The sequence below is a fragment of the Crinia signifera genome, chromosome 3 (genome assembly GCF_055691185.1).
Source record: "Crinia signifera chromosome 3, ASM5569118v1, whole genome shotgun sequence".
Classification (NCBI taxonomy): Eukaryota; Metazoa; Chordata; class Amphibia; order Anura; family Myobatrachidae; genus Crinia; species Crinia signifera.
Window position 1 is genome coordinate 322,676,106 of NC_139219.1, and position 144,179 is coordinate 322,820,284.

A 144,179-nucleotide genomic window follows, 5' to 3' on the forward strand; every position below is an offset into this window, starting at 1 on the left:
GAGGGGGAAGAAGGTAGTTCTCTTCTCTGTACCGGGCTCAGATATGTGCCCGGTAGCACGGCTGAGGATATTTAAGGAAGTCAGAGTGGGCAGAGAAAGGGATCCTTTGCTGATGCATGCGAATGGGTCCTTTTTATCACGGTTCCAGTTCACAAGCGTGTTTAGAGCAGTCCTGCGGACGTTAGGCCTCAAGGGGGAGGAATACGCGGGTCACTCTTTCCGCATAGGGGCCGCAACTGAGGCTGCTAGGATGGGTTTGGGAGATGAGCTGATTAAGCGCATTGGGCGATGGGAATCGTCTCGTTTTCGTTCATATGTTCGTTTAGGGGATTGTTGAGGCTGATTGTGTTCTTTCTAATTTTAGGGCATCCCCCGTGCCTGATTTGGATTTTAGGACATTCATATGTCTTTTGGGGAGCTTTGCGGGCTGATGTCAGACCGAACGGCCGCCAGCTAGGTTTGGATAGAGAGGAGGCAGTGGTTCGATGGCTGGGGAAGCGCGGTATGGTATGGAGTGGAATGTTACAGGAATTTCACCGTTTTGTTCGGCTCGATAGGGCTCCCGACATATTAGTGTTGCACGTGGGAGGGAATGACCTTGGGAGCAGACCATTTAGGGAGTTGATACGGGATATCAAGTTTGATCTCCTACGTTTATGGGCAATGTTTCCAGAGGTGATCACAGTTTGGTCGGATATTGTGCCGCGCCGTTATTGGAGGGATGCAAGGTCGGCTGACAAGATCAATAAGGCACGGATAAAAGTCAACAGGGCAATTGGGCGTTTTATGGCTAGAAACGGCGCGGTGGTGGTGAGGCACAGGGAACTTGAGTCTGGTGCCGGTGCTTTTTGGAGAGGAGACGGTGTGCATTTGAACGCTGTAGGGATCGATGTTTGGTCCTTGGGACTACAGGAAGGGATAGAAACAGCGTTCCGGATGTGGGGGGGTCGCCCGGGGTCAAGGGCTTAACCCCGTGCTTGGTGGCGGAGGGGGGTCCTCGAGGTTGGTGGCATTGAGGCTTAATTATGCGGCGGGGAGGGCCCCATGAGGGGGCTGGACTCCCCTGGGTGACGCTAATTAATGAGCACTGGGTGTTGACAATTGGTGCCCTCGAGCCAATCGCTATCGGCTGGGGGTAACAACTCCTGGAAGTGCTTAGAGGTGTGGATTGATTTATTGAGGGCCTCGGGGACCACCTTCCGTGGGGAATGTTTTTGATTATTGTTAATTTTGTATTGTTTCAATAAAGATGGCTGCTGTGGCCAATTTTATCCAACAAGAGAGTTATGTCATTTGTGGGGGGATAATTGGGCACAGCGATTAGACAATACCCTGTCATGTAGGAGCCGGACTGGAGGCAAAGCCTGGGGGTAGGCTCCCCTGACAGGGTTTGTAGGGAGCTGACTAGCTGGACAGTCATAGAAGGGGTGTCTAAGGAGAGGGTCATAGGGGGAGGGGCTTAACGGGGTGTAGTAAGGGTATATAAGCAGAGTGCAGGCAGGAAATAGGGGTCACTGGGAGATTTTTCTGAACAGCTCCCACCCACCCTCCCTAATTTTATAATTTTTAGGAAGAATTATTGATAGGTTGTCTTTTGTCACAGTGGCCTGTGCGGAGGGGGGTCCTCGAGGTTGGTGGCATTGAGGCTTAATTATGCGGCGGGGAGGGCCCCATGAGGGGGCTGGACTCCCCTGGGTGAGGCTAATTAATGAGCACTGGGTGTTGACAATTGGTGCCCTCGAGCCAATCGCTATCGGCTGGGGGTAACAACTCCTGGAAGTGCTTAGAGGTGTGGATTGATTTATTGAGGGCCTCGGGGACCACCTTCCGTGGGGAATGTTTTTGATTATTGTTAATTTTGTATTGTTTCAATAAAGATGGCTGCTGTGGCCAATTTTATCCAACAAGAGAGTTATGTCATTTGTGGGGGGATAATTGGGCACAGCGATTAGACAATACCCTGTCATGGTGCTGATGACAGGAGCGAATATGGAAAAATAGACTCCACAGGATCAGATTTTCCCAATGTGCCCTCTGAAAGGCACATCAGACCCTCCAAATTCCCTCCTGCATGCTTTGTTTGGGCGGGAAGCAGTCAAAATCCCGACAGTGGGCCTTATTCTAATCCACTCTTTCTGACAAAATCCTTCTTAGATGGGCAAAACCATGTGCACTGCAGGTGGGGCAGATGTTACTTGTGCAGAGATAATTAGATTTGGGTGGGGTTTTACTTCAAAGTGAGATCTATATTGCAGTGTAAAAATAAAACAGTCAGTATTTACCCTGCACAGAAACAAAATAACTCACCCAAATCTAATTCTCTCTGCACATGTTACATCTGCCCCCCCTGCAGTGCACATGGTTTTGTCCGTCTAAGAAGGATTTTGTCAGAAAGAGTGGATTAGAATAACCCCCAGTGTCAAAATCCCGAATGGGTCATAATACCGACAAGGTCAAAATCCCGAAATTAAAAATCCCGACAAGTTCAAAATACCGACATATAGAATGTACAGGTGAAACAGTCAACATGACTTTGTGTCAACAGGTCGCAAGGTCGACATGCTTTTTTTCAGTTTCTTGATCCGACATGTGCCGACAGGCGGTATTTCATGCCCTACCATCCACTAGGGCATGGTGGAAGAATAAAATAGTGTGCCCAGGGCAGCGAGGCACCGTGCCCGAAGCATTGCCAGTGGTTCACTTCCAACTGTGTCCATGTCGACATTCGGGTAAAAAAACAGTGAAAAAAAAACCATGTCGACCTCGCGACCTGTCGACACAAAGGCATGTTGACTGTTTTACCTGTACATTCTATATGTCGGTATTTTGACCTTGTCGGGATTTTAAATGTCGGGATTTTGTCCTTGTCGGTATTATGACCCATTCCCATTCGGGATTTTGAACCTGTTGGGATTTTGACCGTCGGGATTTCATACCGAATACGTTTGGGCTAGGTTCTAAAGCAATTTGTCCGCCCTACCAGCAGGTTTCAGTGAAATGCTTTTCAGGTACCTGACGTCTGGTTCCGTCTGGATTTGGAGCCTATGCTAATACCGGTGATAAGCTAGATGATTAATAGGCAACCTCAATTACAATGCGGGACGGGACGACAATGGCAAAAGGTCGACAGTAACGAATGGTCGATACAAGTAAAAGGGCAATATAGAAAAGGTCGACATGAGTTATTCAGGAATTTCTTTGCAATTTTTGGGGGCTTTTTCATCTACCTGGACTGCAAATGGGAACGGCAAAGTGTGCCAAGCACAGGAATGGTGGAGACAAGCACCTGTTCCAAAGCATGATGAATGAAGCGCTGTACTAATTGGGGGTTCATGTTTTGAGGTGTTTACATTGACAGCAAAAAAAACAAAAACAATTTCGACCTTTGAGTTGACCTTGTGACTGGCAACCTTTTGTCAGTGTTGATCTTTTCGTATTGACCTTTTGACTGTCTACCTAGACATACCCTCCAACTGTACCGATTTAGCCGGTACAGTACCGTTTTTTCACAGTATAAATAAATGTGTAACGAATGTACGGTTTTTTTTTGCGATCAGGAGGTACACAGTGGCAGCCAATCATAAGTGGTTGTGTTATTTGAGGAGGCTCCGGGAAAGAAGGGCTGGCTGCAGAGCGAGGCTTGCACAGCGTCCAATCAAAGCGCAGCGGGCCGGGAGGCGGCGCTGTGGTCCACTGCTCTCAGGGGCGACTAGCAGCAGGAGCACGGGGGCGGCGCAGGGAACCGGACAGAAGAAGACGCTGCAGCGTCAGTAGCAGGAGAACATGACTTAAAAAAAAAAGCCCATACAAATGAATGGGAAGCCATTCTCAGCCAATCAGTGGCTGCCCATTCACTATGGGCTTTTTTATTTTTAAGTCCTGTTCACCCGCCGCTGGCGCTGCGCCGCTGCAGCATCTGGAGGGTATGCCTAGACATTATCTGAGAGCTATACCACACCATTGAAAGCAGTGTCTTGAAGGGCTGCATGTGGCCCCAGTGCTGAATTCTGTTCATCACTGGGCTTAGGGGCTCATTTATCAAGTAAGATTTGCGGCTAAACCCCCGAAAACACCCGTTTTCGGGGGTTAACCGCAAATATTATGTATCCCTGAAATGTATTAAATGGGACCGCAGCAGGAATCTCCGATCCCTGCTGCGATCCCCCCCTGCAGCGCCGCTGGCCGCATCCCCCATAGGTTTCTATGGGGGATGCGAAGCTGCCCGATGTATCAACATCGGGCAGCCCGGCAGCGCACCCCTGGGCTATCGCCATTCTAATGTGGTGATAGCCCATTGTAGCCTATGGCTACATTTCGCACTGCCCGAGCGGCCGTGCGGTCAGAGAGGTCGGCGGGGGTCAGCGCATAACCGCGCATGCGCTGACTCCCCGGCTTCCGGGTTAGGGCTACGCAGGGAAGGGCTCCTATCGGAGCCCTGTCCCTGCTCCCCCAGAATGATAAATTCCTGCGGTATCAGATGATACCGCAATGCGATGCCCGGCGTTGTCATCACGCCGGGATCGCAATAGAATTATAAATGCGCCCCTTAGTCAGTTAAATCTAGCAGAATCATTTTCATTGTCAGCTTCCAACCACACCAGTGACAACGCATCCACCATTCCTACATCTTTATTCCTGCTATGTGTACTAGAACAGAAATATATATTATTTATATATACAGGTTGTAATGTTTCTTATAAGCAACAGAACCTGTAAGCTGATAACTCCGTGATATGCATTTCATTTCCCATCTTTCTGTACTGATCTCGCTGCGTAAAGACGTCATCTCTGCATGAATTGCAGTTATAGCCGCTGCGTCTAGTCAACCGGAAAGAGTTTAATTTAAGGCCTCGCTGCTTGTTCCCCGAAGGAGGGCGAGTGATTAATCACAGCTACGTGTCTTCAAGGTGACCAACCTCAAGGCCTATTTCTGTCGTGTAGCCCGAATGGATTGTGCTGGCGCAGCGACCGCAATAGCTCATGCAGTTCACGGTTTATTAAAATGGTCTCTGTGAATGTGAGGAGGTAAAGACGCCGCATTACTAGAACATATTGGGGGAAATTTACTAAGCAAAATACATCTAAAAAAAGCGTATTTGTATAGTAAAATACTAATTTTTTAGGCGTATTCGTATTTTCAGGATTTACTTCAGGAATACAACTAGGTATCACCATTCAAAAGAATATGGCCGCTATGTCAATGTCCTGGCACAAAGCAGGGGAGTAATTCGCTCAGCTGGGGAGACGCTGGGGTAAGCCTACGCCAGCTGTCCATCTGCAGGGGGGGGAGATGTGGCGGCGGCCGCCGAGTTGCTCAGGGGGAGAGGAGTGACAGCCACTCACCTCCATCGTGGGGGGGTCCCTGCTCCCAACTACCGCCCCCCAGTGGCCGGCGCCCTAGGCAAATGCCTAAAGCTGCCTAGTGGTGGCGCCGGGCTTGGGTAAACGGTAAAATTGGCAGAAGCTTAACTATTGGTTATGCTGTGGAACTAAGAGTCACAGCAAGCCCATTAATGGGCAGCATGCTGGGATTTGCGGTTCTCCAAGTCCCAGTATGTGTTCCAGGCTAGCTGGGACTCATAGTTCCACAGCAAAACCCAATGGCTTTTCTATGTTTTTCACCTTTCATCAGTTCGATGCCCACCGCCCAGGGGCATCAAGGACAGCCCCAGGCTTCAGCATGGGCAGGTAAGTTCTGGAAGGGGGGGGGCTTCTTTGGGGGGGGTCCCCACTTCCCCAGGACCCCTGCCCATGCTGACAGGTCAGGGGGATGATGCTTTGGCCGGGGGGGACTTGTATAAAAAGTCTTCCCCAGCTGTGGCATTATCCTGCTGGATGGTTGGGCTTGGTGCTAGTTCTTAAAATACGGGGGACCCCTACTCATTTTGGCCCCCATATTTCCCTTGGGCCTGGTGCTAGTTGTAAAAAATAAGGGGAACCCTATTCAAATTGCTCCCTGATTTTTTACAACCAGGACCGGCTCTGTGAGCCTGGGGCTGGTTATAGCCGTGGGGGGAACCCCACGCCGTTTTTAAAAATAATTTATTTATTTTTACACACTGAAGCCAATACAAATTTGTATTTAAAAATACGAATTTGTATGGGCTAAAATACGAATCAATACGCCATCAGAAAATACGAATCAGTCAAATACGACTGATTAGTAAATTTTCCTCCGGAATACGAAGAAAGAGACCAAAAGAGAGAGACCAACAGAGAAAGAGACTAACCAAGAAATTGACAGAGAGACCGACCAAAAGATTTAGACCGAGAGAAAGACAGAGAGAGACCAACCAACCAATAGAGACCGAGAGAGATGCCGACCCACCAGAGAGAGAAACTTACCGAGAGAGAGAATGACGGACTGAGAGTGAGACAGAGCAGTTGATAAAGAGAGACCGAGATAGAGACCGGCCAGAAGAGAGAGAGAGAGGCCTTTGCACATTGCCCGGCCACCGTGTAGCAGCCAAATCTATCCACTGAACATGGCAAAAAGCCGCATTTGGCAATATAGCCAAATGATCTGCATGTTCAGCGGGTCCCGGTGATGTCACTAAACAGTATTGGCGGCCGATACCGTTCAGCGAGTATTGACAATATCAGCCACCCATGGCCGATATGGTTAACTATATCGCCCGCGGCGACAGACGATATTGTGCATCCACGCTGAATGATATCCGCAGCTGGGCTGCAGCGTCTATGCGGCTGTACACGCAGGCTGCTGCTGGGGATTTCCAGAAGCGAGAACACTGGCCACGACAGAGCGCTCAGCTCTGGTTGGTGATATCGCTGTGTGCTGCGCGCTCTGTACTACACTAGTACATCGCTCAGCATGGGGCTGAAGTCGCCCCATGTGTATGTGGCAGCTGTTTAATCCCTGCGATAGGGATGGACATCACAATGTTTCTTAACCATCAATGATTTTGCTTTGATGGTAGTACTTTTACAATTCGATGCTTGACGCTATAGAAGGGTAAACAGCTGATGGTGATTCGATGGCTCTCCCCCCCCCCCCCCCCCTTCACCGGCCGGCCATGCTGCAGTGCTTCTTCACATGCATGGCCATGCTGAAGATATTTTTGCATCCAATCATCTACATTTATTTTCTATAAAATTCTTTTGATGGTCATTTACCATCGCATCAAAAGATTCGATGGCGGAAGCCCAGCCATCATTTAATGGTGGTCTTCCGACGTGACCTCAGCTGAGTTTACGCAGTGAGCAGCGAGTGACTGAGCAGCCAGTGAGCAGTGATGATGACTGAGTGCAGTCAGTGCACTGTCTCTGGCCGTGGCCGCGCTTGCAATGACGTCTCCTAGTCCCTGTCCTCGGCACTGTAGAGGCGCGCGCCCGCGTCTAGTTGACTCAACAGCTGATCTGATGCCGTGCGCGCGCACCCCGGGCACGCCGTAGCACTCTGGCCGCGTCTAGCTTCGACAAAATGGCGGCTGCCGCGAAGACATACAGCTGCACAAAAGAATAACGAGGCTCTAGCTGTTTGTCAGATCTCGGTGTAACGTCATATTCCTGCGCCTGTTCTCCTACTCTGTCCACATTGACTCACTTCTGAAGTTGCTGGCTCCTGAATTTCCTTTAACTCCGGTATTATGGCGATGCTGGCGGAACGTGAGTGTCTGATCTGTCCTTTCCCTGTACTCACAGGGGTCTCATCCCAGCTTCCACATATACCCTACATATATCACGTGGGGAAGCCCCAGCTACCCCATACCTAGGTTGTCACCTCATGCATCATCGATTCCTGGAGACATCGTCATGCATGCTCGTTGCTAGGGGGAGTTACATGCTCGTTGCTATGGGAAGTTGTATACTCGTTGCTGGGGGACCCTTTTTGCTATCCACTATGTTCTATGACAAAATGTTTACAGTTCTAGGGCCAGATGTACTAAGCTTCAAAAAGTAAAAATAAAATGGAGAGTGATAAACAGTCAACCAATCAGCTCCTACCTGTCATTTTCAAACACAGCCTGTGACATGTCAGGTAGGAGCTGATTGGCTGGCTGTTTATCACTCCATTTTATCACTTTTTGAAGCTTGATACATCTGGCCCTGAGAGTTTTAAAAGTCCCTTCCTACCTCTAAAAGTCTGACAGTCCCGTTGGATGTGTGGGGTCTGGCTGGATATGAAAGCAAAATTTGTCTGTTGTTAGTCCCCGCTGCAGGGTTCTCCATGCTGCAGCCTGCAGGACTTCAGGTGCCCATTTTTTTTTTCATCCCGGCGGTGGTGGCTTGTGCCAGTCACTGCTGATTGGCCGCACATGGCATGCCGGGGCTGTGACGTCCCCCAACCAACCATAACCTGCTTATATTACACGGGGAAGCCCCAGCTACTCAATACCTTGCTTATATCACATGGGGGCACCACCCAGGCTGCCACGTACACTGCTTTTATCACATGGGGGCACCACCCAGGCTGCCACGTACACTGCTTTTATCACATGGGGGCGCCCCGGCTGCCAGGTACCCTGCTTATACCACATGTGGGTGCTCCAGCTGCCACGTACCCTGCTTATACCACATGTGGGTGCTCCAGCTGCCACGTACCCTGCTTATACCACATGTGGGTGCTCCAGCTGCCACGTACCCTGCTTATACCACATGTGGGTGCTCCAGCTGCCACGTACCCTGCTTATATCACATGGGGGTGCTCCGGCTGCCACGTACCCTGCTTATACCACATGTGGGTGCTCCGGCTGCCAGGTACCCTGCTTATACCACATGTGGGTGCTCCAGCTGCCACGTACCCTGCTTATACCACATGTGGGTGCTCCAGCTGCCACGTACCCTGCTTATACCACATGTGGGTGCTCCAGCTGCCACGTACCCTGCTTATATCACATGGGGGTGCTCCGGCTGCCACGTACCCTGCTTATACCACATGTGGGTGCTCCGGCTGCCACGTACCCTGCGTATATCACATGGGGGTGTTCCGGCTGCCACGTACCCTGCTTATATCACATGACCATACCAGCTGTCACGTACACTGCTTACCACATGGGGGAGCCCCAACTGCCACATACTTATGTAATGTAAATTTATTACTACTAGTTGGTATAACTATGCACATTGTCAGCGAGTGCTTGGCCTTGGCACACCCAGTACGGCTATTAGCCTGGGCACAGCGTGTGATGACTATAGATTGTCTTGTTTTTTTCTTTTACATTTTCTTTTACATTTGGGTTAAAAACAATTATTATACCCTCCGCCTGGTCCTGTTGTGTAGTAGGAAATCGAGTTGTGGTAACAATATCACCATATAACTGCTGGGTCCGATGCTTTCTCCCGCAGCTCGCAGGAAGCAGAAATGGTCGGTGGATCCAAGAAACAGCAACTGGAGTAACGATGAGTCCAAGGTTGGACAGAAGATGCTGGAGAAGATGGGGTGGTCCAAAGGGAAGGTGAGGTTTCTATTGATGAGGCCATCTCACAGCCTTCAGGTCTATTATATGTTATAATGTTCCGTGATGACAATGAGAAGATATACCTAGCAGGAACATAAATGGGGAATGGGAAATATCCCTGTAGGGTTGTAGAAATAAATCTCTGATCTGCCTAGTATAGGGCAGGTGTGGTCCCCCAGCTGTTGTGAAACTACACATTCCAGCATGCCTTGCAATAGTTTTAGCAATCCCTAATAGCAAAACTGTGGCAAGGCATGATGGGACTTGTAGTTTCACAACAGCTGGAGGGCCATAGTTTGTTCATCATGCCTTCTGTGGGTTCGCTAGTATTCCAGGTGTCCTTTATCCCAGACAACGAATCACCCCCCAACCTGACGCACTGTAATAGTACATGCTAATGATGGGATTTTAAATATCCTGTATTATTTATTAATTTATTATATATATACATATTTTTATAGGGTCTTGGGGCTCAGGAACAAGGGTCCACCGAACACATCAAGGTGCAAGTGAAGAACAACACAATGGGCCTGGGCGCTTCTGTCAAAAACGAGGTAATAGTCTGCAGTGGGCCTGTGTTGTGGCAGTGCTGTTGGAGGATGATTGTATGGAATTATTCTTATTCTTCTGGCATGTCAGTGTTGATGGTAATTGTGCGGACTGGTGTATGGGAGTCATTGCAGTACTTGTTTCCTAGCACGGCGCCCGTCGCAGGTGATCGCATACCTTAACTTAAGGTATGCGATGGACGCGACCGATGCGATTTAAGGGCTAATTTTTAGACTTTTCCCCGACAATTAGAAAATCGCGTCCATCGCATGCCTTAACTTAAGGCATGCGATGCGACCGATGCGATGGACACGATTTTACGGTACTTGTTTCCTATCTGGGCGCCCGCTACGTTAATTGCGCACCATGCTATTCTCCGTATAAAAATCGGATCGCATCGGATACCACAAATGCACATACACGATATTGAACGATGCGATGCGATCCGATTTCGTTCCCGCTTTTATGGTTGGCCCATAGGATGGCCCATCTGTAACACTACTGTATTTATTTACCCTTCAAAGCCCTCCCCTTGTCACATCTGCACAGAAACACAGTATTGACGTCAACCCGAAGCGTGGCGAGCGCAGGCGGTACGCGTCCTCCGACTTTTTCATACCCCCACTATCCATGTCGGCGTGGAGTTGAGAATAGAAAGTGTGGCGAGCGCAGCGAGCCACCGAGCCCGAAGCGTGGCGAGCGGACGCGGATACTTCACAGGTATCCGTGTCCCCTCGCGGGCTTCACAGGTATCCGCGTCCCCTCGCGGGGCTCGCTGCGCTCGCCACGCTTCGGGCTCGGTGGCTCGCTGCGCTCGCCACACTTTCTATTCTCAACTCCACGCCGACGTGGATAGTGGGGGTATGAAAAAGTCGGAGGACGCGTACCGCTGCGCTCGCCACGCTTCGGGTTGACATCAATACTGGGGTGGCGTTAACAATGGAGGCGCATTTTAAACCATCAGGGGGGGTTTCCTATACAAATCGTGGGTTTGCGGGGTTATTACATTGAAATCAATGTAAAATCGGGTCTCAGGGACCATTTAACATTGATTCCAATCTTAAAATCTGGTTGATCGCGTCACCGCATGCGATGCGATCCGATTTAAAATGAAATCGGATCAGATAGCATCGTATGCCATCGTACATCATCGAGTACCGAATCCGATGCGATGCGATCCGATTTCATTACGGTGCCGTACGTACAAAACCTGGGCGCCCAGATAGGAAACAAGTACCGATTTTACATAGGGAACAATGTCAAATGGGCCAATGTGTCATGAACCATCATTTGTGCACCCCCGCACCTGGATCATGAGGGGGTAGACACCCCAAAATTCCTAAATACAGCCCAGAGACACAGACACCCTCTTAGCTGAATTCACAGACTGCAACCTCCTGGGAGCTGTGCCTCTCACACTAATGGAGCTATCCACAGGACTGTGTGTTCTATAGTAATAAAATGTGACTTTATTAGATACCAGTTGTTTCGGGAAGTAGTCCCTTGTTCTTATAAGTGTTGGGCCTATCAGGGCATATACCCCTGAGCCTGATAGATGTCTGTCTCGGTAATGTACTGTTTATTGCATGTGTGCAATTTCCTGCCATCCAGTGTGTGAGTGATACATGGGAAAGCCAGGACTGACCCCCCCTCTCCCCCTGTGCTCACAACCCCCCTGCACAGGAAGCAGCAATCAGCTGAGGGGGCTGTGACATCACAAATGACTACAAGGGGTTAACATGGCTCATTATACAATCCCAAAGTGGACATTTTCCTTATCAGCATAATTACCTGGCCTTTGTTCTAAGGGCAGTCATTGCAGACTACATGTCTCCAAAACCACAGGGGGTCTCCACATAGCTCTGAGACACCTTCTAAAGAGCAGGATTGAAATCCCTCCAATCAGGACACTCCGTGAGGTCACCAGGGGAGCGGAGCATTCTGGGAGGATGGAAGTTTTGAAGAGGGCACGCACGAGGGGTGGGGGTTGTTGTTGAGTTTGAGAGACTGCAGAGAGAGGCGGCTGCCAGGAACCAAGCCTGTCCGCCTGGTGCTGGTAGATGGGGACACAGCCAAGCATACTGCCCCCACCAGAGCATCACAGGTGCCTGGCTTAAGTGTGCCAGCAGGAGCTGGGTGACTTTTCCAGGGTGCCCTACTCCCAGGAGTAGTGATTGGCGCAGGCCAAGATCAGCAGGACACCATCATCGCCCTCCCAGCAACCAACATCCAGCAGACGCAAGTATTCCCTGAGGTGGATATTCCTGGTATTGGGGGAGGGGTTCTTGCTTTGTGTGGTTCTAGTCATATTGGTCTATTCATAACTGTGTTTAATGTAATGCTACCTGTATATATATGTACATAGTGTGGTTACGGTTTACATGTTTATTTAGTCTCTATGTAATAAAGGTTCCGTTGGACCTTGCTATTGCGTGCTTTCTGTGTGATCGCAGAATCGTGTGTGGCCCCAGGACCCGTGCAAAGCTCTAAACGCTGCCTTTCTCAAGGCGGAATATACATGAGGCAAAAGTAATGCACATTATGAGCCTGGGGTCGTCACAATTGGTGGCAAGCAGTGGGGATCACACAGGCCCGACGTCCGGGCAGAGCCAGGGGTCCGTATCGGTATGCGGCCAAGCTCTAAAGGCGCAATAGTCCGTAACCCAGTAGTATAGAACCACACAGAGCAGAGCTCTTATAAACCTAGCTGGAACACCGGGGAGGAAGAAAAAGGTTCCTGTGCGAGGGCATTACGCGAGGGAAGAATTCCGCTTAAGTGCCTGCTTGTCCAGGGGACTTTCCCTGCAAGCGTGAGAACGGTGGAGTGTGCCGTGGCCCAGAAACGGAAGCTGAAGTGAGGGGGTTCAGCAAGTGATGCTGGCCAAGCCCTACTAGTGCAGCACGTTTGGAGAATGGGGCCAGGAAAAGGACAGAAACGTCTAAAGAGAGGCAAGAGGTGCCCACAGTTGCCCAGAGCAGTGAGGCTCATAGATGAGGAATCGTCATGGAGTCGTCTGGCTGAGGAATGGGACCTGAGCAGTCCATCCACGCTGATGCAGCCCCTCTGGGAGGATTGGGAAGCAGCATATCGGTGGATTAATGTATGGACAGGAGCTACTACAGAGGAGAAAGCAGCTTACCTGACCGATGAATTTGAGCAGTATGTATTTGAGGCTGCTGCAGGGAACCTGCTGCATACGGTGGCGTGGGAGGCTTTTGTCACAGAAGTAAGTAACGCCACGCATCAGCTAATGCACAGAAGCCGGGTCGCTGAGGCCAGCGTGCCAGCACCGGGTAAAGTGGGTCCTGGGAAGGAGCCCGCGAAGAGAACTCAAAGGGAGGAGGAGTTGATGGTGCCACCGGGGTGGATGACCGAGGGGTCCACTACCGAGATCCCAGGGGGGGAGGCGGAGGATCTGTGGCCTGCAGAATCTGGAGCTCCATTAGCAAGAATGAGTCTGGAGGACCTAATTGCGGAATGGAGGCTACGATGCAGCACACCCCCTGAAGGCCGCTCACACTGCACTCTTATTCGATGGGTGTACGAGCAGCAAGAGGACCCGCTACATGCGTTCAGCGCGTATAGAAACTGGGTCCTGTGTCCAGGGGAACTGAGAAGTGTCCAGGAGCAGTTGCAGTGTCTCCTGCATTGCTATGAGAATGCAGAGAGAGTCGCCCTAGCACAGGGGCAGCTGAATTCTCCAGAGTGGCTGGACCAGTGTCAGAGGGTAGAGGCAGAGGAACGTCGGCTGCTGCAGCTTGTGCATCCGCACAGAGACACTGAACTAAATTCCCCTCTGACACCGGGAGAAATCACAGAACTGTTCCCATTCAGTGAGTTGGGAAATGAGGAACGAGCTGTGGAGTGTCCCTGCGATTTCGCACCAGGGACCTGGGACTCCCAAGGAGCCCTATCATCATGGACTGTGTCTGTTGCAGATGGACATTGGGAAGGGGATATTTATTCCCCCTGCATTGTGCCAAGTAGTGTGGCAGAGCTGGGCACTGTGGCCCCACATGGTGATGATGGACTGGTGCCCACGGAGCCCGTGATAGATGGAGCAGTGCCAGTATACAGTGCAGGGGCTGCCCCAGAGAATAGCCCCAGAGCAGAGCAGACCTCGGAGGCTGGGACTGTGATTGCTGAGTCCTCGCCACAGGAGGTACAAAGCAGTGGTCAGCCACTGCTCCAAGCAGCTAGCCAAAGGATGGGGGTGCACCCAAAAATGGCACCCCAGGAAGAATGGCAGTACATCTTCCCTTTTGCAGATGTGGGAGATGGAGACTTTGAAACTAGCGGCCAGGGGGTCTGCAATGATTGTGCCCCAGCCGAGGGGGCAGTAATTCTCCCTTACAGGACCACCAGCGGCCCAGCGAATGAGGGCATCTTGCCACAGGATCCCCAGCATATTCAGCAGGGGGAGATGGAAGAAAATGTGTCTGGTGTGTGCTCCGCCGCTCCACCCCCCCAGGAGGATTATCCAGGACTGTTCCCACTTAGCCATCAGAGCCAGGAGGATCTGAAGTTAAAAGGCAGGTACGTGACCGGGGTGCCAGAGCAGGGAGTAGAGGCTGGGGTGCAGCGCTACTGTGAGTCCCCTGCAAGAGTGACTAACTGTAATTATGTGCCCGGGGAGCCACTGCAGCAAACAGGCAGCCAAGCAAGCAAACATGGAGGGGATGGTCAGAGGCATAGCTCATCACCCCCCTGCGCCTCAGAGGAAGACACCTCACCACCCAGCATGGCACGAGCAAGAGAATGTGAGTTTGCACCTGGGGCTGTAAGGGAGATGCCAGCAGTGCTGCTGTACAATGCCACCCCACCAGTCCCTCTCATAGCCAGGCTGGGGAACCAGTGCACCCTGGGGAAGATGGAAGTTTGCCCAGGGGAGGCCCAGCAGTTGTTGTTCCAAGGGCTGGGGGAGGTGTTCGGCCCAAAGGGGGAAGCTTTTGAGGGAAGAGCAGGAGAAGGAATGCGGATACCCCCTGCTCTTCTGCAGCCATGGGGTGGAGGAGAATTCCCTGGGCCACTGCCTATTGCTAGGGGCAGGTGGGGGCAGAGTGTGCGGAAGCCCTGCGAGGTGGATGAACAGACAGGGATGGAAGGTTGCCCAGTGGAGGCCCAGCTGTTTCCGGGGCTGGGGGAGGTTTCCGACCCAAGTGGGGTGGATGTGAAGGCGTTGGAGGGAGGAACATTGACGGTACCCACCACTACTCTACAGCCAACATCAGCACTGTTGTTGAGAGCGGCCAGGTTCCATGATGCTGGTCTGAGTGTGCAGATCAGGCCCCTCCCAGTTGCGCCAGAGGCGGAGGGAGGAGGAACAACCAAAAGGGAAGGCGAGGAGGAAAGCTTTCCACATGACAGGGGAAAACCCGGTCACGGGGATGCGGGAAGGTGTGTTGCAAATGGTAAACTGCTGACCTCAGACCCCACTCACCCGGACCAGGAGCCGGTCCTCCCCAAAGGTAACATATGCACACCTTGGGGTGACCCAGGCGGGAAAGGGGTGATGTCGGCCCAGGCCACAGGGGTAGTGGTTATACCTGACCCGCAGCCCCTGGGACGATTCGCCAAACCCAAGAGGAAGAAGGAACACCCAAAGGGTTGTGGGTTGTCCCGACAGGATGAGTGGGATCATGCCCGCATGCGATCTCTGGGCCCGGTCATCCTGACTGGCTCCGATCGCGGAGCTAGCCCCTCTGACCGGATTTAGGAAGGGGGAGGTGTGTCATGAACCATCATTTGTGCACCCCCGCACCTGGATCATGAGGGGGTAGACACCCCAAAATTCCTAAATACAGCCCAGAGACACAGACACCCTCTTAGCTGAATTCACAGACTGCAACCTCCTGGGAGCTGTGCCTCTCACACTAATGGAGCTATCCACAGGACTGTGTGTTCTATAGTAATAAAATGTGACTTTATTAGATACCAGTTGTTTCGGGAAGTAGTCCCTTGTTCTTATAAGTGTTGGGCCTATCAGGGCATATACCCCTGAGCCTGATAGATGTCTGTCTCGGTAATGTACTGTTTATTGCATGTGTGCAATTTCCTGCCATCCAGTGTGTGAGTGATACATGGGAAAGCCAGGACTGACCCCCCCTCTCCCCCTGTGCTCACAACCCCCCTGCACAGGAAGCAGCAATCAGCTGAGGGGGCTGTGACATCACAAATGACTACAAGGGGTTAACATGGCTCATTATACAATCCCAAAGTGGACATTTTCCTTATCAGCATAATTACCTGGCCTTTGTTCTAAGGGCAGTCATTGCAGACTACATGTCTCCAAAACCACAGGGGGTCTCCACATAGCTCTGAGACACCTTCTAAAGAGCAGGATTGAAATCCCTCCAATCAGGACACTCCGTGAGGTCACCAGGGGAGCGGAGCATTCTGGGAGGATGGAAGTTTTGAAGAGGGCACGCACGAGGGGTGGGGGTTGTTGTTGAGTTTGAGAGACTGCAGAGAGAGGCGGCTGCCAGGAACCAAGCCTGTCCGCCTGGTGCTGGTAGATGGGGACACAGCCAAGCATACTGCCCCCACCAGAGCATCACAGGTGCCTGGCTTAAGTGTGCCAGCAGGAGCTGGGTGACTTTTCCAGGGTGCCCTACTCCCAGGAGTAGTGATTGGCGCAGGCCAAGATCAGCAGGACACCATCATCGCCCTCCCAGCAACCAACATCCAGCAGACGCAAGTATTCCCTGAGGTGGATATTCCTGGTATTGGGGGAGGGGTTCTTGCTTTGTGTGGTTCTAGTCATATTGGTCTATTCATAACTGTGTTTAATGTAATGCTACCTGTATATATATGTACATAGTGTGGTTACGGTTTACATGTTTATTTAGTCTCTATGTAATAAAGGTTCCGTTGGACCTTGCTATTGCGTGCTTTCTGTGTGATCGCAGAATCGTGTGTGGCCCCAGGACCCGTGCAAAGCTCTAAACGCTGCCTTTCTCAAGGCGGAATATACATGAGGCAAAAGTAATGCACATTATGAGCCTGGGGTCGTCACACAATGGACCCAATTTTTCATTGTATACCCACCCTTATGGGTATTTTACATGTGAAATGCCCCCCCTCCCCCCCCCCCCCATTGTTAACGCCACCCCACGATGAACGCCAACCCAAAGCGTGGCGAGCGCAGCGGTACGCGTCCTCCGACCTTTTCATACCCCCACTATCCACGTCGGCGCGGAGTTGATTTTATGTAGTGTGGCGAGCGCAGCGAGCCCCGCAAGGGGGTGTGTAATATCTGTGAAGTAATGCGCGGCCCCTCGCGGGGCTCGCTGCGCTCGCCACACTATATAGAATCAACTCCACACCGACGTGGATAGTGGGGGTATGAAAAGGTCGGAGGACGCGTACCGCTGCCCCTGGCGGGCTCGCCACGCTTCGGGTTGGCGTTCATCGTGGGGTAGCGTTAACAATGGGGGGGCATTTGACCCATCAGGGTGGGTATACAATGAAAATTGGGGTCTGGGGGGCATTTAACATTGGGCCCAATGTAAAATCGGGTCTCAGGGACCATTTTACATTGGTTCCTATGTAAAAATCACATCCATCGCATGCGATTTGGTTGCATGCGATGCGATTGACGCGATTTTTTGGGACCCGATGGATACAATCAAAATCGCAGGCGCCGTGCTAGGAAACAAGTACCGTCATCGCATCTGCTACTTCAGGACACAAGCAAAAATGCTGCTGTTATCCTAATAGGAAGGCTACCGCAACATACAGCGCTGCGCTGATCTCATAACCGCTCCCAGCCCAGTTCCTCCACTCTGCTCTGTGGTTTTCATCTTCAAAGACAACCTGGCCTCGGCGACGGAGCTGTGTGACCTCATGGTTTTGGACAGATGGCTCATGGTGTTGTAGACTGATCTGATGCTGCGCCCTTAAACGCAGCATCGGATCACACATTAATGCAGGAGGTGTGTGCTTATCCCCGCCTCCTCCTGGTGCATCACTGCTGCATTACAGTCTACATATTCTGTATGTCTCCTCCTGCGTCCCCATATCTGTACATAGCTGCTGATTCCAAGGAAGCGACCGCCAAGCCAACATCCGAAATCAGGCCGTAGATTGTCAGCTTGCCAGCAGAGCCCTGATACCTGTATTACATTTCAAGAAAGTCTAACACCCCAATAATTACATTATAACTTGGTGGTGCTGAATTTTCTGACTATTATTAACCTAGAATTGAACGTCTAAGCCAATGGTAGCCAACTCCAGTCCTCGAGAGCTACCAGCAGTTAACAGTTTCTATCCTTTCTATCTCACCTCACAGATACACAGGTGCACTCATTACTGACTGACACATTTGAAAAGATCCACAGGTGGAGCTAATTATTTGACTTGCGATTCTGTGAGGAGACCTGGAAAACATGAACTGTTGGTAGCTCTCGAGGACTGGAGTTGGCTACCCCTGGTCTAAGTCTTCATTAATTGTTATCTTCGGCCCTTAGCATTGATACGAGCACAAGGGAATAAAACCTGAATTTTTTTTTATATGCACTTAAAAACATAAAATAACGTTTTATTCCTGAAAGATTTGTGAGTTTAAAAAGACATCAAAATATTATTCAAATATAGGGGCCCGATTCAGTCCTGATCATACGGCTGCGAATTCGCACAGCGGCAGGTTATCGGTACAGTGCGCATATGTACGGTTCGAAGTACACATGCGCGAGGATGTCCTGCGATAAAGTCCTGCTACTATTTCTGTACACAAATTGAAGCAAGGAGAGTGACAGGAAGTAGGTGTCTGGGGGTGGTAGGCGTGCCTGGGAGCGTCCGGGGAACCGCTAGGCGTGCCTGGGAGCGTCCGGGGAACCGCTAGGCGTGCCTGGGAGCGTCCGGGGAACCGCTAGGCGTGCCTGGGAGCGTCCGGGGAACCGCTAGGCGTGCCTGGGAGCGTCCGGGGAACCGCTAGGCGTGCCTGGGAGCGCCCGAAACCGGTAGCGCACACATATCCCGCAGCGCTTTACAGAGAATATTTAAACACTCACATCAGTCCCTGCCCCAGTGGAGCTTACAATCTATATTCCCTACCACATGTACACGCGCACACAGGCATTCTAGGGTTAATTTTTATTGGGAGCCAATTAACCTACCAGTATATTTTTGAATTGTGGGAGGAAACCGGAGTACCCAGAGGAAACCCACGCAGATACGGAGAGAATATACAAACTACACACAGTTAGGGCCATGATCTGCGCAGTGTGTCCCTGAGGTCCGTCCTTACCAGCAGGGTTCCAGTCTCCTGCTATTCCCACATCTATGACTGGGCTCAGTGATTGCACTAGATGTAGCCAGAGAATATCTCCCCCACAGCGAGGGTACACAGACCCCTGTAAATGCATGAGCAACGGATACAGAGCAGTGTAGAGGGAGCTGGAAAAGACAAATGGACTGTTTAATGGTAGAACCTGGGTAGGTTATTGTATATCGCTTCTATTTTCAATTACATTTTCCGTCTTCTCCTGAGTTTCTGCAGATCACCTAGTTTGCATTCAACTTAGAATGCTGGTACCTGACCATAGGGGTGATTCTGCTTCACATGCAGCTTTGTGAGTTTTACAGCACTGTGGGTGATCTTCATCCCGCCTGTCGCTCGTCCAGGTGTTCCCATGGGGCGCGTCCACAAGCCACCACCCCACGCCCCCTGACTGCACTGGTGGGTGCAAACGGGGATGTCGATCTTGCCCGTTCGCACCGAGCACATGCACATTAGGGAAACATTGGACCCCCGTTCCAAACCGCAAATTATAATCGGTGCCCACATCTCTTACATTACATGTGCATGGAAGATAGTTTTAGTTTTGCCATGAAGATTTCTGAGCGCTATTTGTCATACATTTGAGGCCGCCTGATTGATTGCAGCTCTGGATAATGTCCCATACCTTGTGGGTGTGTATGTGCCTGTGGAGGGAGGAGCCTGGCTGTGCGCAGCGCTCGCATACACTCCGCAGACGGCCTGTGGTCACTACTGCACCTTGTGGGCGTGTATGTGTCTGTGGAGGGAGGAGGTAGTATGCCGCCTGGCTGTGCACAGCGCTCACATACACTCCGCAGGCGGCCCTGTGGTCACTACTGCACCTTGTGGGCCTGTATGTGTCTGTGGAGGAGGTAGTATACAGCCTGGCTGTGCGCAGCGCTCACATACACTCCGCAGATGGGCCTGGGGTCACTACTGCACCTTGTGGGCATGTATGTGTCTGTGGAGGGAGGAGGTAGTATACAGCCTGGCTGTGCACAGCACTCACATACACTCCGCAGATGGGCCTGTGGTCACTACTGCACCTTGAGGGTGTGTATGTATCTGTGGAGGGAGGAGGTAGTATACAGCCTGGCTGTGCACAGCTCTCACATACACTCTGCAGACGGCCTGTGGTCACTACTGCACCTTGTGGGCATCTATGTGTCTGTGGAGGGAGGAGGTAGTATACAGCCTGGCTGTGCGCAGCGCTCACATACATGCTGCAGATGGGCCTGGGGTCACTACTGCACCTTGTGGGCGTGTATTTGTCTGTGGAGGAGGTAGTATACAGCCTGGCTGTGCGCAGCGCTCACATACACTCCGCAGATGGGCCTGGGGTCACTACTGCACCTTGTGGGCGTGTATGTGCCTGTGGAGGAGGTTGTATGCAGCCTGGCTGTGCACAACGCTCACATACACTCCGCAGACGGCCCTGGGGTCACTACTGCACCTTGTGGGCGTGTATGTGTCTGTGGAGGAGGTAGTATACAGCCTGGCTGTGCGCAGCGCTCACATACATGCTGCAGACGGCCTGTGGTCACTACTGCACCTTGTGGGCGTGTATGTGTCTGTGGAGGGAGGAGGTAGTATATAGCCTGGCTGTGCGCAGCGCTCACATACACTCCGCAGATGGGCCTGGGGTCACTACTGCACCTTGTGGGCGTGTATTTGTCTGTGGAGGAGGTAGTATACAGCCTGGCTGTGCGCAGCGCTCACATACACTCCGCAGACGGCCTGGGGTCACTACTGCACCTTGTGGGCATGTATGTGTCTGTGGAGGGAGGAGGTAGTATACAGCCTGGCTGTGCACAGCGCTCACATACACTCCGCAGACGGCCCTGTGGTCACTAGTGCACCTTGTGGGCGTGTATGTGTCTGTGGAGGGAGGAGGTAGTATACAGCCTGGCTGTGCGCAGCGCTCACATACACTCCGCAGATGGGCCTGGGGTCACTACTGCACCTTGTGGGTGTGTATGTGTCTGTGGAGGAGGTAGTATACAGCCTGGCTGTGCGCAGCGCTCACATACACTCCGCAGATGGGCCTGGGGTCACTACTGCACCTTGTGGGCGTGTATTTGTCTGTGGAGGAGGTAGTATACAGCCTGGCTGTGCGCAGCGCTCACATACATGCTGCAGACGGGCCTGTGGTCACTACTGCACCTTGTGGGCGTGTATGTGCCTGTGGAGGGAGGAGGTAGTGTACAGCCTGGCTGTGCACAGCTCTCACATACACTCTGCAGACGGCCTGTGGTCACTACTGCACCTTGTGGGCGTGTATGTGTCTGTGGAGGGAGGAGGTAGTGTACAGCCTGGCTGTGCGCAGCGCTCACATACACTCCGCAGGCGGCCCTGTGGTCACTACTGCACCTTGTGGGCGTGTATGTGTCTGTGGAGGGAGGAGGTAGTATACAGCCTGGCTGTGCACAGCTCTCACATACACTCTGCAGACGGCCTGTGGTCACTAGTGCACCTTGAGGGCATGTATGTGTCTGTGGAGGAGGTAGTGTACAGCCTGGCTGTGCACAGCACTCACACTACGCAGAAGGCCTGTGGTCACTACTGCACCTTGTGGGCGTGTATGTGTCTGTGGAGGGAGGAGGTAGTATACAGCCTGGCTGTGCACAGCGCTCGCAAACACTCTGCAGACGGCCTGTGGTCACTACTGCACCTTGTGGGCGTGTATGTGTCTGGAGGGAGGAGGTAGTATACAGCCTGGCTGTGCACAGCGCTCACATACACTCCGCAGGCGGCCCTGTGGTCACTACTGCACCTGCCTTTAAGCCCTTATAAGTTATAGATTCCTCATCTGATGTTATTGGTGGTGAACGGAACTCTGGATCCATATTCGGGGATCTAGGAGGATTTAGGTTTGGCCAAATCCTTGGGAATAATCCAGGCAGCCTCCCAGTCCTGGCCCAAATCTATCATTATTGCTGCCCAGAGCTAAAAGTTTACATGGCAAATTAATCACAAGCTCATACCTATAGATCACCCCTTCTGTATATTCCTATATTTCCGCCTCTCCTAAATCTACCTTCTTTCTGCACCGTTTTGATTGTAAGCTCTTGAGACCGGGTTGCTCCTATTTTCCATATTGAGTGTCACACTTACAGGAATGAAGTTGGTGGCTAGCATTGACTTTTACACTTTCTCCTCCATTGCAGGATAACTGGGTGGCTCATCAAGATGACTTTAACCAGCTTCTGGCTGAGCTGAACAACTGCCACAGCACGACGAGCTCCGGTAAGGCCACTGCGCATGTCCTGGGGATCGCCGGGCAGCGATAGCCGCTTTTGATTGTTATTTCATCATCTGACAGCAGATTTCAAACTATCTAAACATTAATGTGGAACAAAGCCCAGCAAAATAATAGTGTATGTTTTGGATCGGAGTACCCAGCGCGCCGTTACTTCTGCTTGGGTGAGCAGATTGGCTACAATACAACACCTTGCACAACTTTCCAACCGTGTAGTCCCTCATACATTCCTGTTCCCTCTTTACCGCTCTTCCAGCCTTTTTAATATGCGACACAGACTTTGATCTCTGGTGTGTGTGTGTGTGTGTGTGTGTGTGTGTGTCCTTGTGCACGCACCACATTAACTCTCACATTATTGATAGACATGATTTTTAGCATTTGCTCAGTCCACAGTAAAACTGCCCGGGAGAGATTGGCACAATAGGAAGCGCACCACCTTGTCAGATGTAGGGTTGGGTTAGAAGTAAGGTCTGCCAAGCAGCCGGCATGCAAGGTCTTGCTGACAGACCCCTGGATCTTAACACTCTTTAAAGTCCTCCGTTTTCGGGCAGTCTGAAACATAGAAACATAGAATTTGACGGCAGATAAGAACCACTTGGCCCATCTAGTCTGCCCCTTTTTTTAAACATGTTACCTCAAACCATATTTGATCCTTATTTTTTTGTAAGGATATCAATATGCTTATCCCAAGCATGTTTAAATTGTACTACTGTATTTGCGTCTACCACCTCTGTTGGGAGGCTATTCCACTTATCTACTACTCTTTCTGTGAGGTAATTCTTCCTCAGATTTCCCCTGAATCTTCCTCCCTCTAGTTTCAGTGCATGTCCTCGTGTTCTGTTGCTCCTCTTCCTGTGAAGAATGTCTCCCACCTGTACCTTGTTAAAGCCCTTGATATATTTGAAAGTTTCTATCATGTCCCCCCTTTCCCTTCTCTGCTCTAAAGTATACATATTAAGATCTTTTTTTTTTTTAATTCAATAGTTTTTATTGAAATTTTTTGCAAAAAACATACAAAATAACACCCCAAACGAGCATAAGTATAGCCACAGCAGTGACCCATAGAGCTGGCAAGTTTAGGAACATATGGAACATAAATACATGGTGCTTGAACATATATAGGCAGGGCTTACACAACATGTTGTCACAGGATATCGCTATAGGGTAGATATGTTTATTTCAGTACCCGAAGGCGCCATTCGGGACCGAACCTGCAGCAGTATTGCAAAAATTGTAACCAAATAGTAAGCTTATATTGTATTATACAATGCCCTCCCATACAGTAAAAAATAGACATATACTGTTCCTTAGTCACTGCAGTAACCAGATAAAGCTAGAGTAATATATATATATATACCCATCTATCATACAATAAAAAAAAAAAGAATAAACTCTAATGGACCCAAAACAAACCATCCCCAAAAACCCCCCACCCTGTATGACCTACCCCCAACTTAGGTATACCTGGATCCCTTAACCGTTACCCCCTATCCCGCTAACTAATCTACCTAGTACTTAATCCTACCTATACCCACCCATTTATGACTAACCCCCCCCCCCCCCCTCAAATAAGACCACCGGATGTCAGCATCAGGATCTGCCAAGGGCTATGCATATATGACCCTGCACACCATTCAAAATGCAATAACCATTCCACTAAATATATAGGTTTGTGGGAGAATAATATTCGTCAAAATGTTATGTGATATATAGAGAACACAGCATATTATTACATTATTGACAGGATAAAAAAAGAAAAAAAATACAACAGTGGATTGTGGTTCAATAAGGAGAGCAACATAATATCAACATAGTATAGGATAAAGTTATTTGAATACTGATATCATAACCCCCCCCCAAATAGAAAGACAAATGGGTAGTAACTGGTGCAGGATTGTCAGGATAAGTGAGCTAGTTAAAACCCGGCCTACCCCAAACAGTTGTAGATAAAGCGGTCTGCCTAGCTTATGTCATTAAAAAGAGAACTGTTGACATAGTGCTAAAGCCTGGTGGATTGTAGACGACAGAGATATTATAACATTATGAGCAAACAATGCAGTGCGGGAAAGCAGTATAGCGAATATAACATGAATTGACAATTTGGTGTAAGTAGGCTGCTAATCTGGCCATTTCTCAGTCTCGTAATATAGCAGAATGGGAGTAATGTAGAAAGGATTAGTCTCACGTGTACAGCTAGGGTGACATCCAAAGCAAATGTAGTACCATGAATAGAGAGCAACCATAGTCTGCAGGATCTTAACAAAAAACTGGAGGCAAACTGTAACTTCATCTGTGCAAACAGGAGCAGTAACCCAATCAATCACAGGCATGCACAGGTCTACATAGAAGTGTGAGTCCATTGCAGTAGCAATGTCCGTGGCAGGATATGACAGAGGAATTATAGACCTGCATGCCTCCTTCGCAATTTTTTTCTTGCATCTTCCGTAGTGAAATAAAGGGGATAGATCCCCCTTCCGACCTACACACAGGATTTCAGAATCCAGGGTTGCAGCAGAAGGGGCCAGAGGTTCCATGCGTATTGGGATATCACCCATATCGACCACAACACGATTACCAACGGGATACTGGGGAAATGAGTCACCACTGATTAGTACATCCAGCTGCCGGCATAATCTGGTAGAGGATTCCTGTATCTCTTGCAGGATCTGTAGTAAAGGGAGATCCATATTTATCCAGGCTGGTAGTTGTTTGAAGTGTGTTACTAAAGGCAGTGGTAAATATAGACTGATGATGCAGTCACAGGAGGCAGAGCTTTGTAACCAGATCCGCAGCCAGGCTTCCAAACAGAGAATATGGCGTCTTCGCGCCAAATATGTGATCCCTGTCACTACTCACCACCGTAGCAATTATTGCAGTATATCAGCTGTACGGCAGTGGAGAGATGTGGAGTCACTTCTTGTAGTGTCTGACAAAGCAGACTTTTTGCTAATGTCCGCGCAGCCCCGCCGCCTGATGACTCCGTGAGTCAGGCAAGATGGCGCCGGCTCTCCCCGTGCGGACCGCGGCAGCAAGTCACTTAAGAGACCGCTAGCCGCTTCCCCCGCCAAGCAAATCCGGAGAGGTCGCCAGCCCCAGTCCCCCAGTCCACTTCGCCACCTGCGGTCAGAGCGTCACGCTCCGTGCAGGACAGTTGGCCGTGAGTGACAGAGCCGGAGGAGCAGTAGGCCGCAGCCGACGGAGTTCCCGGAGCGGCAGATAAGACAGCGGCAGCGATTTAGCAGGGAGCACCAGGTGATCAGGTAAGTATTCTCTCAGCAGCGCCAGCTCCAGAGTCCTCTTTCAGGTTTAAATAGGATATTATTCAGGATGGGATGCAGGAGCTCCAGGAGACTGCTGCCTGTTCCTAGCTCGTCCAAGCCACGCCCCACATATTAAGATCTTTTAGTCTTTCCTGGTACGTTTTGTGATGTAGGCCATGCACCATTTTAGTTGCTCTTCTTTGTACAGTCTCTAATGTATTTATATCCTTCTGGAGATATGGCCTCCAGAACTGAACACAATACTCTAGGTGAGGTCGTACCAATGACCTATACAGTGGCATTATTACTTCTTTCTTTCTACTGCTGATACCTCTCCCTATGCAACCAAGCATCTGACTTGCCTTCTTCATTGCTTTGTTACATTGCCTACCTGCTTTTAAGTCCCCTGAAATAGTGACACCTAGATCCCTCTCTTCCTCAGTAGTTTCCATTATAGTGCCATTTATACTATATTGAGTCTTTGGATTTCTGAGACCCAAGTGCATGATTTTGCATTTTTTGGCATTAAACTGTAGTTGCCATTCTCTTGACAATTTCTCTAATCTGCCTAGATCCTCAATCATTTGTTTTACCCCTCCTGGTGTGTCTACCCTGTTGCATACCTTTGTGTCATCTGCAAGTACAGATCCCTGGGGTACTCCACTTGTAACCTTTCCCTCCTTTGACTGTACTCCGTTTACTACAACTCTGTTTTCTGCCCTGCAACCACGCTCTTATCCATTCAACTATCTTAGAATCCAATCCCAAGCTTTCAAGTTTATTTAACAGTCTGCGATGTGGGACAGTGTCAAAAGCTTTACTAAAGTCTAGATAAGCTACATCTACAGCCCCACCTTGATCTATTACTTTAGTCACCCAGTCAAAAAAGTCAATAAGATTTGTTTGACATGATCTTCCCCCAGTAAACCCATGCTGTTTTGGATCCTGTAAATTGCTGGTTTTGAGATATTCTACAACTCTTTGTTTTAAGAGTGTTTCCATCAATTTCCCTACTACTGATGTAAGGCTCACTGGTCGATAATTGCTTACCTCTTCCTTGCTTCCACTTTTGTGCAGTGGGACTACATTCGCTGTTTTCCAATCCTCTGGGATTACTCCAGTAGCTAGTGACTGGTTGAATAATTCTGTTATTGGTTTTACCAGCTCCCCTTTAAGCTCTTTTAGTATCCTTGGATGTATCCCAACTGGCCCCATTGATTTATCCACATTCAGTTTTGAGAGTTCTGTGAGGACTTTCTCCTCTATAAATGTACTTGTCTCTCCCTCAGTTTTCTGACTATACTTGCAACTTAACTGTGGCCCCTTCCCCTCTCTTTCAGCAGTGAATACTGAGCAGAAATAATTATTAATATTATCTGCTATTACTATTATTATCTGCTATTACTTCCACTCTCTGTCTTCAGTCTAATTATTCCACTTTTTGTTTTTCTCCTTTCACTTATATACCTAAAAAAAGTTTTCCCCCCTTTACCCACTGACTGGGACATTTTCTCTTCAGCCTGGTCAGTCTGAGGTCAGCTTACTGGCAGTTGACCTTCTAAATGAATTACCGCCCATCTGAGTATTCCCTCTGTGATGTGGCGCAGGTACGCAGTCCTGCAACGGGAACATCTGTACACGTGAAGCACGTTCTCACTCTGTTCTCCTGGTGCATGCAAACATGTTTGTGTGCAGGATAAGTCACACTCCGATTGTAACACAATTTTTTTATTGTGGTGCCTGAATTGTGCAACATACACACAAAACAAGCTATACCGGGTTAATGTACAAACAAGCATAAAATATATCCATTGCCTTAAAAAACTAAAAACGATTTAATAGTCACCCCCTGATTTATCTTCAATAGTACATATTTTGTACATTACGGAAAGTTACGGTAACCAAAATATATTTGTTCCGTATTTCTATTATTGGGCTAGAACTCCAGCGTATTCTTACTAATGTGCTGGAGCAGTGTGATTTGCTTTTGTGCCACACTGTGGCGCACCAATAATAGGTAGACTGTGCACACAGACCACTGGGCACAGAGGTGAATCTGCCCCCTTACCCCGTTGCCTATGAACAAAACCTGCTGCGGAGCTTGTTAAGCATCTTTGCTGAGCTCCGCCTGTTGAAGCTGTTAGTCACAGGAGATGGCTGTCCCACCGGGCTTCTAATGTGTGTGAATACAGGCTGAGGCTGTGCTACATGCTGTATCGTCCCTCACTGGTCACCCTCTGCATGTGTACGGGCAGTTACAGGTTCCTAGCTTTGATGTGACTGCTGGCAGGAAGTGCCAGCAGTCACATCAAAGCTCTCATGGAATATTTGCCTGCAATGCTGCCACTGGCATGCATTTAAAGGGGGATGGATTCAAGGGATGCCAATGTGATAGTGCCTCTTTAAAAGGCATTGGTGAGACCACGTGTAGTAGAAGAAGGATATAAAGAATATATCACTGGGCGCTTGGGTGTGAGTGTGCTTGTCACACCTCTTCCTATTTTTGTTTCTATTGGTGAGACCACACTTGGAATATAGTGTTCAGTTCTGGGCACCGCACCTTAAAAAGGACATAAATGAATTGGAACAGGTACAGAGAAGGGCGACTAAGCTAGTAAAAGGTCTGGAATCACTAGAATACAAAGATCGGTTAACCAGGCTGAATATGTTTTCACTGGAGAAACGGAGGCTGAGAGGTGATATGATTAGTATGTTCAACTACAGGATTGGGAATCATATGGAACTGGGAGATGATTGGTCAGTAACAGGCCTATACTTAGGACACGCGGGCATGTACTGAGGCTCGGGGAAAAGAAATTCCGTACTGAATTAAGAAGAGGATTGTTCACCATTAGAGCAGTAACATTCTGGAACTCATTGCCGGTGGGGGTGGTTACAGCAAATACTGTTACTGAATTTACATCAAAACTGGCCACTAAGGGAATCCTATAGATATGACTTACTCACGTCAGTAGTTACAAGTCAGAGAGGTTGAACTCGATGGACCAACGTATTTTTTCAGCCTTAATTACTATGTTACTAGTTGCTGTGTATATAATGCACCCTCAGCAGGCGTGTTCTCTTAGCAGAAGTACGTTACATCGCTGTATGTCCGTTCTGCTGTGTCCCACTCTTCATAGCACCAACCTTACTCTACAGATACATTCATTTTCAGTGCTATAAAGAGCACGGAAACCGTATGTATGACATCAGTAGTAGTGTTGTTGAAGCTAATATGTATTTTAGGATTAATGCTCTTTAGATTAATTCTGTGATATTAGCCTATGCATACTGAGTTACCTGGTTAGGGGGCAGTGCGGTATTTACTGACTGCGAAGTAATGTCTATAATAGACATGGTATATAGAGTCTCTGGGTAGGCCTTACCCCCTGCTATGTTATAAGCCTTGGTACATACAATGTTTCCATGGCATCGGTAATTGAGTCAGCGATGAGATTTGCGTATATAATTAGTATGGGTGCCATACCCAACTTTGGCCACATGATGGCAGCAACGTTATTTAACATCAAACAAACTTAGCAATTTACGTTCCAGCGTATGTTCTGGCTGCTTCTAATAGAGGATTACTACACCCAGAAATACATATCCCTAACATGAAGCGCTGCTTTTAATCTTCCCCGATAACTTAGCTGTGAGACGTCCAGCTTTGTATTACCATGTATTATCATACCAGCTATTGTCTATATATCAATTTCACATCATAAGCCAGTTAACCTACCAGTATGTCTTCTGAGCTCGAGAGGAAACCAGAGCACCTTGCGGAAACCCATGCAAACTATTGGAGTACATACAAACCTCACACAGATAAGCTATGAGCGGATACTGAACTCCTGACCCCTGTGCTGTGAGACAGCAATACTAACCATTACACGGTCCGTGTTGATAATGAGAACTAGTGACACCATGACTTACTTATTTAACCCTCTAGGAAGGAGCGATGTAATTATAATACATTATGTAGTTTGTGCCTCCTGGTAAAATGAAGTTCTAACAAAGTTAGGTGGGCAAGACTGAGCGTGTGCAGCCGGCTGGGGGCTGCAGGTGGAGGCTGGGGGGGGGGGACCACCTGTTGTCCGCATCTAGATTGTAAGCTGGATGCAGACACCTGTCAGGAGCCATGACACCTGTGCCAAGACACTGAGCCATCCTCGCTGTCCTTTGGATCACATAACCCGGACTGCCTTGTTTATCCTGCCGTCTCCATTGTGTTCCTATAGTGCCTGTTCCTCGCCGCTCTGTGTACATATTTACCTATAAATGTCGCATTGTGTCTGCTTCCATGTGTACTCACCACAAGTGACAGAAGGGACAACTACTAGCGCTGGGTTCACAAACGGTGCCTTAACCCTTCTTTTTCTGGCGAGCAATGCTCAGAAAGCTGTACAACCCCCCCTGGTCACAGCACAGCCCCTGGTTTTATTTATTAACTAAAATTGTGGGAGGAAACTGGAGTAAACCCACGCAAGCACAGGGAGAATATACAAACGCCGCACAGTTAGGGCCATGGTGGGGATAGAACCCATGACCTCAGTGCTGTGAGGCAGTAATGTAACCATTACACCATCCGTGCTGCCCCGTATATATAACACATGGTGGGGATAGAACCCATGACCTCAGCGCTGTGAGGCAGTAATGCTAACCATTACACCGTCCGTACTGCCCCTTATATGTAACACATGGTGGGGATAGAACCCATGGCCTCAGCGCTGTGAGGCAGTAATGTAACCATTACACCATCCGTGCTGCCCCGTATATATAACACATGGTGGGGATAGAACCCATGACCTCAGCGCTGTGAGGCAGTAATGCTAACCATTACACCGTCCATACTGCCCCGTATATATAACACATGGTGGGGATAGAACCCATGACCTCAGCGCTGTGAGGCAGTAATGTAACCATTACACCGTCCGTACTGCTCCGTATATATATAACACATGGTGGGGATAGAACCCATGACCTCAGTGCTGTGAGGCAGTAATACTAACCATTACACCATCCGTACTGCCCCGTATATATAACACATGGTGGGGATAGAACCCATGACCTCAGCGCTGTTAGGCGGTAATGCTAACCACTACACCATCCGTACTGCCCCATATATATAACACATGGTGGGATAGAACCCATGACCTCAGCGCTGTGAGGCGGTAATGCTAACCACTACACCATCCGTACTGCCCCGTATATATAACACATGGTGGGGATAGAACCCATGACCTCAGTGCTGTGAGGCAGTAATGCTAACCGTTACACCATCCGTACTGCCCCGTATATATAACACATGGTGGGGATAGAACCCATGACCTCAGTGCTGTGAGGCAGTAATGCTAACCATTACACCGTCCGTACTGCCCCGTATATATAACACATGGTGGGGATAGAACCCATGACCTCAGCGCTGTGAGGCAGTAATGCTAACCATTACACCATCCGTACTGCCCCGTATATATAACACATGGTGGGGATAGAACCCATGACCTCAGCGCTGTGAGGCAGTAATGCTAACCATTACACCATCCGTACTGCCCCGTATATATATATAACACATGGTGGGGATAGAACCCATGTCCTCAGCGCTGTGAGGTAGTAACCATTACACCATCCGTACTGCCTCGTATATATAACACATGGTGGGGATAGAACCCATGACATCAGCGCTGTGAGGCAGTAATGCTAACCATTACACCACCCGTACTGCCCTGTATATATAACACATGGTGGAAATAGAACCCATGACCTCAGCACTGTGAGGCAGTAATGCTAACCACTACACCATCCGTACTGCCCCGTATATATAACACATGGTGGGGATAGAACCCATGACCTCAGTGCTGTGAGGCAGTAATGCTAACCGTTACACCATCCGTACTGCCCCGTATATATAACACATGGTGGGAATAGAACCCATGACCTCAGTGCTGTGAGGCAGTAATGTAACCATTACACCGTCCGTACTGCCCCGTATATATAACACATGGTGGGGATAGAACCCATGACCTCAGCGCTATGAGGCAGTAATGCTAACCATTACACCGTCCGTACTGCCCCGTATATATAACACGTGGTGGGGATAGAACCCATGACCTCAGCACTGTGAGGCAGTAATGCTAACCATTACACCGTCCGTACTGCCCCGTATATATAACACATGGTGGGGATAGAATCCATGACCTCAGCGCTGTTAGGCAGTAATGCTAACCATTACACCGGCCGTACTGCCCCGTATATATAACACATGGTGAGGATAGAATCCATGACCTCAGTGCTGTGACGCAGTAATACTAACCATTACACCATCCGTACTGCCCCGTATATATAACACATGGTGGGGATAGAACCCATGACCTCAGTGCTGTGAGGCAGTAATGTAACCATTACACATCCGTACTGCCCATATATATATAACACATGGTGGGGATAGAACCCATGACCTCAGCGCTGTGAGGCAGTAATGCTAACCATTACACCGTCCGTACTGCCCCGTATATATAACACATGGTGGGGATAGAACCCATGACCTCAGCGCTGTGAGGCAGTAATGCTAACCATTACACCGTCCGTACTGCCCCGTATATATAACACATGGTGGGGATAGAACCCATGACCTCTGTGCTGTGAGGCAGTAATGCTAACCATTACACCGTCCGTACTGCCCCGTATATATAACACATGGTGGGGATAGAACCCATGACCTCTGTGCTGTGAGGCAGTAATGCTAACCATTACACCGTCCGTACTGCCCCGTATATATAACACATGGTAGGAATAGAACCCATGACCTCAGCGCTGTTAGGCAGTAATGCTAACCATTACACCGTCCGTACTGCTCAGTATATATAACACATGGTGGGAATAGAACCCATGACCTCAGTGCTGTGAGGCAGTAATGCTAACCGTTACACCATCCGTACTGCCCCATATATATATATATATAACATATGGTGGGGATAGAACCCATGACCTCTGTGCTGTGAGGCAGTAATGCTAACCATTACACCGTCCGTACTGCCCCGTATATATAACACATGGTAGGAATAGAACCCATGACCTCAGCGCTGTTAGGCAGTAATGCTAACCATTACACCGTCCGTACTGCCCCGTATATATAACACATGGTGGGGATAGAACCCATGACCTCAGCGATGTGATGCAGTAATACTAACCATTACACCATCCGTACTGCCCCGTATATATAACACATGGTGGGGATAGAACCCATGACCTCATGCTAACCATTACACCGTCCGTACTGCCCCGTATAAATAACACATGGTGGGGATAGAACCCATGACCTCAGCGCTGTAAGGAAGTAATGTAACCATTACACCGTCCGTACTGCCCCGTATATATAACACATGGTGGGATAGAACCCATGACCTCAGTGCTCTGAGGCAGTAATATAACCATTACACCATCCGTACTGCCCCGTATATATAACACATGGTGGGAATAGAACCCATGACCTCAGTGCTGTGAGGCAGTAATGCTATAACCATTACACCATCCGTACTGCCCTGTATATATAACACATGGTGGGGATAGAACCCATGACCTCAGTGCTGTGAGGCAGTAATGCTAACCATTACACAATCCGTACTGCCCCGTATATATAACACATGGTGGGGATAGAACCCATGACCTCAGCGCTGTGAGGCAGTAATGCTATAACCATTACACCGTCCGTACTGCCCCGTATATATAACACATGGTGGGGATAGAACCCATGACCTCAGTGCTGTGAGGCAGTAATGCTAACCATTACACCATCCGTACTGCCCTGTATATATAACACATGGTGGGGATAGAACCCATGACCTCAGCGCTGTGAGGCAGTAATATAACCATTACACCATCCGTACTGCCCCGTATATATAACACATGGTGGGATAGAACCCATGACCTCAGCGCTGTGAGGCAGTAATATAACCATTACACCATCCGTACTGCCCCGTATATATAACACATGGTGGGATAGAACCCATGACCTCAGTGCTATTAGGCAGTAAAGTAACCATTACACCATCCGTACTGCCCCGTATATATAACACATGGTGGGATAGAACCCATGACCTCAGCGCTGTGAGGCAGTAATATAACCATTACACCATCCGTACTGCCCCGTATATATAACACATGGTGGGGATAGAACCCATGACCTCAGTGCTGTGAGGCAGTAATGCTATAACCATTACACCGTCCGTACTGCCCTGTATATATAACACATGGTGGGGATAGAACCCATGACCTCAGTGCTGTGAGGCAGTAATGCTAACCATTACACTGTCCGTACTGCCCGTATATATAACACATGGAGGGGATAGAACCCATGACCTCAGCGCTGTGAGGCAGTAATGTAACCATTACACCATCCATGCTGCCCCGTATATATAACACATGGTGGGATAGAACCCATGACCTCAGCGCTGTGAGGCAGTAATATAACCATTACACCATCCGTACTGCCCCGTATATATAACACATGGTGGGGATAGAACCCATGACCTCAGTGCTGTGAGGCAGTAATGCTAACATTACACCATCCGTACTGCCCCGTATATATAACACATGGTGGGGATAGAACCCATGACCTCAGTGCTGTGAGGTAGTAATGCTATAACCATTACACCATCCGTACTGCCCCGTATATATAACACATGGTGGGGATAGAACCCATGACCTCAGCGCTGTTAGGCGGTAATGCTAACCACTACACCATCCGTGCTGCCATGGTTTTGTATGTAACATGATTGTCACTTTAAATCAAGCGGCTGAAATGGTCCGAGCAGTTCTAGGTTAGGTGGTGGTGTAATTAAAGGGAAGAAGGATATTAATTAATAATGATGATTACTGATTTTATTGTTTCAGCGTCTCCTGCTAATGACAACGCCAAGTCCTTTAGCCTGGAAGAGAAGTCCAAAGCCTCGAAGAAGCGAGTGCATTACATGAAGTTTGCTAAAGGTCAGTGTTACCTGTGTCATTACCGGATCTAGTGTAAAGTCTTTATCGGATTGTACGGTTTGTGGGTAACAGAGGCCGCACGCGTCCTATCGCCGCAGTGGGGCCACATCGACTAACTGATCCAGTTCTAGCGTTCAGATTTCTGCAACATCTATATAAGTGGAGGCAAAGATCTGTGTTGGTTGCTTTGGGCAAAACCACCTGAAACCGCTCTCAGAATTCCCCCCCAGGGGCAGTAGCCGAGTCGCGGGCACTTTCCCTCGGTTGCTGTGTGGCGCCTGTAACTCACTGTCAACGCTCAATGTTTTAACCCGTGACTTCCACCAGGCCTCCGCGCCCTCTGGCATGTTAAGGATTAAGAGGTCACTAAGTTTCAGCATACTCCAGCTGAGCGGAGTCATTCGCCCCCCTCCCTCCCCTCGCTCTGAATATCAGTCCATTAAGATGTGTGCAGTAAGACATGGCGGGGGTGTAATTACAAGGGGTGGATAATTGTGCAGCACCGGTGTGTTTGGCCCCAGGTAATACTGACAAGTGCTCTTAAACAGAGCAGCAATGATGCAATTATCCCCCGGTAATTATAGCTCAGGCTGAAGAGGCTGCTTTATGTGCTGACGACTGACTGACATGTTCAGTGGTTCCGGGATAGCTATGGTGGGTGTCATACACTGCTCCAGCAGGGGGTCATCTGTATACACTGCTTCAGCAGGGGGTCATCTGTATACATTGCTCCAGCAGGGGGTCATCTGTATACACTGCTCCAGCAGGGGGTCATCTGTATACACTGCTCCAGCAGGGGGTCATCTGTATACACTGCTCCAGCAGGGGGTCATCTGTATACACTGCTCCAGCAGGGGGTCATCTGTATGCACTGCTCCAGCAGGGGGTCATCTGTATGCACTGCTCCAGCAGGGGGTCATCTGTATACACTGCTCCAGCAGGGGGTCATCTGTATGCACTGCTCCAGCAGGAGGTCATCTGTATGCACTGCTCCAGCAGGGGGTCATCTGTATGCACTGCTCCAGCAGGGGGTCATCTGTATGCACTGCTCCAGCAGGGGGTCATCTGTATGCACTGCTCCAGCAGGGGGTCATCTGTATGCACTGCTCCAGCATGAGGTCATCTGTATGCACTGCTCCAGCAGGGGGTCATCTGTATGCACTGCTCCAGCAGGGGGTCATCTGTATGCACTGCTCCAGCAGGAGGTCATCTGTATGCACTGCTCCAGCAGGGGGTCATCTGTATGCACTGCTCCAGCAGGGGGTCATCTGTATGCACTGCTCCAGCAGGGGGTCATCTGTATGCACTGCTCCAGCAGGGGGTCATCTGTATACACTGCTCCAGCAGGGGGTCATCTGTATACACTGCTCCAGCAGGGGGTCATCTGTATACACTGCTCCAGCAGGGGGTCATCTGTATACACTGCTCCAGCAGGGGGTCATCTGTATACACTGCTCCAGCAGGGGGTCATCTGTATACACTGCTCCGGCAGGGGGTCATCTGTATACACTGCTCCGGCAGGGGGTCATCTGGTGCTGGGGATGTCAGGGTGTAATGACTACTGTGCTGCTATACACTGCTATATACAGGGCCGCTGTGCTGCTTTACACCGCTATATACAGGGCCGCTGTGCTGCTATATACAGGACCACTGTGCTGCTATACACCGCTATATACAGGGCCGCTGTGCTGCTATACACCGCTATATACAGGGCCGCTGTGCTGTTATACACCGCTATATAGAGGACCGCTGTGCTGCTATACACCGCTATATACAGGGCCGCTGTGCTGCTATACACCGCTATATACAGGGCCGCTGTGCTGCTATACACCGCTATATACAGGGCCGCTGTGCTGCTATACACCGCTATATACAGGACCGCTGTGCTGCTATATACAGGACCACTGTGCTGCTATACACCGCTATATACAGGGCCGCTGTGCTGCTATACACCACTATATACAGGGCCGCTGTGCTGCTATACACCGCTATATACAGGGCCGCTGTGCTGCTATACACCGCTATATACAGGGCCGCTGTGCTGTTATACACCGCTATATACAGGGCCGCTGTGCTGCTATACACCGCTATATACAGGGCCGCTGTGCTGCTATATACAGGACCGCAGTACTGTTACACCCTCCAACCTATGTGTTATATACAGGACCAGTTTACTAATGAAGGAGCTTAGAGATCAGGGACAAGAACAAGTGTGTACAGAATGAAGCCTCCAGTGTGAGCTGTGTGTGTGCAGCCCTGCGGCTGATTGACGAGCTGTGCGTGGTGCGGCCCCCGCGGCTGGCGAGGTGTGCGTGGTGCAGCCCCCGCGGCTGGCGAGCTGTGCGTGGTGCAGCCCTGCGGCTGATTGGCGAGCTGTGCGTGGTGCAGCCCCCGCGGCTGGCGAGCTGTGCGTGGTGCAGCCCCCGCGGCTGGTAAGGAAGCTGTCTCCATAGAAGGTGAATAGCACCAGTCTTCCTGCCGTTGTGGCTTAGGGAAGAGGGTAGTAACAGTAATTAGCACAGCTCCCTGGTGTTTATAACTCTGCTAATTATACAATAACTTCTGTCCCGTGTGGGGGAGGGCAGGACTGGTGTATAGTAAATAGTAGTAAAGTGTCACATAAACACGGATATTACTCTGTATAAACTGTAGCCGTGTCGCAGTCACAACGCTACCGTCTTCCTGCAGCCGGATGGGTAGATGCCACATTACCGTGCCCCAGCATACAAGAGTGCAGCAACTGTGCGGGTCTGTTCCCAATATGCCAGCTACTGTATATAGCAGCCTTGCAGTGAAGGGGGGGGGGGGGGGGGGGGAACTGTTGTTGCTGCAGGACATCTAGAACATCAGCGTTGTGGCGGCTGTGCTAAACTCAGGGGTGGTCTACCTGTCACCTCATATGACCAATCAGGGGTGGTCTCCCTGTCCCCTCATATGACCAATCAGGGGTGGTCCACCTGTCACCTCATATGACCAATCAGAGGTGGTCCACCTGTCACCTCATATGACCAATCAGGGGGGGTCTACCTGTCACCTCATATGACCAATCAGGGGTGGTCCACCTGTCACCTCATATGACCAATCAGGGGGGGTCTACCTGTCACCTCATATGACCAATCAGGGGTGGTCCACCTGTCACCTCATATGACCAATCAGGGGGGGTCTACCTGTCACCTCATATGACCAATCAGAGGTGGTCTTCCTGTCTCTCTGTACTGTTACCTCAGCGCTTTGTTTCTCAGACTCACGACCCCTAATGTAAACACTGGTCAAGTTGCGGCACCGCCAATATAGTTAACAAAATCTGAGGTGCTGAGGGTGGGCGATATTGAGTGTACACACCTAATATTGAAGTTGGCGATTATTGTTCAGTGATATCATCGGTACAGATGACAGGGGGGGGGGGTTCGTTAATGATGCTCCTGTGCACACATTAACGATGACAATGTTTATGATACATCGGTATTGTGCATATCTTTAACGATATATCGCTCAGTGTGTACCCAGCATAACCGTTCATGTTTTCCTGGTCAGTGGTGGATCTTTTAATAAATACACCTAGCTACAGCTAGGAAAAGAAGAAAACATGGAATGCTGGAGGTCCTGGGGGCCGAGTGTAAGAAACACTGCCTGCCGTAGTGGTGTGTGGCCTGTAGGAAGGTGATGGGGGGTCTGGTGGAAGCTGATTTGTAATGGGGAAACTTCCCCCAGGAAACACCATGCAGACCACAGGGCCGACACTGAATGAGCCCCTTTGCCAGTTGGCGTGACTGCACATAGCAGAGGCAGCTGGCATCCAGCCGTTGGGTTACACAGGGGACGTGGCGCTGTGCGGGCAGCCTCAGGTGAGAAGTGACACGACGGGTGGAGCGAATGTGTTGGTACATCTGTTGTACAACATGCCTCTGCCTCACTGATCAATGTTCCCAGCCTGGCTCCTCCGCCCTTCCACCCTCTGCTCACCTAACAGCAGCCTGGGCTGTGGAGGGAGAAAACCTGTCTGTCCTCCCGGCTTCACCTTGCGTGGGCTGGTTACCAGCCTCTCACCCGGCAGGGGTCAGGAGTTCATGCTTGTGAAACGAGGGACGTTAATGTACATAGGATGTCTCTTGTGCCCCCGGGGCCACCCTGGGCGGAGGCTGTGCAAACACACAGATAGGCGTTTAATATCTAGGTACGGCTAATAATTCCTTGGTGAGGCCGTGGGCACATTATATTGTCTTGTGTGTTTATAGACTGTTCCTGGAGTTTCAGATGATCCTCATGTTCACCTTTGTGTGAAAGTTCTGCCTGCAGGTGCTGGGATTGGGGAGCGGGGAATAATGATATAGTGCGGAGTCTCGCTGAGAGAAGGGGGCTGTGATTGGCACCTTATGGGGCTGTGATTAAACGGGATCTACTGCGGCAAAGCTGTGCACACAGTGTATTACACAAGGGAGGAGAGATCGGCCACTACTGCAGTGTTACAGTAACAAGGATCCAGCAGAGATGATACAATTCTCTGTCCCCCTGTTATTCAGAGAGAATCGGTGCAGCTAGATCAGTAGGGGTGATGATCTTCCCTCCCTCTCCATCACTTGTGTGATTATATCAGAGAGCGTAGGGCTGTGCTGAGGGGAATGGTGGCAGGAGTAAGCTACAGACTGAGCGTTATACAGTGGGAAGAGCGGGGTACCCAGCAGCACAGAGTATATCAGGAGAGGAGTGATGTGTCAGTGAGGACAGGGCTGCATGTGACAGGAGCAGTGACATGATGTGGAGGGGAATGGAGGCAGCAGGAAGCCACAGACTGAGAGTTATATAGTGGGAGGAGCAGGGTCCCCAGCAGCACAGAGTATATCAGGAGAGGAGTGATGTGTCAGGGAGGACAGGGCAGCATGTGACAGGAGCAGTGACATGATGTGGAGGGGAATGGAGGCAGCAGGAAGCCACAGACTGAGAGTTATATAGTGGGAGGAGCAGGGTCCCCAGCAGCACAGAGTATATCAGGAGAGGAGTGATGTGTCACTGAGGACAGGGCTGCATGTGACAGGAGCAGTGACATGATGTGGAGGGGAATGGAGGCAGCAGGAAGCTACAGACTGAGCGTTATATAGTGGGAGGAGCAGGGTACCCAGCAGCACAGAGTATATCAGGAGATTAGTTAGTTGTCACTAAGGACAGGGCTGCATGTGACAGAGGCAGTGACATGATGTGAGGAGGGGAATGGGGGCAGCAGGAAGCCACAGACTGACAGTTATATAGTGGGAGGAGCAGGGTCCCCAGCAGCACAGAGTATATCAGGAGATGAGTGATGTGACAGTGAGGACAGGGCTGCATGTGACAGGGGCAGCGACATGATGTGAGGAGGGGAATGGAGGCAGCAGGAAGCCACAGACTGAGAGTTATATAGTGGGAGGAGCAGGGTCCCCAGCAGCACAGAGTATATCAGGAGATGATTGATGTGTCAGTGAGGACAGGGCTGCATGTGACAGGGGCAGTGACATGATGTGAGGAGGGGAATGGAGGCCACAGGAAGTCACAGACTGAGAGTTATATAGTGGGAGTAGCAGGGCCCCAGCAGCACAGAGTATATCAAGAGATGAGTGATGTGTCAGTGAGGACAGGGCTGCATGTGACAGGGGTAGTGACATGATGTGAGGAGGGGAATGGAGGCAGCAGGAAGCCACAGACAGAGAGTTATATAGTGGGAGGAGCAGGGTCCCCAGCAGCACAGAGTATATCAGGAGATGAGTGATGTGTCAGTGAGGACAGTGCTGCATGTGACAGGGGCAGTGACATGATGTGAGGAGGGGAATGGAGGCCGCAGGAAGTCACAGACTGAGAGTTATATAGTGGGAGTAGCAGGGCCCCAGCAGCACAGAGTATATCAAGAGATGAGTGATGTGTCAGTGAGGACAGGGCTGCATGTGACAGGGGTAGTGACATGATGTGAGGAGGGGAATGGAGGCAGCAGGAAGCCACAGACTGAGAGTTATATAGTCAGAGGAGCAGGGTCCCCCAGGAGACACTTATAGAATGGCTGAGGTGTAAAACTTACCTTTTATTAAATGTATTTCCCATATCCAACTTGCTCTAATAGAGGTTCAAAACTGAAAGAGAATGTGTAATGTAATTTTAGCAGGCATAAGTCAGCTTTTTACAGTTACCTGTGCATGTGATTTAGAGAATGTCCCTGAGCAGAGCTACGTTTCCTTGTTCTATTACATGTAGATATTGAATGTATGTGTGGATCCGTCCATTGGTTATACTGGTACTGCCACTGAAAGCAGTAAGTGGTGATAGTAGAAGTACGTCCTGTTCCTCCAATGTCCTCCTGATATCCCAGACTCACTTCCTGCTGGCTGTAAGGAACTGGCTGATGGCTGCCATGGTTATACTGGTGTGCTGGGAGGAAATGACATTTGATGGGGGTATTTCTGAGCCTTTTTTATAGTATTGGGATTGCTCTGGTGATTTATGTTCCCATGTGCAGGTATAAACAGTTGACGGGATGTGATCAATTTACCGACGGTCATTATACCGACAATCATTGACTGACAAAATACTGACACGGTCAATAAACCGACATTCATTATGCTAATATGTTCAATTGACCGACACGGTCAAAATACTGACCTTTAACATGCCAATGAGTCAACACGTCGACATGAGTTTTCAAGCAATTTTTGCCCCAAAACAGACCTTTTTCATACTTTACCATCCCAGCAGACCTGGAGGGAGAATATAATAGTGTACTGGCACCGCGTCCGACGCATGGTGAAAGCAGCGAGCCACGGGAGGGGACCCGCTACACTTAGATGGTGTATATGTCGACTTGCGTCAACATACACACCCAAAAAAAACCTAGAAACACATGTTGGCATGTTAAATTATGGCATTTTTGACCATGTCGGTATTTTGACAATGGGTGTTGCTATAATGACCTTCGGGCAAACGTCCGTCGGTAAATCACACTGAACCCAAGTTGACACTGATATAGTATCGACACTCTGTTTAGGCGTGGGGGTGGGGCTGCGTGGAGGGAAGTGTGGAGCGGGCCTGTGAGGTTTTCATTTACCATCTTTCTTGCGTGGGAATTTTCTCCGCTGTTGCTCGGGCAAGGTGGCGGGCACAGCAGCCTGGGCCTTGTACGTGACACTTGGGAAGGAGCGCTGTTTGTGTTAGGAGGCCACAGTTCCTTCCCGACACCAAACCAGGACACTGATGAGGAAGTTTGTGTCAGGGAAAGGGAAGGATTCCTTTGATGTTGGACCTTTTGAAATATTTGCACTTTCTTACGTCTGCATGTGGGATTGTGTGACCGGGATAATTTTTTTTTTTTGACCAGTTATTTACCGTAAAACATGTGCTGATAACAGGCATTTCGGAGGGGTAAATGGTATTGTCACAGCTGTATTTGGGGTTAATATTTTCCTCTTTGGCCTAATTGTTTTGTGCTAAAACGCTGCAGATCGGACCTGCCGAGGACGATAGTAACCGCTTACGGGAACAGATGCTCCGCAGTGCGGAGCTTTCCTCCTTAAATGCAAAACCTGTCGCCTAAATGACACAGGCAGCAGAATTCTGTGCTATGGCTTCTCACCCAGAGACGCTCACTCTGGTCTGTCTGTCATAGACTGCTGTGATCTGGGCAGAGATGTCTCAGGAATGTGCGACAGACCGGTTCACAGCAGGGTTCTGCGTGGAAAGCGTTGTGTCTGTGTGTAATGGTTTCCCGTCTCTTGCACCTCCCTGGGTGGATGTTAGGCCGGTGACACAGCTAATCAGCTTGGAATGTGTCACTGCTGCTTCTCACACATTAGGAGGAGGTGGTTACTGTACAGTAAATGGGCGATTTTGGCAATATTTTACATTATTGCACACTAGGTTCCCTTTTTAAGTTTTGTGATCACTTGCAGACATGGGGAAAGTGACTATGGGTACAGTGAAAGAATGGGCGACTGTGAAATTAATAAGCGGGTACCCCTAGGAGTGGGCATACTGTGCTGATAACAGGAGAGATGGGTATGGGCACATCTTCTGCAGAATCTCTTATTCAGTAATTAAGTATTGGGTTCGGTCTGATTGCAGGAAGTAGTGAGAGACACTCTGGCTGCGGATGGGCTGGAGACTTTCTGGAAGGCTGCGGGGTGCCTACCAGTAGCCCTGAGTCACTTCCCCCTGGTGATGGGGTCACTGGTCACCTAGTATCACTGCCCAGCATCACTTACCCCGTATCCTGCCACCAGGTGATCACGTGACCCCGGGGGAGAGACGGCAGCTGTCAGTGATGGGGTCACTGGTCACCTACTGCTGCCTAGTATCACTGCCCTGCGTCACTTACCCCGTATACTGCCACCAGGTGATCACGTGACCCCGGGGGAGAGACGGCAGCTGTCAGTGATGGGGTCACTGGTCACCTACTGCTGCCTAGTATCACTGCCCTGCGTCACTTACCCCGTATACTGCCACCAGGTGATCACGTGACCCCGGGGGAGAGACGGCAGCTGTCAGTGATGGGGTCACTGGTCACCTACTGCTGCCTAGTATCACTGCCCTGCGTCACTTACCCCGTATACTGCCACCAGGTGATCACGTGACCCCGGGGGAGAGACGGCAGCTGTCAGTGATGGGGTCACTGGTCACCTACTGCTGCCTAGTGTCACTGCCCAGCATCACTTACCCAGTATCCTGCCACCAGGTGATCATGTGACCCCCGGGGGAGAGAGACGGCAGCTGTCAGTGATGGGGTCACTGGTCACCTACTGCTGCCTAGTGTCACTGTCCAGCATCACTTACCCCGTTTCCTGCCACCAGGTGATCATGTGACCCCTGGGGAGAGACGGCAGCTGTCAGTGATGGGGTCACTGGTCACCTACTGCTGCCTAGTGTCACTGTCCAGCATCACTTACCCCGTATCCTGCCACCAGGTGATCATGTGACCCCTGGGGAGAGACGGCATCTGTCAGTGATGGGGTCACTGGTTACCTTCTGCTGCCTAGTGTCACTGCCCAGCATCACTTACCCCGTATCCTGCCACCAGGTGATCACGTGACCCCGGGGGAGAGACGGCAGCTGTCAGTGATGGGGTCACTGGTCACCTACTGCTGCCTAGTGTCACTACCCAGCATCACTTACCCCGTATCCTGCCACCAGGTGATCATGTGACCCCTGGGGGGAGACGGCAGCTGTCAGTGATGGGGTCACTGGTCACCTACTGCTGCCTAGTGTCACTGCACCGCATCACTTACCCCGTATCCTGCCACCAGGTGATCATGTGACCCCTGGGGAGAGACGGCAGCTGTCAGTGATGGGGTCACTGGTTACCTACTGCTGCCTAGTATCACTGCCCAGCATCACTTACCCCGTATCCTACCACCAGGTGATCAAGTGACCCCGGGGGGAGACGGCAGCTGTCAGTGATGGGGTCACTGGTCACCTACTGCTGCCTAGTGTCACTGCCCAGCATCACTTACCCCGTATCCTGCCACCAGGTGATCATGTGACCACTGGGGGAGAGACGGCAGCTGTCAGTGATGGGGTCACAGGTCACCTACTGCTGCCTAGTGTCCCTGCCCCGCATCACTTACCCCGTATCCTGCCACCAGGTGATCATGTGACCCCCGGGGGAGAGAGACGGCAGCTGTCAGTGATGGGGTCACTGGTCACCTACTGCTGCCTAGTGTCACTGCACCGCATCACTTACCCCGTATCCTGCCACCAGGTGATCATGTGACACCTGGGGCAGAGACGGCAGCTGTCAGTGATGGGGTCACTGGTTACCTACTGCTGCCTAGTATCACTGCCCAGCATCACTTACCCCGTATCCTGCCACCAGGTGATCACGTGACCCCGGGGGAGAGACGGCAGCTGTCAGTGATGGGGTCACTGGTCACCTACTGCTGCCTAGTGTCACTGCCCAGCATCACTTACCCAGTATCCTGCCACCAGGTGATCATGTGACCCCCGGGGGAGAGACGGCATCTGTCAGTGATGGGGTCACAGATCACCTACTGCTGCCTAGTGTCACTACCCTGCGTCACTTACCCCGTATACTGCCACCAGGTGATCACGTGACCCCGGGGGAGAGACGGCAGCTGTCAGTGATGGGGTCACTGGTCACCTACTGCTGCCTAGTATCACTGCCCTGCGTCACTTACCCCGTATACTGCCACCAGGTGATCACGTGACCCCGGGGGAGAGACGGCAGCTGTCAGTGATGGGGTCACTGGTCACCTACTGCTGCCTAGTGTCACTGCCCAGCATCACTTACCCAGTATCCTGCCACCAGGTGATCACGTGACCCCGGGGGAGACGGCAGCTGTCAGTGATGGAGTCACTGGTCACCTACTGCTGCCTAGTGTCACTGCCCAGCATCACTTACCCCGTATACTGCCACCAGGTGATCACGTGACCCCGGGGGAGAGAGATGGCATCTGTCAGTGATGGGGTCACTGGTCACCTACTGCTGCCTAGTGTCACTGCACCGCATCACTTACCCCGTATCCTGCCACCAGGTGATCATGTGACCCCTGGGGAGAGACGGCAGCTGTCAGTGATGGGGTCACTGGTCACCTACTGCTGCCTAGTGTCACTGTCCAGCATCACTTACCCCGTATCCTGCCACCAGGTGATCATGTGACCCCGGGGGGAGAGACGGCAGCTGTCAGTGATGGGGTCACTGGTTACCTACTGCTGCCTAGTGTCACTGCCCAGCATCACTTACCCCGTATCCTGCCACCAGGTGATCACGTGACCCCTGGGGAGAGACGGTAGCTGTCAGTGATGGGGTCACTGGTCACCTACTGCTGCCTAGTGTCACTGTCCAGCATCACTTACCCCGTATCCTGCCACCAGGTGATCATGTGACCCCTGGGGAGAGATGGCATCTGTCAGTGATGGGGTCACTGGTTACCTACTGCTGCCTAGTATCACTGCCCAACATCACTTACCCCGTATCCTGCCACCAGGTGATCATGTGACCCCCGGGGGGGAGACGGCAGCTGTCAGTGATGGGGTCACAGGTCACCTACTGCTGCCTAGTGTCACTGCCCAGCATCACTTACTCCGTATCCTGCCACCAGGTGATCATGTGACCCCAGGGGAGAGACGGCAGCTGTCAGTGATGGGGTCACTGGTCACCTACTGCTGCCTAGTATCACTGCCCAGCATCATTTACCCCGTATCCTGCCACCAGGTGATCACGTGACCCCGGGGGAGAGATGGCAGCTGTCAGTGATGGGGTCACAGGTCACCTACTGCTGCCTAGTGTCACTGCCCAGCATCACTTACCCCGTATCCTGCCACCAGGTGATCACGTGACCCCAGGGGAGAGACGGCAGCTGTCAGTGATGGGGTCACTGGTCACCTACTGCTGCCTAGTGTCCCTGCCCCGCATCACTTACCCCGTATCCTGCCACCAGGTGATCATGTGACCCCTGGGGCAGAGACGTCAGCTGTCAGTGATGGGGTCACTGGTCACCTACTGCTGCCTAGTATCACTGCCCTGCGTCACTTACCCCGTATACTGCCACCAGGTGATCATGTGACACCTGGGGCAGAGACGGCAGCTGTCAGTGATGGGGTCACTGGTCACCTACTGCTGCCTAGTGTCACTGCCCAGCATCACTTACCCCGTATCCTGCCATGTGCCAGATCATCGGCATTATTACCCTTACATGTAGTGAAACATGTTGGCTGCTTGGTATGTTAGGGGCTTAGCCACATGTAACATTGCCACCTTTCCAGGCAGCATTTACCTAGTGTAGCTGCCCCTCTAGCTGATACCTCCAGCATGATTCCCCTGAATAAGACACACAGATGAGGTGACCAGCGGAGGGGTGGGGGTGTGGTTGGGAAAGGTCTCTGTCATCCAATCGGGAGCTTCTGTGAGACACAGCATAGGTTCCGCAGGTGACCCTCCTATGTGCTATCACAAGACTTGGGGGAGGATTGCACTGTACCCGTGCACGTTAAGCTCTGGCACTTACCATTGCATACACCACGTGTCTGTAGAATAGCAGAATTGAAGGCACTGATCTAGTTTGTATTACTAAACTGTGCGCCCCTGTCTTTGTAAGATCTGTCACCCCTCAATCCCTGTGGTACATCATTGTGGTATGTTAGATAGCGGAAACACTATTGGTCTCTAACGTTTGGAAGTCCTGTTCTGTGAGGTCAGCGGATGACATCACAATGTATATTGGGAAAAGCCGCAGAGGGATCCACCGCAGAGGCCCGGCCAATACGTATAATACTGCCAGTGCTATATACTCTTATTGGCTCTTTATACCAGTTTCAATGACCGGCACAAGTCCGTAAGGGTTATTTTCTAGATCATGAGACAGCGTTGTTGCTGTGGAACTATAAATCCCAGCATGCATTGCCCGCGTTTTAGCACAGCAGAACTGTGGTGAGGCATGCTGGGATGTGTTGATCCTCAACAGCTGGAGTGTCCCATTTTGCCTTCCCCTGTAATAGACATTAATATAAACCAGCAGACTTAAGGTGCCCATACACAGCACAATTGCTGGGTGCGATGAGATGCACGCATCTCATTGCAAAACCGATGCGATCTTGTCCAAATTGTATACAATAATTGTACCTGACGCAGAACAAGTGTCGGCTGACGGTACGTCTGCACACCTATCATTTGCTGTAAAGTTCAAGAATAACGATTGGAAATGTTAAACCTATTCTGAGATCAGGGTGGGGACGTGACACAGGAGAGAGCTTAATGCTTTGTAATGATCCAAAAATGGCTATATGTCCGTTCACAGTGAGGAATAGCAACTCCCCCATGTCTGACAGCGGCCGGCGAGCTTGTTGGGGTCATCTGGGAAATAGGAGGCAGCGTGCGTGACGCTGGAAAACGCAAGTGTTTGTTTAATGATGTCAGAATGGCAGCTGCACACCTCACCTGCAGCCTAATCCCAGCACAGATACACCCATTCCAACACCTGCTCATCGCCCTTGTGCATGTACCGGCACAGCGCCCGCTCCCGTCTATATGTGGCCCAGGTTACACAGATAGTCTGATGTATGGGTGCAGAGCCCGGAGCTTCATGGGAGTGAACATCAGAATTGTATGGCCGGGTATTAGGGTTATGTTTCTCCTATACGTCTGTGCAATGTCATGCACATTAACCCCAGAGGTCTAGTTATCAAACGTAGCTGTTAGAGGCCTGTAATTGTTATAGATCCGTCCCCTCGCATCCAGGGCACTCACTGAGGTGCGAGGCGTTTGTGCCTCACATGCTGTCTGTTAAAACGCCAGACAAACACCAAGCATCCAATTAAAAATATTAGTGACCTCGTCACAGCTGGACTTGGTGGCCTATGTGATAATTGCTGCAGTGCCATGATTATTAGGGTATCGAAACCCTGTAATTCACTTTCAACTAAAGTTATTCTTCTGTGTATTAAATGGAACTTTCCGGGATAGCAGGAACCACTGTCCCTGCAAGTTACACTAAGTACCCCCCCCCCTGCATTGGAGGAGTCCTTCACATTTTGAAAAGACTGCTCCAGAGTAGGGATGGTCATCGTTGCCATCGCCATCGATGGTTGCCATCGATGGCAATTCTGCAACAGGCCATCGATAGTGCTAGACTATGCAATGGATGACCATCGATATTTTTACATATCGATGGCCATCCATTGTGTTTGATTGATTGGCCTGTGGGCCAATCAAAACACGGGGGCGGGGCTTTGCAGTTGTCAGGGGGCGGAGCTATGCTCAGTGTCCCGGCACTTTGAAAAAAAAGCAAAACATCGTTTTGCTGTTCCATCGATGGCGGGAAACCATCTGGTTCTCCCCCATCGATGGCAAAAGTATTCGACATCGGCCATGAACCATCAATGATTTAGAATCATCGATGGCCATCCCTACTCCAGAGAATCTGACCGGGGACATCTGTTTCCGGAGCCAGGCGGAATCTGCGGGAGAGGGATAGGAAAATCCCTCTCCTGCGAGAATGTCTCCAAAGGCATAAAGTGGTTTGTGCCATATATGGATAATGTTAATCGGCGTAGGTTTGGAATTCGAGGGCAGATATATGAAGCCTGGAGAAGCGATAAAGTGGGAGGTGAAAACGCAGCAGCCAATCAGCTCATAGCTGTCATTTTTCAAACCCAGCCTGTAACTTGGCAGTTAGGAGCTGATTGGCTGCTGCTTTATCACCTTCCGCTTTATCACTTCACCCGGCTTAGTACATCTGCCCCTCGGTACGTAGGGGTGAGACACTTGTTGTAGTTGATAATATTGGGGACTGCAGCTCTGTTCAATGTCCGGCATCAGCCTATTGGTACATCTCAATAATTCATAACGTAATGCAGAAATTGCAGCTTCTACATCGTTTGGTGAAAGGCGGATGAATCGGGCCCTTGGGCATTTTCTGCCTGTCACACATAATACGGCACTTATGACTGTCACCCTCTTGTATTAACGCTTGGCAATTACTGACGTGCGGCGCCTTTACCTCTCAGTGCTGTCTGTGCTCTGTCAGGCTGTTCCCTCTCCTGCAATGCTGTAATGGTCACCGAAACGCCGTCACATGACCGCGCCTGGCATTTCCCAGGGACCCAGTCACGTGGCCCAGCAGCTACGTCATCGCCAGCTCTCTAGCGTCATACATGTTTCCTGCTTGTGTACGTCTGCTGCACCCCCCTGTTGTACAACGCTGCGGTCTATGTTGTCCTTGTGAGACCCCCCCCCCCTTCTGCTCCGTAATGCTATGACCATTAGCCGCCTTCAGTGTCTTCTGTTCACGTCTTGTTTACACATACAAGCCTTTGCTCTTAGGCCCTGCTCTCGTCGTCGTTCTGCAGAGCTGACAGTCTATTTTGTACGAGGGTTGTTTGCTCGAAGTCCCGTGAAGATGACACTTGGATTTGTGTCAGTCTCACCCTTTTTAAGAACGGTGACCTCATCCCCGAAACATGTTCTCCTCGTTGCCTAACAGGTTTGTAATCACATGAAATGAAGCCGATGAGTGTTGGCATTCTGTACGCTGGGGGGATCCCCCCCCTCCCCCTCATCCCAGGCGCGGTGGAGAAAGTGCTCGCGATGCGCAGCGGCTAATCCGGAGTAATTGGTGTCAATGAGACCGAAAGCTTATGACTGAGTCAGGCGCGGGCTTGTGTGACTAACGATAAATTACGCTTCCAATTATTGTCGCCATTACCGTGAAATAGATCATTTGTGCATTTTGTGGTGGATGGGGATTAAGCACTAATTGATATGTGGAATATGGGAATGATCTTCTGTATTCTTCCTATAGTCCAGTGCGGGGGGCTCGGATTCTTTGCCCACCTTCATCTGTGACACAGGGGTAAATGTGTGACGCTAGGAGAAGTGTTCTCTATCCCCATAAAGACCGTTATGCGCAAGGTGATAATGCTCCAGCCAATCAGCTACTAACTGACCATTTACATATTGGAGCCGATTGGCTGGAGCATTATCACCTTGCACATAACTGTCTGGATTGGTATAGATCCCACTGCTCCAAGCTTTGTGCATTTACCTCACGGTTTGCTCTCACCTGCCGCCACTTCTTGCATCTTTCCCCCCCAAATGATGAAGGTCCATGATCAACGGAACAGGTGTGGATTAGCAGACCTTGGGCCAGATGCACTAAGCTTCAAAAGTGATACAATGGAGAGTGATAAGCCACCAGCCAATCAGCGCCTACCTGTCATGTCACAGACTGTGTTTGACAAATGTCAGGCAGGAGCTGATTGGCTGGCTGTTTGTCACTCTCCATTTTATCACTTTTGAAGCTTAGTGCATCTGGCCTCATGTCTTGGTAGATAGTGAATAGGTCGACATCAAAGGTTGACCTGAACTATGTAGACATTGACAGAAGGTGCACACCGTTCACAGTCAGAGCCCATGTACTTGTAAGCATTTTATTGGGGCTCCGGATATTAAATGTGTTTGTTCCCACCAGATGTGTGCAGTGACCAGGTGAGGCAGGGATGGCAGGTATATGAGATGTCCGTGTGTGGGGCTCATTTTCTGCCGCTCTCTCTCACAGGAAAGGACCTGTCCAGCCGCAGCGACACCGATCTCGCCTGCATATTTGGGAAACGCAAGAAAGTGAAGAAGGCGGCTGAGGTAATTCATTGTTTTATTGTTACACTGGACTGGTCACACCGATGAGGGAGGTGGCAGCCGCTATTGCATGTGGGCAGAGCTAATATTTTTGGGAATGCATTAGTAGTGGTAGTACCCAGGGCCTCAATTATGTGCCAGATATCTGCTATATTCCGGTAGTTGTACAGTAACGTTACACTCGCGCTGTACATGCAACTGTCCTATCCTCCTGCAGAGACCGCGCACAGTGCGTAGTGTGGCGCTCAGCATTCTCCTGGGTACCGGTAGTTGTACAGTAACGTTACACTTACACTGTACATGCGCCTGTCCTATCCTCCTGCAGAGACCGCGCACAGTGCGTAGTGTGACGCTCAGCATTCTCCTGGGTACCGGTAGTTGTACAGTAACGTTACTCACACTGTACATGCGCCTGTCCTATCCTCCTGCAGAGACCGTGCACAGTGCGTAGTGTGACGCTCAGCATTCTCCTGGGTACCGGTAGTTGTACAGTAACATTACACTCACACTGTACATGCCCCTGTCCTATCCTCCTGCAGAGACCGTGCACAGTGCGTAGTGTGACGCTCAGCATTCTCCTGGGTACCGGTAGTTGTACAGTAACGTTACACTCACACTGTACATGCTCCTGTCCTATCCTCCTGCAGAGACCGCGCACAGTGCGTAGTGTGATGCTCAGCATTCTCCTGGGTACCGGTAGTTGTACAGTAACGTTACATTCACACTGTACACACTCCTGTCCTATCCTCCTGCAGAGACCGCGCACAGTGCGTAGTGTGACGCTCAGCATTCTCCTGGTACAGGTAGTTGTACAGTAACGTTACACTCACACTGTACATGCTCCTGTCCTATCCTCCTGCAGAGACCGCGCACAGTGCGTAGTGTGACGCTCAGCATTCTCCTGGGTACCGGTAGTTGTACAGTAACGTTACACTCACACTGTACATGCGCCTGTCCTATCCTCCTGCAGAGACCGCGCACAGTGCGTAGTGTGACGCTCAGCATTCTCCTGGGTACCGGTAGTTGTACAGTAACGTTACACTCACACTGTACATGCTCCTGTCCTATCCTCCTGCAGAGACCGCGCACAGTGCGTAGTGTGACGCTCAGCATTCTCCTGGGTACCGGTAGTTGTACAGTAACGTTACACTCACACTGTACATGCTCCTGTCCTATCCTCCTGCAGAGACCGCGCACAGTGCGTAGTGTGACGCTCAGCATTCTCCTGGGTACCGGTAGTTGTACAGTAACGTTACACTCACACTGTACATGCACCTGTTCTATCCTCCTGCAGAGACCGCGCACAGTGCGTAGTGTGACGCTCAGCATTCTCCTGGGTACCGGTAGTTGTACAGTAACATTACACTCACACTGTACATGCACCTGTCCTATCCTCCTGCAGAGACCGCGCACAGTGCGTAGTGTGACGCTCAGCATTCTCCTGGGTACCGGTAGTTGTACAGTAGTGTTACACTCACACTGTACATGCCCCTGTCCTATCCTCCTGCAGAGACCGCGCACAGTGCGTAGTGTGACGCCCAGCATTCTCCTGGGTACCGGTAGTTGTACAGTAACGTTACACTCACTGTACATGCACCTGTCCTATCCTCCTGCAGAGGCCGCGCACAGTGCGTAGTGTGATGCTCAGCATTCTCCTGGTACGGGTAGTTGTACAGTAACGTTACACTCACACTGTACATATGCCTGTCCTATCCTCCTGCAGAGACCGTGCACAGTGCGTAGTGTGACGCCCAGCATTCTCCTGGGTACTCACACTGTACATACGCCTGTCCTATCCTCCTGCAGAGACCGCGCACAGTGCGTAGTCTGACGCTCTGCATTCTCCTGGGCATCGGTAGTTGTACAGTAACGTTACTCACACTGTACATACGCCTGTCCTATCCTCCTGCAGAGACCGCGCACAGTGCGTAGTGTGATGCTCTGCATTCTCCTGGGCATCGGTAGTTGTACAGTAATGTTACTCACACTGTACATGCGCCTGTCCTATCCTCCTGCAGAGACCGCGCACAGTGCGTAGTGTGACGCTCAGCATTCTCCTGGGTACCGGTAGTTGTACAGTAACGTTACACTCACACTGTACAAATGCCTGTCCTATCCTCCTGCAGAGACCGTGCACAGTGCGTAGTGTGATGCTCAGCATTCTCCTGGGCATCGGTAGTTGTACAGTAATGTTACACTCACACTGTACATGCGCCTGTCCTATCCTCCTGCAGAGACCGCGCACAGTGCGTAGTGTGATGCTCAGCATTCTCCTGGTACGGGTAGTTGTACAGTAACGTTACACTCACATTGTACATGCGCCTGTCCTATCCTCCTGCAGAGACCGTGCACAGTGCGTAGTGTGACGCTCAGCATTCTCCTGGGTACCGGTAGTTGTACAGTAACCTTACACTCACACTGTACATACACCTGTCCTATCCTCCTGCAGAGACCGCGCACAGTGCGTAGTGTGACGCTCTGCATTCTCCTGGGTACCGGTAGTTGTACAGTAACGTTACACTCACACTGTACATACGCCTGTCCTATCCTCCTGCAGAGACCGCGCACAGTGCGTAGTCTGACGCTCTGCATTCTCCTGGGCATCGGTAGTTGTACAGTAACGTTACTCACACTGTACATACGCCTGTCCTATCCTCCTGCAGAGACCGCGCACAGTGCGTAGTGTGACGCTCAGCATTCTCCTGGGTACCGGTAGTTGTACAGTAACGTTACACTCACACTGTACAAATGCCTGTCCTATCCTCCTGCAGAGACCGTGCACAGTGCGTAGTGTGATGCTCAGCATTCTCCTGGGCATCGGTAGTTGTACAGTAATGTTACACTCACACTGTACATGCGCCTGTCCTATCCTCCTGCAGAGACCGCGCACAGTGCGTAGTGTGATGCTCAGCATTCTCCTGGTACGGGTAGTTGTACAGTAACGTTACACTCACATTGTACATGCGCCTGTCCTATCCTCCTGCAGAGACCGTGCACAGTGCGTAGTGTGACGCTCAGCATTCTCCTGGGTACCGGTAGTTGTACAGTAACCTTACACTCACACTGTACATACACCTGTCCTATCCTCCTGCAGAGACCGCGCACAGTGCGTAGTGTGACGCTCTGCATTCTCCTGGGTACCGGTAGTTGTACAGTAACGTTACACTCACACTGTACATGCGCCTGTCCTATCCTCCTGCAGAGACCGTGCACAGTGCGTAGTGTGACGCTCAGCATTCTCCTGGGCATCGGTAGTTATACAGTAACGTTACACTCACACTGTACATGCTCCTGTCCTATCCTCCTGCAGAGACCGCGCACAGTGTGTAGTGTGACGCTCAGCATTCTCCAGGGTACCGGTAGTTGTACAGTAACGTTACACTCACACTGTATATGCTCCTGTCCTATCCTCCTGCAGAGACCGTGCACAGTGCGTAGTGTGACGCTCAGCATTCTCCTGGTGCCGGTAGTTGTACAGTAACATTACACTCACACTGTACATGCACCTGTCCTATCCTCCTGCAGAGACCGCGCACAGTGCGTAGTGTGACGCTCAGCATTCTCCTGGGTACCGGTAGTTGTACAGTAACGTTACTCACACTGTACATGCACCTGTCCTATCCTCCTGCAGAGACCGTGCACAGTGCGTAGTGTGACGCTCAGCATTCTCCTGGGTACCGGTAGTTGTACAGTAACATTACACTCACACTGTACATACACCTGTCCTATCCTCCTGCAGAGACCGCGCACAGTGCGTAGTGTGACGCTCTGCATTCTCCTGGGTACCGGTAGTTGTACAGTACTGTTACACTCACACTGTACATGCTCCTGTCCTATCCTCCTGCAGAGACCGCGCACAGTGCGTAGTGTGACGCTCAGCATTCTCCTGGGTGCCGGTAGTTGTACAGTAACGTTACACTCCCGCTGTACATGCGCCTGTCCTATCCTCCTGCAGAGACCGTGCACAGTGCGTAGTGTGACGCTCAGCATTCTCCTGGGTGCCGGTAGTTGTACAGTAACGTTACACTCCCGCTGTACATGCCCCTGTCCTATCCTCCTGCAGAGACCGTGCACAGTGCGTAGTGTGACGCTCAGCATTCTCCTGGGTACCGGTAGTTGTACAGTAACGTTACACTCACACTGTATATGCTCCTGTCCTATCCTCCTGCAGAGACTGCGCACAGTGCGTAGTGTGACGCTCAGCATTCTCCTGGGTACCGGTAGTTATACAGTAACGTTACACTCACACTGTACATGCACCTGTCCTATCCTCCTGCAGAGACCGCGCACAGTGTGTAGTGTGACGCTCAGCATTCTCCAGGGTACCGGTAGTTGTACAGTAACGTTACACTCACACTGTACATGCTCCTGTCCTATCCTCCTGCAGAGACCGTGCACAGTGCGTAGTGTGACGCTCAGCATTTTCCTGGGTACCGGTAGTTGTACAGTAACGTTACACTCACACTGTACATGCTCCTGTCCTATCCTCCTGCAGAGACCGCGCACAGTGCGTAGTGTGACGCTCAGCATTCTCCTGGGTACCGGTAGTTATACAGTAACGTTACACTCACACTGTACATGCACCTGTCCTATCCTCCTGCAGAGACCGCGCACAGTGCGTAGTGTGACGCTCAGCATTCTCCTGGGTGCCGGTAGTTGTACAGTAACGTTACACTCACACTGTACATGCACCTGTCCTATCCTCCTGCAGAGACCGCGCACAGTGTGTAGTGTGACGCTCTGCATTATCCTGGGTTACCGGTAGTTGTACAGTAACGTTACACTCACACTGTACATGCTCCTGTCCTATCCTCCTGCAGAGACCGCGCACAGTGCATAGTGTGACGCTCAGCATTCTCCTGGGTACCGGTAGTTGTACAGTAACGTTACACTCACACTGTACATGCTCCTGTCCTATCCTCCTGCAGAGACCGTGCACAGTGCGTAGTGTGACGCTCAGCATTCTCCTGGGTACCGTAGTTGTACAGTAACGTTACACTCACACTGTACATGCTCCTGTCCTATCCTCCTGCAGAGACCGCGCACAGTGCATAGTGTGACGCTCAGCATTCTCCTGGGTACCGGTAGTTGTACAGTAACGTTACACTCTCGCTGTACATGCACCTGTCCTATCCTCCTGCAGAGACCGCGCACAGTGCGTAGTCTGACGCTCTGCATTCTCCTGGGCATCGGTAGTTGTACAGTAACGTTACTCACACTGTACATACGCCTGTCCTATCCTCCTGCAGAGACCGCGCACAGTGCGTAGTGTGATGCTCTGCATTCTCCTGGGCATCGGTAGTTGTACAGTAACGTTACTCACACTGTACATGCGCCTGTCCTATCCTCCTGCAGAGACCGCGCACAGTGCGTAGTGTGATGCTCAGCATTCTCCTGGTACGGGTAGTTGTACAGTAACGTTACACTCACACTGTACATATGCCTGTCCTATCCTCCTGCAGAGACCGTGCACAGTGCGTAGTGTGACGCCCAGCATTCTCCTGGGTACCGGTAGTTGTACAGTACTGTTACACTCACACTGTACATGCACCTGTCCTATCCTCCTGCAGAGACCGCGCACAGTGCGTAGTGTGATGCTCAGCATTCTCCTGGGTACCGGTAGTTGAACAGTAACGTTACACTCCCGCTGTACATGCACCTGTCCTATCCTCCTGCAGAGACCGCGCACAGTGTGTAGTGTGACGCTCTGCATTATCCTGGGTTACCGGTAGTTGTACAGTAACGTTACACTCACACTGTAAATGCACCTGTCCTATCCTCCTGCAGAGACCGCGCACAGTGCGTAGTCTGACGCTCTGCATTCTCCTGGGCATCGGTAGTTGTACAGTAACGTTACTCACACTGTACATACGCCTGTCCTATCCTCCTGCAGAGACCGCGCACAGTGCGTAGTGTGATGCTCTGCATTCTCCTGGGCATCGGTAGTTGTACAGTAACGTTACTCACACTGTACATGCGCCTGTCCTATCCTCCTGCAGAGACCGCGCACAGTGCGTAGTGTGATGCTCAGCATTCTCCTGGGTACCGGTAGTTGAACAGTAACGTTACACTCCCGCTGTACATGCACCTGTCCTATCCTCCTGCAGAGACCGTGCACAGTGCGTAGTGTGACGCTCAGCATTCTCCTGGGTACCGGTAGTTGTACAGTAACGTTACACTCACACTGTACATGCACCTGTCCTATCCTCCTGCAGAGACCGCGCACAGTGCGTAGTGTGACGCTCAGCATTCTCCTGGGTACCGGTAGTTGTACAGTAACGTTACACTCCCGCTGTACATGCACCTGTCCTATCCTCCTGCAGAGACCGCGCACAGTGCATAGTGTGACGTTCAGCATTCTCCTGGGCATCGGTAGTTGTACAGTAACGTTACACTCACACTGTACATGCGCCTGTCCTATCCTCCTGCAGAGACCGCGCACAGTGCGTAGTGTGACGCTCAGCATTCTCCTGGGTACCGGTAGTTGTACAGTAACGTTACACTCACACTGTACATGTGCCTGTCCTATCCTCCTGCAGAGACCGCGCACAGTGCGTAGTGTGACGCTCAGCATTCTCCTGGGTACTGGTAGTTGTACAGTAACGTTACACTCACACTGTACATGCTCCTGTCCTATCCTCCTGCAGAGACCGCGCATACTGCGTAGTGTGACGCTCAGCATTCTCCTGGGTGCCGGTAGTTGTACAGTAACGTTACACTCACACTGTACATGCCCCTGTCCTATCCTCCTGCAGAGACCGCGCACAGTGTGTAGTGTGACGCTCAGCATTCTCCTGGGTACCGGTAGTTGTACAGTAACATTACACTCACACTGTACATGTGCCTGTCCTATCCTCCTGCAGAGACCGCGCACAGTGCGTAGTGTGACGCTCAGCATTCTCCTGGGTGCCGGTAGTTGTACAGTAACGTTACACTCACACTGTACATGCCCCTGTCCTATCCTCCTGCAGAGACCGCGCACAGTGTGTAGTGTGACGCTCAGCATTCTCCTGGGTATCGGTAGTTGTACAGTAACGTTACACTCACACTGTACATGGATCTGTCCTATCCTCCTGCAGAGACCGCGCACAGTGTGTAGTGTGACGCTCAGCATTCTCCTGGGTACCGGTAGTTATACAGTAACGTTACACTCACACTGTACATGGATCTGTCCTATCCTCCTGCAGAGACCGCGCACAGTGCGTAGTGTGACGCTCAGCATTCTCCTGGGTATCGGTAGTTGTACAGTAACGTTACACTCACTGTACATGGATCTGTCCTATCCTCCTGCAGAGACCGCGCACAGTGCGTAGTGTGACGCTTAGCATTCTCCTGGGTATCGGTAGTTGTACAGTAACGTTACACTCACACTGTACATGGATCTGTCCTATCCTCCTGCAGAGACCGCGCACAGTGCGTAGTGTGACGCTCAGCATTCTCCTGGTACCGGTAGTTATACAGTAACGTTACACTCACACTGTACATGCACCTGTCCTATCCTCCTGCAGAGACCATGCACAGTGCGTAGTGTGACGCTCCGCATTCTCCTGGGTACCGGTAGTTGTACAGTAACGTTACTCACACTGTACATGCACCTGTTCTATCCTCCTGCAGAGACCGCGCACAGTGCGTAGTGTGACGCTCCGCATTCTCCTGGGTACCGGTAGTTGTACAGTAACGTTACTCACACTGTACATGCACCTGTTCTATCCTCCTGCAGAGACCGCGCATACTGCGTAGTGTGACGCTCAGCATTCTCCTGGGTGCCGGTAGTTGTGCAGTAACGTTACTCACACTGTACATGCACCTGTTCTATCCTCCTGCAGAGACCGCGCATACTGCGTAGTGTGACGCTCAGCATTCTCCTGGGTGCCGGTAGTTGTACAGTAACGTTACACTCACACTGTACATGCCCCTGTCCTATCCTCCTGCAGAGACCGCGCACAGTGTGTAGTGTGACGCTCAGCATTCTCCTGGGTACCGGTAGTTATACAGTAACGTTACACTCACACTGTACATGGATCTGTCCTATCCTCCTGCAGAGACCGCGCACAGTGTGTAGTGTGACGCTCAGCATTCTCCTGGGTACCGGTAGTTATACAGTAACGTTACACTCACACTGTACATGGATCTGTCCTATCCTCCTGCAGAGACCGCGCACAGTGCGTAGTGTGACGCTCAGCATTCTCCTGGGTATCGGTAGTTGTACAGTAACGTTACACTCACTGTACATGGATCTGTCCTATCCTCCTGCAGAGACCGCGCACAGTGCGTAGTGTGACGCTCAGCATTCTCCTGGGTATCGGTAGTTGTACAGTAACGTTACACTCACACTGTACATGGATCTGTCCTATCCTCCTGCAGAGACCGCGCACAGTGCGTAGTGTGACGCTCAGCATTCTCCTGGTACCGGTAGTTATACAGTAACGTTACACTCACACTGTACATGCACCTGTCCTATCCTCCTGCAGAGACCATGCACAGTGCGTAGTGTGACGCTCCGCATTCTCCTGGGTACCGGTAGTTGTACAGTAACGTTACTCACACTGTACATGCACCTGTTCTATCCTCCTGCAGAGACCGCGCACAGTGCGTAGTGTGACGCTCCGCATTCTCCTGGGTACCGGTAGTTGTACAGTAACGTTACACTCACACTGTACATGCACCTGTCCTATCCTCCTGCAGGGACCGCGCACAGTGCGTAGTGTGACGCTCAGCATTCTCCTGGTACCGGTAGTTATACAGTAACGTTACACTCACACTGTACATGCGCCTGTCCTATCCTCCTGCAGGGACCGCGCACAGTGCGTAGTGTGACGCTCAGCATTCTCCTGGGTACCGGTAGTTGTACAGTAACGTTACACTCACACTGTACATGTGCCTGTCCTATCCTCCTGCAGAGACCGCGCACAGTGTGTAGTGTGACGCTCTGCATTCTCCTGGGTACCGGTAGTTGTACAGTAACGTTACACTCACACTGTACATGCACCTGTCCTATCCTCCTGCAGAGACCGCGCACAGTGCGTAGTGTGACGCTCAGCATTCTCCTGGGTACCGGTAGTTGTACAGTAACGTTACACTCCCGCTGTACATGCTCCTGTCCTATCCTCCTGCAGAGACCGCGCACAGTGCGTAGTGTGATGCTCAGCATTCTCCTGGGTACCGGTAGTTGTACAGTAACGTTACACTCACACTGTACATGCGCCTGTCCTATCCTCCTGCAGAGACCGCGCACAGTGCGTAGTGTGACGCTCAGCATTCTCCTGGGTACCGGTAGTTGTACAGTAACGTTACACTCACACTGTACATGTGCCTGTCCTATCCTCCTGCAGAGACCGCGCACAGTGCGTAGTGTGACGCTCAGCATTCTCCTGGGTGCCGGTAGTTGTACAGTAACGTTACACTCACACTGTACATGCTCCTGTCCTATCCTCCTGCAGAGACCGTGCACAGTGTGTAGTGTGACGCTCAGCATTCTCCTGGGTGCCGGTAGTTGTACAGTAACGTTACACTCACACTGTACATGCGCCTGTCCTATCCTCCTGCAGAGACCGTGCACAGTGCGTAGTGTGACGTTCAGCATTCTCCTGGGTACCGGTAGTTGTACAGTAACGTTACTTGAGTGTAGAGTGCATCTGTGGGGCTACGAGGTGAAGCGATGTAGGGTCTCACCCCGCCATCCCAACAGCACATTGCATCTTCTTGAGCTGACGCTTACATGTGTTATATGTACATCAGTAGGACACAGTGCAATATGTATAAATGCCCTTATTATCTCACAGGCCCCGTTATAATTAATTTGCACTTTGTTCCCTGTTAATGTATTTCTTGCAGTTTAATATTTTTGATTCATGGAGGCCTTTTGGCCTCCCTCCCACCCCTCATTTACACACAATAGGCTGTGCAGCAGGACTGGACCCTAAATTGGCTTCCTACACACATAAGGAACAGATACACAATTTGTGGTCAATACTGAAGATCGATTTCAATTGTTTGGCAGCATCCTGATATAAAGGGGGTGCGTAATGCGATGAGTCTCCCCCCCCCCCCCCCAATACAGGGGATTTAACTCTATCACACTTTGGTGTGTGGGGGGTAGCTGCCAATTAGTGGCTCCATCACCCGCTCACAGTGGAGACAGGATGAGAATTTTTACTGTGAGGGCACGGCGAGGGTACTGAATTAATATGCTCCTTTGTCAGACTTTTACATGTAACGATATGTAGTCAAAAAGAGTTCAATTAGGTCGATGTGGTTAAAATGCCGACATCGTTGATGTGGACACCTAAAAAGAAATCTCAGGATGTTAATGCCATAAATGTTCACTATCGCATCACGTCCACATGACACTAAAAACAGATTATCGACATTTTGGCAATCTCAAAATAACATCAGTGTCGGCATGCCGAGTGGCGTCGTTTTTTTATGTTCTTACGATGTGGTGCAGTCACGCTCATACTATATGACATTACATAACACTAGGCTGTCTGTGGCACGCTGGGAATTGTTGTCCCACATTAATAACTGCCCACATTTAAAGGGACAGGATTTAAAGGGAAATGTACTATCTGTAACCATCTGTTAAAGGACAAGTGACGAATATACAGTAGATCTCCAACATATATAGCGGAGCTGTACAACAGTTTAATACCCCCTAGTTCATCTTCTGTAAGTCGCAGATCATAAGTAGCGCTTCAGCTGAGCCGGTTACTGACGTTTCCTATTGCACAGAGATACATTGAAGGTCATTGAGGCAGTAGCAGTAGCTGGGAGTACCAGCTGTTTATTCCTTGTGCACCAGGCACAGGTGATGTGTACATAAACTAGTAAATGTAGCTGCTGTCTACAGCCCGGTTACTGGCTAATAAATGTAATCCCCATGCGCTGGTGTCACTCTCCGCGTCCTGAACAGACACGTACGAAGCGTTTGCAGCCTCTCCAGGTTGTCTCGTTCCTGGACATTTGAGTGTGTCTGGATGGGGGAATGGGGTGAACGTGCCCCAGCTTGTCCGTCTCTAAATCACAGCGCGCATTGTAGACACAGAAAGTGTTGAAATATATAATGTTCCTATTATCCTCTGCGCGGAGACATTTATTGGGAGCGCTAAGGGCAGGGTCACAGATATGTTAGGAGATAACAGGAATATGTATATATACATTGGGTATGAAATATTACCCGGTACGGTGTTTAACAACGTCTGGGCTGTATAATTATGCTGACGTTAAGAGGCAGAAAGACAAATCTGGGGGACGGGTTTGTCATCTTTTACAGCCCTTCGGAAGTTGAGCAACACTGACGTATCTGGAAGAAGAGAAATAAATAAAATTCAGGACCTGGGGATGAGATTTGGGGGCTGTATCTATCCTGGAGATTCGTGCGTGGGACTTACAATGTAACCCGTGTGGATTTACAATGCGAAAACAACACAATGAGGAACGAAAGCAACGTGTTTTTTTTTTTTTGCAAGGTTTACATATACAAATTATTTAGCACCTTCTAGAAGATAGAATAGATAGAATCTGATTGCCAATAGCAACATCCCATCTTCAATAGCACCCCCATCTTGGTAACCCCTTAGTTTCTGGTAACTTTTAACCATTTCAAAAAAACAAGACAAGGCGGCATCTTCACTACTTGTAGCCAGCTCCTGTATGACCCAGCCTGCAGCCCTATTCATAGTGACCAGACCACCCCAGACCTGAACCACAGAATGACAGTTCCTCATTGCAGTAACGATGGTGAAGAGTAATTATTGCGATGTGCTTCCTCATAGCAACATAGCATCTACCCCTGTTATTTGCAGGCCCAAGTATCGACTACTGTATTTGGGACAGCCTGCTGCAATCGGCTCTCGCCATATTCATGCTAGAGGGTAGAAGAGCAAATCATATGAAAGTATAAGCTAAAATTACTGGATTTTATTTTATTTTTTTAACCAATTATTGTTGTTATTCATATTTTAGTCACCAGGGGGAGCCCTGTAGTGTATGTTTGTACGGTAATGTGTAATTCGTAAAGACTGTCCTATGTAACATAGGAACATTTGTCCTAGATGCCCCATTTAAATCCCACTTTACCCACTTCTATACTTTGTGGGTGAATGAGTGGAGATCGGTCCTGGTGGTAATACCCTGCATTGCCTTCACCTGACCGTTCCGGAGCCACTTTCTGATCATATAGGTGGACACAAATAAATCTCTGTACACATTATGAGATTTTACCCCACGTACAAAGACTCAGACCATTCAGTTGATTGTCACTCTTCTCACTGTATCTCCGTACACTATACACTAGACAAAGCGACTGAGGTCCAACAGGGACGGCTCTACCTTTTAGGCAGCTGCCTAGGGAGCCAGGATATGGGGTTGCAACTGAGTATGCAGAGCAGGTAGAGAGTGACTGGCAGATTTGCAAACTTGTACTGCAGAACTAATGTGAGGATTTTCTGGAGTGATGTCACAGCACCAAATTGACCTTCTCTTTGTGACCTGTATCTGAGCCCGCCTGGTCGCAACTCTCCGTTTGTGGGAGGAGCTACAGCTGGTGGGTGAGATCAGGGTAGCACTGAACAGCATGATTCACTTCAGGACATTTCAATATATATCTTTATAATGCTACAGCAATGACATCACCTGTAGTAACGGTGGGGAGGGGGCTTACACGTGAGTTTCCCGAGTGGCAGCGGCTGCTACACAAATGCATATATGCTTCCTGGCAGGTTTCTCCCTGAAACTATTATATTTTATGTGTGTTTTTCTCTTCCCTGTAGCCGGACGCTTCCTTCCTCTCCCCAGCTGTGCTTCCTGCCGCAGCCTTATCCAGAGGGAAATACTGGCTGGCCACACAGGGGCCCGACCCGCGGCTTAGCGCGGCGCTCTGATCCTGTACAAGCCGTCACACTGACCAGTAACAGAAATAGTCACAGGGTCTTGTTCGCTGCAGACCACGTTCTCCTTCCGGCGTGTGTCATTCAGAACACTGCTGACTCGTCCGTGGCCTCGTGAGTCAGTCTGTGGCCTTCGCATAGCCTGGTATTCGTCACCTGTGATAATGGAAGTTTGCTGAAAGGCTTAGCTAGTCATATAGTGTAGTCCGGCGATTCTCAAGTCCAGCCCTTCAGCGTCACCAACAGGTCCCATCTGAATCCACAGAGAGAAATCCTGAAACCTTGGCCTGTTGGGGGTACTTGAGGCAGGTTATGGAATGTGCCGGTGATGTGCGTACCCCTATTGTATTCCTATTAATTAACCTAGCGAGTGGCTTATGTTCTTGTGATCCAGCCTCCTCTAAGAGCAGGTTGCAGTCTGCGTTACCTCACTTTTTTGTCCTGCTGGTCCCATCGCAACCTATTTAGCGTTCCAACAACATGCCCCCCAAGGATTTGCCAGGCTGGGTATCTCATATACAGTTGTCTATGGCTTCCTCGCCCTCTGACTGCTTCAGTTCTTGTCTTCTATGTTCCCGCTTGCCACTGCGGTATTTTTCCTTCAGCCATGTCTTTATACCATCAGGCAGTGTTGTTTATCGGTTGCCCTGGGATACCGCACAGTTATTTTTTCTGGATTTGTTCAAATCCTAGAGCACAGCTGAGGATGGTACCCCAGGGTGTGGAAAATGGGAACATGAATCTTCCAGTTCCAGGCTTCTGTGTCATGCACATGTGTGTCGGTCCGTCTGCGCATGTGTAGGACTGTTTCATCCTACACATCCTCCCAACAAGTCCCTGAAGGTTTCACTGTTACTGGGGAGGCAGAACTGCATTTCTAGCATGAGAGGTACAGGGGAATACAGCTTTTTACAGTTTTTTAGGGTGGTATCTACACCCCGCACTTCCCCCATTAACCTCAAAGTGGCCAGGAACTCTAAGGCCACCTAGTAGCCATATGGGTTAAGGCCGCTGCATTGTCAGGACTGTTTGTTAGGCTCTGAACTCAGGCCCAGAGGGGACCGCTGATGATTTATCATCTATTCTCCGGCTTTTGTCCCTTCCCTGCAATAAAAGAGCCGAGTTGGCGTTAATGTGTCTCCATTGGAGAGCGGGCATTAGCTGGAGTCTGCCTCGCTCTGAAAAATGGCCTCTGATTTGCTAATTAATCAGTCAAAGAGGAATGACATGGCTCTCGGCTTGGGGGACCCTGCAGTGCAGGTAGTCGCAGCCTGTGATGAATGTTTTCCTTTGGAAATCATATATCAAGAGAACATAGTCGCTTCTTCTAACCAGTGTGGAGGAAGCTCGGTTGTGTGCTGTGTGTGTGTGTGTTGTATTGGCTGTTCATATAGCACTCTCACTACCTGTGTGTGTGTGTGTGTGTGTGTGTGTGTATATATATATATATATATATATATATATATATATATATATATAGGTATAACAGATAGAAGGGAAGGAGCGCTTCCTGGTGTATTAAAAGAGATTTTATTCAACATAGAAGGAGTAAAGAAACTCCACGGTACTGCAAGACAATGCTCGTACGTACCTAAAAACAAAACACTGTGGACTGGTTACCACAAGGCTTGATACAATATCCTGCAGCGCACGCCAGCGTTTGCTGTATCGGAGAAACCAGGAGACGGAACAGTTCAGCTACAGTGAGCAGTATTGCCTGTTTGATATTGTATCAAGCCTTGTGGTAACCAGTCCACAGTGTTTTGTTTTTAGGTACGTACGAGCATTGTCTTGCAGTACCGTGGAGTTTCTTTACTCCTTCTATGTTGAATAAAATCTCTTTTAATACACCAGGAAGCGCTCCTTCCCTTCTATCTGTTCTACAGTACCTAGATTCGCTACTCCCTTGGACCCGGGAGAATAATTATATGTGAAGTGAGCTGCAGTCTGTTGGAGGATTTTGGTGTTCCATCCTACACCTTACACACCTGTAGGTGTACTACTGGAAATGAAGGACTCTGGGACATTCAGCGCTCGTACAGCCCACTGTTTTTCTATATATTTATCTGTATAATATTCTCACAGAATGCTCACTGGCATCCTTTGCACGTCCTCTGACCTCTTTTAATCTGGTTTATTACTGCTAACCGGCATTGTTGTGCAGTCTGCTATGAGAAGGGTTCCACCTAGTGGCCAAATAATCATAAAACTGATTCAGTACTTTTTCAAGGCTGTATTCTCATCACAGCCAATCCGTTAACTGGGAACCAGTGACAGCACCATGATGTCACTGAAGACCCAGTGACATCATGGTGCTGTCACTGGTGATTTGATAGGCTAAACATGGGTTCAGGCCAGTACCTGGGTGCTGTCCATATCTGTATTGTAAAAGGGTTGTATAGAGACTAAAGCTTTTGCCGGGAGGACTGTGTGTGTGTGTGCGCATGTGTGTGTGTGTCGGGGGGTTCCTCAGCCCAATGCACACTATCCCCGTTGCTTGCTGGTAGGATATAGGATGATATAGACCAGTATTAAATAATCCGTTTTCATGTGGTAGATGAAATAAGAGGATGTGCGGAATGTATGTGCTCTAGGCATGTACCTGGCTCACCTGCATGGTAGATACAGCCCTGTAGGAGAGGGCAGCACTATCCTCGCCTCACCTTCCTCTGCCGGGCTGGGCTCAATGTACACCTGATTAAGCAATTGGGCTGCTGGCATACCTGTGTAAGAACTGGTTTATCCGCTCTGACCCCCAGATTACCCAGCTGTCTCCTGCTTGTCATACCTGTAGTCGCAACTAGAAAACGTTATTTTCTATACAGAATGTACTACAAATGTAAGTTTATATATCATATATAATATAATAACAGCTTGCTCCTTCCCGTTAATGCTCAATCTCTCCCTTTCTGGCTGGCTGGCTCGTCCTCTCCCTCTCTGGCTGGCTGGCTCGTCCTCTCCCGCTTTGGCTGGCTGGCTCGTCCTCTCTATCTCTCTCTAGTTGGCTGGCTCGTCCTCTCCCTTTCTGGCTGGCTGGCTCGTCCTCTCCCTCTCTGGCTGGCTGGCTGGCTCGTCCTCTCCCTCTCTGGCTGGCTGGCTCGTCCTCTCCCTCTCTGGCTGGCTGGCTCGTCCTCTCCCTCTCTGGCTGGCTGGCTTGTCCTCTCCCTCTCTGGCTGGCTGGCTCGTCCTCTCCCCCTCTGGCTGGCTGGCTCATCCTCTCCCCCTCTGGCTGGCTGGCTCGTCCTCTCCCCCTCTGGCTGGCTGGCTCGTCCTCTCCCTCTCTGGCTGGCTGGCTTGTACTCTCCCTCTCTGGCTGTCTGGCTCGTCCTCTCCCTCTCTGGCTGGCTGGCTTGTACTCTCCCTCTCTGGCTGTCTGGCTCGTCCTCTCCCTCTCTGGCTGGCTGGCTTGTCCTCTCCCCCTCTGGCTGGCTGGCTCGTCCTCTCCCCCTCTGGTTGGCTGGCTCGTCCTCTCCCCCTCTGGTTGGCTGGCTCGTCCTCTCCCCCTCTGGCTGGCTAGCTCGTCCTCTCCCCCTCTGGCTGGCTGGCTCGTCCTCTCCCCCTCTGGCTGGCTGGCTCGTCCTCTCCCCCTCTGGCTGGCTGGCTCGTCCTCTCCCCCTCTGGCTGGCTGGCTCGTCCTCTCCCTCCCTGGCTGGCTGGCTCGTCCTCTCCCTCCCTGACTGGCTGGCTCGTCCTCTCCCTCGCTGGCTGGCTGGCTCGTCCTCTCCCTCGCTGGCTGGCTGGCTCGTCCTCTCCCTCGCTGGCTGGCTCGTCCTTTCCCTCGCTGGCTGGCTGGCTCGTCCTCTCCCTCGCTGGCTGGCTGGCTCGTCCTCTCCCTCGCTGGCTGGCTGGCTCGTCCTCTCCCTCGCTGGCTGGCTGGCTCGTCCTCTCCCTCGCTGGCTGGCTGGCTCGTCCTCTCCCTCGCTGGCTGGCTGGCTCGTCCTCTCCTTCTCAAGCTGGATTCCTCATTGGGCAACGGGAGGTGGCTTGATAGGGTCCAAATTAGTTTCACGAACACTAAGACCCCCAATCCTGATCCAAAAAATGGGTCCGGCCACTACACAAAATGGGTTAGATAAGCAAGATATGGCAAAGCTGCATAACATAGAGGAGTAGAAGACATGGGGTCTAAGAAAAAAATATGGTCAGATCCGGGAGCCGACCACAGAGAGGTGTATGCTGGGCACACCACTTCAGGGTCTGTGGGAAGAGCTCTGTCATGCCCCCCCCCCTAATCTCTGTTGTCAGATGTAGATCATGTTGTATGTAGTAAATTATCTTGCTGCGGGTAAATGGAGCATTGCACACAGGGTCTTATTCTAGTTCACTCTTTCTGACAAAATCCTCCTTAAGGTGCCCATACACGTTACAATTATTGTATCCAATATTGGATACAATATCGCATCTCATCGCATCTTGGTTTTGCAATAAGATGAGATGAGATCGAGTACAAAAAGCTGCACATACTTTTTGTACTAGAGCTCATCTGATCTTATGAGATGCTATATTGGATACAATAATTGTAACGCGTATGGGCACCTTTAGATGGACAAAGCAATGTGCACTGCAGGTGGGGCAGATGTAAAATGTGCAGAGAGAGTTAGATTTGGGTGAGTTATTTTGTTTCTGTGCAGGGTAAATACTGGCTGCTTTATTTTTACACTCCAATACAGATCTCACTTTGAAGTAAAACCCCACCCAAATCTAATTCTCTCTGCACAAGTAACATCTGCCCCACCTGCAGTGCACATGTTTTTGTCCATCTAAGAAGGATTTTGTCAGAAAGAGTGAACTAGAATAAGGCCCACTGTGCCTTGTTTGTAAGACCATCATGCGGATTGTGATACTGAGGCACCTAAGTGTCTATCAGCGGACCATGGGAACTGGTTCTGAGGTTTCTCCTCTGTGCTGTTTGACTGTCCTTGAAGAAACCTCTGCTTGCCGGAGATGCCCCCTGAGGGCGTACAACCCTGGGCGATTCTCCTGTACACCAGGCATAGCTGTTTGTGTACACAGGGACACAACCCTCGCTGAGCACAGCTAATCCATCACATCCAGAGTGAGAAGCCACCACTTCCAGTGACAGCTCCACGTTGATGCTTCCCCTTCTCTGATTGATCAGACTACTTATACCCAACATTCGGGCTTATTGGAACGTTTGGACGGTAACGTGGGGCCTTCTAAAGAGGCGCTTACTGTACATGTGATCTAAACCAGGGTCCAGCATTACCATTTATCCTACGGTCCCAGCCTTTGAGCTGCCCTTGCTACGTTTGACCGCCCCTCCTCATGTTGCTGGTAGATTGTTCCCCTAACTGACCTTATTTTACATTCTCACCTCCAAATATAGAGACGTTTTATGTTTTGTTACTAGTTCATAACTTAGTCGTATGGGTTTTATTTCTTAGTAAATAAATGGTAGTGTGCAGGGAGGAATGTCTAAATGACACAAGGAATCCTGACCTTTTTAATGCTCCATATGAATTACAAAAAACTTAAAAGTAAAACTATTCTGTATCCTCCATTTCCCCAACTAGCAGAGCTTCCCCATCCCACCTTATCCGTCAGATACTCCTGTGCCTTATCACTCATCCTGCTAGCCCCCACTCGCACAGCGCGCCCGCACACACAGCGCGCCCCCACACACAGCGCGCCCCCACACACAGCGCACCCCCACACACACAGCGCACCCCCACACACACAGCGCACCCCCACACTGCCAGTTGAGGATGTTGATAATCTAAGATTTTGCTCCATTCTCAGTGTTAATGTGAATTCCAGGAACCCCATCAGACAATAAAAATAATGACAGGACCCCAGCAAGTTACTGCAGAAGTCATCACATCACACGTATAGTCAGCAGACATCACATACATGGCAGCATTGTGGAGGCACAGAGTGATGGGAGGAGTCTAATATACCATAACCCATCACATCACACGTGTAGTCAGCGGACAGCACATACATGGCAGCAGTGTGGAGGAACCAAATGATGGGAGGAGTCTGATATACCATAGCCCATATTTGCCTACTTTTGAAAACTAGTTTCAGGGAGATTATAGTTGGTAGTACAATTTTGCAAAGCAACCCCATTGATGGGGCATGTCATGCTCCACCCAAAGGGCATGTCTAGTTCCATATATGGAGAGATTATAAAAAGAGATTGTGAACGTGGCACCTAGAAGCATCGGTGGGTACTGCCACATCTGAGAGGAATCTTGTAAAATGAATTTTATAAAAATGTAGATGAGCCCCAAAGCAGTTAGTAAGAGCTACTATACTTGGTAAAGTGCTGGGAAATGGCGCTGATGATTCAATGTAAATGTATCTGTCTCTCATTCCTTTTTTCACCAAAAATGTAACAGTGTAATGTGGCGAGGTGAAATGAGGGAGATTGCTAGACTAATGAGGGAGAGAGGGAGATTGCTGCTATGTCAGGGAGTCTCCTGCAGAATGCAGGAGGGGAGGTAACTATGATGTAACCCACTCTGTGGAATGCCCTCCCAAGCACAATAACACTCTCCTCCAGTCTCCAAACCTATAAGCGTTCCCTAAAAACTCATCTCTTCAGGCAAGCTTATCTAATTCCAGAACCAGTCACAGAACCTTGCATTCTGGTGGAATCGATGCAATAAAGAATACAGTATCTATCCTTATGTATCAATGCCTATTTCCCTATAGATTGTAAGCTTGCGAGCAGGGCCCTCCTACATTTTGACTGTCTGTAAACACCCTGTTTTGTTGTATCACTGTCCCCTTTTTAAAGCGCAACAGAATATGCTGCGCTTTATAAGAAATTGTTAATAAGTAAAAAATAAAAATGTAACAGTGTAATGTGGGCTTTGTGAAATGAGGGAGATTGCTGCTATGTCAGGGAGTCTCCTGCAGAATGTAGGAGGGGAGGTAACTATGATGTAACAGTGTAATGTGGTCTAGGTGACATGAGGGAGATTGCTAGACTAATGAGGGAGAGAGGGAGATTGCTGCTATGTCAGGGAGTGTCCTGCAGAATGTAGGAGGGGAGGTAACTATGATGTAACAGTGTAATGTGGGCTAGGTGACATGAGGGAGATTGTTAGACTAATGAGGGAGAGAGGGAGATTGCTGCTATGTCAGAGAGTCTCCTGCAGAATGTAGGAGGGGAGGTAACTATGATGTAACAGTGTAATGTGGGTTAGGTGACATGAGGGAGATTGTTAGACTAATGAGGGAGAGAGGGAGATTGCTGCTATGTCAGAGAGTCTCCTGCAGAATGTAGGAGGGGAGGTAACTATAATGTAAAAGTGTAATGTGGGCTAGGTGACATGAGGGAGATTGCTAGACTAATGAGGGAGAGAGGGAGATTGCTGCTATGTCAGGGAGTCTCCTGCAGAATGTAGGAGGGGAGGTAACTATGATGTAACAGTGTAATGTGGGCTAGGTGACATGAGGGAGATTGTTAGACTAATGAGGGAGAGAGGGAGATTGCTGCTATGTCAGAGAGTCTCCTGCAGAATGTAGAAGGGGAGGTAACTATGATGTAACAGTGTAATGTGGGATAGGCGACATGAGGGAGATTGTTAGACTAATGAGGGAGATTGCTGCTATGTCAGGGAGTCTCCTGCAGAATGCAGGGGGGGGAGGTAACTGTGATGTAACAGTGTACTGTGGGCTAGGTGACATGAAGGAGTTTGCTAGACTAATAAGGGAGAGAGGGAGATTGCTGCTATGTCAGGGAGTCTCCTGCAGAATGTAGGAGGGGAGGTAACTATGATGTAACAGTGTAATGTGGGATAGGAGACATGAGGGAGATTGTTAGACTAATGAGGGAGAGAGGGAGATTGCTGCTATGTCAGGGAGTCTCCTGCAGAATGCAGGGGGGGGGGAGGTAACTGTGATGTAACAGTGTAATGTGGGCTAGGTGACATGAAGGAGTTTGCTAGACTAATGAGGGAGAGAGGGAGATTGCTGCTATGTCAGAGAGTCTCCTGCAGAATGTAGGAGGGGAGGTAACTATGATGTAACAGTGTAATGTGGGATAGGAGACATGAGGGAGATTGTTAGACTAATGAGGGAGAGAGGGAGATTGCTGCTATGTCAGGGAGTCTCCTGCAGAATGCAGGGGGGGGGAGGTAACTGTGATGTAACAGTGTAATGTGGGCTAGGTGACATGAAGGAGTTTGCTAGACTAATGAGGGAGAGAGGGAGATTGCTGCTATGTCAGGGAGTCTCCTGCAGAATGCAGTAGGGGAGGTAACTATGAGATGCAGTAGGGGAGGTAACTATGAGGGAGTCTCCTGCAGAATGCTGTAGGGGAGGCGACATGAGGGAGATTGCTAGACTAATGAGGGAGAGAGGGAGATTGCTGCTATGTCAGGGAGTCTCCTGCAGAATGCAGGGGGGGGGGGGGGAGGTAACTGTGATGTAACAGTGTACTGTGGGCTAGGTGACATGAGGGAGATTGCTAGACTAATGAGGGAGAGAGGGAGATTGCTGCTATGTCAGGGAGTCTCCTGCAGAATGTAGGAGGGGAGGTAACTATGATGTAACAGTGTAATGTGGGCTAGGTGACATGAGGGAGATTGTTAGACTAATGAGGGAGAGAGGGAGATTGCGGCTATGTCAGAGTCTCCTGCAGAATGTAGGAGGGGAGGTAACTATGATGTAACAGTAATGTGGGCTAGGTGACATGAGGGAGATTGTTAGACTAATGAGGGAGAGAGGGAGATTGCTGCTATGTCAGAGAGTCTCCTGCAGAATGTAGGAGGGGAGGTAACTATGATGTAACAGTGTAATGTGGGATAGGAGACATGAGGGAGATTGTTAGACTAATGAGGGAGAGAGGGAGATTGCTGCTATGTCAGGGAGTCTCCTGCAGAATGCAGGGGGGGGGGGGGGAGGTAACTGTGATGTAACAGTGTAATGTGGGCTAGGTGACATGAAGGAGTTTGCTAGACTAATGAGGGAGAGAGGGAGATTGCTGCTATGTCAGGGAGTCTCCTGCAGAATGCAGGAGGGGAGGTAACTATGATGTAACAGTGTAATGTGGGCTAGGTGGCATGAAGGAGTTTGCTAGACTAATGAGGGAGAGAGGGAGATTGCTGCTATGTCAGGGAGTCTCCTGCAGAATGCAGGAGGGGAGGTAACTATGATGTAACAGTGTAATCTGGGCTAGGTGACATGAGGGAGATTGCTAGACTAATGAGGGAGAGAGGGAGATTGCTGCTATGTCAGGGAGTCTCCTTCAGAATGCAGGAGGGGAGGTAACTATGATGTAACAGTGTAATGTGGGCTAGGTGACATGAAGGAGTTTGCTAGACTAATGAGGGAGAGAGGGAGATTGCTGCTATGTCAGGGAGTCTCCTGCAGAATGCAGGAGGGGAGGTAACTATGATGTAACAGTGTAATCTGGGCTAGGTGACATGAGGGAGATTGCTAGACTAATGAGGGAGAGAGGGAGATTGCTGCTATGTCAGGGAGTCTCCTGCAGAATGCAGGAGGGGAGGTAACTATGATGTAACAGTGTAATGTGGGATAGGAGACATGAGGGAGATTGTTAGACTAATGAGGGAGAGAGGGAGATTGCTGCTATGTCAGGGAGTCTCCTGCAGAATGCAGGGGGGGGAGGTAACTGTGATGTAACAGTGTAATGTGGGCTAGGTGACATGAAGGAGTTTGCTAGACTAATGAGGGAGAGAGGGAGATTGCTGCTATGTCAGGGAGTCTCCTGCAGAATGCAGGAGGGGAGGTAACTATGATGTAACAGTGTAATGTGGGCTAGGTGACATGAAGGAGTTTGCTAGACTAATGAGGGAGAGAGGGAGATTGCTGCTATGTCAGGGAGTCTCCTGCAGAATGCAGGAGGGGAGGTAACTATGATGTAACAGTGTAATCTGGGCTAGGTGACATGAGGGAGATTGCTAGACTAATGAGGGAGAGAGGGAGATTGCTGCTATGTCAGGGAGTCTCCTTCAGAATGCAGGAGGGGAGGTAACTATGATGTAACAGTGTAATGTGGGCTAGGTGACATGAAGGAGTTTGCTAGACTAATGAGGGAGAGAGGGAGATTGCTGCTATGTCAGGGAGTCTCCTGCAGAATGCAGGAGGGGAGGTAACTATAATGTAACAGTGTAATGTGGGCTAGGTGACATGAGGGAGTTTGCTAGACTAATGAGGGAGAGAGGGAGATTGCTGCTATGTCAGGGAGTCTCCTGCAGGAGGGGAGGTAACTATGATGTAACAGTGTAATCTGGGCTAGGTGACATGAGGGAGATTGCTAGACTAATGAGGGAGAGAGGGAGATTGCTGCTATGTCAGGGAGTCTCCTGCAGAATGCAGGAGGGTAGGCAACTATGATGTAACAGTGTAATCTGGGCTAGGTGACATGAGGGAGATTGCTAGACTAATGAGGGAGAGAGGGAGATTGCTGCTATATCAGGGAGTCTCCTGCAGTATGCAGGAGGGTAGGCAACTATGCCATAACCCATCACATCACAAAGTTACTCTTTATTCTGTGCTTTCCACTCCTGTTTCATTATCATCGGGCAGAATTGTATGTTGTCCTTGTCAGTCCAGGTTAGATACTGTTGTACGTGGCAACTTTATAACCTGTCCCAAGGAAATGGAGAAAAACTGTCCTGATGAATTGGACCTGGCTGAAAAGCATGGAAGGAAGTCTACAAGATTAGACGTGTATCAGTAGGGTAATACATGAATCTGCAGCTGGGTAATCCCGTCTAGATCCCCATAAGATCTGCTCTCTGGTTACACAGAGAACATGGGACTGCTAGCGATGCGTTCTAGACCCTCACGTTCGGAGATTGGTCTCCTGCTCAGTGTATTCTTCCTTAGCTGTGAGCACATCATTTGTGTTTTTAAGCCCAAGAAAATCAAATTGGACAAATAATAGAAGTCGGGTCTCTGTGCAGGTAATGAGTCCCCCTCCTGGTTTTCCCAAAGACGCTGCAGGCTTTCAGGACATTGGCTGCGGGTGAGAACTGTCCACAGCAACTGCATCAGGCTTGCTATTAGTGGCCATTGAAGGCATGAAAACTATTCACTGGGAAACATTAATGGACAACACAGGCCGAAAATATTTGACTTGTCAGCCAAACAATAAGGGAAAATGCCCCCTTATCAAACATCATCTATATACTGTATATGTCTAGTGTCAGTGTGACAAGGAAACTCTGCCATCTGTTGGCAGGAAGTGAAACTACATCGAGTGAAACTACATCTCTTTCTCTATCACGCATGCACAGACTAGCAGACTAGCTTTCGAAGCATTAGTTTTGAGCAGGCTTACTAGTTAATTATATAGAGATGATCTGTACGAGTCGGTCTTTTTAGAGTTTCTCTGAATTAAAATATGATGCGTTTCGTCCTGGCATGTCCAAAACACCAGCCGGTCAGTTTACTGAGGACTTCTCGGCTGGATGAGAGGGAATTGGTGATATGCCTAAATTGTTCTGGAAGGAATTAATTAGAATTATGCGAAACTTGATTTTTAAAAAAAATATATATATATTTTTTAAAAAGCATGTAAATGTTATGGGACACCCTCTTTTGTTTACATTTGAGATGGACATTTTATTTTCTTTGGGAATCCTGGAAATATAAAAAAAAGGGGACTGTAGGTTGCAAGTACTTCTTGGTGCAAGTACAACGGAAAAGTTACAAGTCAAAATACCTTGATCAATGCATAAAGCTGGCAGCCTGGGGCAAATCCTACTATATCACTTAGATTTCTAAGGGCCAGATGCACTAAGCTTCAATAGTGATAAAATGGAGAGTGGTAAACAGCCAGCCAATCAGCTCCTGCCTGACCTTTTTCAAACACAGCCTGTGACATGGCAGGTAGGAGCTGATTGGCTGGCTGTTTACCACTCTCCATTTTAGCACTTTTGAAGCTTGGTGCATCTGGCACTGAGTCTGGTAACCAGTAAGGTGTGCGAACTGGTGTAAATCTTTAACGTTTCTTATGGCGAGTGCTGATCACCAGTGTCAGTACCTGCACAGTATTATCTGGCTTTGCTCCGGAGAGATAACCGGCTGCATCTCCTCTCCTGTAACTGGTACGTGGTTGTGCTGTAATATGCAGTGTTCCATAGAGGCAATTGCTCTTGTGACAGCCATTCATTACAGCCGCCCCCCCCAGGACTGGATCTTACAAGGCCACGGTGACTTTTCCCTCTGCCGTTGGTTCTCCTCGTTACTGAATTTGATAGGAATGTGCAATGTTGGACATGGGAACAGCCATGTAGAACCTTCTTGATGTGCCAAGAGCAGCTCCCCCTTTGCACTTCCCGGGAGTGGCCGCACATTGCACTTCGCTTGACAAACCCTGGCTACTGTGGTTTAACCCCTCCGTGCCCAATTGTTTCAGTAAATTGTAGGATTTTAATATGGGGTAAAGAATCTGAGGCTTGGTGCACCCTGGCGTAGGAATGCCAGGTTCTGAAATGTGTTTCTAAGAACCTCACTGAGGCCAGAGGCAAGAAATGCCTCATACAACAACCACGTCACCTGTCCATAGTGGGTTGATGGGCTCACACTCATTCTTAGTGTAGCCTGATCTCTCGGCTGGTCTGTAAGGGCAGACTCGCTGGGCTGTAGTAATGCAGAGGGGGCAGTAAATAGTTTCTCCCCTCATTACAGCAAACCACATCTGAGCGTCTGTAATTGGTCCACAAGGAAGTCTGTCCGGTGGCCTGTAAGATCTATAGTGCGAATCCTTTCAGCTTAGATTTATTCTAGTCTCTAAACAATGCGGTGGCAGAAGATTACCACTTCCTGGTGGGGGGGGTGGAACTTGATTTGGGGGCTCGCAGTGCTCATTGTGGATATCTCCTTTGATTGACGTTTAAGTACCGACTACATCCTTAATAATTAGATTTATTTTATTATTATTTTTCTTCCTTGGAGCCTGAGTGGCGGAGTGGGGTAGCACATAAGGGTCGTACACACAGCACATTAAAACATGAGCAAACTAACGAAAAACAAGGCCACCAGTGCAGGGTTCAGGCACCCCCGAGTTTCCCCCGGGAGTACAATGCAAGCTCGGGCTCCAGGCAGCCAGCCAGTCAGTGTCCGACCAAGCTTTTCTCCGGTCCTACCTAGGGCACTTTCCAGCCCCTGGCATGGGAATGGGTACTCCACTGAACTTTTCCATTGACTCCATTGAGGGTTGAGGCCCCCTAAAAAGAGCAATCTACTCAGTCCCAGTGTTTCTCGCATCCCAAGGTTAAGGTACTCAGCCAGACTTTTCCCCACTCCCATAGGAGCAGTCTTCTGCCAGGGGCCGGTCCATACCCACTGATAAGAACAGATACTACACATGATCTTAGCCATCACATGATCACATGATTTTAGCCATCACATGATCTTAGATCACATGATCATTAATAATCAGATACCAGACCTGAACTCCCCTTAGTTTAATTTAAGATCTCAGATTTAACTGACCCCCATCTATCTTTTTATTACCAAACATAAAACAAGCCCTGAAGGCTTCCTATTGGGTGGATTGCTCCAGTTATCTTCCAATCTGTATGCAGAGACATCCTGTCCCTGTGATTGGTGCACGGCCGGAGACATTTGACATGCTGTGCCGACACTCGACCTGGTTATTGAGTTGTCATAATGAAGGCCGACGGGCCTAATGTTGAGACTCCTGTGTTAGGCTAAGCGTGCATACACACTGTACAAATTTTTTGACCAATTTGGTTGAAAGACATTTCCATTGAACCCAGTGTCCTGGACTAAAGATGTTGACGAAATATATTGACGACAGACGAAAGAAGAAAGATCTAGCTACAGTTTATAGGCTCTTTTTGAAAGATATTCAAATTGAGCTGCATGCACAGTTGACAAACAATCTTGATGAACAACTGGCGGGTATGCGCATCATCATTCATCGTTTGTTTGTTGTCAACATCTTCCGTCCAGGACACTGGGTTCAATGGAAATGTCTTTCAACCAAATTGGTCAAAAAAATTGTACAGTGTGTATGCACTAAGACTAACTGCAGCCTATCGCTAACCATAATATCACATTTCAACCATAGATAATGTCAGCATTTTGGACATGTCGATATTTTGTCCGAACACACAGACATTTTGAATGTCGACATTCTGACGCTGCCCGGCTACGCTGATTGTATTTATATTCTTTACAAGACCATCAGAGCTGCCGGAGAGGATCCTTCTACCGGTGCTCCCGGTGCCGGGCATGTCCCTGTTTTTGCTCCGATGGTAGTGATTTTGCCATTCGATGGCAGTGTTTCAATGTGTTTCGCCATCGAAGAATAAACCTTTGATGCGATGGCCTGTTACCGTGGCAAGGAAACATTTGATGGCAGATGCCCAGCCATTGTTTGATAGGGGGGCTCCCGATGTCTATCCCTAGTCCAGTGTACAGATATCCAAAAAGTGAGAACTCATGTCGGTTTTGGTTCCCATGTCAACTTTTTGGCTTGTGTTGACATTTTACAGCGTCGGCCTTGTGCGTGGCAACTCTTTTGCGGTTGATTTTTGACCTTGTTGACCTAATTTGCCTCAACCGCCAAAATACTAAATCTGATCTAATGCTGCCCATACACTAGAGTGATATTGCATACAATCCTTTGATTCCGACTGCATCGAAGGATTGTATGCACATGGAATGTGTCGCCCGATGCGATACGTGGGCCCGTATCGCATCGGGGTGACGGTGGGTGGTGGTATAGCAGAGCGAGCAGCAGGTCTGGTGGGCGGCGGTAGTCCGTGGCAGGTGACAGAATTAGAAAAAAAACATTTAAAAACACAGGGCAGCCCACTGATTGGCTGAGAGCTCTCTCAGCCAAACAGCGGCCATCTGAATGTGAGGCCCCTGATGTTTTCAAATTCTGTTACACCGATGCCTGCCAGCCAGCCAGCCCTATTCCAGCACCCAATGTCAGGCAACATCGGGGGGTGCTGGAAAACACATAAGATCCGATGTCCCATTGCGTCAGATTGCCTAAGTGTATGGGCGCCATTAGGGTTGGTCTATGGCTGGACACAGCAGTAGCGACTCAGCGGCCATGTTTATGCACGTACTAGTTTGCACCTGCATTTTCCCAGCCGCTCTCCATAAACTTCCCGTTACCGCCTCAAAACGGTCTCTTTTCCATGACTTCCACATGACAAGTAGGATCACAGCAGCACAGGCCGATGATTGGAGCATTGTGCGATTATCGGCCATTGCGTACAGGCATGAATTAGGCCCTTTGTATGGTAATGTGTGTAAATGTTCTTCTCCATTCCTGTCTGTATGTAATCGCTGACATCTCTGGCAATCAGTGCGAGATTCATGTACTGTATATAAGCGGAGGTCTGTCCCAACCCCCCCCCCCCCCCCCCCCCCCCCACTGTGACAGCGCCGCGGCTTGTGTACTGTACAAATAAACACAATGCCGCACATTTATCAGCAGATCCCACAGTGCTGCCCCGCACAGTAATATCTTCAATAAATTCTACTTGCAGCCTGTCAGGCTGGGGGAGAAATGGCCGGAAATGTACCCTGGAGGCAGAGAGCGGAAGTGTAGCCTCTGTGTGACCTCCTGCGCGTATACCATCAGCTTGTATGGTATTGTGTGCATTGTGGTGCTAGGTGTTATTGGACGGACTTGAAAGGGTTTTTATACATGTTTCGCTGAGCTTTGAAGGGTTTGCATTGTCATGTGCGTGAGAACTGCGGTGTCTGCGTCGGCTGTGTATTGTATGATAATGCCGACTCCTGTTTATCGTCCTTGTGTTACTGCAGTTGTTTCCTATAGAAGTGATTGACACAAGCTGATTGGTTGCTTCTCACCTGTATCTCTGTCTGAGGCTTGATACATCCCCTCCTAATTAGAGGCCCGGATTTACCCGAAAGTCAAAACGGGATCTTATTGGCTATCGGTTGTCACATGATTTGGAGTCAAAACATGTGACAACCGATAGCCAATAAGAAGATCCGGGTAAATCCGAACCTGCACATCTCTACTCCTAATACCGCTTTCAGACAGCGGCGGCCGAATAACACGGCAATTCCCTGGCTTTGGAAATGCCAAGTTATTTGGCCCACGCTGTTAGATTAGACCCCCCCCCTTTACACAGGAGCGCAAATCTCCGGGTCTTAAATTTACCTGGAAATTTCTTCTATTACAGGGGTTTTTCTCCTGTGTGGGTCGATCCGGATCTCCAACTCTGGTCTTTTGCAGAGTCTGATACCTGGAGTTTAAGATCTGGATCAACCATTTCTCACAGAATAAAAACCTGGTACTGGATAGGAGCAAATTTTATTTGTAATTACAGTATTTAGCGAAATTCCAGAGTGGAACTGCCTCACCCCGGGAATCTCCTGTTTTGTGTGAAAGGGGTAGTCGTCACAAAGAGGCATGTTTATTGACGCTCGGTATATGTTACGCATGAGAGTGCAACTTTGTTTTTTTTTTTTTTTTGCATGGCATTGTTTGTCTTTTGCATGTCTGTGAGCTTGTCTAATGCACTACTGTGTGTGTTGTGTCTGTTGCAGGACTGTGTGTGTTGTATCTGTTGCACTACTGTGTGTGTTGTGTCTGTTGCAGGACTGTGTGTGTTGTGTCTGTTGCAGGACTGTGTGTGTTGTGTCTGTTGCAGGACTGTGTGTGTTGTATCTGTTGCAGGACTGTGTGTGTTGTGTCTGTTGCAGGACTGTGTGTGTTGTATCTGTTGCAGGACTGTGTGTGTTGTGTCTGTTGCACGACTGTGTGTGTTGTATTTGTTACAGGACTGTATGTGTTGTATCTGTTACAGGACTGTGTGTGTTGTGTCTGTTGCACGACTGTGTGTGTTGTATCTGTTGCAGGACTGTGTGTGTTGTGTCTGTTGCAGGACTGTGTGTGTTGTATCTGTTGCAGGACTGTGTGTGTTGTATCTGTTGCAGGACTGTGTGTGTTGTATCTGTTGCACGACTGTGTGTGTTGTATCTGTTGCAGGACTGTGTGTGTGTTGTGTCTGTTGCAGGACTGTGTGTGTTGTTGCAGGACTGTGTGTGTTGTGTCTGTTGCACTACTGTGTGTGTTGTGTCTGTTGCAGGACTGGGTGTGTTTCTGTTACAGGACTGTGTGTGTTGTTTCTGTTACAGGACTGTGTGTTTTGTATCTGTTACAGGACTGTGTGTGTTGTATCTGTTACAGGACTGTGTGTGTTGTGTCTGTTGCAGGACTGTGTGTGTTGTATCTGTTGCACGACTGTGTGTGTTGTATCTGTTGCACGACTGTGTGTGTGTGTCTGTCTTGCACTACTGTGTTTATTATAGGCTTACCACAATATCCCTTTAAACCAGAGCAAACTCCGTACACAGGGTCTGTGTCTGATTGCAACCAGGTGAAATAAAGGTGTGTATGAAGCCATCCACAGAACCTGTGTAACGCATAAGTGTCACAGCATAAAGGGGTAGTATGGTAAGTCTAGTATATTATGTATGAGTGTGTGACTGTGTGTGACCCTGAGGAAGGTCAGTTCTAGGCAAAAACCTAATCCTGGTCATACTACACCACGGTGCCAAGTTTGGTGTAACCAGGTACAAGACTCTGGCTGTACGTACAGTTGTGTTCAAAATTATTCAACCCCCAATGCTGTAAAGGGGTTTAGGGACTATAGTGTACATTTGGAATTGTATTCAGAATGAAATCCTACAAGGACGTTTTAAAGAACCAAATGCAACTAAAATGACATCAATTGTTTATATAACACAGTAGTAAATGTGTATTTTGTGGTTTCTTCATTGCCACAATTATTCAACCCCTTAAAGACTACCACTCTGAAGAAGAGAGGTTAATTCTGGTGTTTTCAATCAGGTATTGAAAACACCTGTGGATGTCACCGAGCACCAATCAAGCATAATAAGCACCAATTAGGCAGCTTTAAAATGACTGTGATACTCAGCTCCTTCTAGACATTTACTGGTGTGGTTACAAACATGGTGAAGTCAAGAGAATGGTCCAGGAAGACAAGAGAAGAGGTGATTTGTCTTCACAGGAAGGGCAATGGCTATAAGAAGATTGCAAAGAAGTTAAACATACCAAGAGACACCATAGGAAGCATCATTCGCAAATTCAAGGCAAAGGGCACTATTGAAATGCTACCTGGTTGTGGAAGAAAGAAGATCCTGACTTCGACTGCTGTGCGCTACCTGAAGCGTAGAGTGGATAAAAGTCCCCGTGTGACTGCTGAGGAACTGAAAAAAGATTTGTCAGATGTGGGTATAGAAGTTTCAGCTCAGACAATAAGGCGCACACTGCGTAATGAAGGTCTCCATGCCAGAACCCCCAGGCGCACCCCCTTGCTGTCTCCCAAGAATAAGAAGAGTCGACTGCAGTATGCCAAAAGTCATGTGGGCAAACCACAAAAGTTGTGGGATAGTGTTCTGTGGACTGATGAAACAAAATTAGAACTGTTTGGGCCCATGGATCAACGCTATGTTTGGAGGAGGAAGAACAAGGCATATGACGAAAAGAACACCTTGCCTACTGTGAAGCATGGCGGAGGGTCAATTATGCTTTGGGGCTGTTTTGCTTCTGCAGGTACAGGGAAGCTTCAGCGTGTACAAGGTACCATGAATTCTCTTCAGTACCAGGAGATATTGGATGAAAATGTGATGCAGTCCGTCACACACCTGAGGCTTGGGAGACGTTGGACCTTTCAACAGGACAATGATCCCAAGCATACCTCCAAGTCCACTAGAGCATGGTTGCAGAGGAAAGGCTGGAACATTTTGGAGTGGCCATCGCAGTCACCAGACTTAAATCCGATTGAGAACCTCTGGTGGGACTTAAAGAAAGCAGTTGCAGTGCGCAAGCCTAAGAATTTGACTGAACTGGAGGTTTTTGCCCATGAAGAATGGGCGAAGATACCCGTAGATCGCTGCAAGACACTTGTGTCAAGCTATGCTTCACGTTTAAAAGCTGTTATAACTGTAAAAGGATGTTGTACTAAGTACTAAGATTGAATGTCACTTGGGGGTTGAATAAAAACTAATAATGATGTGAGCACAGAAAAGACATTTGTGGTTATTTCATTATAAACTTAAGTTTATATTTCTCTGACCTACAAGTGCCTCTTTCATGTAAATGTAAGCAAGATGACTGAATGATCAAAATCAATGTCAAACTGGCCAAAACATTCAATTTCAGTGGGGGTTGAATAATTTTGAAGACAACTGTATAGTACAAGCAGAGACACACAGGCACTTGGATAACTTGGAGGAAAGCTGTGGAGATCTGACGTGCCTCTATGTCACTTAATGTAGAGGACCAATTCTACTGCTGGCCCTCTAGCGTCACGGAGCATAAAGGATGACTGATGGGATGCCAGTCTTGGGTCTGCACGCACCACACTTGTATCCAAATGGCCTAAATACTCCAAGGATGTGACTTTCACTTGTGTGCTGGGCTCCATCGCCATCCGTCACTGTGTGAGATATACAGAGCCGGGGCGGCGGAGGCTGCCCTCAATATAACTAGATAAATGAGCTCCCAGAAATTGACTGTTTATCCCAGGGAGCCACCAGCTTGCGGTGACGGCAGTAAGGCCGAGGCCGACGCACTGCTACAGAGATTCACTATGTTTTTAAGAAAATATATTCTTGAAACATGAGCGTAGGTTTTGGGCTTGGGGGAAGTATTACGATGCAGATATACTTTTGTCATAAAAGGCTGCTTGTGTCTTTTATCACCACACAAGTGGCTTATCCCTTGGCTGTTTTTAATCCCTTGATCAGTTTTTACCTATTGCTTCAGTTCTCTCAACCTGCGCTGGATGCACCAAGTAACACTCCTACAGTTTATACCGTGTGACGTGAAAACCTATCCATTCCGCAATGCTGGCTCTCTAGCTTTCCACCGGACTACTATGGTGCTGTAATATCGTCCTCCATATTGGAAGAGCCTGACAAATAAAGTCAGTTACACTGTACTCGGATCTCCATTTTGGAAGAGCCTGGCTAATATGGAGCTATGGCAGTGTATGGTCTCCATATTGAAGGAGCCTGACCGATATGATGCTGTAATAATGTACTCTATAGTATCCATATTGGAGGAGCCTGACTAATATGGAGCTATGGCACTGTATGTTCTCCATTTTGGAGGAGCCTGACTAATATGGAGCTATTCCACTGTATAGTCTCCAAATTGTTGGGGCCTGACTGATATGATGCTGTAATACTGTACTCTATAGTCTCCATTTTGGAGGAGCCTGACTAATATGAAACTATGGCACTGTATGTTCTCCATATTGTTGGAGCCTGACTAATATAGCATAATGGCACTGTACTGACTAGGACGTCTTCATGTTGGAGTCTTCTAAGCTATACACTCTGTAGGGGTCCAGGCTGCATCCTGGTTTAGTTATGACTTCATAGAGACAGGAAACTTTTCCAATACAAGGTCTCCAGACACCTCTTTCATGTTTTATAAATTCCATTTCTGGCTACTGAACTTTAACCTCTTACGGAAAGGCTGTTTTTCTGGGATGCTGCAGTTTCTATTTGGAGACCTGTTGCACCATATAAGTATTCGGAGCGCTGGGTCGCAGCTTGCCCCTTTTTTTTACACGGTTCATCTGCAGACAGGAAGCCCTCCTCCCTGCTCTGTATTTAAGTGTGTGGAGTCAGACATATTTGGCACGTGAAATGTTATTGCAGTATAAAGAAGTCTGCTGGTTTCCTATTATGAAGTGATGTTATGTTTGCACCATTAATAGTTTTGGTGGTAAAGTGTCTGAAATGCGTTACTTTGATGGTCCGGTAATAGATTCTTCACATAATGCTGATTTATGGAATTTGACCTGGAAGTTGTACTTTGGCCATGCTGGGTCATACGTTTGTTCTTTCCGTCTGTAGAGAGTGATCAGGAAAACGAGAATACAGAGGTAGCGTTGGTCTTTTGAAGAGGGAGATTTATCAATCCTTGTAGAGGGATTAAGTGGAGAAGTTGTCCAAAGCCTTGAATTCCATCGGATGAATATGTATTTGATGGACGTATTGATAAGTCATTGGTCAAGCCCTGGGATGAGGTGTCCAGCCTAGAGGCGATATAAGGCCAATGCCTGGATCTGTGGTCCCTAATAGAATTGTTCTAAAGAAAGTGTGGATAAACGGCCTTTTGGGCCCAGTTTAAAGGTCGTGTTGACCCTGTCCTACCTAGAGTCTACATATGTTGGTGCAAGCCACCATATGTGATGCTATGTCAACATCCTGGCCAAAAGATGCTCATTTATGGTCCTTACATAACAGTGAAGACACTCACCAACAGGGCTGGCCTTCCAATGTGTCCTCATACATCGTGGCATCACTCGAGCCAAACATTCCCTCTTGAATCAGTTCCCAGGTGACCCTGTCTAGGCTGAGTGTATTTCTCTCTCTTATTCCAGTAGAAAGGTACATCCAGTGCAGTGACTTTATACATAGAAGTATAAACTATAGACTGAACAGAACATAGAAATGCAGTTCATGAGAATACCACAATATGAGAAGCCAGGGTGACTGACTTCCGGGAAACCGGAAGCCATTGCCTTCCCTGTAGGAAAAAGCCTCTTGATGTAAAGGAACTGTGGAACTGGAGTTTCTCGAGGGACATCTTCTGATGAGGAAACTTGGTGACCACTTGCGTGGAGGCGAGTTTTGCTGTGGAGACAGGTGAGGAGACTCCAACAAGAGAAGTCCTGCTTGCTTTCACTCGTCAGCAAAGCATTTTACAATAGCTGGACACAAAATTCTCAACTTGATGCATTTGGACCAACCATGCAGTATTGTTATGAAGCAGTCCACTGAACTGTTTCTGGGCTAGGAACTACGGTCTTACAGCAGAATCTTCTACTACAGACCTGAGCTTCCAACAGTAAGCATCCTAAAAAGAGGTCAGAATGGTCTCGGATGGCTTCATTTGGACGTTCATTGTGGACTTACAAAGGATGGCTTCCTTCCCCAAAACCCTGCTGCTGTTTCTGCAAAAGTTCCAAGAATTGTTGCGTTATAGCCTCCATGATGACTTGTTTGGGACCATTGGCACGGGGCCCACTTAATCCCACTTCAAACACCAATTTTTAATTGGTAGAAGTGTCTCAAAACATTTTTATTGCAGCAGAAATGTAAGGCCAGCACACAAACCTCTTACATAAAAGTATAAACAGCAATTCTGGAATATAGCCCTGTACCTGCATAAGAACACCGCAATATGGTAAGACCGGGTATGCAGTACAAATAGGGGTGCTAAAGGCACACAATATATACTTTCATTTCCACCAGACATTGAATGAGTTTGAATCTGTATGCGAAGTGTTAGCTATGATGGGCGAGGCAGTTGGGTAACCTGACCGGTACTGCACGGCGCCGTGACTGTGTGTATTTTGGAAATGCACAGTAAGTGCTGCAGAGATCATTTTAGAAATTTTAAGGTAAGATGTTTAGCATCTTATTTTTTTTGGGGGGGGGGGGATTGCAATTGTATCACTTTAAACCTCCACCCACCTACTTATTGTCCTGGTTTGTTGCTAGTTTTTAAAGCTGTTAAGTACAGTTAAAACCAGCGACGGCTCCTGCCTGTGAGTAGGTGGGGGGGGGCTGCTGCTGGCTGCCACAGTCCCTGGCAGGTGGAGGCGTGGAGGGAGAATGAAATAGTGTAGAACAGCGAGCCATGTGTGGGGCCGTGGTGCAACGTTACGGTGTCCATGTCGACTGTGTCAACATTCAGAACAAAATAAAATGAAAAACACCATGTCAACCTTTTGACTGTCGACCTTGGGCATGTTGACCTAATGCTTGTGTAGACCTAACTCCATGTCAACCTAACCCCATGTCGACCTTGATGCATGTCAACCCTATGACCCATACCCCCGGCTCCTGTGCATGTAACTGCAGTAATGCAGTTGTCATTACTGCACATGCACAAATTCCTGGATTCTATGGGCTGCGTTGGCTGCAGCCCATAGAAGCTGGATAGGGCTGCTTGGCCAGGTAGAGTGCGCCTTCCTACAGGAACCCAGCTCTCTACCTATGGCAGCCTAGAATGGCAGTCCCGGAGGGCGGGAACACCTCTCAATGGGACTAACTGGCAGGAAGGACTTCCAATAAGAAGTCACAGTGAATCCACTGGCTTCACTAACGCTGAGGAGGTTGTGGTTTCTACCTGGTAAGGTGAGGAGGGGGGGGGGGGGGGCTGCAGTCCTGTAGGCCATAGGTAAAAACCGCCAGTGGGTAAAACCATACGTTATGTTTTGTGTGATACAATGTTATCGCTTCATGCTCAACAGACACGCCCCACCAACCTGTCTGTGTCTCTAACATTCCCGTCAAGCAAATAGCTCCAATGTTAAAAAGTTTTTTCACCTGGAAATAGTAAATGGCAAAAAAAAATTTTATTTAGAACATCAGCGAAGATGGTAATGACATCCGGCCTGACAAAACATCCGCCCGGCCCAGAGTTGGCAGAGCGCAGGAAGGGTTAAGTCCGGCCGCTCTGCACCAGAGTGAAATAGCACATGTACGGTAGCTGTTAAATTACGAGAGCTTCCTGTTTACGGAGAGTGCTGATAGGGATGGGGAGCGCGGCCGTCCAGCCCAGGTCTCCGCACATGTGTATGTGTATTCCCCTGGACGTGTCATTACCTCACCGGGGGGAAATGAGACATGCTGATGTTTTTCTCTGTGATTCACCGGCTCCTGTCCCCTGCGTGTGCTTCAAGGCTTCTTCAGGCCGCCCGGCCGCGGGTGTGTCGCTCTGCGAATCTAATCAGCTGTGCGGAGGGTAGCACTTCCCAGCTACAATAACAAGATACGTCTTCCTCCCCCCCCCTTTATTTCCCATTGATGATACAAACAAGTGGAATGAGGCAGCGAGAGGTTTCCTCGGGAATAGTTGTTTTTCTCTTCGTTGTTTTTGCTTTCTCATAAAGACACCCAGAAATATTTGATGTTCCAACTGCTCTGTTGGGGATTTAAGTGATCTCTAGCAGGATTGGTCGCATCTCTCGGGTCTATCTTCCGAATAACCACTTTGCGTTGGGACTGTGACGGCGGTTGGGCACATACTGGTAGTGCAGACCTCACTTCCAGCTGGCAAGGGCAAAAGGTGGTAAAGTTTTGCCTGTGTGCGTTCAAGCTGCCCGTGTATGTAATACCCCTCTAAAATATACAGTAATTACCCGGCTTTAAGCTGGTTCGGACACAGAGCAAGGGTCGATGCCGGGGGAAACCCCTTCAACATTTTTTATGACATTTTTCGGGGTTCTCACCCTTTTTCCAGTGAACCAGGTCTGCTGGCTTTAAGCGGATGCCGTCATCTCCAAGCAGAATCTTTCCCAGCCAATGATTTTCTGTTAGGTGCACCCAGGAAAAACCAGGGACTGACAAACACGGTAGACCATTTACGACATAAGCCGGACCTGGGTTGATGAGCGTTCACGTGCAAAAACCCGGGTCTTAGCCATATATGTGTGAAAGCGGTATACAGGCGGTTATTGATGTACTGAGAATGGATACCTCTTATAGGGTGCTGTTCCTCCAATGAGAGTGCTGAATGCCTCTTGTTATTGGGGAGCACAGAGCGGACTTTATGGTCCTGATCAGTGCATTCTGCAGTCAGTTTGTTGGTATTGTGCAGGTTTTGCTGTATGGTCCGGCCTGTGATGGAGAGACCTCGTGAGATCACTATAGTACTATTTGGTAGTCTTTGCCGATTGAATATAAACCAATGACGTGGTCTGTGCTGGAATACAACCTAGCTAACGTATCAGAATGCTGGGAGCAGGCTGCTGTGCTGGCACTAAGCCCTCAACAACACAAGTGGTCAGTGTATCGATACCCACTTGGGGCATGACACGTGTGTCCTAGAGCTGCATGAAACGTATGTTTGATCATCGGGGGCCATGTGTTTGCCTGATTATATTTGAGTCATGAGGAGATCTGTCCCTGGAGCCGGTAGTGTTCCTGTGGCCAGCGTAGTCAGCACCCCTGTCAGTATCAGCATCGTGTTCCCGCCCATTTACGGCCAGCCGGGAACGTAGTTAGCGTAGTCGGTCAGTGTTACCCAGTTAGTGTAGTCAGTCAGCGCTTATTACATTGTGTGGGAACCATTGACCATTTTAACCTGCCTGACATGACAGGTGTGAATGTGTTCCTGAAACACCCCCATTATCCACGCCAGCCCGAAGCGTGGCGAGCGGCGGCGGTACGCGTCCTCCCGACCTTTTCATACCCCTACTATCCACGTCGGCGTGGAGTTGATTTTATAAAGTGTGCCGAGCCCAAAGCGTGGCGAGCGGACGCGGATTACTTGACGTGTATTCCGCGTCCCCTCGCGGGGCTCGCCACGCTTCGGGCTCGCCGCACTTTATAAAATCATTTCCACGCCAACGTGGATAGTGGGGGTATGAAAAGGTCGGGAGGACGCGTACATTCGCCAAGCTTCGGGCTGGCATGGATAGTGGGGGTTTGAAATGGAGGCATTTGCCAGTATGTAACTTGGAGCACTGGCAAATGCATCCTACCCTGCTGCAATAATTACTGAGAGGCACATGCATCTGAGACGCTCCTGCGTCTCAGACAGATGGGGCGCCTCTCCGACAGCGCCCGCATGGTCCCCTCTCCGCCGGCGTCCGCCAGCACAGGGGATCTGGCGGTTACCGGCGCTGTGTGAGAGGCGCTTACTAGGCTTGCCAGGGACTAGGGGACAAAGCTGCAGCTCCCGGAGACAGTACAGTGACTACGCTGCCTGACGGGGACACTACGCTGACTAGATAGGCAGCCGTTGGGCTACACTGACAACATAGCTTAGCCTACACTGAAAACGTAGCGTAACCTGCCGCCGTGAAACTACACAAGTACCGAACAGCCTCATTGAGTCTTGGCCATTCTAGTCCTTCAGCTTCTCTGCAGTTCCCGCTTACTAATCTAGGTGCAGGCAAAACCCCTTCACTTCCAGTACATACTGTATAGACACCAGTGATCTTTTATCATTCTTTTTGAAATTATCCATTGTACTTGTCTACACTGTTGCTGTATCAGATACACCCTGATGATGATTCTCCTTCTCCACCAGCTGATGGAGCTAACCATGAGTCCTCGGTATGACCGGAAATACACAACGATCTCGAAATAAACGTTGATTGATTTCCAGCTCAGATCTGTTCCGGCCGACCTCAACTGTAATCAGATGGATCTCTCCAGCCTTTCCCCAGACCCTTTACCGCTGCCTACTGACTCTCAGTTCTCCGCAACATGTATGCGGGGGATTGGTTGACATGGCTAAGGTTCAGTGTTGGTAGATTGCCACAAACATTAGGCCAACAATGGGAAGGTTGACGTGACTTTTTCAAGTTTTTAACCCGATTGTCGACATGGACATTGTCTAAGTGTTTCGCGTCCCCTCGCTATTGTAATCTCCCACCAGGCCGTACTGGATGGTAGAATATGAAATACCGCCTGTTGGCACATGTCGGCTAAAAAATACAAAACGTAAAAAACTCCCGTCGCTCTTTTGACCTTCCCCTTGTCTGCCTAAGGCTTGTATCGACCTTTCCAGCCATGTCGGGCTTCAGTGGTCCACCCAACGCATGTTGGCCGAGTGACCGTATCCGGCATGCGGCCTCTCCTTTATAATGCCAGCATACCCTGCTGCTGTGGCTTACTGGGAAGACTCATCGCTATCGGTGCAGTGTAAAAGGATCGGGAGGTCTCAGAATTCCCAACACCTTGCACACAGATACCATTCAGTAATTAGTTCTTCTCAAACGTTGCCTTCCTTGGGGTGTATCTCAGGGGTATTCACTGCGCCCGAGACCAGCAAGAATGAACCGTCTCCTACCAGTGGGAAGTGCCAGGGTCTGCGTTGCCGGGAAACAATGTGGCTATTTCGGGGGCATTTGGGAATGTGCAAACCTGGTTAATAAGTTCCTATTCCTGAGGTCTGTGGGTTTCCAGCTGTGGTTAGAGGTGATTTCCTGTGGGCAGATGAAAGGATGATGCGCTGTTCTGAGGATAGAGGAAGAGGCTGCATCAGATACACGGCCGTCATTTACCCATACTGCACCACTGACATTATGTCTGTAAATGTAATAGCACAGCAGGGGGACGCGGGGGGTCATTGCTGAAGGCTAAAATCACTGCCCTGGGAATATAGGGCCCTGCTCACTCCCCATTACTGGCACCATATTACTGTTCAAGCATTGTACAAAAATCTGAGCTGGTAATGGAATTAATACACCTGCGCCCACTTTTGGGAAAGCAATTACAAAACAACGGCATAAATGAAAATGCAACGGGAGCAAATGTGAGAGCAAGCAATTGTAATTTGTGGGGTCTCTGTATTTGGTCCCTGACTGCTTAAGGGGGGGGGGGGGGGGGGGACCTCAAGTATATTGGCAATGTATCCGCAGAAGAATGTTAGCAGCAGTGTATAGATATATATATATATATATATCTATCTAACAGTGAGCGTATGATATAGGCGTATAGGAAAATTACATCAAGGTTTGTTTCTTTTGTTACCAAATTTTTTCAGGGGGCCCAAAAATCCCGACCTGTAAATAGTTGGGTCTGAGGCCGGGTATGGGTCATTGCGTTGACCACTGAATGTCGACAGGCCTTAGGTTGATTAGGTTGATGTGGCTAAGGTCATCAGAGTTGGATGGTCAACACAAGCATAAGGTCGACAGTCAAAACGTTGACATGTCTTTCACATTTTTTCCGTGGTACCGCGCCCCCTCACATGGCTGGACACGTTCGCCATGCTTCGGGCACACTATTATATTTAAAACAAAAACAAAGATTTTGAACCAGTGGATCGTGCGCTATGACATGCAGCTTAGGTACAAGACAGGGGATTGAAGAACCACTTCAATCAAACAGATACAATACCAAAAACGAGTTCTGAATTGTCCCAGTGCGCTTAGTCTCAGATGCAATTCTCTCAGTTTGTGTTTGAGATGTGAGTGGACCCCAAAACAGAAAACAAGAGATAAAAATAGTGCAATACTATTTAACATAAAACGATGCTCCAAATATTTGATATCCTTGCAGAATTCAAACCGTACCAGAATGATATGTCTACTGATTTTGTAGACCCAAGCGTATTTATCATAGGGGGCTGTATCCCAAAGCAGATCACCTCCTCTTCCCTCTTTCTCTGAATGTAGTGGTAGGCACTCGGAGGAGCACAGAGAGAGAAGAGAAAAACTTGGTGCAATAACGTTTTATTTGAACAAAAAGGTACAGTAAAACAAATACCAAAGGTAGGATCTCAGGACTCTCACCCTATGTTATTGTCCACAATGGAATGTTGCAGACAATACAAGCATGATGTGATACTCAACAGGCGTCCCTGGATGCTGAATCTTGGGGTTCGGTTGTCCTGGTCTCCTCCTTTGTCTCCACAAGCCGCCGACCGGTTTCGATACCAAAGTATCTTCCTCAGGGCCCTGAGGAATTTCAGCATCCAGGGACGCCTGTTGAGTATCACATCATGCTTGTATTGTCTGCAACATTCCATTGTGGACAATAACATAGGGTGAGAGTCCTGAGATCCTACCTTTGGTATTTGTTTTACTGTACCTTTTTGTTCAAATAAAACGTTATTGCACCAAGTTTTTCTCTTCTCTCTCTGTGCTCCTCCGAGTGCCTACCACTACATTCAGAGAAAGAGGGAAGAGGAGGTGATCTGCTTTGGGATACAGCCCCCTATGATAAATACGCTTGGGTCTACAAAATCAGTAGACATATCATTCTGGTACGGTTTGAATTCTGCAAGGATATCAAATATTTGGAGCATCGTTTTATGTTAAATAGTATTACACTATTTTTATCTCTTGTTTTCTGTTTTGGGGTCCACTCACATCTCAAACATAAACTGAGAGAATTACACTATTATATCTCCCTCCTAGCGCCAGTGGATGGTCAGACATGAAATACGGCACATCGGGAAAGGCTTGTGTCGACATTTTGACTGCTGACCTAATGCTTGTGTTCACCTCCCAACCCCGTCGACCTATTTTAGGTGTTGACCTGGGGCTTGTTGACTTTTAGTTATCCCCTAAGGCCAGGTCAGCCAGGCGGCAGATGGGGTCATACATATGCAGTACAGATTCCCCAGAGTCAGCGAATCAGAGCAGCCCAAAATAACATTCTTCACCTCCGTCTGTTGAACCGTTAATGATCTCGTTCTCCTGGACACTGCATGTGTGTGGGGTGGTGGTGTCAGGACGTTCCCATAACATACGCACTGTGTGACCAGCCTGTTTATTCTCCTTGCCGTAACTGAGCAGGGTCCTGTAGTTCTAGCAGGTCCCAAGCAGTGTCCGGGCCGCTGAGGAGCAGGAAGGGCTGATAAGACCCCAGTGAGCAGGAATCGTACAGCTTATCAGCCAGGCGCACATGGGGTGTAAGAGTGCATCCTCTTCCTGACTGGGGACACAAGACATAAACCAACCCGCACTTCAAAAGATGCCTCAACTTTCAGCAACCCTGTGTGCGGTGGGGGCAGAGATGGGGGAGAGGGTGCCTGGGAAAGGGGGAGCCCATCGCTCAGCAGTATAGGACGTGCGAACTACAAGGACCAGCCGGGAAGCTGGGTTAAAACCCTTGCTGGGGCCGGCACTGTGGGATCCCTGAGTGATCGGTGAAGGAGTAAAGATTCATCGGCCGGGAAATACGTCTCCTTTTATTGCCTTCCTGAGCGGAAAATCAGGGCTCCCCCGTGTGACCGACACTGCTCAGTAATTACTGTCTTCTAGGTGCCAAATGTAGTACTATGCCCATTTCCAGGAATCCCGGTAACCTCAGGATGCAGCATAGTCCAGATTCAGCAGGAAACTGCTTCCATCAGAGTCTCAGTAACTGTCACAAGTCATCCTATTAGTAACTGTCCGTAATGCTGACAGACGTGGTAAGTCCCTGGTGGGTTGTATCGTGTCTTATTCCCTCAGGTGGGCACCATCATGCACCAGGCTACTCTGTGGTACACAGTTACTATAGACCAGGGGTGTCCAATCTCTACCAGCAGTTCCTGTGTCTCAGGCAACCTGTGAATGAATGCAGCAGGTTTGACAATGTGACAGTTAGTAATGACTACAGCTGTGCACCAGCTAGGTGATCTGGGGAATGTGACAGTTAGTAATGACTACAGCTGTGCACCGGCTAGGTGATCTGGGAAGTGTGACAGTTAGTAATGGCTACAGCTGTGCACCAGCTAGGTGCTCTGGGGAATGTGACAGTTAGTAATGACTACAGCTGTGCACCAGCTAGGTGATCTGGGAAATGTGACAGTTAGTAATGGCTACAGCTGTGCACCAGCTAGGTGATCTGGGAAATGTGACAGTTAGTAATGGCTACAGCTGTGCACCAGCTAGGTGCTCTGGGGAATGTGACAGTTAGTAATGACTACAGCTGTGCACCAGCTAGGTGATCTGGGAAATGTGACAGTTAGTAATGGCTACAGCTGTGCACCAGCTAGGTGCTCTGGGGAATGTGACAGTTAGTAATGACTACAGCTGTGCACCAGCTAGGTGATCTGGGGAATGTGACAGTTAGTAATGACTACAGCTGTGCACCAGCTTGGTGCTCTGGGGAATGTGACAGTTAGTAATGACTACAGCTGTGCACCAGCTAGGTGACCTGGGGAATGTGACAGTTAGTAATGACTACAGCTGTGCACCAGCTAGGTGATCTGGGTGATGCGACAATTAGTAATGACTACAGCTGTGCACCGGCTAGGAAATCTGGGATATGTGACAGTTAGTAATGACTACAGCTGTGCACCAGCTAGGTGGTCTGGGGAATGTGACAGTTAGTAATGACTACAGCTGTACACCAGCTAGGTGCTCTGGGGAATGTGACAGTTAGTAATGACTACAGCTGTACACCAGCTAGGTGATCTGGGGAATGTGACAGTTAGTAATTACTACAGCTGTGCACCAGCTAGGTGATCTGGGGAATGTGACAGTTAGCAATGACTACAGCTGTGCACCAGCTAGGTGATCTGGGAAGTGTGACAGTTAGTAATGACTACAGCTGTGCACCAGCTAGGTGATCTGGGGCATGTGACAGTTAGTAATGACTATAGCTGTGACCAGCTAGGTGATATGGGAATGTGATAGTTAGTAATGACTACAGCTGTGCACCAGCTAGGTGTTCTGGGGAATGTGACAGTTAGCAATGGCTACAGCTGTGCACCGGCTAGGTGATCTTGGAAATGTGACAGTCAGTAATGACTACAGCTGTGCACCAGCTAGGTGATCTGGGACATGTGACAGTTAGTAATGACTACAGCTGTGCTCCAGCTAGGTGATCTGGGTCATGTTACAGTTAGTAATGACTACAGCTGTGCACCAGCTAGGTGATCTGGGTCATGTTACAGTTAGTAATGACTACAGCTGTGCTCCAGCTAGGTGATCTGGGTCATGTTACAGTTAGTAATGACTACAGCTGTGCACCAGATAGGGGATCTGGGACATGTGACAGTAATGACTACAGCTGTGCACCAGCTAGGTGATCTGGGAAATGTGACAGTTAGTAATGACTACAGCTGTGCACCAGCTAGGTGATCTGGGAAGTGTGACAGTTAGTAATGACTGCCCCTGTGCACCAGCTAGGTGATCTGGGGAATGTGACAGTTAGTAATGACTACAGCTGTGCACCAGCTAGGTGATCTGGGAAACGTGGGTCGGTGGTAGATCTCGAGGACTAGTTTGGCCACCCCTGTTATAGCACCTATTAGCCACACTGGCTGTCTCTGTGCTGAGGCACCATGCACTGACTGACCGGCTCCCTGCCCCTAGTTAGACACAGCCAATAGCAGGTAGCCCTGACTTGCCTACCAATAAACTGACAAAACAATGGGCATGATAATAAAATGTCATTCATATTGTTCCATGCTGCATAATACTTGAATATGATTGCCCCACCCCTTATTTGTTATAATTATTCTCCCTTCCTGATTAATTTATAACCCCTTCCCTAATTAAAAATCATATGTCTTCATATACACCTCTCCCCTCATTAAGTATCAGAACACCAATTCAACCTACCCCCTTAGTCAAAAATGACACCCCATGCCATTAATAATTAGATCCCAGACATCTTTTCCCTCAATAACAAACATCCCCTAAATCTGCATCTTACCATTCAGTCTGTGATTGAAAGATCAACCCCCACTCCACCAATCAAAGTCAAACTACTACTGTTCTGGTCCTGGGCTTGCCCCCGATCTTGGCGTCTCACAGCACATAAGGTGCCCACACACGGTACGTTCTGTGCTGTTTGCGGATTGTACTAGATCACAACGCATCTAGCTCAGATCACATGCGATGCGCTAAAACAGCGTGCGATATGAACGTGATGCGATGGGATCCAGTACAAAAAGTACAGGCTGCACATATTCTTTCGACTTGCGAGGGAGTGTGAATCCCATCGCAATCCAAAAGAAACATGGGGTGAGATTTAATAGGATGAGAGATTCAGAAAGTGAGAGATTTGGGAAGAAATCTACAGTTTTTTTAAAGCAGCAATCATTCACACTGCAAAATCAAACTGGTTATGCAGTGTGAATGATTGCCGTTTTAAAAAAAACTGGAGATTTCTTCTCAAATCTCTCACTTTTTGAATCTCTCATCCTATTAAATCTCACACATGGTGTGATCTAGACACGATGCGTTTTATCAGCACTATAAAGTCTTTGTGCCTCCGCTTAGTGCAGCACAGCGAGTTGATTATATACCTGTGCAGGTACAAGGCTCCAGCTGATGACCAGAGTTGACGTGTGTTTGTGCCCTTCAGGCTGTTGTGATCGTTAAAGAAGATGAACGGCCTCCCTGCCGCCCCCGGGGCATCTCACCTCTCGTGCTGACACTTACCCGTCTGTTGCTGATAATGTCTAGTTACAGCGCACGTTTCCATAGAGAGTCTGTTGCCTCCTCTGTTGTCCCCGTATCAGGAGACTCCTCTAAGCTGTGTAAATTAGGTGTGAAAGCAGCGATTAAGGCTTGTAATGAGCAAGCTCCCATCTACATACACAGATAAAGTGGGAAGATTGTGGACACACTTAAATTATGTTTACTCTAGGAGATCGGAATCTTGGTACAGAGCATTGATTGGCCGGCAGGATTAATCTTCTCTGTCTGCTGTAAACTGGGCTGTACGTACCAGCCACAGAGTCGCCGGAAACCACCTTGTTCTGAAGTGCTGATCGCTTTTGGCCAACCCGATCCTAAGCCCCATACACACGAAGCAGTGTTGGAAACGTTATCGATCATTTGGCCCTTCTGAGCAACATCGTTTGTAATATCGTCTAGAGTGTATGCTCAACATCGTTAACAATGCGCGCTCCCGAAGGTTGTTAACGATGTCGTCTGTACATGCAGCTTAGTTTTGACTGTATCGTCAACAACTGCATGTATGGTGCATGTAGGACCATACTGAACGATATCGGTCAGAGTCTATCCTTTGCACGCGCGTTCCGCAGAAATGGTTAACGAAAGCGCTCGTGGAGAGAATCGCCCAGTGTACAACCAGTAATAGGTTTATCTCCTTTATCAGTGTTCTCCTTTTCCCAGGGTACCGTGGTCCGTATGTACAGCCAGCCTAATCCAGCATATGCCAGAGAGGTCCTTTACCTCTATATACAGATGTCATCTGGTGGCAGATGTTTGGCGATGGCGAACGCACTAGGATAGCGCATTCATGGCCGCCCAATAGGATTCTAGGTAAATGCGTTCTGCAGAAATTGGCCCAGTGTATGGCCAGCTATAGACCTGATAGCAGCAATCCGACTCTTTCATGCCTATAAGACCAATCGTGGACTCAGAACAGATCTGCGTTCCACCGATGCTTTAAATGACGTCCCCGTTGTTTGCAGAAACTATTTTACTTGGAGCCTCTCCTTTTTCTACCTGTTCTACCTCTGAATTGTGGCCTCGCCGCACTGTACTGATTTATTATTGGCTGATGCATCATTCCAAAGCCTTGCAGCGTTATTACTGCTCAGAGGGAATTATTGCACCATTCAGCAGCAAGTTACAATGTTCTGGCCGTGTTTGCCTCCCGGTATCTCTGAGGGTCCCTTGGAGACGTCTAATTGGTCTTTACGATCATTACTTCTATCCCTCGGTCTCTAACTTTACCAGTGGAATTGGGCCTCTTCCTAGCAAAGCCGCACATTTGTGTACACCCAAGATAAACAAGGGCCGGGTGTGCGTTGTATTCATGGCAAGGTATTGTACGGAGACGCTCTGCCAACTCGTTGCCCACGGCGAATGCTGGTGTGTGCTTTGTGCTACAGTAACTGCAGCTACAAAAACAGGATGCTACTGTGCATCCCCCTCCCAGCCATGTCTCATTTCTGATAATGTGCTAGACGGTAATTAATGGTTTGTGTGTGTCCCCCAAAGTCAGGCAGATATCTGGAAAAGATCCAGATCACATTGCTTTGCAATAACTAGCATGTAATAATATGGGGGACGGAGGGGGTTCATACTGAGCGCTGAAGTCTGGAACAATGCAATGTATCGCTGTCTCTGAGTAAGATTAATGTGTTCTGTAATAGGAGATCTGTACTTAGAGCATGTTAGATAAACGTATTGGAATATGTGTCGTCTTATGAGTTTGGGTCACACACGGATCTCCCTTCACACACCGGTGCGGGATAGCGGCTTATCGAACATGTCAGTTGGCCAAATTTTACTGACCACGTATTATAACCGTGCGTTATCCCAGGTGAGTTGTTGCCTCTCCGCTTTTTAAGTTCTGAGCGGTCACAATTACATTTCACAAATTTATCTTATTAAAGTTTTATTTTTTTACATCCCATTATTTACTTTAAGTCCAGCCCGCTGTTATCAAACCAATCCCACACGGAGGTGATCGGTCCGCTCTTAACGTATCGCAAGCCTTTTAGTCGGATGCCTCTAACCGTCGCTGACCAGCCAGTGCCGATAAATGTTTACGAATCCACCTTGACCTTGGAATGTAATCCACCACTTTTTTTTTAAGATCGTCGTGTGTTTACTTGTGTATCCGCATTCTTAGAACGTTCCAGAAAAGCACGTAATGATCCTGTCCATTATTATTAACCATTGATCGGAATGTTTCTAATTGCAGAAATGTTGCCGAGCGGTGTGACCTCCTGAAGCCGGTGCAGCTCCTCTGCCCAATTCCCAGTACAAAGGGAATGGGCCGCGAGGGCCAACAGAGCAGCGGATGGCAGTCCTATGTTCAGTATTACCTCCATTGATTGGGAGGGTGTGTTGTTTGTGACCTGGCGCGCGTTCGCCAGCCTCTGCTTCTCGGTGTTTGTCCCAGGTACACGTGAATGATCGTCACGTGTAGCTTCAACGTGACAGCATTAACCCCCTTGTCTGCCGGGGCTTGGCGTCTGCGCCTCTCAGCGGTGATAAAAGCTTCGCTGTATGATAACCACTTTGGCCTCCTGACCCTTGAGAATTTACAGTAATAATGTATAGTGCAGACAATCCTAATTGTTACGTTTTCTTCATATATATATTTTTTTTAATACTCTATAGCCACGGGTTACAGAGCATTCCATTCATTATAAGTCATGAGTAAATGTTCTTTTTGTTTGTGGCTGACACCAATTACATGTTATTACTGTGAGGAATACTGTAGGGCTGAAGATATCTGTGCGTCTCTATATAACCCTTCCTATACACAGCCTTCTAATAATATAACCCTTCCTATACACAGCCTTCTAATAATCCTCTGTTGTACATTCGAACACTTGACTGTCGTCTGTGTGTGTGTGTGGGGGGGGGGGGGGGTAGGGATAGAGCCTTTAGTGATATAAGTAGTGTCGGCCGAAACAGTTTGGGTAGAACCGAGCTTATTTCAACCGTCCGTTCGCCTTGCAAAGATCAGCGAAAAAAGACCAATTGCAAGCCATATTGGTCTTTGCCGTATCGGTCTACAAGTTCAGAGGAAACCAACCCAAAAAATAACACATTGAACTCCTTTGTTAACGTGGCGAACAACTTTTTTTGTATTCTCGTAATGTACTTATTATACCCATTTATTTATTTAAAAAAATTAAAACGTTTTCATTCGTAATGAAAAGGTTCCGGGACTCAACTCTATACGGCGCTCTTGCCAAAACAAATCACCTTTATTGTAAGTATTATGCCTGATAAATTATTTATGAGCCAGTGAGACATTTGTCACATTGGGTTACGGATAGCAGGGAGCGTTGGTAAGGTAGTGGTTCCGTTTACGGTTTATTTGAGGCGAGCGTAGGTGGCGTGCAGCATCTCGGGTGTTTGCGGCAGGATCGGAGAATTTGAATACTATAACGTTTGCAGGGCAGGACTCAGTACTGTGCCAGGTTCTTTCCTATTACTCTATTCATCAATGTTCTTGGCTTATATGAAGCACGGCGGATTTCCTTGTTTAAGGTTTATGTCGTCTTGCATTTAACTATGTGTTAGATCATCCCGGCCGGGTACAGCTGAAAATTCTGCAGTACATCGTTTCTGAAAGTATGATGCTTTTTGTCTGCGGTCCTTTAAAAATTAAAGCATCCTTTTATATATTGTCTCCCATTTTACTTTAGTGATAATTATAGCTTATAAAAGGTTCTAGCTGCATTTTATAATAAGCAGATTTGGATGTCCGGTTTAAACCGTTTCAGTGCCAACATCTCTGTTAGAGATGTACCAAATATCGGGTAAAAATGCAAGCGTCGCTCACATTTGTTATATAAATTCAAATAAAAAATGTTGTGTGAAAAAAAAAAGATTACATTAAACAATATAAATGTTTGCTTGCCAATTTTCACACCTATTTTGACAAATTCACTTGGCACTTAAAGGGTTAAAGTCACATTTACGACCTACCTAATGAGCATTCTCTTAATCTGCAAGAAATGTATCACCGCAGGCAAAAAAAAATGCCATTGTGGCACTACTATTATGTTATGTGTATTTATATAACATTAAGCCCGGAACACGGCTGGAACATTTAAGAGCTTAAAATTCTGTGCTTTAATGTTAGGTGCCTACATCTGTCGCCTCGCAGACCCCCCTCCCAGTGTAACTGTACAGTGCACACGGTGTAAGTAACTTGGCATGTTTCACGGGAGACAAGTGGAGAGAACTTGGCACGCCGAAAAATTCTTACATGTCGCGAAAACTATTTGCAGATGAATATATTTTGATGTAGAAGGCTCTGTGACCCGAAGCCTGACATCACAATGGACTCATCAATTATAACCGCTGAAGAAGTAGTCCCGGCTGAGCTATGCTCATGTAGGTTTCAGAGTCCAGATTTGTTGGCTCTTTACCACTTTGTTGGTTAGAACGAAGAATCCTTCAGATAGAATTATGTGTTATTGGTCATATATAATTTCTGGCTCCTGGAATGTACATTGTAATAGTCACACGGTGAAAGCAGCTGTCAAATTAGGAAGACTATTAAGATAGCAGTGTTTACTGATTGTGCTCTTACACAGCGGCTGTGTTTGTGCTTTATTTTCTTATTCTCTCACCCCCCCCCCCTCTACCGCCAACACCGCTTCTGAAATATTTTTACATTTTAAAAAGAGGGATAAAACTAGATTTAATGGGGACCCATTAGGGAATTTACTGGTCAATATAATCTGAGCAAAGATCTTGATTAATGTATATAAAGATTAAGGGACAAATCCCATGGTAAAATAGGTGTGTTTTTTTTTACTTTAAAAGAGTTTTTTACTTAAAAGGTTGGAAGGCAAATGCTGTTGTCGTTTTAGTTCTGTCAACTGTTATTATTTTTAAACCTTTTTAACAAACTACCATGGCAACCACAGCCACATGGCAATTGATGCTGTGTGCAGAGTGGCTTTGGTACACCACTCTGAGCTGTGTGATAGTCTTCTTATTCTCCATATGCCATCGCATGTGCCTATGCTGGCGGTTCCTGTGTGTTGTAGTCAATGTGGTTTTATATCTGCTCTGTGCAATGTGGCACCATCTTAATCCTTCTTCCTTTTCCTATTTCAATTACATGGCATTCAATGTGCCACAACCATTTGTCAGCCATACTTCCATACCTGAGTTATCTCCTATTCGGTATCCAAATGACAGACAATCTCTAGGTCAAAAGTCAGCAGTTCAACACAATAGGTGGACATGGTAAAAAAGGACGACACAAGCAAAAGCTCAACATGAATTTTTTTTTGTATTTTTTTTCTACTTTTTCGTACTTAAACGTTTTGGCATTGACACAAAAAAAATGAAAAATGTCAACCTTTTGCTTGTTTAAACTTTTTGCTTCTGCCAACATTTTTCCTGTGTCGACCTTGTGTATGTTGACATTTAGTTGTCAACCTAGACTTTGTCGAACCTAATGTACCAATCCCCCCTATTTATACCTCCAGGGAGGGTATTGAATAGGAGATAATGGTTTGTTGGGGAATACTGACATTACTATTGGACGCATGAATACAAGGTACCTAACTTTCAATCTCAGGATGTGGAATTGCTCATTTTAAGAATTTTTAACAAATTATGCATCGCACAAAATATTTGCCTTCTGTCGACAGGAGAAGACTTATTAGGGAAGGTGGGTGGACTGCACACCCTAATTCTAAACCTACTAAGTGGTGCTTCCATGCTGATATTTGTAGTGTCACACAGGGGAAAAAAATGGTGCACAATATATATATATATATTACCTAATTTATTTATTTATTTACAGTTTCTTATATAGCGCAGCAGATTCCGTTGCGCTTTACAATAGTAGACAGTGATAAGACAAACTGGGTAACAACAGACAGACTTGGAGGTAGGAGGGCCCTGCTGCAAGCTTACAATCTATAGGGATATAGGGGGGAAACACAAGGACAGGCACCAGTAATAGCATAGCAGTTACAAGTCCAGAAGGGAAGCTATATAATACATAAGTGCCTCGGAGGGTTATGCATGTAGAACTTAAAGACTGGTGGAGAGTCTTAATGTGCGTGGAAGGGCATTCCATAGGATGGGGAGGTCGTCTGGCCATGATGCCTTGTTTTTTGGCCAAAAATGATGCTGAAACTCAATGTTTACTCCGTTAAATTGCAGAGTTTATGATATTTTTTATTTATTTTTTGTCAGTGTTCTTGGTGTTTAGGGTGCGCACCTGCATTTTTTTCCCTGTGTGGGCTTATGGGGCACTTACATCAGTTATTGGGGCAATTCTCCAGCTTGTAGACGACTGGGTAAAAATCGTCAGTAGGGTTCACCTACCCTGACCAAAGAGTGTTTGGAATCCGTGAATGAGTTTGTACAACACGTTGTATTTCACCGACCAATTGGGTTGAAGATTGTTGGAGAAGCGTAATGGTCAGAGTATTTGCAGACCGTTACTCATATTTTACTGGTAAAATGATCTTTGGAAAAAAATATTCTGCAGTTCACGGTGAAATATATTTGCAATGTACGGGTGCATATTGATGTATTGGAGAATCATTAACACCAATTTAGGTTCCCCATTCACCTCCTTTAGAAACTGGACTACAGTCCAAGGCTGTAGTCTTGAACCGTTTCCCCAAAAATGGCCACCGTGCATGGCTGTTGGCATGCACCGGCCCTAGTGCCACATTCTGGACACGCCTGTGCCGAGTAATATATTTTCTGCAATGCAAACTTGGGAGCTAATAATGCGCTCAGATCACATTGCAAATGGGCTAGATATTTTGGTAATAGCCAAAGGTTTCCAGAACAATTGTAAAAAAAGGACACTAATCAGAATCCTAAATATCTGGACCTATGTAATACAAATGTCAATAAAGTGAAGCTCTCCTTTCTGTGCGTTCCATGGTATAATGCAGTGCAACACTGTCTATTTTGCTGAACTGTTGTCCTGAGAAGCCGCAGTGAAAGTAACTATGGGGGGGGGGGGGTATAATCAGTCCGTCCCATTGTGGCTTCCCGGCGTGAGCTCGATACGGTGGCTCGTCAGCAGTGAGTAATTCCCAGCATTAATAATTACACTGAAAACAGCTGGTTTCAGCTTAAAAGGCCCACGCCACATTGCCACAGGGTTGCCACCTGCTCTGGTCCGTTGCGGATCTTTGTACTGCTCACCTGCTAGAGAAAAACATCACGTTTGTACTTGTTTACGGCGCAGTAACATGGAATGCAGGTCTCTCTCTTTCACTTCCTCCCCGGGTGACGTCACCCATCTGTTTGCCTGATGGTTTAACGAGCCGTAAGAACAAAGGACGAGTCTGAATCTTTATTCCTCTCTCTCTCTTTAAACATGTAAAATTATGGACAGGGATACGTCCTGCTAATGAGGCACATTCCGTACCCACCACACGTGGCTGTTCGTGCGACGATTTACCATGTGACCTCCATTTGCCTAGCAAAATCAGGTCAACGCGAAGCCGCAGGGCCAACGGACGGTTGCTATCACTTAACTGTTTTATTTCCGACGACATTCTTCCGTAGTGTGATATTAGGTTCTGCTGGATGCGTCGTGACTGTAGACTGCTGGGTGGCTTTTATACGACGTTACTTAACTGTAGAGTAAAGCCGACGGTTAGCGTTTAAATGTTCACTGTGTGCCGGTGATTATTACAGATAATTCATCAATTCCGCCGGCCCGTCTATCATTATTACATCTGAAAGCCCTTGTAATGAAAGCAAGAGTGGGATCTCTTCGGAACGCCATCTAATTAGGGCGTACAGTGTAAGCCCACTAGCTCCGATCTTTTGAAGTCCGTATAATTTCAGCTTTCCAGCGGCTTCATGATAAATGTGAAGAATTCCTACAAGTTTGTACAATGTTAATATCAACCCCAAGTAATTCGTCGTTATTACTACTCAAAGCAATTGGTGTTAGAGCTTCTTTTTTCTCTGTGGCCTTCAGCAAATGAGGTCACTCGGCAATTACTAGTTCTCCAGAAAATGAAAGTAGCAGTAATTGATTTAAAGAAAAATGTTCTACTTAGTTCTACTTAAACTTGACCTTGTAGCCTGAGGAAGACTTTACGCGGTGTCTGGCAGAGCCCATACAGTACGGCTAGATGTACGCTAGCGCTGGAAGTGTCTGCTCCCCTAGGTGATAATCTGCCCGAGATAATTCCTGCTGCTCCCATACTGATCGAACACCTTACAGAATTATATAGGAGTGATCGGGGTGTTTTTGGTGTCCAAGTTGCTATTATATATATATATATATATATATTTGTTGATATATTTAAATTTATGATTAAAAACTCTTAATTTTTATATATATTTGTGTATATATTAAAACGTATAGATATTTATAGATATATAATATATTTATAGATGTCTAAAGTTGCGCTAAATATTTGTAGAATATTTCTAGACACTTGGTCGCTATTAACACAAAGTTCCCTACTAGTAGGAACTTACAACAACAATATCCAATACAATAGTGCCAACAGCGCCCAGAATTTCAATTGGAGTTATTCCAAATTTACAAACTAACAGATTAAAAAAAAAAAATTTAAATAAATTCTTAATTCGTTTAAAAAAAAAAATGTTTGAATTCTGTTGGTTTGTAAATCTGAAATAACGCCTATTGAAATTCTGGGCGCTGTTGGCACTATTGTATTGGAGATATATATAATATTGCACAAGGTCCGCACTCACTGTTGTTTAACTGAAACACTTGGCCCAGGTGCCCATCCACGGGAGATATCCCGCCTTACACACAATCCAAATAAAGATGTCACTCCGGGTCTTTGTAAAGTGCAGAAAAAAGATTTACTGTGGTCTACTTGGTAAGGTATGTAATTTCACTGTGCATGTCCTGAAGAAGGGCTAGTCCCGAAACGGCGTAGACCACAGTAAATCTTTTTTCTGCACTTTACAAAGACCCGGAGTGACATCTTTATTTGGATTGTATATATGTATGTATTTATTTATATATATATATACAGTAAGACTGGCTTTTTGTTATCCCCTCTGGTACCTGCTACTTTATCTTTTTGGAATGGTCAATAGCGTGTTTTAAAAAACAACAACAACAAAACAAATATATATATATATTACGAGGACACTTATTTAATCTAATAAAAATATATCTATATTGTATTATATATGGAGAGCTGTATAGTGGAGGTTTACATCTGTATATATAATTTGAATAACCTTTTCTTATAGCTGTAATTATATTCGGTGACCGATTAAAAAAGTGTAATTGTGTAACTTTTTTATTTATTTTTTGTCTCGTTTTATTACATCACAGCATAAAAGTGGGTTTGTTTGGACGCTCTCCCCACTGATCAGCACAATACAAGTGACACTCTTTTTTTTTTTCTTAATGACAAATAAAGTTCCAGTGTGTAAGTTCATGTTATTAGCTGGTAGAACAATCCCAGTCTCCGGCAGTTACAGCTGTGCGTGTCCTCGCTGTCTGCCAGCGTTACACACCTGGGCTCTGCAGCCCTCGCTCCCTTACTGACTTATTCCTTCAGCTCCACCACTTGTCAGGAAATCAGCACATTCTGCATTCACAATGGGACGGAATCAGGATGATTTATTGTTTTTTTATTTTAAATGTATTATCTACATTTTTTTTTTATAGAATTATTTTATATATTTTATTTACACTAATATTTAATTACACCACTTTACTATCCGACATAAGTGTAGTAACTAAATGAATGCCTTTTTTTTGTACAATTAATACTCATATTAATAGAAATCTCTCCAGTGCGTAGAATATGGAATGAATCTAGTGTATAATGTGTCTACATCTCCTCATTTTTAACAAGTTGTTGTCCTAGAGGTGGAGAAGAACTCCCTGTTTCTAGTGATATACCGTGTTCCTGAGTCGACATACTGTGTTCTGCTTCTCCTTTCTCCCCTTCCCTGTAGGGACCATGTACCCGAGTGGATATACCGTGTTCTGCTTCTCCCTTCTCCCCTTCCCAGTAGGGATCATGTACCAGAGCTGATATACCGTGTTCTGCTTCTCCCCTTCCCAATAGGAACCATGTACCCAAGCTGATATACCGTGTTCTGCTTCTCCCTTCCCAGTATAGCCCGTGTACCCGAGCTGATATACCGTGTTCTGCTTCTCCCTTCTCCCCTTCCCAGTAGGGACCGTGTACCCGAGCTGATATACAGTGTTCTGCTTCTCCCTTCTCCCCTTCCCTGTAGGGACCGTGTACCCGAGCTGATATACCGTGTTCTGCTTTTCCTTTCTCCCCTTCCCTGTAGGGACCGTGTACCCGAGCTGATATACCGTGTTCTGCTTCTCCCTTTCCCAGTAGGGACCGTGTACCCGAGCTGATATACCGTGTTCTGCTTCTCCCCTTCCCTGTAGGGACCGTGTACCCGAGCTGATATATCGTGTTCTGCTTTTCCCTTCAGCCACGTTTTTTTCTGGCAACTTGTGAGTCAGAATCCATAAAGGTTTTCCTCAATAATGTTTTCATATGTGGTGCTTTCTCATAAAGCATGTGGACATGGAAGAAGACGGCAATTCCATCAGAGTTGCCGTATAGAAGGTAGCTTGTCGCCTACATAAGTGGAACAGTTCTGGATGATGGCCCGTTCCAAGCAAACTCCGTTTTGTACACGATTTTTAGATTATATTTAGGATGGACTTCTGTCTGTAACTTACAGGATATTAAACGTCTAAGAAATCTTATGTCCTTCCCCTTATTGAAGCTTTTCTCCTATATGCTTTGAATGTTCTTTGGTCTTCATGATGAAACGCGCATGAATTTGCCCTAGTCAACTGCGGAACCTCTCGGCGACAGTTGTATTTATTTTTGAATGAAACACTTTTTGTTTGTATACAAGTAGACTCCGGTTATTTATGTAACTTTCTAATGACAATAGATTGCACCAGGTTTATTATCTTAGCAAAATGTAACTTAACATTTCCGCTGGGCATCCCAAAGCTTCTAATGGACAAGTTGGCCCACGTAATAGCCGTTGGGTAAGATGTGTGTATTGGCATCGCTTACGCGTTTCGTTCTCAGACATTCAAATGAAGATTCTAATAAATCATCAAATATTATACGTATCTGCGATAACCGCAAACCAGTAAACGGCATGATAATATGCAGGGTGGTTGCTTTTAAAAAATATAATAAGCAATAAAACACTTTGCCAAGGTATCCTGTAAAAGTGGAGGAAGCCGAGGTGGTTGTAAATCATCCTTTAAATTGGTGGTGAATTAACTATAAAATTCTGTCGGCGTTAACTCCACTTTTACCACCGCCGTGTGACCTTGCCAAGGATTATTTTTCAGTTAATATTTCAATTTACTGAAATCTTCGAGGTTCACCAGTTGGACGGAGTTTTGTCAGATGTTGGGAACCCCAGTTCACACTAAATAAACACTTGCGGGCGTTCGAAAAGATGTTGCAATATTAATAAAAAATTAATATAGTCTATTTGTAATCGGATTCCTACGGACTTGCTCACACAGGATTGCTCATCCCCCAAGCTGCCGGAAAAGGTGTAATGAGTATGTAGGGGAGCATTGATCATTGCAGAAAACCTCGATTGGTGTACGTGTGCACGAGAAAACTCATCCCAACGTTACACATCCCTCGCTCAAGGACACAGATCAGACACACGTCACCAGGAATGTAGAGTTTACACCAGGACCAGAGATTCGCTGCTTCCTCAGTTCTGTTTGTTCCATTTGGAGATCGCAGGAGTTAACGACATAAAAAAAAAAATAAGCTAGCTTCTTTCATGGTTGGAAAACGGGCCGGCGTGACGCCATACTGTATGGAACCGCAGAGCGCAAAGTCTGCGCATCTTAGCGCGGTGAATACAGCAAACTTGTTCTGCTCGCTAGCGGAACATTGTGCGCTCAGGATGGCCGTCCTCCATTCCTTATGGCTAAGCGCAGCAAATAAGCCACACGGTTAAGTTCCTTGTAAAAGGCTTCCCAGTGGAAAAAGTTAATTAAAAATGAAGACTAAAATTGAAGCCAAAAAGGTGGTTTATGAATGTTTAATCTTTTACTAAAGATTAATCTGCTGCTACTGTCTGGCTGGATCGTCTGTAAATTTGGCAGAACCCGAAGTTCAAATGAAATATGTGGTTTAATAGGAAGATGCATGCGATTCACTAATATTTTTAGAATATATATTAAAAAATAATTTATTTGGAGTTTAAAAGTTACCTGACATTTTAAATTAAACTACGCAACTTTTTGGTTTATTAGAAAGTTTAAAAATGAAAGCTACTACACAACTTTATATATAAATATATATATAAATATATATATATATATATATATATGTGCCCTTATATTGACAGTGCCCTATAATTGAACATATATATATATATATATATATATATATATATATATATATATATATATATATATATATATATATATATATATGTCCAGATAGCCAGGCACACCCCAATTTGTCATTATAATCGAAACGTTGCTGTTCACTCCTGCGTATGTGACTCTTCATTCCTGAACCAGGTGCTGCTGTAACTGTGACCACACAGTTGGAGGATATATATATAAACTTGTTCTAGAACATCATCCTCCGTCTAAGAAATAGAAACTTGTTCTAGAACTTCATCCTCAATGTAAGGAATAGAAACCTGTTCTAGAACGTCATCCTCCATGTAAGGAATAGAAACTTGTTCTAGAACATCATCCTCCGTGTAAGGAATAGAAACCTGTTCTAGAACATCATCCTCCGTGTAAGGAATAGAAACTTGTTCTAGAACGTCATCCTCCGTGTAAGGAATAGAAACTTGTTCTAGAACGTCATCCTCCGTGTAAGGAATAGAAACTTGTTCTAGAACGTCATCCTCCGTGTAAGGAATAGAAACCTGTTCTAGAACATCATCCTCCGTGTAAGGAATAGAAACTTGTTCTAGAACATCATCCAAAAAGTCAACATTGACAAAAGTTTGACATTAGTTTTTTTTGCAATTTTTTCCCAATTTGGGGGGGGGGGGGGGTTCCTCCTGCTCAGGTGTCAACACGGTCACCAAACAAAAATCGTGAAAACCTCATGTCGACCTTTTGCTTGTGTCATCCTTTTTCTAAATGTCAATCTTTTGCGGTCAACCTAGATGTTGTCTCTGAATTATAGCACACCCAAACGTGTTCTAGAACTTCATGCTTGGTGTAAGGAGCACACACCTGCAACACTACTATGAAATGCAGCTTCTCTGCACCTAGACCTGACACTGCCTAGCTGTGTTCCAGATCCTTGCTGTAGAGACAGTAGCACTTCTGACAATACACACACGCTCTCTTTGTGTGCTTGTGGTTAGCTGCTGCTCTCGCACACCCCAGACTTGTCTTAGCAGTGACCTGGAACCTTACACCTCCTGCTAACAGGTGCTTGTCCTGCTCACATGTAAGGAAAACACCTTGGGTAGAAGTCAGAGGTAATTAGTGAGGGCGCGTAAAGGGCAGCAGGAGGCCATGTGGCCATTGTGATGGGTAAACCTGACACCGTTTGTTTCCCTGATACACCCAGGCATAGGTAGAACATGTCTTGGCAAGGCAGAATATGTATCTGAGTCTGTTGTATATAGATCATTGTAGCGCTATTGATTTTTAGCAATCCTGGACAAGCTCCAGGGGTGCGCTGGCTTTTAGGACCGATCTTTCGGCACTTACCTGCCTCTCTTATACAATGTATGTACGCCTCCTTGTCTGATTAGCAGTAATGACTGACTATGCAGCTTCCTGCCATGTTACACCAGCTTTTCATGGCTCTCATCTTCTTGGCCTTATACTGGACAATTTTAGTCTGGCATAGAACTATCGGTAGCCCCTCAATGATTGCCGTAGCCCAAGTGGCAAATTAGCCCAATCCGCTCTAGGCCAACCATGCCTATTATCCGCCTACTCCACTGTCCGACGCACAAGTCCGGCAACAAGAGCATCCGAAATGCGGCCAGCTTTATTTAGATGCCTGCGGAGACAGACACACAGTCTGCCCGGTGCTTCATGCTCCATTTTTACTATTATACATTTATGTTATTTTTTTTTCGTACACAAATACACGTTGGTAATAAAGTAAACGTACCCATGCAGAACTCTGATCCCAAGATGGTTTAATGATTAAATGGCCATAACTCCAGTGGAACACTTTGGAAGGCCAGTCGCTGATAAAGTTGCCATGGCTGTGTGAGCAGGCAGCCCGGGCCGCAGACAGTAGGGGTAGCAGGGCACCGAGATGGCATAGATCTCCAACATGATTAATGCTTTCAGTGTCAGCTGGATGGTTTCCTAGGGCTGGCACCGACCTGCCTGTCTCCATGCCCTGCTGGATCTGTGTGCACTGGCCCATGCGTATTACATTTCTTATCAACATAAAAGTGAGTGACCATGGGGTTCTTGTTTGTAGGATCGGAACGCCTCTCTAAACCTGCCTGCTGCAGCCAAGAGTGAGGGGAGGGGGGGGGGGGGGAGAACGTGTTTGTGCGGAGAAGGATTCTTACAGGAGCATTACTTCATATCAGTAGCCGGTTACAGTCATTAACCTGTCAGGTTGGGAGGAATGAGTGGTGATGGGTGATGCCAGTGTTCAGTATCGGGGGAGTGCCTGCTGATTGGCAGGGCTGGGTCAGATGCAGAATAGGGGCACATGGCGGGGAGCACACTGTGTGTATACCACTACGCCAGGAGGCCCACAGCCTCCTCTTCCTCATCTAGCTGCACAAAGCTTGTTCCTTTCTGGTTCTCCAAAATGAGGGAACTTTTGAGATCATCAGAAAGTTCATGCCTGGTCCATTCGGCTACTCAGAGGACCTACTGTACTATACGATGTCTATTGGGGCCGGTAATCCCTTCGTCTTCGTAATCCCACCACTTCCATGTGCGCAGCTACATTCGTTTCTTTGATTTTCTTCACTTTATCACTTTCTAATATGGGTTATTTATCCATTTGTTATATTAGTAACTGGCTACGTAACCTGGTCAGTGCATTCTAATCCATAAACTAATGGAAAACTATTTTTGTGTTCCACATGCAGAAATTTATCCTCCCTCCCCGTTTTAGGATACATCTGCCGTCGCCATCTGTAAGCCCCCATGTTGAACTGCCCTGCACATGTCACTGACAAGACCGACTCTTAACATCCATGTACGTGAAAAAGTGTGAATAACTTACATGCGTGTGACATACATAATGCAGGCATGTTTCAGCTCCGTTCTTGCTGTTTTCAGTAAATTCCCCCAATTTAAGCTGAGAACTGTAACCCTCCTCCTGTGCATAGGTGCTGGTTTATTTCCAGTTATTGTAAATGGAACGTGACATCAGATCATCGGCTATTGGAGCTTAGTTTGTGAGACTCTGTAGTAGGAGAAGGGTTGGTACCAAGTTTTGGAAGGAGGTTTCAAGGTGTAAAATATTGTGTACTGCTGAAGCGACTTCCGCAGTTCTCCTGGACCCCTATGAGCTTCTGTCGCTGTGTCTGGGTGACGTTTACATCAAGAACCTCTGGACATACAAGATTATAGGTATCTGCTGTGTCATTGGCTTTATACGCCAGTGCGTCTACACAAATCCTAATGGTGATGGTCTCTTGAAGGAACATCTGGTCTCTACAATCGGCCAATTACCGCCAGCTCTCCTCTACCCTGATCACCGCTTCCCATGCTTGAGTTCAAGATTTTGCCCATGCTGCACCCCTTCAGTGAAACGTACTCCCCTGCTTCATTAGACTCTCCCCGACCTTGCAGAGCTTCAGACGGGCACTGAAAACTCACCTAGTCATCAAAGCATACCCTTCCACTGCATAACCCAGTCCTGAGGCCTGTCCTCCGACCCCCCGCCTCATGTCTTGACCATCTCTGCTCTGCACCTCATGTTGTCATGTGTCGTCTCCCCTTAATTAATAATAGATTGTAAGCTCCTCAGAGCAGGGCCCTCTTCCCTCTTTTTGTCAGTGTCCTCTTCTCGCATTTCACTTACAGCTCTCTCCTATGCAGCGGCCATCTTTGCCCGCACACTCTCCTGCTGGTAAAGGCTCTATCTATGGCCACTGGCCCCAGTAGAACGCTGATTACGCCCTCGCTACTTTTATCTGAGCTGTAGTGTGTATTGAGTTGCGGTTCTCTTTGTTACCTGTAATTGTTTTTTTTTGTTATTTATATAGTGTAATGTTAAGTTCTGTCTCCCTGTATTGTTACTGTATATTGTATGGCGCTGTGAACAACCTTATAAGTAAAATATAATAATAATCTGGTCTGTCTTGGTTTCCTCCCTAAATGAAATGAGGCAAAATAAAAGTTTGATAAGTGGGTGGGTTTTTTTTGTTAAATTCTTATTTTGCACTTTTTGGTACTTTACCATCCATTTAGACTCTGGGAACAATAAAGAGTGCTGACCGCAGCGAGGCACCTGGCACACTTATGTCGGCCTTGCGCTTGTGTCCGATATTTGTCACTATCGATCCTGAGCAATCGAGTGTTTCGTTTCGACCTTTTGACGGTCAACTCTTTTTACCATAACTCGTCGTTGCGGGTCTAGTCCCCTGGGCATGCACCTTTTTTTCAGTTTGTGATGGGGGCAGGGCCATTCCTCACTGGGCGACCAGTCTTTTGTTGGAAATCTTTGTTCTATGCTTCCGATGTAAAAGTCTCTACCCTCTGGGGGTGTGGGAGGGTTGTATAATGATGTTTTAAGGAAATTAGCCCTCAATGCCCAGGATGCCCAGATATCAACCCGCTCCGGTGCCAAGTGCCACTTTTATCTTTGTGTAACATTCAGGGGCATGTAATACTGTTCTCATGTATTCGTATAGTGCCAACGTATTCTGCAGCACTGTTCAATCAGGGGCGCTTCACGTCCGATACGGCTTCAGCAGAGCTTACAATCTAATTCAATGCCCGTGGTGCGCAAAGGCTCCCTGGCCGATTGACGAGAAGCCATTTAACGTACCAGTATATATTTGTGCCCGGAGCAAGCGCAGGAATATGGGACAATGAGCTGGTTCTCCGGTTTCACTTTCTACAGTATGTTTTTATTTAGAGGCCGCCGTTTAGGAGTGTATCTAAAAGTGCTTCCGCTACGCCCTAAAAACTGTCCAGAAGGAACTTACTTTACCCCTTTAATGCATGTGGGCAATACGTCCCCAGGTGCTAGATGATTGGCGTAGGAGAAAGTTTTGATATGGAACTTTTTGGTATCCTAGTTTTGTGCTGCAGTTTTCTCGGGATATTAGGTTCTAAAGCGATGGTTGTCTGCCTGTGACGGACATATGGCCGATAGCCTATCGATCAAGCCATATATCATCCCTTCCTAATGATGCGTCCCACGGGACGGCACTAACAGAACTCTGACTTTGATGTATCTGTTGGATGAAAGGCTACCGACACGCCAAACTTTATCACTTAGGTTTAATATCGGAGACTGACACGATGAATGAATTCCCGTATCTGCTTTTAGCAAGACTTAAGCTGAATAAAGGTCATTTCATTGGAAGATTAACCCCTTAAGGGTATTTTTTTGCCCTCTTATTGTATAAAACAGTAACAAAAATCGGTGTGTATAATAATACGCGGTTACTTATGTCTCCACGTTACAAGAAAGGTTACATTGTGCAGGAAGTAAGTTCTGGTTACCGCACGTAGATGGCTGCCCAATGGGAACCTGAGCTCTCCTTACATCTAATCAGTTACCTTGTTAAGGAAAAAATACAGAACAATTACAGCCTATGTGCGTATATCACGTTACATTATAGGTGCAGCATTTTGGGCATTGGTTTCACCCACTCACAAGGGGCACTTGGCAGGGTAGGCATACAGTGGCGTATATGTGTGTATGTGTGTATATATATATATATATATATATATATATATATATATATATATAAATAAATTCTGCGCCCCCTGCCAAAAATGCAGACGGGCCCCCACTCCCTAGGGTAAACAAACCCCCCGACAGCCACCACCCCCCTCCCTGCGGCGATTACCTCCTGCCGCATCCGTTTACGCTGGGTCCCGGCTCTCCCGGCTACTGCTGCTAATGAAAAGTGACACTCGGAAAATGGCTTCCCCCATACAGCAGATCGTTTTTAAGGTTGCTAGAGGAGGCCGCTGCCTCCTCTAGCATTCTCAAAAACTGTCTGCAGTATGGGGGCAGCCATTTTCAGAGTGTCACTTTTTTGTATTAGCAGTGCTGCAGCAGTAGCCGGGACCCGGCGCAGACAGAAGCGCTGGCGGCTGGGGCAAAAGGCAGTGAGTAACAATAGTCACGCAACACACACACCCCCCCCCCCCCCCCCCGGCGCCCACACCCTCTCAGCGCCTCCCCGCTGCCGCGGGGGCTGCGGGACTACAGTTACGCCACTGTAGGCATACCTTCTGAGCGACACACAAGAGTTAGTCTTTGTTGGCAGAGAAGAACAACGCAGTCCATCTAATGTCGGAAGAAGGGGACCTTTTATTCCGCACAGAATTTTATCACATGCAAATCTGTGGCACAATCTGTGGCATATTGTGCCCATTTGATCCTGAACACCTCAGACCCTTTATGGTCATCGTTTCAGAAAGATGGTAGACCTTATGTCTATTCGTGCAATCTCCGTGCAGGACCCTCCCACCCTCTGGGCTAGTGCACGCTCAGTGCCAGAGCCTACTGCATATACCATTGTGGCTTTGCTAGAACTGTAAGTTTTTTGCTTCCTTTAACCAATGCCGTGTGTCCAATCATCCAACTTTTATTCCGTCATTCCTAAGTGCTCAGTATCATTTACTGTGTGACTCTCAAAACACTCAATCTGGTTTAATGGGATATGGTCATTTGGTCGACCACTGAAGGTGGAAACCTGACATGTCTTCGGTCAACAGGGTTGGAAGGTCAACATAAGCTTTACGGCATGGTGGGAGAATACAATAGTGCAGCGAGGCAGAATGCCTGAAGCACGGCAAGCGGACACGGTACACTAAGACGGTGTCCATGTCGACTGTGTTGACAGTCGGGATCAAAAATACTTGTGAAAAACTAATGTCAACCTTTTGGCTGTCGATCTTCGCATTGTCGACCTAATGCTTGTGTTGACCTTAGCCAAGTTGACCTTCAGTGCTCAACCCAATGCATGTCGACGTAATTTGGGTCTACCCAACCCTATTAGGAAGTCTTTATTCTGTTACAGCCTATTATACCCCTGTAACAAGAAATGTGTTTTAAACGTTTATTAAAGAATCTTCCCTCCATTTCATTGCAGGAAGAGGCCGAGGCCTGCCCGGAGGAACGTGAGCAAAAACACAGCCCGATCCCCACCGTGGAGGTAGAAATGGGAAACACCGTAACCAGTTCTCTATCAGTGAATGAATACTTCGCCAAGCGTATGGCAGAGCTTAAGAAATCCCAGGCCAGGCGTGCCGAGGGTGCGCCAGATAACCCAGAGACCTACGCTGCAGACCGCATAGAAGAGACCAAGAAAAAATCCAAAAAGAAGAAAAGTTGCAGGAATGAAGGTGACCTATCACAGGCCCCTCCTGAAGAGCCGGAACTTAGCACCGGTGATTCTATGCCTCAAAAGCCAAGGAAAAAGTCAAAGAGCCAGAGAGAGGGCGGAATGAGGCACCGTGAGGAGGTGGAATGTCCCGAGCAGCAGGAGGAGGAACAAGCTGAAGAAGAAAAACTAACCAAGAGGAAAAAGAAAAACAAGAGGAAGAAGGCGACATCGGATTTGCATGAGGTGGAAGACGAGTCTCCTGCCCGCAGTGAGGAGAATGGTGCTGTGAAACCAACGAAGAAGAAGAAGGGGGGGGAATCTGATGCTTAGTACATAACTTATACCCCCATATTGGAACTGAATGTGGGATTTTCTAGTCTTTTTATCCATTCACTTCTATGCTTTGATGAATTAAAATCTCCCAGTGTCCACGTATGCAACTGCCTCTCGCTACTGACTGTATCCCTGGGAATGCAGAAATGCGTTAACAGAACAGCCTGAAATATAGTCTAAATTACATTAATTGTATGACGTGGTGCAATATTACTTCAGTGCTTCCCAAACTTTCTTGAATCACGGCGTCCTAAAGGATCAGCAATTTTTTCACAGCACCCCCTAGGATATATTTTGAAAAAAACAAAGAAAGTAATTACGTAAATTGTACCTACCTGTCACCCATAGGTTACGTGGTAGTGGACAGTTGTGCTTCTGGTTGTCCACGTGTTTTATGATTGGCTGCCACAAGTACTGGTTTTTGCCAATCACTTGTCCAATTGACCATAAATAATGAATATGAATTTTTTGAATTGGTCTTGGACCATGGACTTAAGACACCCCTGCGAGAGCCTCACTGCACTGTAGGGTTCCTAGGCACACCGATTTGGGAAACACTGTATTGATTGGCTGTGAATTTATTTATTCACTCGTTACTCCATGTACAGCTTTTTAGAGGGGGTAAAGTCTTTGGGCGAGAGGGGTTTATATAGTTTTTCTGCCCTGATATGCCACTTTTAGAAGGATTGTTCTTGAGGATCGTCCCTATCATTCTTGGTGCAGTAGGTTTTACCTGATGTATGTAGCAATTATTTTGGGGTCACCCCCTAGAATACCCACCATTACGCGGCAAAGTGAGGCACCCCTCGCTGATGGCAGAAGCATTCACAGCTGGCCTCAGAACCCCCAGAGAACATCGGGACAGGTGATAGCAACAAGCATGGAATAAATGAGTCCTTAATGTTATTCCTCGGCTGTCACCTGCACCCATGCACTCTAATGGTTAGGCCAACCAATGTGATGGCTGGCCACACCCCTAAACATGGGCCCCTACCTCTGCATGCCCACTGTGGGCCCATTGCGCCAATGCAACACTGCTTTTATGAAATAGAAACATAGAATTTGACACCAGAAAATAACCACTTTGGCCCATCTAGTCTGCCCCTTTTTGAAACCTGTTACCTCAAACCATAAAAAACACAGATAACAGAGGATGGTTTTGATCCATCCACCTCTAAGTTATGGGCCCAGCACTAAATTCTACATAAAAATAAGCTTTGTTCTATAAAAAAAAAAGTAGAGATGTGCAGGCTCTGATTTACTGATTTCAAAGCAGGATCTTATTGGCTATCCAAAATCACATGCACATCACAAGCAGTTGATAGCCAATAAGATCCTGCTTTGAAATCAGAGTAAATCAGAACCTGCACATCTCTAAAAAATAAACTTATTATTGTTATGTCAAAACTTGGACAAATGTCCAGGAAGGAGTCCAGTAATGGTGGGGAGAGGGGGGAATAACAGTGCACCCTAGGGAAAGGTCCCCCAACAAATACCTAATATTGGGAACGAACTGGTTAAGTTTGGGAGTTATTTAAAGTGGAAAACTTCTTTTTTAAAGTTCAGTTTTACAGAAACCATGGGGAATAGCAGGTAAAATCCATTTACAGAATATCTATATACAGAATCTGATTAGGAATGACAGAACTGCAGAAAACATACAGTATTCACATATGGCGATTACCAGTGTACTTCTGCGTTTTCTGAAAAGTGCCATTTGTATAAAAAGAAAAACCTATTAAATCCACTGATTTTGTAAAAATGTTCCTGGCATTATTAAATTGCATCCGCTTCCTCCTCTCATTGATATTATTCTGCATCAGCTTCCTCCTCTCAGCAATATTATACTGTATCCACTTCCTCCTATGTGTTGTTGTATTGCATCCGCTTCCTCCTCCTCATGGTCATTATCCTGCATCCGCTTCCTCCTCTCAGGGATATTATTCTGCATCCGCTTCCTCCTCTCAGCAATATTATACTGTATCCCCTTCCTCCTATGTATTATTATATTGCATCCGCTTCCTCCTCCTCATGATCATTATCCTGCATCCGCTTCCTCCTCTCAGCAATATTATACTGTATCCACTTCCTCCTATGTGTTGTTATATTGCATCCGCTTCCTCCTCCTCATGGTCATTATCCTGCATCCACTTCCTCCTCTCAGGGATATTATTCTGCATCCGCTTCCTCCTCTCAGCAATATTATACTGTATCCCCTTCCTCCTATGTATTATTATATTGCATCCGCTTCCTCCTCCTCATGATCATTATCCTGCATCTGCTTCCTCCTCTCAGGGATAATATTCTGCATCCGCTTCCTCCTCTCAGCAATATTATACTGTATCCACTTCCTCCTATGTGTTGTTATATTGCATCCGCTTCCTCCTCCTCATGATCATTATCCTGCATCCGCTTCCTCCTCTCAGGGATATTATTCTGCATCCGCTTCCTCCTCTCAGCAATATTATACTGTATCCCCTTCCTCCTATGTATTATTATATTGCATCCGCTTCCTCTTCTTATTATGCTGCATCCACTTCCTCCTCATGATCATTATCCTGCATCCACTTCCTCCTCTCAGCATTATTAAGCTGCATCTGCTTCCTCCTCTCATCCTGCATCCGCTTCCTCCTCTCATTATCCTGCATCCGCTTCCTCCTCTCATTATCCTGCATCCACTTCTTCTCATTATCCTGCATCCTCCTCTTCTTCTCATTATCCTGCATCCACTTTCTTCTCATCCTGCATCCGCTTCCTCCTCTCAGCGTTGTTATACTGAAAACGCTTCCTCCTCTCATTATCCTGCAACCGCTTCCTCTTCTCATTATCCTGCAACCACTTCCTCCTCTTCTCATTATCCTCCATCTGCTTCCTCTTCTTCTCATTATCCTGCATCCACTTCCTCCTCTCAGGATCATTATCCTCTATCTGCTTCCTCCTCTCAGTATTATTATCCTGCATCCACTTCCTCCTCACAGCGTTATTATACTGCATACGCTTCCTCCTCTCGTTATCCTGCTACAGTTTCCTCCTCTTATTATTCTGCATCTGCTTCCTCCTCTCAGTGTTATTATCCTGCATTCGCTTCCTCCTATCAGTGTTTTTATCCTGCATCTGCTTCCTCCTCTCAGCATTATTATACTGCATCCACTTTCTCCTCTCAGCATTATTATACTGCATCCACTTTCTCCTCTCATTATCCTGCATCCACTTCCACCTCTCAGCGTTATCATCCTGCATCCGCTTCCTTCTCTTATTATGCTGCATCCGCTTCCTCCTCTTATTATCCTGCATCCACTTCCCCCTCTCAGTGTTGTTATATTGCATCCGTTTCCTCTTCTCAGCGTTATTAATCTGCATTCGCTTCCTCCTCTCAGGATCATTAAACAGCATCCACTTTTTATTCTTAGGATCATTATACTGCATCTGCTTCTTCCTCTTATTATGCTGCATCCGCTTCCTCCTCTCAGTGTTATTATCCTGCATCCACTTCCTCCTCTCAGTGTTATTATCCTGCATCCACTTCCTCTTCTCATTATACTCAATTGGCTTCCTCTTTTCAGGATCATTATACTGCATCCGATTCCTCTTCTCATTATACTGCATCCGTTTCCTCTTCTCCCATCTGGTAAGTAAATTTCCCTGTCCCCTGTCCTCCACTAATCCCCCTCCCCACAGCCTAACCCTAAATAGGATTATTTCCTCTATTGGTGCTTTGGCCAGTCTCTGTGAAAAAAGGGTCTCCTTGTGTTTCGGTATAGGTGATCTCAAAGACCTTTATCCACCCTGAGGAACCTTAAGGCGACGAGGCAAAAGGGCCCCATTACAGCATTTGCGCTGCACTGGGTAATTGGAGAACCTCGTACCTCATTCTTCAATTATTAAAAAAAATATACGTATACTATTAGAAAACACATTTTGGTACTTATGTAGTATCTGGGCGTCCGATTTAGAAATCTGATCGCATCGCATGCGACCAAATCGTATGCGATGCGATGGTCAAGATTTTTCCATAGGATTCAATGTTAAAATGGTCTGAGTCCATTTTAACATAGAATTCAATGGGAAAAAGGGGTCCTTTTCCTTACCCCACTATCCAAGTGGGCATGGAGTTGGATATAAACCTGTGGCGAGCGTAGCGAGCCCCGCGAGGGGACACAGAATACTTTTTAAGAAATATGCGTCCCCTCGTGGGGCTCGCCACGCTTCGGGCTCGGTGGCTCGCTGCGCTCGCCACGCTATATAAAATCAACTCTATGCCCACTTGGATAGTGGGGAAATGAACAGGACCTTCTTAACATTGAATCCTATGCAAAATCGCATCGAATCGCATCGCATCTGATTGTATGCCCTAAGGTAAGGCATACAATCACAAAATCGGACGCCCAGATACTACATAAGTACCCACATTTTAACTCCAGATAAATGTATTACGAAATGCTACTTTTTTATAGGACAGTGTAAGTACAGCGGTTCTTGCAATCTGCCATTGTATAAGAGATGGCATTAATTTCCCTATCTGTAACTGTGTATCCAGGACACTGGGAGGCTGTGAATGCGCGGTTCCACCACAGTACATTACATGAAACCATCCTGTGCTGCCACCCGTGTGACTGACTGTGACCTCTCTGCACGCTGGATGTCTGCTTACCCAAATGATGCTCCCAAAATAAAAAAAAACTTTCCTTTGTTGGGGGTGGAAGAGGTGCAATTAAAGGATTATATTAATCTCTGCCAGGCTTATAAAATAGAGGTTCCTGTTGATTTGTAGCCAGGTGTCCCTTCTGCCAAGCAGGTACGTGCAGTGCACAGCATATGTCCGTAAGAAGTCACCACAAGACTGCGTTCTCCTGGCAGTGCCAGTGTTTGTGTGTTTACTGAGGTCTTGGCATTCCCAGCAGTGTTTCTGTACAGCTGCTGGATCCGTCTCCTGGGGAGCTGGGGTGTTGTATGTAATTGGGGACTGAACTCTGGGAAGGCGATGGCTCCGATTCCCAACTGCAGGTGCTTTGATCTCAGACGTTCATACCGAGTTTGAACCCTGGTTTCAGTTACTGATCGCAATGTAGAGCAGAAATCCGCTATATAGTAGATTGTGTGCTCAGCCACCCTGACTTGTTGCGGTTACGGAAGGACTGTGGTTATACGTTACCGGTCCTTCTGGTTATCATGTAACCAGTAACAAATATGGATTTCTTCATCAAAGAAAATGTTTTAAAACATTTTTTTATATGCTTTCATTTCAATTCTTTTTTTTGTCCATATAAAATACATAAGGATTCAGAAACAGGGGAGGGAGGAGGGGATGGTAAACCTTAGGAACAGGTACAACGTGATAGTTGTGGATATTCTTGCAACATAGAATCGAATAGGTACATTGTTTTTAACCTAATTAAGGACGTGTAACAGTATGAGATTGGCAGCTTACATTACCCCAGGTGCCACTTTAGTAATCCCTGTATCACCTTTCAGAGGAGCAGACATCTCTAAACTATTAGACCAGAAATACTCAGATTCAGAAAAGTTCAGATGATCCCTATGGATAAAGATTCTGATGATTCTAGAACATGTAATAGTCATCGCTCTCCTACTGGTTCCGTGGCTGAGCTGTGTTGGTATTGCCAGATACAGGATGAGGGAATACATACAGTAGTGCCACATCTGGAGTTAATTAAACTGTGAAACCTGTCATCTAATAATAACATACTCTATTTCCATGCAGGGGTGGGGGCGCTGGGCACCTCCAGAGGGTGTAGGCAGTTTTGTTTTAAAATGAGTGCTGGTAGCAAGTATTTTTCTACAGCACAATGTAACAAACTATGAAATTCATCCAGTGCATTGGTTTCACAGTAAGTGTCCAATGACTGTTTTATGCTGCTGGGGACCCTGCTCCTCCCACTATATAACTCTCAGTCTGTGGCTTCCTGCTGCCCCCATTCCCCTCCTCACATCATGTCACTGCCCCTGTCATATGCAGCCCTGTCCTCACTGACACATCACTCACCTCCTGATATACTCTGTGCTGCTGGGGACCCTGCTCCTCCCACTCTATAACTCCCAGTCTGTGGCTTCCTGCTGCTTCCATTCCTCTCCTCACATCATGTCACTGCCCCTGTCACATGCAGCCCTGTCCTCACTGACACATCACTCATCTCCTGATATACTCTGTGCTGCTGGGGACCCTGCTCCTCCCACTATATATCGCTCAGTCTGTGGCTTCCTGCTGCCTCCATTCCCCGCCTCACATCATGTCACTGTCCCTGTCACATGCAGTCCTGTCCTAACTGACACATCACTCATCTCCTGATATACTCTGTGCTGCTGGGGATCCTGTTCCTCCCACTATATAACTCTCAGTCTGTGGCTTCCTGCTGCCTCCATTCCCCTCCTCACATCATGTCACTGTCCCTGTCACATGCAGTCCTGTCCTAACTGACACATCACTCATCTCCTGATATACTCTGTGCTGCTGGGGATCCTGTTCCTCCCACTATATAACTCTCAGACTGTGGCTTCCTGCTGCCTCCATTCCCCTCCTCACATCATGTCACTGCCCCTGTCACATGCAGCCCTGTCCTCACTGACACATCACACATCTCCTGATATTATCTGTGCTGCTGGGAACCCAGCTTCTCCCACTATATATCGCTCAGTCTGTGGCTTCCTGCTGCCTCCATTCCTCTCCTCACATCATGTCACTGACCCTGTCACATGCATCCCTGTCCTCACTGACACATCACTCATCTCCTGATATACTCTGTGCTGCTGGGAACCCTGCTCCTCCCACTATATAACTCTCAGTCTGTGGCTTCCTGCTGCCCCCATTCACCTCCTCGCATCATGTCACTGCCCCTGTCACATGCAGCCCTATGCTCACTGACACATCCCTCATCTGATATACTCTGTGCTGCTGGGGACCCTGCTCCTCCCACTATATAACTCTCAGTCTGTGGCTTCCTGCTGCCCCCGTTCCCCTCCTCACATCATGTCACTGCCCCTGTCACATGCAGCCCTGTCCTCACTGACACATCACTCATCTCCTGATATACTCTGTGCTGCTGGGGACCCTGCTCCTCCCACTATATAACTGTGCGGCTCCCTGCCAGTGAGAGGGCAAAGAGCCATAGAGGTTTGGAAGGCGGGGGCAGGGTATGATAAAATTTTCCTCCAGAGTTAGATAAGTGAAATGGGCGCCAAAATCTAGGACAGTAAGGGAAACGTAGCAAAAAGGATGGATAGTGGGCGAATGGATAGACACAGGGATATTCTGGCGAATGGATAGAAACAGGGATATTCTGGCGAATGGACAGACACAGGGATATTATGGCGAATGGATAGACACAGGGATATTATGGCGAATGGATAGACACAGGGATATTATGGGGAATGGATAGACACAGGGATATTATGGGGAATGGACACAGGGATATGATGGTGAATGGACACAGGGATATGATGGTGAATGGATAGACACAGGGATATGATGGCGAATGGATAGACACAGGGATGTTATGGCGAATGGATAGACACAGGGATATTATGGCGAATGGATAGACACAGGGATATGATGGTGAATGGATAGACACAGGGATATGATGGTGAATGGATAGACACAGGGATATTATGGCGAATGGATAGACACAGGGATATTATGGCGAATGGACAGACACAGGGATATTATGGGGAATGGACAGACACAGGGATATTATGGGGAATGGATAGACACAGGGATATGATGGGGAATGGACACAGGGATATGATGGCGAATGGATAGACACAGGGATATGATGGCGAATGGATAGACACAGGGATATGATGGCGAATGGATAGACACAGGGATATTATGGCGAATGGACAGACACAGGGATATTATGGCGAATGGACAGACACAGGGATATTATGGCGAATGGATAGACACAGGGATATTATGGCGAATGGACAGACACAGGGATATTATGGCGACTGGATAGACACAGGGATATAATGGCAACTGGATAGACACAGGGATATTATGGGGAATGGATAGACACAGGGATATTATGGGGAATGGAGACAGGGATATGATGGGGAATGGACACAGGGATATGATGGTGAATGGATAGACACAGGGATATTATGGCGAATGGATAGACACAGGGATATTATGGCGAATGGATAGACACAGGGATATTATGGGGAATGGATAGACACAGGGATATTATGGGGAATGGATAGACACAGGGATATTATGGGGAATGGACACAGGGATATGATGGTGAATGGATAGACACAGGGATATTATAGTGAATGGACACAGGGATATGATGGCGAATGGATAGACACAGGGATGTTATGGCGAATGGATAGACACAGGGATATTATGGCGAATGGATAGACACAGGGATATGATGGTGAATGGATAGACACAGGGATATTATGGCGAATGGACAGACACAGGGATATTATGGCGAATGGACAGACACAGGGATATTATGGGGAATGGATAGACACAGGGATATTATGGGGAATGGATAGACACAGGGATATTATGGGGAATGGACACAGGGATATGATGGCGAATGGATAGACACAGGGATATTATGGCGAATGGATAGACACAGGGATATGATGGCGAATGGATAGACACAGGGATATGATGGCGAATGGATAGACACAGGGATATTATGGCGAATGGACAGACACAGGGATATTATGGCGAATGGACAGACACAGGGATATTATGGCGAATGGATAGACACAGGGATATTATGGCGAATGGACAGACACAGGGATATTATGGCGACTGGATAGACACAGGGATATTATGGCAACTGGATAGACACAGGGATATTATGGGGAATGGATAGACACAGGGATATTATGGGGAATGGAGACAGGGATATGATGGGGAATGGACACAGGGATATGATGGTGAATGGATAGACACAGGGATATTATGGCGAATGGATAGACACAGGGATATTATGGGGAATGGATAGACACAGGGATATTATGGGGAATGGACACAGGGATATGATGGCGAATGGATAGACACAGGGATATTATGGCGAATGGATAGACACAGGGATATTATGGCGAATGGATAGACACAGGGATATTATGGCGAATGGATAGACACAGGGATATTATGGCGAATGGATAGACACAGGGATATGATGGCGAATGGATAGACACAGGGATATGATGGCGAATGGACAGACACAGGGATATGATGGCGAATGGATAGACACAGGGATATGATGGCGAATGGACAGACACAGGGATATTATGGCGAATGGACAGACACAGGGATATTATGGCGAATGGACAGACACAGGGATATTATGGCGAATGGACAGACACAGGGATATTATGGCGAATGGATAGACACAGGGATATTATGGGGAATGGATAGACACAGGGATATTATGGGGAATGGATAGACACAGGGATATTATGGGGAATGGACACAGGGATATGATGGCGAATGGACAGACACAGGGATATTATGGCGAATGGATAGACACAGGGATATTATGGCGAATGGATAGACACAGGGATATTATGGCGAATGGACAGACACAGGGATATTATGGCGAATGGACAGACACAGGGATATTATGGCGAATGGACAGACACAGGGATATTATGGCGAATGGATAGACACAGGGATATGATGGAGAATGGATGGACACAGGGATATTATGGCGAATGGACACAGGGATATTATAGCGAATGGATAGACACAGGGATATTATAGCGAATGGATAGACACAGGGATATGATGGCGAATGGATAGACACAGGGATATGATGGCGAATGGATAGACACAGGGATATGATGGCGAATGGATAGACACAGGGATATGATGGCGAATGGATAGACACAGGGATATTATGGCGAATGGATAGACACAGGGATATTATGGCGAATGGATAGACACAGGGATATTATGGCGAATGGACAGACACAGGGATATTATGGCGAATGGACAGACACAGGGATATTATGGCGAATGGACAGACACAGGGATATTATGGCGAATGGACAGACACAGGGATATTATGGCGAATGGACAGACACAGGGATATTATGGCGAATGGACAGACACAGGGATATTATGGCGAATGAACAGACAGGGATATGATGGCGAATGGACAGACACAGGGATATGATGGCGAATGGACAGACACAGGGATATGATGGCGAATGGACAGACACAGGGATATGATGGCGAATGGACAGACACAGGGATATGATGGCGAATGGACAGACACAGGGATATGATGGCGAATGGACAGACACAGGGATATGATGGCGAATGGACAGACACAGGGATATGATGGCGAATGGACAGACACAGGGATATGATGGCGAATGGACAGACACAGGGATATGATGGCGAATGGACAGACACAGGGATATGATGGCGAATGGACAGACACAGGGATATGATGGCGAATGGACAGACACAGGGATATGATGGCGAATGGACAGACACAGGGATATTATGGCGAATGGACAGACACAGGGATATTATGGCGAATGGACAGACACAGGGATATTATGGGGAATGGACAGACACAGGGATATTATGGGGAATGGATAGACACAGGGATATTATGGGGAATGGACACAGGGATATTATGGGGAATGGATAGACACAGGGATATTATGGGGAATGGACAGACACAGGGATATTATGGCGAATGGACAGACACAGGGATATGATGGCGAATGGACAGACACAGGGATATGATGGCGAATGGACAGACACAGGGATATAATGGCGAATGGACAGACACAGGGATATTATGGGGAATGGACAGACACAGGGATATTATGGCGAATGGATAGACACAGGGATATTATGGGGAATGGATAGACACAGGGATATTATGGCGAATGGACAGACACAGGGATATTATGGCGAATGGACAGACACAGGGATATTATGGGGAATGGACAGACACAGGGATATTATGGGGAATGGACACAGGGATATGATGGGGAATGGATAGACACAGGGATATGATGGCGAATGGATAGACACAGGGATATTATGGGGAATGGATAGACACAGGGATATTATGGGGAATGGATAGACACAGGGATATTATGGGGAATGGATAGACACAGGGATATGATGGGGAATGGACACAGGGATATGATGGGGAATGGATAGACACAGGGATATGATGGCGAATGGATAGACACAGGGATATGATGGCGAATGGATAGACACAGGGATATTATGGCGAATGGATAGACACAGGGATATTATGGCGAATGGATAGACACAGGGATATGATGGGGAATGGATAGACACAGGGATATGATGGCGAATGGACAGACACAGGGATATTATGGCGAATGGATAGACACAGGGATATTATGGCGAATGGATAGACACAGGGATATTATGGGGAATGGATAGACACAGGGATATTATGGGGAATGGACACAGGGATATGATGGGGAATGGATAGACACAGGGATATTATGGCGAATGGATAGACACAGGGATATGATGGCGAATGGATAGACACAGGGATATTATGGCGAATGGATAGACACAGGGATATTATGGGGAATGGATAGACACAGGGATATTATGGGGAATGGATAGACACAGGGATATGATGGCGAATGGATAGACACAGGGATATTATGGCGAATGGATAGACACAGGGATATGATGGAGAATGGATGGACACAGGGATATTATGGCGAATGGACACAGGGATATGATGGGGAATGGATAGACACAGGGATATTATGGCGAAAGGATAGACACAGGGATATGATGGCGAATGGATAGACACAGGGATATTATGGCGAATGGATAGACACAGGGATATGATGGCGAATGGATAGACACAGGGATATTATGGCGAATGGATAGACACAGGGATATTATGGCGAATGGATAGACACAGGGATATTATGGGGAATGGATAGACACAGGGATATGATGGCGAATGGACAGACACAGGGATATGATGGCGAATGGACAGACACAGGGATATGATGGCGAATGGACAGACACAGGGATATTATGGCGAATGGACAGACACAGGGATATTATGGCGAATGGACAGACACAGGGATATTATGGCGAATGGATAGACACAGGGATATGATGGAGAATGGATGGACACAGGGATATTATGGCGAATGGACACAGGGATATGATGGGGAATGGATAGACACAGGGATATTATGGCGAAAGGATAGACACAGGGATATGATGGCGAATGGATAGACACAGGGATATTATGGCGAATGGATAGACACAGGGATATGATGGCGAATGGATAGACACAGGGATATTATGGCGAATGGATAGACACAGGGATATTATGGCGAATGGATAGACACAGGGATATGATGGCGAATGGACAGACACAGGGATATGATGGCGAATGGACAGACACAGGGATATGATGGCGAATGGACAGACACAGGGATATTATGGCGAATGGACAGACACAGGGATATTATGGCGAATGGACAGACACAGGGATATTATGGCGAATGGACAGACACAGGGATATTATGGCGAATGGACAGACACAGGGATATTATGGCGAATGGACAGACACAGGGATATTATGGCGAATGGACTGACACAGGGATATTATGGCGAATGGACGGACACAGGGATATGATGGCGAATGGACGGACACAGGGATATGATGGCGAATGGACGGACACAGGGATATGATGGCGAATGGACGGACACAGGGATATGATGGCGAATGGACGGACACAGGGATATGATGGCGAATGGACGGACACAGGGATATGATGGCGAATGGACAGACACAGGGATATGATGGCGAATGGACAGACACAGGGATATGATGGCGAATGGACAGACACAGGGATATGATGGCGAATGGACAGACACAGGGATATGATGGCGAATGGACAGACACAGGGATATGATGGCGAATGGACAGACACAGGGATATGATGGCGAATGGACAGACACAGGGATATGATGGCGAATGGACAGACACAGGGATATGATGGCGAATGGACAGACACAGGGATATGATGGCGAATGGACAGACACAGGGATATGATGGCGAATGGATAGACACAGGGATATGATGGCGAATGGATAGACACAGGGATATGATGGCGAATGGATAGACACAGGGATATGATGGCGAATGGATAGACACAGGGATATGATGGCGAATGGACAGACACAGGGATATGATGGCGAATGGACAGACACAGGGATATGATGGCGAATGGACAGACACAGGGATATTATGGCGAATGGACAGACACAGGGATATTATGGCGAATGGACGGACACAGGGATATTATGGCGAATGGACGGACACAGGGATATTATGGCGAATGGACGGACACAGGGATATGATGGAGAATGGACGGACACAGGGATATTATGTCGAATGGACGGACACAGGGATATTATGGCGAATGGACGGACACAGGGATATGATGGCGAATGGACGGACACAGGGATATGATGGAGAATGGACGGACACAGGGATATTATGGCGAATGGACACAGGCATATTATGGGGAATGGATAGACACAGGGATATGATGGCGAATGGATAGACACAGGGATATGATGGCGAATGGATAGACACAGGGATATGATGGCGAATGGATAGACACAGGGATATTATGGGGAATGGATAGACACAGGGATATTATGGCGAATGGATAGACACAGGGATATTATGGGGAATGGATAGACACAGGGATATTATGGCGAATGGATAGACACAGGGATATTATGGCGAATGGATAGACACAGGGATATGATGGCGAATGGATAGACACAGGGATATGATGGCGAATGGACAGACACAGGGATATTATGGCGAATGGACAGACACAGGGATATTATGGCGAATGGACAGACACAGGGATATGATGGCGAATGGACAGACACAGGGATATTATGGCGAATGGACAGACACAGGGATATGATGGCGAATGGACAGACACAGGGATATTATGGCGAATGGACAGACACAGGGATATTATGGCGAATGGACAGACACAGGGATATTATGGGGAATGGATAGACACAGGCATATTATGGCGAATGGATAGACACAGGGATATTATGGGGAATGGGTAGACACAGGGATATTATGGCGAATGGATAGACACAGGGATATGATGGCGAATGGATAGACACAGGGATATGATGGCGAATGGATAGACACAGGGATATGATGGCGAATGGACAGACACAGGGATATTATGGCGAATGGACAGACACAGGGATATTATGGCGAATGGACAGACACAGGGATATTATGGCGAATGGACAGACACAGGGATATTATGGCGAAAGGACAGACACAGGGATATTATGGGGAATGGATAGACACAGGGATATTATGGGGAATGGATAGACACAGGGATATGATGGCGAATGGATAGACACAGGGATATTATGGCGAATGGATAGACACAGGGATATGATGGCGAATGGATAGACACAGGGATATGATGGCGAATGGACAGACACAGGGATATGATGGCGAATGGACAGACACAGGGATATTATGGCGAATGGACAGACACAGGGATATTATGGCGAATGGACAGACACAGGGATATTATGGCGAATGGACGGACACAGGGATATGATGGAGAATGGACGGACACAGGGATATTATGTCGAATGGACGGACACAGGGATATTATGTCGAATGGACGGACACAGGGATATTATGGCGAATGGACGGACACAGGGATATGATGGCGAATGGACGGACACAGGGATATGATGGAGAATGGACGGACACAGGGATATTATGGCGAATGGACACAGGCATATTATGGGGAATGGATAGACACAGGGATATGATGGCGAATGGATAGACACAGGGATATGATGGCGAATGGATAGACACAGGGATATGATGGCGAATGGATAGACACAGGGATATTATGGGGAATGGATAGACACAGGGATATTATGGCGAATGGATAGACACAGGGATATTATGGGGAATGGATAGACACAGGGATATTATGGCGAATGGATAGACACAGGGATATTATGGCGAATGGATAGACACAGGGATATGATGGCGAATGGATAGACACAGGGATATGATGGCGAATGGACAGACACAGGGATATTATGGCGAATGGACAGACACAGGGATATTATGGCGAATGGACAGACACAGGGATATGATGGCGAATGGACAGACACAGGGATATTATGGCGAATGGACAGACACAGGGATATGATGGCGAATGGACAGACACAGGGATATTATGGCGAATGGACAGACACAGGGATATTATGGCGAATGGACAGACACAGGGATATTATGGGGAATGGATAGACACAGGCATATTATGGCGAATGGATAGACACAGGGATATTATGGGGAATGGGTAGACACAGGGATATTATGGCGAATGGATAGACACAGGGATATGATGGCGAATGGATAGACACAGGGATATGATGGCGAATGGATAGACACAGGGATATGATGGCGAATGGACAGACACAGGGATATTATGGCGAATGGACAGACACAGGGATATTATGGCGAATGGACAGACACAGGGATATTATGGCGAATGGACAGACACAGGGATATTATGGCGAAAGGACAGACACAGGGATATTATGGCGAATGGACGGACACAGGGATATGATGGAGAATGGACGGACACAGGGATATTATGTCGAATGGACGGACACAGGGATATTATGTCGAATGGACGGACACAGGGATATTATGGCGAATGGACGGACACAGGGATATGATGGCGAATGGACGGACACAGGGATATGATGGAGAATGGACGGACACAGGGATATTATGGCGAATGGACACAGGCATATTATGGGGAATGGATAGACACAGGGATATGATGGCGAATGGATAGACACAGGGATATGATGGCGAATGGATAGACACAGGGATATGATGGCGAATGGATAGACACAGGGATATTATGGGGAATGGATAGACACAGGGATATTATGGCGAATGGATAGACACAGGGATATTATGGGGAATGGATAGACACAGGGATATTATGGCGAATGGATAGACACAGGGATATTATGGCGAATGGATAGACACAGGGATATGATGGCGAATGGATAGACACAGGGATATGATGGCGAATGGACAGACACAGGGATATTATGGCGAATGGACAGACACAGGGATATTATGGCGAATGGACAGACACAGGGATATGATGGCGAATGGACAGACACAGGGATATTATGGCGAATGGACAGACACAGGGATATGATGGCGAATGGACAGACACAGGGATATTATGGCGAATGGACAGACACAGGGATATTATGGCGAATGGACAGACACAGGGATATTATGGGGAATGGATAGACACAGGCATATTATGGCGAATGGATAGACACAGGGATATTATGGGGAATGGGTAGACACAGGGATATTATGGCGAATGGATAGACACAGGGATATGATGGCGAATGGATAGACACAGGGATATGATGGCGAATGGATAGACACAGGGATATGATGGCGAATGGACAGACACAGGGATATTATGGCGAATGGACAGACACAGGGATATTATGGCGAATGGACAGACACAGGGATATTATGGCGAATGGACAGACACAGGGATATTATGGCGAAAGGACAGACACAGGGATATTATGGCGAATGGACAGACACAGGGATATTATGGCGAATGGACAGACACAGGGATATTATGGCGAATGGACAGACACAGGGATATTATGGCGAATGGATAGACACAGGGATATTATGGGGAATGGATAGACACAGGGATATTATGGGGAATGGATAGACACAGGGATATTATGGGGAATGGACACAGGGATATGATGGGGAATGGATAGACACAGGGATATTATGGCGAATGGATAGACACAGGGATATGATGGCGAATGGATAGACACAGGGATATTATGGCGAATGGATAGACACAGGGATATTATGGGGAATGGATAGACACAGGGATATTATGGGGAATGGATAGACACAGGGATATGATGGCGAATGGATAGACACAGGGATATTATGGCGAATGGATAGACACAGGGATATTTTGGCGAATGGACAGACACAGGGACATGATGGCGAATGGACAGACACAGGGACATTATGGCGAATGGACAGACACAGGGATATTATGGCGAATGGACAGACACAGGGATATTATGGCGAATGGACGGACACAGGGATATTATGGGGAATGGACACAGGGATATTATGGGGAATGGACACAGGGATATGATGGGGAATGGATAGACACAGGGATATTATGGCGAATGGATAGACACAGGGATATGATGGCGAATGGATAGACACTGGGATATTATGGCGAATGGATAGACACAGGGATATTATGGGGAATGGATAGACACAGGGATATTATGGGGAATGGATAGACACAGGGATATGATGGCGAATGGATAGACACAGGGATATTATGGGGAATGGATAGACACAGGGATATTTTGGCGAATGGATAGACACAGGGATATTATGGGGAATGGATAGACACAGGGATATGATGGCGAATGGATAGACACAGGGATATTATGGCGAATGGATAGACACAGGGATATTTTGACGAATGGACAGACACAGGGACATGATGGCGAATGGACAGACACAGGGACATTATGGCGAATGGACAGACACAGGGATATTATGGCGAATGGACGGACACAGGGATATTATGGCGGATGGACGGACACAGGGATATTATGGCGAATGGACGGACACAGGGATATTATGGCGAATGGACGGACACAGGGATATTATGGCGAATGGACGGACACAGGGATATTATGGCGAATGGACGGACACAGGGATATTATGGCGAATGGACGGACACAGGGATATTATGGCGAATGGACGGACACAGGGATATTATGGCGAATGGACGGACACAGGGATATGATGGCGAATGGACGGACACAGGGATATGATGGCGAATGGACGGACACAGGGATATGATGGCGAATGGACGGACACAGGGATATGATGGCGAATGGACGGACACAGGGATATTATGGCGAATGGACGGACACAGGGATATGATGGCGAATGGACGGACACAGGGATATGATGGAGAATGGACGGACACAGGGATATGATGGAGAATGGACGGACACAGGGATATTATGGCGAATGGACACAGGCATATTATGGCGAATGGATAGACACAGGGATATGATGGCGAATGGATAGACACAGGGATATGATGGCGAATGGACAGACACAGGGATATGATGGCGAATGGACAGACACAGGGATATGATGACGAATGGATAGACACAGGGATATTATGGCGAATGGATAGACACAGGGATATTATGGCAAATGGATAGACACAGGGATATTATGGCGAATGGACACAGGGATATTATGGCGAATGGATAGACACAGGGATATTATGGGCCACGAGAGGTTATAGTCTCGGAAATGGTCCTGTATTTATAAATGCAACAAAATGTAAATTTTATGATTTGGCATTGTGTGAGGAACCCCTGCCTCTATACTGTAGCTGCCCCCATGGGACCTAGACTAAATAAATGGCTCTAAAGTGTTTTTCCACAAATACTGACACCCTCTCCTTCCCTGATCCATATATAACGTACAGTATGTCCCTCTCTCTGTAACGACCACACTGCCTGACACAGTGGCCCACATCTCATGGGCTGGGGCAGAGGGGGGCTTAGACCTCATGGGGTTCTAGGGAACATACCCATTTGGGGCCCTCCTCAAACAATCCGTAACACTATATATTTGCTACTGATTGCAGGCAGCATGGATAGAGTACCTTGGTGCATGTACAGTCATGCTCAGCTGCCTGACCATCGTCATTGTGTACAAATCGGAGTCAGGGTCTCGTTCTTTTGAAAGTAGGCCTAATACCTGTGTCACATGTAACCTTACTGCCCAAATACTGTGGATGAAACATCAAAGGGGGTTTGGGAGATTGGTTAGGTCTGTGTGATGTCATAGCATCATGGGCTGCAACCAAAGCAGCCCATAGAACCTGGGGTATGTGTATGCACAGTACATAGGCCGATAATTCAGAGAGGAAGGACCCAAGACAGATTGTGGTGGTAGGGGATTCAATTATTGGGAAAGTGGATAGGGCAATCTGTTGTCAGGACCTGTTATCACACAGGGCCAGATGTACTAAGCTTCAAAAGTGATAAAATGGAGAGTGATTAACAATGAACCAATCAGTCCCTGCCTGACATTTTTCAAACACAGTCTGTGACATATCCGGTAGGAGCTGATTGGCTGGCTGTTTATCACTCAAATGTATCACTTTTGAAGCTTAGTGCATCTGGCCCACAGTCTGTTGTCTCCTGGGTGCTCGGCAACCCAGCAGTCTTGGTGCATGTTGGCACCAATGACATAATCAGTGGTAGATGGGATATCCTCAAAAAGGACATAGGCAATAAACTTAAGGCGAGGACATCTAAGGTAATAATCTCAGAAATATTGCCTGTGCCATGAGCTAGCCCAGGGAGACAGAGGGAGATTAGGGAGGTTAACCTGTGGCTCAAAGACAGGTGCAGGAGGGAGGGATTAGAGTTCCTAGAGAACTGGGCGGACTTCTCGGTCAGACGCCATCTCTTTTGCCGCGACGGATTGCACCTGAACGAGTTGGGGGCAGCGGTGCTCGGGAGTAGAATGGTGGGAAGGCTTGAGGAGATTTTAAACTAGGCAGTATGGGTAGAATCGATATGGATAACATTAAAGGGGGTTAAAAAAAGAAATGTAGGAATGTGTTATAAAGCTCCCAACATAAATTCGGAAGATGAAAAAACCTCTTGCTACAAGTGGAAAAAGCGCCCAGCTTAGGGGACATTATTATTGTGGGTGACTTTAACTACCCAGAAATAAATTGGAAAGATAGGTCAAGTAGTACCGCTTATGGGCCCCACACACACGGGGCGACTTTCAGGCATTTTCTGAGGGATTTTACTAAATCCCTCAGAAAATGCCTGAAAACGCATGTAAGTCGCTGTGTGTGTGGCCCATTTACATGGCACGCCCCCGCCGTTCTGAATCTGACCAAGATTCAGATTGTCCGCATCGGTAAATTCAGAGCAGTCGCTCAGATGCTCCTGCACATATCCCGCATGTGCAAATAGCAAATCTAATCCCAAAACATGCTACAGTTATATAAACAGGAAACGGTTAAGGAAGGAAAATATTGGCCCACTTAGCAGGGTACCCTGGTAATAGGAGGAAAAGAGAAAGCCGAATTATTCAATGAATTTTTTGCTTCGGTATTTACAAGGGAAGAATCTTCAGAAGATCTCCCACAGATTAAATGCTCGGCTCTTGATTGCTCCCAAACTGTATGTTTGAGTGAGGAAATAGTCAAAAATAGATTACAGAACCTAAATAGTAACAAATCTCCTGACCCGGACGGAATACACCCTAGGATACTAAAATAATTGAGTTCTGTCATAGCACTTCCATTATATCTGATATTCGAGGAATCAATAAACTCGGGGATGGTACCAAGGGACTGGCGCATAGCTAACGTACGAATATGGAAGAAAGGTAGCAATACTAACCCTGAAAATTATAGGCCGGTCAGCCTTACATCCATTGTGGGGGAAATATTAGAAGGAATAATAAGAGATAGTATCCAAGGTGTGGTGGGTGACTAATAGTATTACCATCATCAAGGAATTGTACAGTTTGTTTGTAAATTGACCGGCAGTAACGTCCCTAATGAAGTAATTATCCTAATTATCTATGTAACAGATTTCAGAGAAATACTGTTTTTATTTCAAGAACTTTATATATAAAACTAGCGCACCAGTGCTGCATGGGAGAATGAACATGTAATACAACCTACTGTATATTTGTTATCCATCTTGGTATAATGGTAACACAATATTGACATTTTAATTAAAGAGCTCCCCAAAGATGGGATATCCTCAAAAAGGACATAGGCAATAAACTTAAGGCGAGGACATCTAAGGTAATAATCTCAGAAATATTGCCTGTGCCATGAGCTAGCCCAGGGAGACAGAGGGAGATTAGGGAGGTTAACCTGTGGCTCAAAGACAGGTGCAGGAGGGAGGGATTAGAGTTCCTAGAGAACTGGGCGGACTTCTCGGTCAGACGCCATCTCTTTTGCCGCGACGGATTGCACCTGAACGAGTTGGGGGCAGCGGTGCTCGGGAGTAGAATGGTGGGAAGGCTTGAGGAGATTTTAAACTAGGCAGTATGGGTAGAATCGATATGGATAACATTAAAGGGGGTTAAAAAAAGAAATGTAGGAATGTGTTATAAAGCTCCCAACATAAATTCGGAAGATGAAAAAACCTCTTGCTACAAGTGGAAAAAGCGCCCAGCTTAGGGGACATTATTATTGTGGGTGACTTTAACTACCCAGAAATAAATTGGAAAGATAGGTCAAGTAGTACCGCTTATGGGCCCCACACACACGGGGCGACTTTCAGGCATTTTCTGAGGGATTTTACTAAATCCCTCAGAAAATGCCTGAAAACGCATGTAAGTCGCTGTGTGTGTGGCCCATTTACATGGCACGCCCCCGCCGTTCTGAATCTGACCAAGATTCAGATTGTCCGCATCGGTAAATTCAGTGCAGTCGCTCAGATGCTCCTGCACATATCCCGCATGTGCAAATAGCAAATCTAATCCCAAAACATGCTACAGTTATATAAACAGGAAACGGTTAAGGAAGGAAAATATTGGCCCACTTAGCAGGGTACCCTGGTAATAGGAGGAAAAGAGAAAGCCGAATTATTCAATGAATTTTTTGCTTCGGTATTTACAAGGGAAGAATCTTCAGAAGATCTCCCACAGATTAAATGCTCGGCTCTTGATTGCTCCCAAACTGTATGTTTGAGTGAGGAAATAGTCAAAAATAGATTACAGAACCTAAATAGTAACAAATCTCCTGACCCGGACGGAATACACCCTAGGATACTAAAATAATTGAGTTCTGTCATAGCACTTCCATTATATCTGATATTCGAGGAATCAATAAACTCGGGGATGGTACCAAGGGACTGGCGCATAGCTAACGTACGAATATGGAAGAAAGGTAGCAATACTAACCCTGAAAATTATAGGCCGGTCAGCCTTACATCCATTGTGGGGGAAATATTAGAAGGAATAATAAGAGATAGTATCCAAGGTGTGGTGGGTGACTAATAGTATTACCATCATCAAGGAATTGTACAGTTTGTTTGTAAATTGACCGGCAGTAACGTCCCTAATGAAGTAATTATCCTAATTATCTATGTAACAGATTTCAGAGAAATACTGTTTTTATTTCAAGAACTTTATATATAAAACTAGCGCACCAGTGCTGCATGGGAGAATGAACATGTAATACAACCTACTGTATATTTGTTATCCATCTTGGTATAATGGTAACACAATATTGACATTTTAATTAAAGAGCTCCCCAAACAGATGTATGCTCAAGATTTGCGTCTCTCATCTGAGCGGATCACTAGCTCCCATTCACTATTACAGGACTTTCATCGGGCTGCTCCCATCCTATGGAATGCCCTTCCATGCACAATTAGACTCTCCGCTAGCCTCCAAACTTTCAAGCGCTCCCTGAAAACTCACCTCTTCAGGCAAGCCTATCATATTTAAGTTCTACACGCATAATCCTCTGAGGCACTTATGTATTATATAGCTTCCCTTCTGGACTTGTAACTTGTTGGGACTGCTATGCTATTACTGATGCCTGTCCTTGTGTTTCCCGCCTATATACCTAATAGATTGTAAGCTTGCAGCAGGGCCCTCCTACCTCCAAGTCTGTCTGTTACCCAGTTTGTTTTATCACTGTCTACTATTGTAAAGCGCAACGGAATCTGCTGCGCTATATAAGAAACTGCAAATAAATAAATAATAAATAAATAAATAAATAATGGACACCACAACGAGAGTGTCCCCGCTTTTACGTGGCTATTTTTACTTGCATCACTAAAATTGTCACCGCTCGGCTTCCTTTTGTCATCGATTAATCTCCATGTTACTTCTGAATAGCAGCCACCAGCCTTGGGGAGGGTGCAGAGGAGCCAAGGCACAGTAGTAGTAGTACGTTTATTTATAAGGCGCCGCAAAGTGTCCGCAGCGCCGTACATAGCAAACAAAAAACAAATGACAAGGTAACGTACAGGGTGTGTTGAAAAATACAGCATAAATAGGGGTATAGCTGGTAGAAATAAAATCAGCATCAGTTCAGAAGTAGGTGTCAAAATTGTCGAGGAGACTGAAGATGAAGTAGAGGAAGGGAAGAACAGGACAGGAGCGCTGGTGAGGTAAAGAGGTAGGGTGAGTACGTGAGGCAGGAGGACCCTACTCATAAGAGTTAACATACTAAAAATAGGTGGGTGGACGAACGAAAAACAACAGGATAAGTAGGAACGGAGGCAGGATAGGAGGATCAAAAGAGGTTAGGAGGAGGGATAGGCTAGTCGAAAAAAGTGGGTTTTGAGGGAGCGCTTGAAGGAGGTAAGGGAATCCGAAAGCCTGATGGGTGGCAGGAGGTTGTTCCAGTGCAGGGGGGCAGCGCGAGAGAAGTCTTGGACACGGGAGTGGGAGGAGGTGATTAGGTGAGAGGTCAGTTGGTGGTCAGTGATGGAGCAAAGAGGACAGGAGGGAGTGTGGATAGAGATCAGTGAAGAGAGGTAAGGAGCGGTGGAGGAGGAGAGAGCCTTGTAGGTGGTGGTGAGGAGTTTAAAGAGAACTCGGAAAGGAATGGGGAGCCAGTGAAGAGATAGACAGAGGGGGGAGGCGGAGGTAGAGTGGCGGGAGAGGAAGATAAGCCTAGCAGCAGCGTTAAGAATGTTTTGGAGAGGTGCGAGGCGGGTGAGAGGTAGCCCAGAGAGAAGGATGTTGCAGTAGTCAAGGCGGGAGATGACAAGAGAGTGAATGAGAATTTTGGTCGCGTCAGTGGAGAGGAATGGTCTGATGCATGAGATGTTGCGTAGGTGAAAGCGGCAAGACTGTGAGAGAGCACGAATGTGGGGGGTGAAAGAGAGGGAGGAGTCAATGATGACACCGAGGCAGCGCGTTTGGTCGGTGGAGGTGATCTCGGTTTCACCAATGCTGATGGAGATAGTGGGAGAAGAGAGGATGTTCGGGGGATGGAAGATTAGAAGTTCCATTTTAGCCATGTTTAGTTTCAGGAAGCGTTGGGTCATCCAGGCCGAGATGGCCGTGAGGCATTCGGAGACCTTGGACAGGAGTGATGGGGATAGGTCGGGGGAGGAGAGATAGATTAGGGTATCATCAGCATAAAGGTGGTAATGAAAACCATAGGAGCTGATGAGGGTGCCCAGAGAGGTGGTGTAGAGGGAGAAGAGGAGAGGGCCAAGGACTGACCCTTGGGGAATACCGACTGGCTGCGGGGTAGTAGGAGAGGAGGAGCTCGGAGTGGAGATGGAGAAGGAGCGATCGGAGAGGTATGAGGTGAACCAGAAGACCGTGCCAGTGATGCCAAAGGAGCGGAGGGTGTTGAGCAGGAGAGGGTGGTCAACAGTGTCAAAGGCAGCCGACAGATCAAGCTGGATGAGGAGAGAGAAAGGGCCTTTGGATTTATCCGATAGTAAATCGTTAGTGACTTTGGTCAGGGCAGTTTCAGTGGAATGTAAAGGGCGGAACCCGGATTGGAGGGGGTCTAGAATGGAGTTAGCAGTAAGGTGGCTTAGGAGACGATTATAGGTCAGACGTTCTAGGAGCTTGGAGGGAGATAGGCCTGTAGTTGGATGGAGAGTTGGGGGTACAGATTTGTTTTTTTGAGAATTGGGGAGACAAGAGCGTGTTTGAAGGAGGAAGGGAAGATCCCAGAGGATAGGGAAAGATTAAAGAGGTAAGCCAGGTGAGCGCAGACTGAGGGACTGAGACGACGGATAATATTGGAGGGGATAGGAACGAGCGTGCGGGTGGAGGGAGAAGCGGATTGAAGGATGGGGGCTGGAGGCAGAGTTATAGATCGGGAAAGGGGTTTAAAATAACACCCGGGGAGGAAGAGGCTAGACATGGGCGGGTCAGCGGCACACATGAAGGTCGGAGGCAGTGGTATTCATGGGCAGAGAGGGTCACATCCACAATTTGGGTGGCAGTGGTTGGGCATGCATGGGAATGTAAGGTACATATTGGAAGGGGAGGTGATAGGTGTACATAGGGGGGTAGGAGGCAGAAGCACTCATGGGAAGGGGGGTTAGATGCATGGTTGCTGAGGCAAAGGGCAGAGGTACATATGGGTGGTGGTGATATTTATATGCAGTATATATTTTCCATTAAGTTAAAATGCAATGCGACTTTTAGTTATTGTGAATGCATGCAAAAATAAACCTCTGCTTTAACTTCCCCCTAGGTGTGAGTGCGCTGTGCTATCAATGATACGATGGATCGGGTTTTTCAGGATTTGTAATGCTTAATTAACGTAGATGGTGTACATACACAGCTATAAATCACACTTGTGTTCTCAGTGTGTCGTGTTTGTGTTGTGTCTCAATCCACCACCTTGATTAACATGTGACATGCTTCAAATAGTCATCATATCTGTCTTTTCCACATAGGACATCATTGCACCATAATGTGATATCACTGCCCAGGTTCCCAAACGTTGCTGTAATGAACAGACATCCGTGAACAATCTGGGTGACGTAACAGCCTCGATTGTAGGTGGAGGAAATATAAAATAAAGAAAGAAAGAATTGAATAAAACAAAACCTATCAGTGTTTATAATACACATTTCATGTGGTACCAATCCGACATAGCAAATGTGATTATGTACAGTGCTTTATCTTACTGAAATCCGTCACTTTCTCGGAGACGGTGTCAACCTGGCCAGGGTCCGATTTATATGCTTTCTGCTAAATTTTAAGCTGTGTACACATTACACCAGGCATGTCCAACGTTGGCCCTTCAGATGTTTTGAAACTACACATCCCAGCAGGCTTTGCAATAGTTTTAGCATTCTCTAATAGCAAAACTGTGGCAAAGCATGCTGGGATTTGTAGTTTCACAACATCTGGAGGGCCAACGTTGGACATGCCTGCATTACACTATGGTAGAGATGGCCATCGCCCATTGATGATTCTAAATCATCGATGGTTCATGGCCGATGTCGAATACTTTTGCCTTCGATAGGGGAGAACCAGATGGTTTCCCTCCATCGATGGAACAGCAAAAAGATTTTTTTGCTTTTTTTTTCTTTCTTCAAAGTGCCGGGACACTGAGCATAGCTCCGTCCCCCGATACCCACGAAGCCATGCCCCCTGTGTTTTGATTGGCCCACAGGCCAATCAATCAAACACAATGGGTGACCATCGATATGTAAAAATATCAATAGTCATCCATTGCATAGTTTCGCACTATCGATGGCCAGTTGCAGAATTGGCAACGATGGCCATCCCTACACTATGGGCCTTATTCAGATCTGAGGTCAGTACAAATGTGTTTGGAAAATGGGCAAAACCATATGCACTGCAGGTGGGGCAGATGTAACGTGGAGAGAGAGTTAGATTTGGGTGAGTTATTTTGTTTCTGTGCAGGGTAAATACTGGCTGCATGATTTTTACACTACAATTTAGATTTCAGTTTTAACACGCCCCACCCAAATGTAACGCTCTCTGCACATGTTACATCTGCCCCACCTGCAATGCACAGGGTTTTGCCCATTTTCCGAATACATTTGTACTGAGCTCAGATCTGAATAAGGGCCCTTGTGTGTACCCAGCATCATCTGATGGCATGAGGAGGAGGGGGGGGGGGGGGGTGCTATGCTGTATTCCGCATGCAGGGCTGCTGGAGGATTATTGCTCACTGGAGTGCAACGGGCGGTATTTCATGAGAATAAATGTGCCGGGTGCAGATGGTGTCGACATTCAGGACAAAAAAACAAGTGAAAAACGAATTCAATCTTCTGACTGTCTACCTTCTCATTGCCAACCTAAAGCTTGTCGACCAATCGGACCCTGTTGGCCTTAGACATGTCAACCTATTTCAGGTGTCGACCTTCAATGATGGACTCAATGTGTGGACCTAAATTGGATGGAGCCAATGACCCACACCAGACTGGAGCACACGTCCTCAGCGGCCTCCACACTACAGATTACACAGTATAGTGATTTGGCGTTTGGGACCTGTGTAACGTGCGCCCAGCTCTAGGTGTTAGTGTTTTAGCTAATTTATAGAAGACATTTGGTTACTGGACATTTCAGGTGCACATTGGACGTTGGTCGTAATCATTGCAAACAAGCAGAGATGGATTTAGATCTTCTAGAGGCCTTAGAGCAGGACTGGGCTGGCAAGAGGGCATCTGCTGGTTCCTCTGAAGGTTCTTGGGGGGAAGGTCGATGGCTGTCTGACCACTCAGGCACCATGGCCTTTTCAGCTTCCGGAATCTTCTAGCCATTACAGAAACCTGGATTTCCCACTCCGATGCCGCCACTCCCGATGTTCAATCTATCACGATGCCAATATGTGCACCTTCGGGTCGTCTGTGACTACTTTGGAACATGCAGTGAGATGTGTATATAACGGCCTAATGCTCCTCGATGTGGCCACTGACAATATTTACTGCGTTCCCTCCTGCACCGCAGCCGGCCGCATCCTCCATAGGTTTTTGTGCTGGATGCGAAGCTGCCCGATGTGTCAACATTGGGCAGCTTTCCTTCAGTTCCCCTGGCTACTGCCATTCTGGCGGTAGCTCATTGTAGCCTATGGGCTACAGAACGCACTGTAGC

General features: G+C 47.8%; 1 protein-coding gene across 1 annotated transcript; it reads left to right on the plus strand.

The window, feature by feature from the left end:
* The first annotated feature begins 7,374 nt into the window (after nt 1–7,374).
* PINX1 (PIN2 (TERF1) interacting telomerase inhibitor 1) lies at nt 7,375–116,511 on the plus strand. Its single transcript, XM_083178782.1, has 7 exons — nt 7,375–7,626; nt 9,307–9,416; nt 9,881–9,973; nt 22,396–22,474; nt 34,637–34,729; nt 50,749–50,828; nt 115,843–116,511. The coding sequence occupies exons 1-7, from the start codon at nt 7,608–7,610 to the stop codon at nt 116,404–116,406; spliced, it is 1,038 nt and encodes a 345-aa protein (XP_083034908.1). The 5' UTR covers nt 7,375–7,607; the 3' UTR covers nt 116,407–116,511.
* Nucleotides 116,512–144,179: the final 27,668 nt, after the last annotated feature.

What these genes read in the sequence shown, in the direction of transcription:
- PINX1 (XM_083178782.1), top strand. An exon ending in GCGCTTCTGTCAAAAACGAG is followed by an intron (nt 9,974 to 22,395) that starts GTAATAGTCTGC and finishes CCTCCATTGCAG; the next exon opens with GATAACTGGGTGGCTCATCA. An exon ending in AAGTGAAGAAGGCGGCTGAG is followed by an intron (nt 50,829 to 115,842) that starts GTAATTCATTGT and finishes ATTTCATTGCAG; the next exon opens with GAAGAGGCCGAGGCCTGCCC.